Below are 137500 nucleotides of genomic sequence, written 5' to 3' on the forward strand. Positions count from 1 at the left end.
TTTGTCCTCTCTACTTGTTTCTCAGCAGGTGAAGGTCACGTGATGTCAGGATGTCTGGATTCCCGCCGGACCCACCGCCTTCAGAGCGCCACGATGGCGATGCCGCCTCCACTGAGACGGAGCTGCTTCAGGATCTGTCAGAGCCTCTTTTCCTCTCCGCCTCGTCTCTGAATGTGGAGGAAACGCAGCAGGTGGACGGCAGCTGGAGCCAAGACGGAGACCTGCAGGGATGTGGACAGTGAGTGTCCTGCGTGGACGGACCGTGAGGAGGTGGACTCTGAGGGTTTGACAGATATTCAACGTTAAGGGCTAAACAGGAATAAATGACCTTATTTGCTGCTGACGTCTCTTCTGTGACAGCGGTTAGAGGAATGTTTGTCTCAGTCCTCAGATTGTCCACAAGGACACGTTCTACGAACAGAGAGCTCAAGTCCTGACATCACTTCCTGTCTGTTGCACTATTACAAATGTCATGGTTACTTCAGATTGGGTAGATCTGGTTTCTCCTCTGGAGGTGGACTCGAGCAGACTGACTGTGCGTCCTAGTGGTCGGACACAGTACTGCAGCCGGAGCCGCTCCACACCGTCCACTGTTCTCTGTGTCTCAGCTGTCTTTCATGTCTTCTCAGACTGGAGAGGAGGTGGATCCTCTGGCACGAGTTTATGAAGGAACACGCCCACCTGGACGCCTGGCTGCGATTGGCCGAGCTGGCTGTCAGCTCCTCTAACCCCGCCCACGTTACCTATGCCACAGCGAAGGATGAAGTGAGGAAGTTTGAGGTGAGGAAGGAAACGCACCTGATCTCTCCCTCTCACCTTTGACCCTGGACTGTGTTCCTGAGTCTGGGCTGAGGTGAGCTTAGAGCTCAGTTAGGCTAAAGCTCAGGTCCAGGTGAGAGACATAATCCAGGTAAATATCAGTCAGTCGACATGATGAAGCTGGTAGTTACTAACACGTCAGTACTGTGTGTGTAGTGCGTTGTTTCATAGCACAGGAAGTCATTCAGTTTGCTGATTTTTGGGCCAAAATAATGAAATAAGAGAGTTTTGAAAATGTTATTTAATTTAAATCCTGATTCCAAAAAAGTTTGGACGCCACACAAAACATAAACGAACAGGTGGGTTAGGGTGAGGAAGGGTCTCTGAAAGGCTGCCGTCAGTTCCACAGAGGCTCAGAGGGTTTTAGCTTTCCATGCATGAAAGAAAACACCAAGGATTTGTGGGTAATGGAGTCCTCTGGAGAGGCTGCACGTCTGCTGTGCGTCACCTCAGACCTGCTCTGTGTCGCCGTGTCCAGAGGCTGCGCCGCGAAGCCGGATCGCGCCTCGTCCAGTTGGACAGTCTGACCCGCAGGAATCGAACGCTGACTCGGCTGTTCCAGGGCGCCATGCAGGCTCGGCTGCTGGCGTCAGCCAGGCGGTGCGGAGCGCGGTGGGACGACGTGAACGCCAAACTGGAAACCATCAGTGGACAGCTAAAGGTCAGAGGTCCCCCGATGATTAACTAATGTGACTCTGTTAGTAATTACAGCGTCGAAGTGACTGAAACATCTGTTGAATCTTCATGTTTTCACTTAAAGTAAAAATCTGTCGTAAAATCCATCAAATCTGCAGAATCGTTCACCTGCGTGTCGACGACTTGTCGCGTGCTGAACACTTTGACCAAGAGTCTCCATTTTTCTCTCTCAGCTCTTTGTCTCAGAGTGGGAGGGGTTTGAGGCAGAGAGGGAGGAGCTCGCTCTGTGGTTGGCTGACCTGGACGTCCGTCTGAACGATGTGGATCACCTGACAGGAAACACCTGTGAAAAGCTGAGACAGCTGCAGGTGTGTGTGTGTGTTACTAAATGTGTTTTATCGTCTTTTAATGCTTTCTGTAAATGTACCTTTTGGTTTTTTTTGTGTGTGTGTGTGTGCGTGCGCGCGTGCAGTCCTTCCAGCAGTGTGTGTGTGTGAACTCGGGCCGCGTGAACGTCCTGCTGCGGCGCGGCGAGGCGTTGATCCAGCGCAGCCAGCCGGCTGACGCCCGGCACATTGAGAGCCACCTGCTGGAGCTGCTGCGCCACTGCAGCCTCGTCTACAACAACATCGCACGAACACACACCAGACTGCTGAGCATGAGACTGGTACACACACACACACACACACACACACACACACACACACACACACACACACACACTGGCAGATGTTCGGGGTTTTTTTTATCAGTATTTATAGAAGTAAATTCAGATGCTCTTCAGCCTCATATGTGTACACACACACACACACACACACACACACTTACACAGGGATGTGAGTCTTTAACCCACTGGCCTATAAAGATCCACAGTTATCCAGGTCACATGACATCCAGGAGCACTAAATGAAGGAGTGTTTCATATCCTGACTCTGAGCTTCTGAGACACTGCATCCATTTCCCAGAATGCAGCTCTCAGGTGAGCCGCTCTCTCCAGGCCGAGCACCAATCAGTTCAGTTTCATCTCTGCGTGTCTCTTCTCTCGACGGAGGACGGGAGTCTAGAAATGGATCCTGTCAGCAGTGATGGACAGAAACTTGTCATGTAGAATGTTTTTTTTGAATAAGGAGTACTTTTACCTTTGATACTTCAAGTACAATTTCCCACTATTTCTGTACTTTTACTGAAGTAAATGTGTGAATTTAGAACTTTTACTGCAGTATTTTGAAATCTTGTCTTTCATGTATTGCCTCCTCCTCCTCCTCCTCCTCCTCCTCCTCAGGTCTTTGAGGATGACTGGATTCTGTCTCAGGCTACAGACTCCGGTTGCCCTTCAGAGAGTCTATTAGAGGAGGAGGGAGCACTTAATAAGACCAACCTGGACCTCCCTGCAGCGTCCAGCCGTCCTGAAGGTAAACGGACACGTTAATCGTTCAATGACGCTCATAAATGTCCAACATGTGATGAAGACACATCGTAAAGATCCGTCTGACTCCTTAGACCCGCCCTCACCCGTTCACCTCCCCCCTCCTCCTCCCTCTCCGTCCTCGCCCACCCATGAGCACCTGGGGCTGGAGTGGGACCCGTCGGTTGACATCGGACGCTCTGTCTCCCGTGATGATGCCGACTCGTCGTATTTCAGCGCCAGCACAGGTAAGAAGTGACAGAGTGTTTCCAGAAGAAGCTGAACCACACCTGTGTTTGGATTATAATGTGTGTGTGTGCGTGTGTGTGTTAGGTCTGTATCACAGGGACGGTCTGAAGAGGCGGAGCTACCTCAGCTCCCTCGGCTCTGACTTCAGTCATGACGAGCAGGAAGCAGATCTGGTGAGTTTCTCCAAACTTCTCGGCCGTTCTGATAAAAGTCGAGTTAATTCTGCTTTCGGGGGAAAACGAGGCGCCGCGAGTTTCAAAAATCAGACAACAAACGTCGAGGGTTGAAATGGAAGTTGAACAGAAAGGTCAGACGTGAAGCGCTCTCAGGTGAGCCGGTTCAAGCACAGCGTGTCACCTCTGTCGGACTGTGTTCGTACTGGAGGGCCTGTTGTAATCTATTACTCTTAGCGTCCAGACGGAGGAGCTGCAGAGACGCTGCATCAGGCCGCACTTTGAACCGATCCACGAGGGCTTTCCTCTGTTGTTCTGCTCTGACCCAGATGCTGCATGGCCCAGAGGCTTGTTCTGTCTGTGTGTCTCTCTCTCACACACACACTCACACACACACTCACTCACACACACACTCACTCACACACTCACACACAGTCATTGATGTTCCGATACACCAGTTATCTAAAAATGTTCGCCCTCGCTGGCTGTCGGCCTGATGAGCTGCTTACAAGCTGCTGTTCACTTCTTCTTCTTCTGCTGATTTATCGATGACACCTGCAGGATGTGTCGCCTCTGTATGTTGTCAGGTGCGTCAGTTTTTTTTAGCTTTAATATTTTTGGGGGGGTGAAAGGAAAACGCAGACAGGCGTCGGTGGATCGAGGGATGAAAACAGACACTGAAATCTTGAAGTAATTTGAGCATCCTCCTCTGCTAGCCTGCAGCTCCGCCCTCACTCTGTATCTGTTTCACACACACACACACACACACACACACACACACACACACACACACACACTCACACTGATGCACTGTTGGTGAACCCGGAGCTCAACAGGAGACGAAACGAACACAGAGACACATGTAAAAGTGAATTAGCATCTGATTACAGCTGCAGCATCCCGACAAAGACATCAAAGTGTTTGTGCTGTTCTGTATTTTTACCATCTTTGCTGTGATTGGACCGGTGGAGGCGTGATGTCAGCATGCCCTCCCCGCAGGCTTGGCTCGCCGCCGTCTGCCCAGAGGACTCGGTGTAGTTGTACTTCATTAAAGCTGCAACCGTGTGACCTCGGCTCGTACGCCGCATGAATCCTGAGCACAGCTCAAAAGCCTGGCCTGCAGAGGTTCTGTCACCCCCACGCCACCCCCGCACCACTGCCACCGCCACCGCCACCATCCAGCACAGTCGATTTAGGCGGTGTCAGTTTTCTCCCAATTACTGCAAACACAGAAAATCCAGCCCATTCTTCATTCCTGATTCTAGATTTTTGATGTTCAGACGTTAACCTTCACTTAAACTTAACTCAAACTTAAAGTCAGAAGTTGGTAAATGTCCACATTGTGACAATAAAACCTTAAAACAAAATAAGAAACAGTGACAGTCGTTTAGATTCCAGAGATTCTTTATAAAGAACGTGGATGAAGGAAATGATTTCTTTCCATCTTTAATGAATATTATCTGCTTTCTGTGCAGAGATTGGAGGGATGGCTCGACCACGCCCGCCCCAGTGTCTTCTCACCAATAGAGAGCGACGGGGGCGGGGCTCAGCTGAACGGAGACCAGTGGGTGACCTCGACTCCTAGCAGAGAAAACAGTGAGCCAATCAGCTTTGACGGCGGGCGTGTGAGGGCGTGGCTGGGAGTACAGAGCCCCGCCCCTCCAGAGACGAGGACTTCCTGTTCCAGATCTGTGCAGACGGACGGGGGGGTGGAGGTGGAGGTGGGTGAAGTCTCACTGTTGACACTGTTGGCTCATCTGCACCGTCCAGAATGTCTGATCCAGATCAGGACGTCTGATCACAGCAGGTCACGTTACGGCGAAATCCTCCAACTGTGTGTGTGTGTGTGTGTGTGTGTGCGTGCGTGCGTGCGTGCGTGCGTGCGTGCGTGCGTGTGTGTGCTCCTGACACACTCTCTAACAGACTGTGAGTCAATGTAGGTCCAGAATCAGGTTCATGTCCCCACAAGGTCATTAATAGACGTACAGTAGACGCGTCCACCGTGATCTTTCTCAGTTTAAAGAGAAGTTAACACACACGCACACACGCACACACACACACGCACACACGCACACACACACACACACACACACACGCACACACACACACACGCACACACACACACACACACACACACACACACACTGAGCGATGTCCTCTCACCAGGAGCTCCATCAGCATTCATAATCATCAGCCTTTATTTTTCTCTGCACGTCCACCTTTTGTAAAGATGGATTCCTGAATAACTGTCCTCTGTCCCCCCTCCTCTGTTGTCTCTCTCTGTCTCTCCGCCTTCGCGTTTCTCTATCCATCAGACTTCATTGGCCTTAGCCTTCATTTTCTCTCCCTCTCTCATTACCGGTGAAAGCGTCTATTTATTCTCCTCTTCCTCCGTCTCGTCCGCCGCTCCTCGGGCCGCCGAATGAATCCATAAAGTCTTGATTTATGCATTCTGGCTGCACTTTAACTGTCGCCATAAAAACAGGAGAGAAACACGCACACTTCCTCCTTTCCTTCCTTCCTCTTTACTTCCCTCTCCTCTTCTTTCCTGCCTGACTTACAGACGCTTGCAGAAAATGTCTGAACAGCAGAGAGGAAGAAAAGTTGCTGGATGAGTTTTTCAGGGTCAAATCTGACGACAAAGCGTGTGTGTTGTTGTAATTAGAGCGACTTTGCGCACACTCATTTGCAATATGTGAGTTTGATTGAATGTGTGTTTGTGCGTAATGGCATCGGCGCTTTCTAATGGAGCTTCATTACCGACGAAACTACTGAGCGAGCACAGAACAGTTTGGAAATCTACGTGCAGATCCAGATCTGAGAGCAGTGAAGGAGAGAATGAAGGGTTTAATCGATGCTCCTGAGTACAAACGAACTCTGTCGAACATCTGAAGCCTCGTTCTGACACACTCGTCCCAGCGTCTCTTTGAAAAGGTCCAACACAGCTGGACGACGTCTCATCAGCTCAGTTTACCTTAAAGTGAAGTCTGGAAGACGTCGTCAGACACTGAACGTCCCGTCACTGTGATCCACCAGCTCCAGTCGGGGTGCAACTAATGATTATTCTCATTGATGAATTTAGTTAATTCAATCAAAACTGTGCAAAAATATGTTCCGTTACTTGATGACATGTTTGGACATTTTTCAGAGACTTGAAAGCCTGGTGCTTCAGCCGTCGTTTGCAGTTCTCACTTGATTTGATTTGGAGATTAATGAAAGCTGAAACCTCATTAATTAGCTGTTTTGTCGTCCTCATGTTGACAGACTTCTGTGTTTATCTCTGTTAGTGTTACCTGGAAGGAAGCCACGTCAACGCACCCGACAGCCAGCAGGGCCATGACAACACGCAACAGCCATTTCCCGCCCCCTCCTCTTCACCGTCACCTGACATAAAAGCCTCGTCTGATTGGATGAAGCACCAGTGTCGTTCAAATCTTCAGGTGAGTCGATGGTGTTGGTTGATTCTCTTGGTTCTGATCGATAAACGAGATCTGAGATGTTTTTTGGGAGCAGCTTTCCTTCATAATGCAGTTCTGAGACGGCTGCAGGGTTTCATCAGCTCAGTCAAAGTGTTACTGATGGAAAGTAGTACACACGGCGCCTTAAATAAGTAGTAGTATCACTAATGTTCACAGGGAGGAAGTAAAGTCTGTGTGTGCTGATAAAAGTCTTCATGTGAAACTGAACCGTCGCCTGAAAACACTGTGGACTGACAGAAGCTCTCTGTTCTTCAGGCTGAAGAGGAGCCGTCGTGTCCTGAGCGTCTTCCCTCCAAACAAAGGTGAGGAAACACAGAAAGCCACAGAGACGTCCACCGGCTGTAAGGCGTTCAGGATATCTGTGAAACCGCAGAGATAAGTCTGCTTCGTGTTTTCGGAGAGAAAGGTCGTAGGGGAGAGGTCAGAAGGTCAGTGGCTTTGATCAGGTAATCAACAGGAAAGGTGTTCAGTTTGTTGAGTTTGTGCCAGGTCCTCCTCTGTGACATGCGGGTACTTTGGAAACTCTGAGTGTATTTTGACAAAAACGGAAAATCAATTTATGAGCAAGATTTAGTCGAGCAAAGTTTTCCTTTCAAGTGATTTAACGTTGACCGGCATCAAAGTGCGCTGGAGCCCGTTTCGTAGAATCATTAGAAATGAACGCATGAAATCTTTATTGTGCCGGGCTTCTGGTTTCAAAACCGAGGCCACTGACAGAACAAAACACAGTCTGTGGGTCAGGACCGCCGTCAGGGCTTTAGCAGCGAGCCTCGTCTCAGCCCGGTCACCAGAACATGTCGGCGTCGTACGTTTCTGCAAACCACAGGTACGTTAAATGTGTGCGTTTCTTACATATCAACAGGTATCAAAGTGACGTAGTTCAGATTACAGGTGCATGAGCTGAAATGTCAAGAAGCAGAACGCTATTTGAGTTGTGTTTGGGTTCAGCTAACCCCAACCCCAACCTAAACCTAACCTTGACCCTTGCGCCAACTAAACCAAGTATTTTGAGCCAAAACAAGTGTTTTTGTGCCTAAACCTAACCAGACCTTAACCACAGAAAGTTTCAACAGAAATGTGCAATGCCAGCATCCCCCACTCCCCAAAAACCTCCAGACACCAAGAAGAAAGTAAAACCCAATCATCTCCCAATTTGCCAATATCTGTCGTTTCCCAACTCCAGCAATCAAAAAAGTGTTTTGAAGGACTGTTTTACTACACAGTACAAGTACTAGCCTGTATATTTTCCCTGCTGCAAACAGCTCAATGGGCCCGAGCTTTGGCGTGCACACACATTACCTGTTAAAAAGAATATAAAAGTCAGCGATGACTTGTTGTGTGTCTCAGTCATGAATCCCCACATTTAGTCCGACAGACTCCTCAAACACTTTGTCCGTTGCTGCATCTCTTATTTAAATGTTGTATCGCAGAGCTCCAAGTTTTCAGCTGAAGCAGAAGTTACTTTAAACTGCAGCTCGTCAAATCAAAGGCAGCAGATTCAAACTCAGAATCCTTGAAAATGTGGAGCTCTATGGGTTACTTTTACTTCCTGTAACATGTTTCAGTGACGGCTTGATGAATCGCTGTCATTCAGGTTTATTGTTGCTCCACCTGTTGTCCAGATGTAGGTGTAGTCCTAACGTTGCCAGAGTCGGTTCTTCAGTTCCCAGAATTTCTCAAAGGTTGAGCAGACAAACCGCTGATGCCTCCTCCTCTTCCTCCTCCACAGTGTGACCTCCCTCAGCAGAGACCCTTCCTCCCTGCTCTCCAAAGCCCTCCTCTGCCTCCTCCTGGCTGCAGCTCTGGCTCTCCTGGCCTTTCTGATCTGGGTCGGCTTGGAGCCAGCGTGTCAGCGTAGCAGCCGGATGCCTCGTAGCTTCCACCTAACGCTGAGATACGTCAACGGACCCCCGCCGACATGAAGTCCAAGCAGAGACCCTCGTGGACGGCACTTGGGTAAAGCATCTTCCTCGGGCTCGACAGTCATCACATCAATGATGTGCTCAACTCGATTAATTCAATTAACCCCTGAGCCTGCTAGACCTCGATTCAGGGGCAGCACTGAGTGTCCAACATGCTTCCACAAGCCCTGAAACACTTTGTTTTCTGCCCATTTTCACTGTTCACTTCCACCATTATCCCTGCAGCTAACATTAACTCTAACCCATGTTTCAGTGTCTGTCAACGATAGAATGTGTTCATGGTTTTAACTACAGCTTTTTTTGTTTAACACAAAAACATTTAGCCAGTTAACTGAGACCATTCCACCGGTTCTTTGTGCTCATGCATCCTTAAAAAGAGGCAGATTATCGCATCACCAAGAAGTGCCTTTGATTTGTGTTGGAAAGGGCTGAAATAATATCATCACACTGACTCTGAAAATGATCATTTGCCAAAAAAAAACAAAAAAACACTTGCTACCGTTTTTCAGTAAAAGTCTAAAAGTTGTTTGAGCATAAAGAATGACCACGCGAGTTTAAGAAGTTACAAACCTCCAAAAATATTAAAAACCTCGATGACTGTGACCATCGGCAGCTTAAGTTTTAACAAAAGTGCCTGAACCTTTTTGTTTTCAGTCAGTTTGTAGCTTTGCTTCTTGCTTGATTCCTAATTCTACCAAGAGACAAACCAAGTCAGTTATTGATTATGTCATGGCTCCATTTCATCATCCACACTCAGTATCATGTCCTCAATGATGCCGTCCGTTAACTTAACACACTGTCAAGGCGATGCTGTCTTAGATATTGAATGTGTCCTCGCCTAGGTGATGTGAAAACATGATTGGAAAGTATATTTATTCAGGTCTGTCTTAGAGGCACGATAGCTGAAAGACATATGATTTGTTTAGTTGTAATTCCACTGTTTAAGTTGCAGGAAGGTGAAGTCTACGGTCACGCCCAGAAACCTGTCAGGACTCACATTATCGTGCAATGAAGAGGCTGACAGTCGTGACATTAGAAGATTTATTGCTTACTTAGGTTATATCTTTAAACTGCTACCTGTGCTAACATTGCTAAGCTAATGTATAGGACACAGCTAACGAGCTGGCTTGATGCTTTTCCTTAAATGACAAATGAGATTCTGAAGTGTTCTGTACTTAAAATCACTAACTGCCTTGTTAAAAATGATAGCACTTGTATTTAATTCAGATGTTTTGTAACAAGCTACATGAAGTGACTCATAGGTCAAAGGTTAAAAGGTACGTCTTTGTTTTTATGTTTTAGCCCATCAACTACAGATCACATGTCTGTGCATCGCTGCCGGCCACAGGAGTGTTCATCAATGTGCTTTTCCTGCTTTCAGTTCATTTCTTTAAAAGTCAGCTTGCAGAGACTTGAAACTTTGTGCAGAGAGATTATCCGTCAGAGCCAAGACGGCGTCTTTATTTACTGTAGTCAACGCTGCGCTGTTGGTGTGTGGCGTTGCCTTTCCAAAGAACAACAGTTCGACCAAAATAAAAGCATAAACGTGATGGATGACGGCTGGTTTCAAGTCTCTGCAGGCTGACTCTCAAAGACACGGAAGCGTTTCTGTTTCTGAGTGTTTGCACAGGTGGATGTTCACACAGGTGGATGTTCACACAGGTGGATGTTCACACAGGTGCCTCATGGACTCTTGTGGAGGCAGCGTATCATATGAGCTCTAAACTTAACATTACACATACCTGAAGTTTATTAACGGGGCTAAAACATAAAGGTGGTATTAAAGGGAGGCGTGTTGTGATGTGTCTTCTCTTTGCTGTGTGATTCTGACTCACCTTTACTTTTACTCCACCGTCCACCAACAGTGTCAATGACGTCCTGTTACAGACTTGTACGTGAAGGCTCATAATCAGTCGACTGCCGTCTGAAAGGTTTCACTTTGGAAGCTGAACGTTTTGTCTTGTCATTGTTGAATATTTCAAAAACAGATTTTCCATCCAATCAGCTGTTCTTGCTTTTGTACACGTTTGAAGATAAATAAAATATATGAAACATTTGTATCTTTATCTTTTGTTTTGTATCTTTTCGTATCATTTTCTCAGTGTTTTATTTGATTTGTGGCAGGAAAAGTTTTTTTCTACTTAATTCAGTAGTTTTATTGACTCAGTGTCTCATAATTTTTCATTTTAATCATACATAACTTTCCCTGTGTTTCCTGTCTGTAAATTAATGTTTGCTTCTTTAAAACCATCCACGATCTTTTGACCCTCGACCGGCTGCTCTACAGATACTGCAGAGTGAAATAAAAGAAAGAAAACAGTGAAAATTGAAAACTCGATATGGTCACTAAACATGTCCCAGAGCTGGTCTTAGATCAGTGGTCTCGTGTGGTGAAAAGGTCAAACTTAAAGGTATTTCGTGTTTCTCTGAAACTGGAGCGATGAGTGACGTTTGCAGTGGATCCGCCCCTTTGCCTTCGTCACTCTGTCTAGTTTCTACAGGTGCTGTGTGTGTGTGTGTGTGTGTGTGTGTGTGTGTGTGTGAGAGAGAGTGTGAGTGTGAGTGAGTGAATGACAGCAGGATTTGCGTTGTGTCTTACAGCAGAGTTGCGTTCTGGATCTCGTGCCGCGCTCACGTGTCTGAAGAACGCCACGTCACTGCGATCGGTGACACTGTTAATGCACTAAGCAGAGATTAACTCTGTGTGTGTGTGTGTGTGTGTGTGTGTGTGTGTGTGTGTGTGTGTGTGTGTTCAGTGCATAGTAGGACGTCATTCTTGTGTCTGTCAGTAGGAGGTGTGTAGATCTTTGTACGTTTGTGATCTACCGACAAACCCAGTTTAACTACCAGTGATCATGAAGGTAACAGTACACAGAAAATACCTGTTTTTGTATTTAAACTCTACCTCTTGTATTTCTGTCTTTGTGTCAAGCACATAGAAGATCTTCAGAAAGTATTAAGTAAGCAAATAGCATGAAGCTAATGTTTTTAGCTTCAATTTTAAAGAACTACTATGTGAACATTAAGATCTCCAGCAAGTTTGGTCACACTCACATCGTTTGAAAGCTACGATTCTTGTTATTCAATTGATGGTAGGTAGGTAGGATCGAAGTCAACAACAAATACACAAACATTGAACTCACCAATGAAGTCTGATAGTAATCCATCGATTGATCCAGACCACCCCGTCCAGTTACATGTTCAGTCCTCCATGTTTTTGTAGCGCAGTGGTTATTTAGCCAGTCTGTGTATTCAGCGTTAATAGGCACACTGTCTCTTTAAGAGTCACAACAGTAAGCTCCGCTTTACGGCTGTAGAGCTGCGATCTCAGAGCAGGAGAGTTCGCGGGTTCACTTGACTTTTATGCTGAAAGGAGAGAAGACAGCGAGCTGTAGCCAGTCTCTAGCCGTCTTACGTGTCAAGTCACCCCTTGTATGCTGTTTCCTGCTAGGTGAGCACATATGTATTGAATGTGTGTGGGTGTGCTTGTGTTGTGAAAAGAGCTAATTTGCTGGTGTATGTGTAAATGTGTGTTTTTCAATGTTAAAATGTTAATCGTTAGCTTAAATGCAAATCGCTAGCTTAAATGCTAATCGCTAGTTAAGATGCTAATTGCTAAGTCATAGCGGACAGCTAACAGCCTTAAATGAGTCATTATGTTGTTTTAGAGTTGTTTGTGTGTGTTTAATATTAACACTGTAAACTCCACCCACAATGTATATGAGTTTAAAACTTCACTTGACTTTCATGCTGGGCTGAGGAATACCGGATTGCAAATAACCACAGTCTGTGGAGAGGTTTAGCTGTTCATTATCCAAGAACAAAAGGACTGATTTAGTTTTGATAAACACTGAAAAGACATTGCACATTAATTTTGGGTTTTGACATTTCAGCAACTACATTGTTGTCATTTATTTTTTGTTGTCTGGTTAAGTCAGATCATTTATACTGAAGCCAAAGAGAATTTATTTTGACATTTTACTTTATTTTGTTTTTTGTGTGTGTTTAATATTTTGAAGTGATTGTGTCACTACAAATGAAAGACATATATTGAGTTGAACAAACTGACATTTGATTTACAGGAAAGGTCCGTTCCAGTCCAACATTTTTTTGTTTTGTTTTGTTTTGTTTATTGGACTTAGGTAGCATACTACTGCCAGACCCTGGAGTAAATTCCTTGTTGAGTACATTTAATCTATCTGGTCACATCTCTACTTTTTGTTATTTAAGGAGGGACAAATTGCTACTCGGTTACATTTTCTCCATAGGTGTGTCCCAATTCAGGGGCTGCATCCTTCGGAGGACCCAGCCTACGCGGTCTCTGGAGGCTGGGTCCTGCGGAGGATCCTCCGTCGGCCGCATCAACTATCGGTAAATGGGACGGTCTAGCCTTCGGAGCGTGTCCTGATTGCGTCACGACGTCATAACTTCTTCCCTCCTAACCCAGGAAAAACACACGTACGGGGTGCAGAGATGCGCCCGTACAGCTCCTATCGCTTGTAAGAGGCGTGAAATGTAGCCTATTATACAACTTACAAATTCACCTGATGTGAATATCTTCACAGCTTCGCGTCGGACAGTTCACGCCTCCGCGTTGTCCATTCATTTCTGATAATGGACACCTCGAAGGACGTTATCCCGCTTATACCATGGTCACTTACGAAAGAAATAAATATGAAATCAATTATTAATACGTTAATGTTGTTTTTTTTACCGTTAAAATTGTAAGTTTTTAACAAGACGCGGCTGAGTGGACTATTTAATATCGCTCGTTGTGACGCGTTGCCAAGGTAACCGGCTCTGGCCACAGAACCTGCAGCTCGGTCGGCGCAGCTGTTATATTAGACCTAATCAGAGGAGGGAAGTGACATGATTGCTTAACGTTATGTTACGTGATACAAAGTATCGTTTCAGAGGGCAAGTGCACCTCTTACCGCTTGTCTGTGTCCAGAGGATGATGCCAGATTTTGTTTCAAAGACTCAAAGTCCACAGATAGTTTCCTAAATCATTTTTATTGCAAGAAATATTATCCACCATTCACTCTGATCATTAAATGTGGTTAAAGGAAACTATAAAATCACTCATGTTGTCTACTGTCTTGCCGTTGTGATAAATAAACTGTGAAATAATGTATGTTCTGAGTTTCTGTTGCCACGGTTACCAACTAGCGTTTGAGCCAGCGCAATAATTTAGAACAATCAGGCTATTTGACCGGAACTTTTTTATAGTTGTCCTACAACACTTTTTAACGGAGACCCTGCAGCCAATCACAATCGAGTATTCACCCAAAATAAGATATTAGTTGACATGCGAGCTTGTAACATTTGTAAGTGAAGAGTTTTAAAAAGGCTAACTGTTAACTGAGCTCCTCATATCAACAGGTCGCCATTATTAAAAAAAAACAATCGGTGCGCAAAGCATCTTGGGATATGGGAGGCCGTGAAGGATAGTACCGACGCATCCTCCAAATACAGGGAAAAGGAGGACGCATTTGTTGGCTGCATTTGGAGGATCCTTCGAATTTGGACGAATTGGGACAGCCTTCGCGCAGCGTTATGACGTAAGCGGCCTTCAAATCCATCCTCCGAAGGATGCAGCCCCTGAATTGGGACACAGCTCATAACTCCTGCAAACATGCAAACATAGGCGACATGTTGATTTCAAGATGGCCGCTGCACTCCGACCTTTGGATTGACACCTCACATGACCAATTAGGATCTTCCATTTCATCTGCACAGCTGACAACAGCCAATGAGAGTCTGTGTTGACAGGAAGTTGACACACACACACAGCATGACACATCTACTAAAATAAGAGCATAAAATATAACAATATAAATATATATACACATACAAATATACAAATATACAAATATATAAATGCTGCTTCAGTGGATAATTCACAGCCAAATCAAGGAATTCAGACCAAATAGAGATATTACACAAGGTTTGAAAGACAAATATATAAATGGCCTCATTATAAAGATATATAGGCTAAATATAAGTAACAAAACAAACGGTTCAACAGCAGCTTTGAATTAGTGTGTTAATGCCTTGGATAGGTGTTTTAAGCTAACTGTACAGGGGAGGGAAGGAAACAAATGTTTTTCATTTGACAAAACCACAGTTTAAAAATGTCGTCAAAAAGCATTGAAACGTTCAAAAACTCAGAACGATGGAGGGAAGAAAACAGTTATGAAGAAGCTTCCAGTGCTAACATGTAGCATTAGCAGTGCTAGAATCTACTGCATGTGAACTTTACTGTGTAGCTCTTCTGTTTGTGTGTGTGTGTGTGTGTGTGCGCGCTCGGCTGGTGATCCTGCTAATGAAAGCGCTCCATCTGCTCGAGTGCCGGCAGGCCTGCAGCTGGTGTGAGGACAATTATATTTGCTCATTTAAAAAAAAAGGGGACATTTTCAACTTCCTTCTCTTGAATCATGAGATCAAGTGTTTCATAGATTTTTTAAATTCTAAATCTGAGGGATTTGATGTCTTCCTCCCACATGAGGAGTTTAAGTAAGTCTCAGTACGTCACTTGGTCATCGGCTGTAAACAAACGTTTAGCACAGGTACAGGTGAAACCACACGTCTGCTCTCCCTCTTCCCGCCTCCCTCAGTGGACGACCTGCCTCGATATGCTGGCTTCCAGTTTTAAATCTGTGCATTGTCCCTTAAGATAAAGATGGAATGCGTTTGGACGAACAAGGCGTGTCTTTCAGTCTCAGCGCGTGGAAACGGGGCGGCGAGGGGAGCGCCTGCGGCCGGCGGGCGCATGAATCAACACGATTGTTTCCCGCCTCAAATTCAGTTAGAGGGGAAATAATTTCATGTTCACGGAGGAATCTGCTGGTGGACTTTTAACCCCGCAGTCAGCCAGAAAGACACAATCTGAGGACTGAATGCTTTAAGCTAAGCTAATAGCTTCTGTTAGCTACCATAAGAAACTCTAAACTCACAGTTAGAAGCTCGACACAGACGCACATGTGAGCGGGAAACCCGTCTCAGCCTCCTCCTGCCTCCACAAACTCTCCCCAACATCTCCTTTGTGTCTTTTGTCTGTCTTTCTTGTCCTGACGTGATGATGGTTTTGACCATCAGGGTCTCAAAGTGCTGTTGCAGGATCAGACTGGAATCTTCTGAGGATTTCAAAGATGGCTGCTTGTGTTTTCCCGGCGTCTGACGGTGAGGTAAATCTGTGAAAATCCTCTGAATGTAAACCTAAATAGACTGTCTTCTTTCAGGTGGATAAAGCGCGTTTTGCTGCTGACCGTCCATGGCTGTACATCTTAGCTTCCTCCGCTGCCTCTCCAAACCAGCGTCCAGACCGCCATCTACTGCAGGTAACACTCTGACTATGTCCCACATACAACTCAGAAAACACAAACTTTCCTTTCATTATCCCTGAAGAGACAGAGACCAGAGAGAAGTGACAGAGAATAGACGGGGGAGGACAGATTCCAGTCGTTCCAGCTGTGGAGCTGCTGTGCTGGAGGATGTCAGATGGTTCAGTGTGTCCATGAAGAGCACACAGACTGTGCTGTTGTTGAATGGGCTCTTCAGCTGCATCCATTCCACACAAAAACCCCTTCAGTCCTGCAGCGTTTAGACACGTCCCAACCAAACGGACAACAGTTTGACGTCCTGTCCGTCTCTCATTTAAGACCTGAGCTGAGCTTTAACAAACTCTCCACATCTTCGCCTGAACTGATGTGAAGAAGAAAATCGGCGCCACACTGAATTATTGCATTGATTTGATTTATATCCAGCAGCGGCCGTGAGCGAGCGCGGCGCGGCGGCGGCTGCAGTTAATCTGATTTAAAACGTACACAGAGGTTTCAGTGGAATTTAAAGAAAATTGATGTCAGATTGAGACGTGCTATTGATTTAATTAACATGTAATGGAGTTAGTCCGATTGCTGGCAAACGCAGAAGCACATAACGGAGAGGCAGCTTTCGTTTGGCTGGCTGCTCTCTGTATATTACCCCCCGTCTTAGGAGTGTATAGGGGTTGTATAATGTGTGTTGGTCGTGCAGATGCAGACTCTCAGTGTGTGGCTTCAGGCTGGACACGCACTCCCTGATCTCTAGAACTAATGAACCATCCAAATTGCTGTCCTGGGCGGCCATATTCTCCACATTTCCACGTCCTTAAAAGACCTTCTATTTAATTTTATCGTCCCAAACACACACTCTGCATTTCAGAGTCCCAAATAAAACCCACAGTCAGACATTAAGCAGGGGATCAACTTATGGAGGAGCCACGACAGAAAACAATATTCCTGTTTGTGTGTAATAAAAAGACTCGCTGGTGAACAAATGTAGTTGTATGTTTTCATAATGTCTGTTTAATATCTTTGTATTAGGAGGAAGAGGTTTTCATTTGCCTCTGAAACACTACAGTCTCACAGTTTGAACGTTATTTCTGCAGGTCAGGACTCAAACTAAAGGCCCATTTCACAGGTTTTAAAGCTTTAAGTCACCTCACGCCCTCGTTAACCCTCGTTAACGATAAATCTGATAAAAACATTCTCCTCGTCCCAAATGACGGACGTGCGCTGCGTTCAGTGAAGCATGAAATGTGAAGCTTTGGCACCGGACAGCAATGATGATTCAGTGATGATCTGATCTCAAGATTTTGGATTTCCTTGTGTAGTCCATCATGTTTGAGCGGGCTTTGGTTGCATGCAGGTAAAAGCCGAGGAACGCTTCAGCTAAAATGCAACCAATCAGCTATCGTCTGCTTTTAGTCAGCTTTGTTCAAATTCGTCTGTTGATGGTGTCTAACATTCAGTTCCATTTTGATCCTTTTTTTTTTCTAAAACCTCCGTTTCTCCTCTTCTGCAGTGTTTTTCTCCCATAGCTTTTCCACATTAAACTGCCACCAAAATGGCTAACTTTAGCTAACAGTGCTAACGTTGATGACTCAGTGAATGAACAAACATTAAAACTCACGCTGTAGATTTAAACAGTTTATCTCCTCAGTTTGCTTCAGAGCTGAATTTTGCACGGTAGCTCCTCTCCTTTCTTTTTGGCAGCTGTAAATAAATGATGAACGTCTCGTCTTAGTTGAAACGACGTGCTTGGAGTCAGATCTGAGACTATAATCTGTCCGTGTTTCAGCTTGGATGACGACTTCCAACTGTCCGATAACGTGAAAGGACACCACGCTGACCTCCAGGCCCTGCTGCTGCACGCTAACGTTAGCGAGGTTCAGCTCTCTAATGATACGAACACTGATCACTTTCCTGGGAGCCTTAATGCAGATAAAAGCATCCACCGACTGGTTAATAATAGCCCTCAGCCTATAAACATACCAATTAACATGGCATTACCTGCACCCATCTGTGGGAGGGCACAGGTGTGTGTGTGCGTGCGTGTGTGTGTGTGCGTGTGTCTCAGTGTAGCGCAGGATAAAGTCGGGATGTTCCCCGGCTAATGGCTTTGGACTGGAGCCCGCAGTGACAGGACTGACTGGCCGACCAACCGGCTGTGTGTGATGGAGTCTGGTTCACCGCCAAGTCAACACACATTACACACACACACACCTACACACACCCAGCTGAGACAGGAAGCTGAGTGTGTGTGTGTGTGTGTGTGTGTGTGTGCGTGTGCGTGTGTGACAGGAAACTGATGTTTTTTGGAAATTAAAAGTGATGTGCTGCATCCGGAGCATAAAAAGAGGAAGATGTTGGGGTGTTTTTGCTACTTAATTATTTAAAATGATGCTCTGAAGCGATCAATACAAGAGAAGACTGAGTGGAATATTTAACGAGCCGGTGCTGGAAGCTAAAGGCTGCATGTAGCTCTTTAAACCTCTGAAAACCCTCCATCTTAATCTCAAGTTTGTGCAATTTAGAAAAACACTTAATCTTGGTGAAAGGTGGTTTTACATTGTGTGTCTTCTGGATGTGAATGAAGCTATATGACGCCTTCAGGGACTCTTTACAGCTGCAACATCAAATGGAAATATGACAGAGACCCGGCACATCATTTTCTATCCACATTTCCCAGAATTCAGCCTGATGTATCTGGAATCTTTGCAAACTTCAGGGTTTCCATTCAGCGAGAGAGAGAAAGAAGGAAAGAGAAAGTGCTTTTGGCAGCGCGGCCTCCCCGGAGACTCTGAACAGAAATTAAAAAACAGACTACGAAAATGAAAAAGTCAAGACAGAGAGATAAACGAGGACACGCTGGGATCTCAGGACACGTCCAGAGGTGGAGGACGGTGGAGGACAAACACAACTGACCGGAGAGGATCATGGTTGGGTGTGAAAGGGGCATCCTGGAGAGGCTCAGTCGTTCATAGAGGATGGAGCGAACTTTGTGAACACATGAAGGATGAAAGACGTTAAACATGGACTCAGGACGACTTAGTCAGTAAACACAGGCTGATTATTGATGATCGATTCTGGTTTTATCCACGTTTCACTTCACTTTTTGGGTCAATCTGTGAATAAAGCCAGTCAGACATCGTGTTTGGAAACTTTCTCAACGTGCTGCAGCTCTGATTTGCTTCGTCTCCTCAACAGGCTCTGACTTGATTAAAAAAAAAAAAAACATCTTAGAGACGAAGGTGAAATAATTACTTAAAAAAAATAAAAGAAAACGTGAGAGTGTCACATTTCCATCGACTGGTTTGGATCAGATAAACTGGGCTACACGAAGCCTAGTTTCCTGAGAAGGTGCTGCTGCAGGCTGGAGTGTGCATGGCGTCAGTAACCACAGAAGAAGAAGAAGCTGTTTGCCAACTGCTAATAAAGCTCAAAGAAGAAGAAGAAGAAGAAGAAGAAGAAGAAGAACAAAACCAGTCACCAGCGTTCTGGGTCAGTTCACCACTGAAAAATCATGATACGTTCTCATGTTGATGAACAAATACTGTAAATCCATAACTTCGATGTCGATATGAGCACAGAGTTCAGAGCCTAAAAAGCTCATTTTGACTTTTTTGGGTTCTTTTGTTTCTAGAACTTTTAATGGTCTCCTCACTGGATCCTGAACTGTGAAGCACTTGGTGGAGTCTGTCTCAGTGTGAGCTCTGCAGATGAATCACTGATCGCCTGTCTGACGTTTAATAATGATGATTGAGATGATCACACCTGATGGCTCACAGGTACAGGTGATGAATTACAGGAGCAGCCACAGCTGTGTGTCATGGCAGCTGTTCTTCTCACTGACGTCCAATCAGCACACAGAAGAATCTGATCTTTACCGCCGTCTCCACAGCCACAGATTTCTCCATTTGCCAACATGTCCTCACGTCAGCATGTCCTCACGTCAACATGTCCTCACGTCAACATGTCCTCACGTCAACATGTCCTCACGTCAGCATGTCCTCAATATGCAAAAATATAAGAATTTCAGCAGATTTCCTTACTTTGCCAAAATGTACTTACTTTGTTAAAACATGGCCAATTTATCAAATTGTCCTCACTTCACTAAAATGTTCTCATGTCACCCAAAAAAGAACCAATTTGGAATTAAAAAAGATTTATTTTGTCAAAACGGCGTTACTTTCACAAAATGTTCTCACATTACTGAAAATGTTCAGCTCACCTTGTTCACTAAAAATGACTTTTCACCAAAATGTCTAAAGATGAGTGGAACAAACCTTTGAGAAGAGGAACCAGTGAATCACTGAATAAAGATTCATCTCCTCAATATTGTGTAAAAGTAGCTTGAAATCAACTCAAATATCAGCATCACGTTTTTTTCTTTGTTTGAGGCTTCAGGTGAAAACGTATAAACCACGATTGCGTGTGTGCGTGCGTGCGTGTCTCATCCCAAGTGTCCACTCAGAGTGCAAGTCAAACCGCAATGAGCTCACTCAACCACCAGTCCCCCGGGGCATTATGGGTAAACTCACAACATTATGCTCTCTATTGACTGGTGGAGTGCACTCCAGGGACCATGAACACACACACACACACACACACACACACAAATAAGTGGTCACATGAAAACACTGACTGTCACACACACACACACACACACACACACACACACACACACACACACACACTTTTTGTGTTGAAAAGACGGAGTGGCTGAAATATGTTACAGATATTTAAACAATGACAATAATGAAACAGAGATATAGATAATTATATATTATATAAATGAAAATTATGATTGATGAAATGTGTCGTAGCAATAATAACATGTAAATGAGGACGTTGGCGTCTCTGGTCGTGATCAGCTGAACCTGCAGCTCGTCTCGTCTTTGCGGAGCGACTTTATCGTGACTTTATCGTCTTTATCGTGACTTTATCGTCTTTATCGTGACTTTATCGTCTTTATCCCGACCTTCAGCTCGATGTTTATCCGTCCGGACACAAACTTCACTGTTCTGCTTCACTCTCATCGTTTTCATAGAAGAAGATGCACAAAGCCACCGATCACTTGGTGAACATGTGCAGCATTTAGCAACTGAAGAGCCAAATCTCTCCCTCAGGAGCAGGTGGAGACCAAAAACAGAGCTAGAAGAGAAAAGAAGTGTTTGTTCTCGGGTCTAACAGGATGCGTTTCTCAGCACAGAGCACACGGCGTCGGATGCTGCTGATGGAGCTTTGACCTTCATCTCGCTGAACCAAACTTTCATTAAAAATGCTCCCACTTTGCCAAAATGTCCTCAGTTTTCAGTGTAAATCCAAAGTGTTATGACAGGAATCCAAACATACACACAAACACATCATGTGCACGCAGACACCGTACACACACACACATCCGAGTGTGTAACACACTTGGAGCCGTCAGATCACACAGCTTCACTCGGAGAGATGAAGAGGAGCCGAGAAAGAGAGAAAACAGTGTTTTTAGGCCAGACTAGTTAAGACCTCACTGTCCCAGTTGAACAGAATATAGAGCTCACACTCTGAGATGAAAGCTGTGTGTGTGTGTGTGTGTGTGTGTGTGTGTGTGTGTGTGTGTGTGTGTGTGTGTGTGTGTGTGTGTGTGTGTGTACTGTACACTCAGCAGTAGGTCTGTCTCTCTGGGACAGATCTCAGTAGGAGCTGGAGCGACAGTGTAGAATGAATCTGTGTCCTCGGTCTGAAGCAGTCAGGCGGCCTTCCTGCACCATGTCAGGAGAGGCAGCTGATTGGTCGGTCTGACCCCGTCCAGGTCACACCTGTGGCTCCACTCGCTCTGAACACATACAGGCTGTCAGCACCGCCGTTAAAGGGACATTTCACAGCTTTGGACTTGATGTGCAGCACTGTTTCTGACTGCTGGACCACGTTAAAGTCCCCTCAGTGGAATCACTGTTAGCATAGGTTAGCATGTCCACGCCTGTGGGAAAAACTCGTAACTCAAAACTGAACAGCTCTGTCCTTGTATGTTAATATTGGCCTAAATGTGCATAATTCGACAAACATTTCACAGTCTAGCTCCAAATGTTCCTCGTTTGTGACGATTGCATCTTTCTGGAGTTTTGTGTGGTGACACGAGGTTTTTATCTGACATGATCTTTATTATGTGAGTGTGGTTAGCCTGACTCGAATTAGCGGCCGCGGTCAGGATAAGTGAGTTTAGGGTGAGACGGTGGGGCTGATGTGCAGGCTGTCTTAAATGAGTTACAGAGAACGAGCAGCTGTCCACATTCAGAGCAGGTTTACCACATTTCTCTGTCGTATTTATGTTTTTAACTTTATTTGTCTCTCTCACTGCCTGCTCTAAATATGCTCTATATGCTGAGTCTTAACCTGAGTGAATTCATGTTTTTCCTGTCTGAAAATGTCTGAAATGTCTTGACAGCTTCAAATCATCTCAGCAACAAAAAGAGCTAAAACAAAGCCTCAAAAGTGAAGCATACTGTGCCTTTATATCACAGTTATGAGTGATCTTAAAGGAGCACAGGAACAGCTTTGCATGTTTTAACCCACTTCATTTACTACTAACGCTGTGTAGGTTAAGTCGCTGCTAAACTACACGTTTTCCTTTCCAGGCAGGTTTCACTCACAGCATTACACGTCACCGTTCAGGCTCAGTGGACCATCCTGGTCTGGCCTCTAAATCCGCCCTGCTGTCCAGTCAGTGGCAGCGTATCAGGCAGTGATTAGCCTGCAATGGCCTTTAGTCTGATGTGTACAGCTGACTGCTGGTGAGCTAACTGACTGTTTACTGTGCAGAACATCAACATCAACAGTCATCCAGTGGTGTTCAGCTGGCTTGAGGACACTGCAGCAGTAGATGTAGAGTTATGAGATCTCTGCCGTGTCCCTGTATGAGTTCTCAGCAGGTAACTACTGATCTCTTGTTGACAAGATCTAATGTGCTGAGGAAAGCACAAGCTGCATTTGGGCAATTTAATCCATCCACGCACCAATCAGTGTTCCTGCCTGCCCTCTTCACACTTACAGGAGGTGAAGCCAATCCCAGCATGCAAGCTGGTGAACAGTGGCCTGTATCACAGCTGAGGTGACAGCAATACCCACTGAGTAACTGCATGTGTATTATGTACTCTGTACTACAATCAGAGTATCAAGGACAATAACTGTTTACTGGAGCTTTGCAGTTAAAGTGTTTCCAGACTGAATGTAAAGTGAATATTAGTCAGCACAACCAGATGCAGGTCGACTAGAGATGTAATCAGGTGTTACAGGTTCAACATGTTTCAACTTAAGTGAAAAATACTTTCCTGAAGTAGTTTTATTCACCAAATGTACACAGACGATAGCGAGATGCACACTGCTACCAAGCTAACAGCTGCAGCTAGCATCCAGCCCGTCCTCACCAGTGAAATGGCCGTATCAGTTGTCTGTGCGAGCTGGTTTTTACTACCCATATTTACATTTGTTAGGCAGCGACCTCTTCTGGAAGTAATAATTATGACGGGAGCAAAGGAGGAAGTCAGGTGACGCAGAATAAAGAGCAAGAAAGTCCTCTTATGGAGGAGGGCAGGGTGGGTTGATGGGTCAGACCCAGGACTTTCACCCAGGAGACATCTGTGTCCGATGTGACATCTGAAGTCAACGCTGACTTACTTAACTTACACTGACTGTATGTCACGTATGCAATGTCAGTTAACTGATGTACATAACTGAACTTATGTATCTAATGTACTTGTTCTTATTCTGATACTCTCAAACGGTCGTATGCTGCATGAGGACGTGTTGCTGAGGTCAGTGCACTGACTTCTTTTAGTGAATAAACACAGACTGCAGAAGCACTCCAGTATTTAAATTTGTGCGAATGAAACAAGTTGAAAAATGTGCATTGCATCCGTCTGTAGAGTAAAACAGAGATTGAAGGTTTTGACCAACACAAAACAGATCTGTGGAAAACATACCCACCCAACGCTCATAACGTCATTAAAACAGTCAGAATCCAAAATGTGTTGGACCTGCACAGACTCAAACAGCAGCACCGACCGGCAGCATGACGCTCTACCAATGAATGACCACCTCAAGAAACACAAGTTTCCTCTGTCTCTGTTATCTCACCTTGTATCCACTCAGCTGGTGACACACAGAGATCTGCATTAATACAGCAGAACCTACCAAACCTGATTAGTCTGAAGATAATTTGGACTCGACTCTGCTTCTGGTTCTGGGACTATAAGAGGCATTTTGAGGGCCCTCACAGCCCAAAACAGGAGTACTCAGGCTGTTGGTTTTCCATCATCCTCAGGCCTCCATCCCTCCCTGCTAAACTCAGCCTCAGCTCTGTGCCAAGCTTAGCGCAGCCAGAGCCATTTATAGCAGACAGTGACCCCCTCCAGAGCGAGGGTTAGAGCCAGAGAGTGTACTGCAGGTTAACAGACACTGTAGGACTGGATGCACACACACAAGCTCTTCACTGACCTGCAGGGGTGAGGAGGTGAGGAGTGAAGGTGAGCCGGGATCAGAGTTTCCAGCAGCGGAGGATAAAGAGGAGAGGACGCTAAGTCAGGATAAAAGCTTTAGGAAAGATAAACTGCTTTCACTTCATTTGTATGAAAATCATCTCGGCAGAGACTTGAACGTTGCTGGAGATGAACAACGTCATCACAGTGAAAAATAAAATGAATTGTCCTTATTTTTATTCTCACAGTCGCAAACAGAGAAAGCAGCTGCAGGTTGTAGATGATAGCAGGAAAGCACGCCTCCCACATCTGAACACCTGATGCAGACCTCAATGTCAACAAAGCGATTGGTTGATCCAGCTTCCTGACAGGATGAGGGTCCAACACTCGAGGTATAACTGCCAGGCGGCGATCTCTCAATGCAACAAACTGCTTACTCATTTTGATAGTTTTTAATTACGGCTTGGTTGAAATCATTAATCCGGACATCAAAAGCGATCCTCATCATCTGATCATATCATCACAGTGTGATCCAGCAGTGATGATACGTGATGCCGACCTCACAGGAGTAGTTCCAACAAACGTTGGCCTATGTGTCCCCTCGTGTCCTTTGTTTAAAGTTGGACAAACCTCAAAGCCTTTGGCCGCTGGCCAGCAGACTAATAAAAATCTGTATCTGTACTGATGAGAAAACATCAAGTCTGTCAAATTCAGTTTCCCCTTACAGGGTACAAATTTTAACTGGTCTCAAATTCAATTGGCAATGAAAATAATGAAATGTAACGCAATATAATACACATCACTGTCAAATGGAACCGTGGGTCGTAAGGTGACGACGTTGTGTTGATCGAGGTTTGGAGGAAGTTCTGATCTGCTAACGTGGTGACAGGTGGTAACGAAGGTCAAACAGAGCATAACGGGAACGCTGGACTGTATCACATGTCCTTACTGACAAAGGTCAAAGGTAATGCAATGTTTAGGGATTAAGCAGGAGCAGAGGTTACACTTAAACATGCATTATGGGTAATTTGTTCAGTCTAAGCTTGCAGCGTTAGGTCACTGGCAAAGCAGGTGTTAAATGGTTCAGGTTAAAACTTTGCTAAGAAACACTGAGCATCCCGTCTCTACTCTCTCTGCCTTCAATCCCACCTTCAAGGAAATCCGCCGTCAAATTGACTGTGGCGCATTACAAGCACTGTTGGGAAGGTCCGTAGAGCTTTCTGACGGCTCTGATTGGGAGTCCAAACTCCTGAGAACATTAGTACACAACATGTTGCATTTGTAAGAGGGACAACAAAGTACTTGCTGACATCAGCAGCTGAGCTGGACTCGAGCTGGATTATATGGTCCCGAGTCTCAGATCAACTTTGGAGGTGCTTTTCCAATCAGATTCAGTCTGGTTGGGATCAAGCCACAGTGGACGGAGTATGGAAGATATTCTGCAGTGGGAACACAAACTAACACATACTGTGATCCGAGAGGACACCAGTGAAGTTCAGAGGCCAGTCTAGCAACTAATTCAAAATCAATGGAAAAAGTCAATCAATTGATGGATAAAAGGCTGAGTGATGCACCGAAACACAAGACCAGCAAAAGAGGAAACACAACTGACAGCTCAGCAAACACGATCTCATTTTGTGGGTTTCTGCTGGACTTCTGTAAGCAGACGCTCAACACGCTTCAAACTACGAAAAACACCGGAGTCCTAAAATCAATGAGATCTCAGTGATGATGGTTCAGATGGATCAATGATGAAATGATCAGCTCCCCATAGATACAGACAGAAGTTACCTCTGGCTGCTCATGTCAGCTGAGACCCAATCAGGACCTCCAACATGGCCGCCAGAAGGTGTGTTACGTCACCTGAAAATCCTTCTTTTCTGTGTGTCCCCTCCTCCACCCTCCCTGGAGTGGGCGGGGTCACCTAACAAGATCACTGCAGGCTAATCAGCAGGGAAGGCTCCCATTGGCTGAGTGCCCAGGGGCCAGCCCATGGCGGGAGGTTGGCATGACAACAACACAGATTGACATGGACAGGTCACTGCTTCACATAATGGGATTATGGAGAGAGGGAGTGGAGGGAGGGGTCGAGCGACGGGGCGAGAGAGGCTTTGTCAGAGCAGAGAGAGAGAGAATGAACAGGCGCTCTGTTCTGTCATAATTGTTGTCCCATGTTAGCAACACGATGGCTTCATTATTAGATCTCAGTGCTGCTTTTGACCAGATGATGCTCGTGGAAAGCAGACGAGTACGACTGGGACACTGGGCTGTCAGGCTGAAGGGGTACAAGTCTTCAGGACAGGAACCACTTTGTCTCAGTTAGTGATGATGCGTCTGAGCAAACCAACATGAAGTGAGGGGTCCTCACTCAACCCTCGATCCTCGTATTTAATAGTTACATCCATCCACGAGGCCTCATTAGACCAAAATATAATATGAGCCACAGTACTTATGCAGACGACACCCAGATTTATCTTCCTCTGTCCTCAAGCAACTGCAGTCCTGAAGCTTTTCTCCGCCAGGAAACTGAACAATGAATGATTGGATGAGTCTGAAATTCAGGTGCTGTCCGTTAATCTGGAATCACTTCTTCTGAAACTGATTGATGCCTTTAAACGACCTTGAGCATCCTATGATGCAGCGTGAAAACAAACGTGTTCATCCAAGAGGCGTCCACCCAAACCTCAGTCAGAGCCTGCCGCCTGCACGTTTTCATCGAATCATCTCACTGTGGCTGGTGCTTCTTTAACCACAAACACAGTGAAAGAAAGTGTCCAGACATCCATTTTCTACCACATATCCAGGTCTGACGTGGTTCTCCTTAACCATCCTCAAATTCTTACTGGGCTTTCTGAGATGTTCCCAGGGCAGACCAGTCTGGAATACCTGCACAGGGATGTGAGCCAACCAACCCTCATGTTATCGTTAATGTCGTTAGCTTTCACACACTGAAGAGTTAACAGTTTTCTGGGCTGCACGTAAACAAGCGTTTGTGCGTACTTCTCTGTTTTCTTTGTTATTTGTACAAATGTCAAAGCTTTTTTTGTCTTTTCGAAACCAGAACCAGACCCGGCTACGGTCTCCTGAAACACAGACCAACACAGCACAACAGCTCACTGCTCATAAATGTTGTATGATGCTTCCGAAGGTTTGTTTACATCAGGAGAAACAACAGGAAAAGACGGCCATTTTCTGTCTGTAACTGTCCTGGTTTGTCCTCCGGCTGAGGTTCACAGGCTGTTTGGGGATGTGACCCAAAGAGGAGAAGGACAGCAGACAGGGCTAGTCAGCACAGATGACACACACACACACACACACACACACACACACACAGGCTGAGCAGCCAGCAGGACTTGTGTCTGAGTGCTACCAGACTGACTGTCATGTCAGCGCCTGCAGCTCTGCCATGAATCAGCAACACAGAGAGAGAAAGAGGAAAGACAGATATGCAGAAAGACAGATGAAGACAATGAGACGTGGAGAGAAAGAGAGACGGACATGTGGACAAACAGTATGTTCAGACTGATCCAGCCAGTAACTTATTCCTGTTGCCGTCATGCGTCTTAAGTGTTAGTGTACCGTGTCCACATGGACCTGAGGACACCGTCTGAGTCTCATCAGCAAATGTTCCTCCAGAGCGAAAAATAACTGAAAGCCTGCAGGCTGAAAGACACAAAGGTCATGAGACACCATGGCCGACCGCCCTCGTGGTTTTACCAAACTACCATGACAAGATGGTGAAGCCAGTACACTGAGGGCTTCAGTCGCAGTGTCCTTAATCTGAACTGGGGACTTTTCTCCAGAACTGCAGTCACTGGAAACAAGCCATTTATTCCAGCAGGCAGCTAAAACCTAATTTCACATCCTCTAACTACATTAATGACACACGACGTGTCCTGTATTAATCTCAAACTCACCACTTAATCCAGGTTTACAGTTTGAAGAGGGTGTTTCTCTTGCCCTATCATTCTTAGCTGGTTGGCAAAGATGGCGACGAGCGATCAAAACAAACGTGGTGACATCACAGACCTGCAGCTGTGTGTGTCGACAGTCTGCAGGCGTTAGCTGGGATTTAGCCCCTCAAATTCCCTCCAGCGCCATCAGCAGGGCATATTTTTCTACAGTTCAGCCTCAGCTGCACTGTTCGGTGCGTTTAGTGCTAGTTAGCATGCTAACGCTGTAAAACAGGAAGGTGCCCATGCTAAACTTCACTCCTGCTGAACATCAGCGTGTTAGCATTGTCACTGTGAGCTTGTCAGCATGCTAACATTAGCATTTAGCTGTGTGCAGCTTGGCAGAGCTGTAGACTCTGTCTTTCTTTCTAACATGAATAATTAAACACAGTCCTCCCAGGTTCAATGTGAGGGGAGATTTACAGAAAGAAAAAGAGAGGCTGGAGTTGTACGAGGATAAAGAAAAGGAAGTCAACGGTGGAGAAAAGGGGGGGATTTAGGAAGACGGAGAGTATGGATGAGTAAGAGCAGGTGGGAGTAAATATGAAAAAGAGGAAAGAGGGAGAAGAAGAGGGAGAGGAGAGAAGGAGATGGAAGACGGGGGAGAGGAGATGTGGAGAGGAAAGGAGGTAAAACTAGCCTCAAACCTAATTACACAGATTAATGTGGCGTGGAGAGAACAGTTACCCAAATGGACTAAAGAGAGAAGAAGAGAGAGAGGGAGCGAGAGACTATTAGGCTCCATGACGCTTAAACTCTAAATGTTAATATATGACTCTCTCTCTCTCTCTGCTCCCTGTGTCTTTCAGCCTCTCTCGCTCATTCTCATTAGACAGGATGTGTCAGCACAGTCCTCTCTCCTCTGTCTCATCTGTCTTCTCCCTCTCCCAGTCCCTCCGTCTCTCTCCACATCAGATTCACCCAGTTTCATTGAAATAAAGCACAGTTCGTCGTATTAAGTGCCCGAGCAAAATAACATCTGATGGAAGGAGACGCGAGTGGGCGGACTCCCCGAGTGGCTTTAAGGACAAATCAGTGGAAACGAGGAAGAATCTGCCAACATTTGATTCATGCTGCTCCGCACGCACTACACTGTCCCTGCCTGGAATATGAAAGAAGACCAAATGCAGAGAAAGTCCCGTTTGATAAACAGATCCGAGAGTTTTTGGAGGCTCATCGGACGCGAATGCCTCGCACAGAAACGAGTTTACGGCTTCGGGAAGCGGCGACGGCTGCAGTCATTCTGTCCTCTGCCTCAGCGCTCGAGAGGGAAACTGTAAATTTAGGATCCTTCAGACCGAGCTGCCGCAATTTTCGCCATTCTTTTACAATCTCGCTCGCAAGTCCCCCAACTTTATGTTTATATAAAGTGCAACACTAAATCACCGCAGCGGCTTTTAGAGTAACTTCTGACAGCACAGACAAACAGGAAACACGAGGGGGGTCCTGAGCCAGAACAGGTGTGATGCTGCACTCAGCTCAGCCACAGGTGGTCTGATCAGCCTTCAGCCTTTATTGTCAAAAAAACTATGAAAAGACCAAAAACTGCATCAATGTGGATTTTTGATTCTTCTTCGAGGGGTCAAGGTTCAGCTCCGCATGTCGCTGCAGGAGCTGATGAGCACCTCCTCTGTTACGCAGCTTCACATCAGAGCTCCAGCCGTTGAAGTCACATGATTAGCTTGAACCTGGTTATCTGGATGTGACTCCAGTTCTATGAGCGCGCTGAGCTCGTCGTCACTCCATCAAAGTGATGAAGGCCTGATGGATCCGTCCTGGTGAAGGTTTTAATGGCTCAAAGTCCACCAAACCGAAGTCTGCTCCTCCTCCTCCTCCTCCTGCGGCCTCAGCCTCTCTTTGTGTGTGTGTGTGTGTGTGTGTGTGTGTGTGTGTGTGTGTGTGTGTGTGTGTGTGTGTGTGATGAGTCATACTTTTGTTTTGTGGTGGTCTTTAGTTCCAGCGAATGGCTTGAACTGCTCAGGGTGACAATGACACACACACACACACACACACACACGGCCTTTAATTCATGTGAGTGGGGGGTTGGGGGATGTTTGGGGGTGGAGGACGCTGACATGCATCAGAGCACACCCACTGAAAGGAGACCTGCTCCTCCTCTCTTCCTGTGTGCTCCCTCCATCCCTCTTTTCTCCTCCCCTTGCTCTCCTCCACCCTTTCTTCTGATTTCCACCTCTGCTTTTTTTTTTACTCCTTTTCTCTTCACTTCCCTGCAGGTCCTTGTCCTTATACCTGCTCCTGTTTCTCCTCCATCTCTTCCCTGTTCTCCCTTTTTCTGTTTCTCCTCACTCCTCATCCCCTTTCTTCTTTTCCTCTCTATTCCTCTAAAAAGTACCTCTTTTATCACTTTCTTCTCTCACTTCTCCTTCTTCCACCTCTGGTCCTTCTCCTTCTCCTTCCTCTCCCTCTTCTCTCATACTTACTCTTCCTATTTCCCCTCCTCCTCATCAGTCTTGTCCTTCTTCTCTTCTTTTCCTTCTCCTCTAACTCTTCAGTCTTCATCTCCTCCTCCTCTTTCCCTCCTGTGGTGCTTTCTTCTCTTGCTGTCCTCCTACTTCTCTTCCTTCTCAACTTCCTTCCTCTTCTTCCTTTCTTCCCCCCTTCCTCCTCAACTCCTCATCATCTTTCTCTTCTTCTGCTGCCCACTTTTGCTTTCTCTCTCATTTCTCTTCCTCCTCTCTCCCTTAAGTCCATCTCCCAGTTCCCCTGCAGCTCCTCCTCTCCTCCCATCCCTCTGCCCCCATCTCCCATCCTTTCACACCTTCTTCTCCATCTCTCCTCCTCTACTGCACTCACTTTTCATGCTCTTTTATTTGCCTTCAGGCTTGACTGTGTATCTCACACACACACACACACACACACACACACACACACACACACACACACACACACACCTTTCCACCACATCCACCTCCTTTTCTCCTCCTTACATCCCCTTCTTCCTCCTCTTTACTCCTCCTTTTGCCATTTTCTTTCTTTGTCCCCTCCTCCTCCTCCCATCTCTATCTCTTATTCCACCAGTCAACATTGATTAGATATCGAAGTTAATCCCAGATAAACTCCTCCGCTTATAGCCCGCTGACCTCAACCAATCACAGAGCTGCTTGCTACCAACAGGGGCTCTTAACTGCATCCTGATTGGCTTACAGAGATGCATGCCACCATACGAGCACGCCACACGTCTGGAAATAAGCAAGCGGGGACGGGTGAGCAGGAAATTAATTTGACAGGTAGCACTGAGAGCCTGATACCACACACACACGCACACACACACACACACACACACACACACACACACACGCACACACACACACAACCTAACCCCTGACATATACATGTGCATATTCACACACACACACACACACACACACACACACACAACATGCTTACTCACCCATGTCGAGTAGCATGAAGAGACACACAAAGGCTGTATGTTGTGAATGTACACTCTCACGCACACTCATGCGCGCACACACACACACGTCTCCCTTAACCCTTGACATATACATAAGCTTACACACAAGTACAAACCCACACACACACACACACACACACACACACACACACACACCTTCCTTCACCATTGACATATAGAGGAGCTTACCCTTGAGTACACACACACACACACACACACACACATACACACATACACACATGCTTACTCAGCCATGTAGCTTAGCATGAAGAGGCACACAAAGGCTTTATGTTGTGAATGTACAGTCAGTCATGCTCACACACACACACCTTCCTTAACCATTGACGTACAGAAGCTTACTCATGAGTACACACACACACACTTAGCCATGTAGCTTAGCATGAAGAGACACACAAAGGCTGCATGTTGTGAATGTGTGCACACACACACACACACACACACACGCTGCATTGCGAGTGTAAACTTTGAACCAGTTTAAAAAGAAGTCACATGACTGGTTTAGCAAACGCACATAAAGTCAAATAAACTCTACATAAAAACTTAATATTTTACTTTTTAAACCACACAAACTCGCAGAGTTCAGCTTTAAATCTGAACTCAAAGCTTCATCGTTTCTTTCTGAAGCGTTTTTGAAGCGTCCACACACGCTGGCGCTCAGACGACTGTGAGCAGTCACAGGTCACATGTTGGCCGTCTTCCACGACGACACACTCACAGAAATTAGGTTTAAACATTAAACTGTGAATCATGAGTGAAAACATTTGGAGAGACACAAATTCTGTTTTTCAATCAACATCATGAGGAAACATTTTTAATGTCGCAAAATGTTCAGATGAACGAATCAGGAGGACATTTCTGATGGTCTCCTGTCTCGTAAAGAATTAAACTGGACTTTGGACACAGTAACAAACAAACATACTCAAAAAGATGGAAAGAGGAAAGCAAGTTTTCAGCATCCAGACAGCTGACGGCCTCAGGAGGAGAAACGAGAAGAGTGAGAGCTGAGAGGAGAGACGGGAACTATTCTTTCATCTGCTTCGAGATGAGAGCATTGTGGACGGAGTGGAGGACGGAGATATGAGGTTTTCTTCAGTGCTCTGTCTTATGTAACGTGCAGCAGAACGTCAGTGATGACCCCTCGCTGCTGGTTGGCCGGACGGAGCGTCTGGTCTGACCCACAGATGTTTCTCCAACCGAGCAGGTTTTCTTTTAACCATGAGAAACGTCGTGAGTTTATCGGTGAATTCTGGGAATTCGGTCACGGACACACATCGGTCGGCCTCCGTGGTACATTGAAGCGTGTCGCTGGTATTTCTTCAGCTCTGCATCGCTCACATTTCCTCTGTTTTTTACATGTCAGCTGAGAGAAATCAGGTCAAATTCTGATGAATTTCCGCTGTTTTCATGAGCGACTAGCGCCTGCTGTGGCTAGCGAGCTAGCAGCCAGCGTGTTTAATGTAGTTTTGTTCTGTTACTTCCTGGTAATCACAGCGCTGCTAACAAACACTACAGACTGTCCACAGAGCCATTTATCACACATAACACACACACCCTGATTCTCATCATCCCAGCCCAACCTGTCAATCACCCTAACACCATTTGGTATCCCGTTTACCCTGCATGAGATCATTTTCAGTCCCTAAGCCTCTCTGAGACATCATACAACGATCGCTCAGCTCCCATCCACCAACCCGGCGCCATTGACACTCCCACTCACAGTTACCGCCGTCGCTACCATTGTGAATCCCCGTCAAATAAACAGTCCTGACTGTCAATCATCCCAGACGCCGTCACTGTCCTCAGCATCTGACCTCACCAGAGCACCACTATTCACTATCCCAGCATCCACCTGTCTGTCTCTCTGTCTACGTCTGCCTGTCTCTCTGCACCTCTCTGTCTGTCTGCTGCGTCCATTTCTTTTCCTCTGTCTGTCCGACACCCCAATGACTGTTATTTATTACCCAGCAGCCCCTGCTTTAGCCAGGCATGCCAAGGCTGGTCGCTCTGTCCTCAGGCAAACTCTCTCTCTCTCTCTCTCTGCCATTGTCTCTCTCTCTCTCTCTCTCTCTCTCTCTCTCTCTCTCTCTCTCTCTCTCTCTCTCTCTCTGCTGTCTGGCAGTCTCTCCGTCTCATTTCTTCTTCTGTCTTTCCTTCTGTCTGCTGTTTTTTCCCGTCTCTCTCCATCCTCTGTTTGTTTTTTCCTCTGACCGTGTTGCTGTTTGCGCCACACACACACACACACACACACACACACACACACACACACACACACACACACACACACACACTGCTGTCACCAGAGGCAGAGGACTCTCTCTAGACACCTCTCTGTCTGGTGACATCCAGACGACATTGGACTGTGTGTGTTTGGATTTTGTGTGTGTGTGTGTGTGTGTGTGCGTGTGTGTGTGTGTGTGTGTGTGTGTGTGTGTGTGTGTGTGTGCGTGTACTGATGTGTGTTTTTTCTCTTGTCTTTGTAAGTGTGTGTGTATGTGTGTGTGTCAGATGGATGGATGGATCTTTGCACATGTGGTTTCCTGTGTGTGTGTTTTCATTCAGCGTCCACAGCAGCAGACACATAAAGGATGTCTTCACACATTAAGAGAGCGGCGGGATGGAGTGATGGAGAAATAAAAGAATAGAGGCTGCTGCAGTCGAATGAGGCTGAGATAGGGAGGGAGGGAGGTGAGTGAGATGCGATGACAGTCTTTATGGGAGGGGGATGGTGGAAATAAAGGCGGAGGTGTACAGAGAGGGAGGTGGATGAGGGGATGAGGAAAGAGAGGAGAAGAGATTGAGACTTAAGAGGGAATTAAAGATGAAACCATGTTGGCATGTTTGTCAACTTTGGCCTGAAGCTTTGTGTGTGTGTGTGTGCGTGTGTGTGTGTGTGTGTGTGTGTGTGCAATTACAGCTGTGGAGGCTAATTAGCCTTGAACAGCACACTCATTAGTCTACTTTGCACCACAAGGCCAAAGAGCGATATTCTGGTTTCCACTGCAGGGCCAAAGCGGGACGGTCCAGTTTCCATTGAAGGGTCAAAGTGGGACAGTCTGGTTCAACTCCAGGGACGAACGACGCGGGGACAACTTCATGAGACCACATGCAACCCACCCGCCAGAACAAAGGTTGGTATCGTGCATCTCTGCAAACCACAGATGCGTTAGAACTTCACATTTCTTTGAATTTCAATTCCAGTTTTATGTTGCTGTGGTTGAGATCTGGTTGGGCACAAAAACACCTTAAAACACCACAAACATGAAATGTGTGACGCCAGCGCTCGTCTGATGACCGGGCTGCCCCGTGTCCCATGTCTGCAGTAGAAACAGTAGAATCACTGTTAAGAAAATGAGAATCGTTCACATCCACGAGACGCGTTACTTGACCGTGCACAGACGACCAATTACATCGCAGAATCAGCCCACTTCCCACAGCGGCGTCACTGAGCTAGCTGAACACACCACATGCTTCTCAGACGTCCGCAGGACCACGGCAGAGACGAGCGCCGACAGAGGAACCTGCAGGTGATGCAGATAAAGGTGTGGCAGCGCTGTGGCTACTTAAAGTCCAGCGTGGACACATTACAGAGTCCCAGCCGGGACGAGACAGCTTCATGTCAGCTGTGCTGAGAAACCTGTGGCAGTCAAGTCTGGACAGGACAGGTGAAACGTGTCTTACCTTGACGGCCGGTTGGAGGTTCACTCACGCTTCAGTAAGGACCTGCACCTCTTCATCAAACCTTCATCACACCGTCGCTGCTTCTTCTTATATCAGCCTCTGCAGGGATCCCAGTAAAGAACACTGATGTGAACCATCACTTGAAACATTGGTGCTGCGTTAGAGAGCTGCACGTTGGACAGTGACAGTCTGTGGTGGACTGAAGTCAAACCAGCTTCCGTCCAAACACAGGACACCTCAAACACAGTCCACTGCCTGGCTGTGTGTCTGTCCCAACAAGCTCCACCAGGTCTGACCTCTGCGTCCTGAACCACGTCCTGACACCTCAGAGGGGTTTGATCATGTTCCTCAACATGCCGACAGCCTATCGTGGTTCTTTTAGAAGAACTCTCTTTTAAATGGATGGTTCTGAATGCATTTTATGTTCCTCTGCGCCATTTCAAATCAGAAGACAACCATTTCCTACGTCAGTCAAACCCTCCAGCGAGGCTGAGGGTCCCTATTCAGCCCAACAAGACCAGGATATGTACTGGTCTCAGCTGGTTTTTAAGTACAGCTGGGTGACGGGGCAACTCCAGCCTGTGAGATATGTTTGATTTGATGATTGCTGCCTAAAACGTACTGTGTGAGTGCATGCTTCTGAGTGTGTGTGTGTGTGTGTGTGTGTGTGTGTGTGTGTGTGTGTGTGTGTGTGGAGGTGTTCCTGGTCTCAAAGCCTCATTAGGTGAGCATATGGGGAGATCTGCAGACGGTCCAGCGGTGATGTGGAGCAGAAACGAGTCTGACTCAGCACTCCTGCCGCTGAATTACAGCTGGAGGATTTTCTTTGCTCTGAGTTTTAATGTGGTAGCAGAACGCACTAAAACGCTCGACTCGCCTCCACGTGTCGAGATGTTTTTATTGGCCAGCAGAGGATTTTATGTCGTCTTCAGACGCAGAAACTGAACGCCCGTTTGCAGACGGGACGCGCCCTCAGAGCGGGGACGGCCTGTAACTGTGGGTCACTGACCGGCTCGAGCGGAGCTGCTGCAGGTTTGGTGCTTTGCTCAAAGGCACATCGGCAGCAGAACAAGAACAATGTCATCAGTCAGTTTCTTTACTTTCACAATGCAGAATTTTGAGGAGTGAAAACGTTTGAACTTCAGTCAGTCGATGATTTGCTGGTTGGAAAGTTACTCAGCTGTTCAGGTGTCGAGATATCAGGTGAGAAAATCTCCTCTCAGCTTCCTGTTCCTGTCTTCCACTCTGCTCTCTCTCCCTCGTTTCTTCTCCTCCCTTCCTTCCTACGTTTCATTTCCTCCTTTCCTGCACTCAGAGGAGCAGAGGCAGGAGAAAAGGAGAGCGGAGGAAACAGCAGGAGGAGGAGAAAAGGAGGCCGCCGGCTGTCGTGAGGACTCATCGTCAGACTGAGCGACGCGTCTCTGCTCTGATTCCTGCCTCAGATGTGAGGAGGATGTCACCACGTCGCTCTCTGACACTTCATTCACAAAAATAAGATTAAAGCGCGTGTGTGGAAACCGTGTGTGTGACTTCTGTCCACACTGAAACACCTGCCAAACATCACCTGCTGGTCACAGTCCACAGAAACCTTCATCACATGAAGGAAAGTGCAAAGTACCAAAGAAACACTGATCATAAAAAGCTGTAAAGTCATTCAGGACGCTGTAAATCCAAATCTGTCACAGAAGGAGTCGCAGCTTCAGGTCAGAGACCAGATGAAGGACTAAAGAGGACACTGAGACTCAGGGACGCTTTAGGACAGGTGAAGAGGACTCAGGTGAGGAGGAGGTGTTCTGCAGGGGATGAAGGTTTAACAGAGCGGCTGGAGGAACGAGAACATCCGGGTCTCTGAGTGGAGGACCAGCGTGAGACGCTCAGTGAGGACGGAGCGTCTCTGCGTCTCCTCCACTTCACTCCTGATGTTTGAGAGCAGGGGGCCTCCTCACCCCCCCCCTCCCCCATCCTCCCCCTCACCCTGATGCTTTACCTCTATTGTTCTCCTGCCTTCACACACACACACACGCACACACACACACACACACACTGGTTGAAAACAATGCCTGAAACGTGAATGGAGCAGCCGCCACAGGCTCTCTCTCTCCTTCTGTTTGTCTGTGTCTCTCGCTCTTCTTTCTCGCGCATCACGTTCGGTTCGCAGCAGCAGCCGCGAGCAAATTAACCCCCACGAAGACCCTTCTCCTCCGAGCCCCTCAGCTGGGGGGGGGGTTTAGGGACGGCGGGGTCTGGTCAGGGGCGGGGCGGGTGGTGGTCTTCATCGTTGCTATGGGCAACCATAGAGGAGTGAGCGAGGTGGAAGGCGTACCGTGCGCTCGTGCGTGTGATCACATAAATGTGTGTGTGTGTGTGTGTGTGTGTGTGTGTGTGCGTGCGTGCGTGCGTGTGTGTGTGTGCGCGCGCGCGCGCCGGACCTGCCAACGTCCCGCTGCGAGACCCCTCGCGCCAATTCCGTGCCACACAATTGGCTGAGAGAGAGAGAGAGAGAGAGAGAGAGAGAGAGAGAGAGAGAGACGCGCAAGGGAGCGCGAGAGAGAGACAGACAGTGAGAGAGAGACATAGCCACAGAGAGAGAGAGAAGGAGGATGGTTGGTCGGATTTAGCCCAGCAGCGTCTTTTCCCGTCCAACACAACAAGCTTATTACCTTTCTCTCCACGCGCTTGGAAACGGATTTACGCGCACGAAAGGAGGTTTGTTTGGCTCTTTTATTTCTCTATTCTCTGCTCTCATCATGTCGCTGCTGTTTTCATTCATCTCCGCCTTTCATCCCCCCCACCACCTCTCACATTAACCGTTGTCTTCGCTCTCAGTTTGAGGCTACAGGTCGCGGGAATGCGTTTAATGGCGATTAGCTGGCAGGTAATTAGCCGTTAACGGTCACATTAACCTGGTCGTAGTCGTAGTAGGCGCGGGGAGGTGATGCTGACTGGGGGTCCTCGTGTAAGAGGGGCTTGTTTTGTCATGGTTGGAGGGTCTCCGCTGTGCGTGAAGAGACAGAGCGGCGGTGGCGGAGGGGGACAATGAGCGGGGCTGTTGTTTGGCGACGCTGCGCGCGGTGTGCCCCCAAAACCGTTGATCCGGCTGCTTCTGAAGCAACGGGGGAAAAAAAATAAATGAATAAAATAAAAAAAAGAAAAAAAAGAAAGAAAGAAAGAAAGAAAAAAGAAAAGATAGAAAGAAGGAGGGAGGAATGTGTTCAGCTTGTCACCCAGTAGCTCCGGTCTGGTGTCTGGTTCTTTCTTTCTCGTGGAGGAGGACCACAGACGAGCATCCACAGACATTGTCCGTGTTTGCGTGTCGGTGTGGAGCTCAGCGGAGGGCGCGCTGATCTGGAGTCTGTGGCGGAGAGCCGCTCCGCTCAGGGCGTTTAGACCTAAACTCTGTGCATCTGACATGTGTGTCTGTCATCTGTTCCTCTGCGTGCGTGCGTGCGTGCGTGCGTGTGTGTGTGTGTGTGTGTGTGTGTGTGTGTGTGTGTGTGTGTGTGTGTTTTCAGCGCGTGCACTCTGGAGAATAATACCGAAATTCCAAAGCGAGTGAAGTTGTTTATGCCCCTCGACGACAATAACAACAACAACAACAACAACAACAAGAAGGCAATAAAACAGAGAATATTATACAACGCGCGCGCAGAGAGAGGCTGAAAGGGGGCGGGGGGGGGGGGGGGGGGGGCGCGAGGGTCTCAGCCATTTTCGATGAAGCGCGTGTAAAAACGCACGCACATGGCGGCAGACAGACTGAAACCACATCATAATCACAGCCAGGCGTCCGCGTGCGACAGCGTGGACACCACCACCACCATCATCATCATCATCACCATCATCATCATCATCATCAGTGTTATTGTTAACATCGGTATTGATCATCGGTGCTGCGGTGTGTGCTCTGTGAGGACAGGGCTGGAGGGAGGAGGATGCCAGCCTCTTTTCTCCCCCACAATAGACAAGGAGGCTGCTTGTTGGGAATTTGGCGCTTCACTTGTTTTGCTCAATGGACCCACTGTGCCCCCCCTCGCTGTTGTTGTTGTTGTGGTCGGTGTCGAAGCCCTCCACTCGCTGCTCTTTTATCACCATTGATTATTGGAATCAGCATCCCTCTGGACGGCTGATGAGCTGATCATTTAGCGCTCTTTGGGGGCTCCATGTGCGGCGGGGGTCTGACTTGTCCCCCCTCGGCGTCTCGCGCAGCCGTCCATTGTTTGAGCTGCTGGTGAAAACGCGCTGAAGTCGGTTCATGAATTCACATGATAAACACTGGCTGTGAAAAGTGGCTGAACTGCTGCAGTGATTTAAAGTCTTCTTCATCTTTTTGTTTCCCTCTGATGTTTCTGTGAAACACAACAGTTTATTATTGCTGCCAAATGAGTCAAATATCATCTGATGAGCGGAAAATGAGTGAGGGAATTATTTTTTCTTTGGTGTTTTTTGTGTTTTTGGAAGGACGGGAAAAGGAGGAGACGAATAAAAACATGTCGCCATATTAGAAGCTTTTTTTGCCCCCCAAAATGGAGGGGGAGGAGGCTCAGAGGAGCTCATTAGCAATGCAAATTAGTGTTTCTTTTTTCCTTCAACGGGGGCTCGGGCACCTGCTGTCTCGAGCATGCGCGCGGCTGGATGGCTGACTGACTTCCTCCTCCTCCTCCTCCTCAGCCTCGGGAGCGCGCCTCCTCCCTCCTGCTCATTAGAATTATGTTCCATGTCCGCGGCGCGCGCACGCTATTGGAGCTTTGACGGATATAAAAAAAAAATAGGAAGAAGAATAAGAAGAGCTCGAGCGCTCCTCTCCTCCTTTAAAAGCGCCTGAGTGTGTCTCGCGCTCACAAGCGGCGTTTAGCATAACAAAAGGAGGTGGGGGGGGGGAGAGAACAGGAGGCGAGAGATGACAGAAGAGGAGCAACGAGGGGGAGTTTTAAAGGGAAAAATAAAACAAATGGGAGGAGAAAAGAAAGGAGTAAAGAGACAAAGATGGACGACGGGAGGTGAAGGTGAAGGGCCGAGAGGAGAATAATGAAGGAAAAGTTTTTAGCATTCATAATCCCTCTCCTCACCTCCGCATGGAAGCAAAGAGAAGTTCATTTTTAGGGTCAAAAGCTCCAACGTGTCCTCTGAAGACACATCTGTCCACATCACCGCTCACTATCTGTTCACGCAGCAGCGCCAGATTATTGAAAAATAAGTTAATGATCACTTTAATCAGCTCAAACTAAATCCTGCTGTGCTCTGAACACTTTATGAAAACTGCATAGAAACGCTAAATTAGGGTGGCTTCAGCAAAGTGTTGATGGTGAGGATGAGAGAAGGCCACAGGACCCTGAACGCATCGTGAAACAGGCGTAACACTGCAGAAGATGTAGAAACAAAAGAATAACAATAACTGATTTTATAAATATATGTTTTTAAGTCGAATTTTAATTTGATAAGCCGCCAAACTACGTAGCTGTAAAATGAGCAGAGGAAGAATGACGTCGAGTATTGGTACTCAAGTACTTTGTTACGTTGCACAGCTGGTATTTCATGACTTCAGTGAGCGCTGCTGGACTAAAGACGTGTTTCCTCATTACCTCTGAGCTCAGCTGTAAAACAGTTTGGGTTTCTTCAGTGTGTCAATAAGAAGTCAAACAGGAAGTTTGACCCGTCTGTGGACGTCCCAAACTACTGAGCTCACATATAATGAGGAGGTGAAGACAGTGTTAACATAACAAAAGGGTTAAAAGGCAAACAAAGGAAGAGGAGATGAGTGGAGGACAGGAAAGATGTGAAGGAGATAGAGACAAGATGAATGAAGGGAAAGAGAGAAGAAGAGTGCGATATTACAAGGATGAGAAGAAGATGAGAGGACGAGAGCATAAAGAGGGACATGACAGGAGACGAGGGATGATGGATTTAAAGGGAAGAGAAAGGGGAGCAGAATGTGCAAAGGAAAGGAGGGACAAAGACTGACAATGGAAGGATGTCAGGACAAATTAGAGGTTCAAAGAGATGTGGGACATGACAAGAGACACAAAGGAACAGACGAATGCAGGAAAAACAAGTGTAGGGGGATGTAAGACGAAGAAAGAGGTGAAGAGGAGGAAAAGACGAAAGGAAAGAGGAAGGAAGACAGTGAGTTAAAGAGGAGGGAAAGCAGTAGAAGGAGGAGGGTGGACGAGTGGAGGGAGAAAAGAAAGAAACTGATGTCAGAATGAGAGAAAAAGAAAAGAGGAGGTGAAGAGAAGAAAGGGGACATGGGTCAACGTCAGGAGGAGCAGGGGTAAACTGAGGTGAATGGGCAATAAGAGCAACAAGAGAGGAGGTGAAGGAGGACACATTCAAAGGCAGTGGACAAATGGCCAAAAAACAAAAGAAGTAAAACGATGAAGTGAGAGGAAGAAAAGAGGAGGAGAGGAGGTGGATGAAAGGACCATGGGACAAAGATGGAGGACAGGGGGTGGATGAACAATAGAGCCAACAGGAGGCAAATTAGGAGAAAGAGGAGAAACTGGAGGACAAGGATGAAAGAGACATTAGAGCTCTAAACATGGAGCTGATAAGACAGGCGAGGGGTGGTGATGAGGAGGAGGAGGAGGAGGAGGAGGAGGTAGGGGTTCATTCGGCGTCGACCACGTTCACGCCAGCTAACCGCGAAAAGTCAGACGAGCAGATGGAGGAAAATGGTTGCATAGACGTCGAACATGGCGTCTGCTGTGGCGAGACAAGGAGCAAATTGTTCTGTGGCGAGCCGCTCGGTTCCTCCTCCGTTCAGTTCGCATCACATGCACCTCGTGAGGGTTCCTAACGTCCGAGCGACGCCTCAAATCGGCGAGGAGAAGCATTCCTGGGCAGGTTCACCCAAGTCCATCCTGCCTGTGTGACCACCTCCATCCTCGCTCCGCCCAGAGGAGGTCAAAGGTGTCGTGCTTCTTTTATGGCCGTTTATGGCTTCAGAGGTGATCTTTGCTTCGTGGAAGCAGGAAGCTGCACGCCGGAGTTTATTGATCACCTTTACTGGTGACCGTTCTGCAAAGCATCCATCAGTTTTCCACTGATTTCTCACCCTGACAGTTTTTACTTTGAGTTACGTAACCTCCTGCCGCGAGCGCCACGTCTGCTGTCAGACGGACGCCATCGCTGTGCTTCAGTCTGCGATCCGTTCCCACGTAACAGTGACATCACTCTGACATGATGGCGTTCGCTGCGATGGCTTTCCAGCTGAGGGAGACGTCCGGTCTTTGTGAGGTGGTTTTCGTGCTGCAGGAACACGAAGGGAAAGCTGTGGCTGCGACACGGAAACGCCTGAACGGGATCTGTTTTGGAGATTTGGTGATTAATGTGCTAAGACGCTCACAGACTGAAGGCACTTCTTATTGAACCTGACTCACAGGACACCTTGATCAGTTTGTGTCTGCTGCAGGCCTGGAGGGTTGAGGAGGTCACGTTTGGGAAACATTGAGGTGAACCTGAAGGCTGAACTCGCTTCAGACTTCATGAACTCCACCTTCTCTTGGCTTGACAGAAAGGCTTTCTAGTGGAAGTTGTTTGATCAGTGAGGAAGTGCTGCTTTCAGGGCTTGAACCCGTTGTGTTGTCTTTATCTGTGGAGTCATTATGTGATTGGCTGATTGATCGACTGACTGAAATTGGACGGTTTGAAATCATTCATTGAGCCCTGATGACGAACGCTGCTGCTTCTATCTGTCACATCTGAAGCTGAACATCTTTGGGTTTTGAGCTGTTGGTCAGACAAAACGAGAGACTGGAAGACGCCTCGTTGGGCTCTGGGAGACTGTGATGGACATTTTTTTGTATTTTATGATGAATCAGTAACAGAGTACTGGATATTGACAGTGACGGCCCGGTGCAGCTCTACGGTGGACCTGGTCCATCCAGGTTTTCACCGACGTCTCCTGGACAAGACGCGGCTGGAGTGCAGCGAGACAACATGGCGCACAGTTCAGACGCAGCACAGCAGATATGAAGAGATTATTTGACCAGAAAATAAAATATGAAAAAAAAAAAAAAAAAACTCTGCTGGAAAGACTTAGGAGATAACATCAAATCGGTATTAAGCTACACAGACAGATAGCGTGGCCATGGATAAAATATTTAGCTGGATTTCCAAATCAGCCTTTTCCCCCTTTGCTCTGTGTGTGTGTGTGTGTGTGTGTGTGTGTGTGTGTGTGTGTGTGTGTGTGTGTGTTTCCCCCCCAAATCCTAACCGGCATGCCTGTTCGCTGTGGAAAACAGGGTCAGGCTGGAGAAAAAAGAGAAAGAGAGAGCGAGCACATGATGGGCAGATAAAGGCTTGTCTGTGTCTGAGGGAGAAGAGAGCGAGGAGGATGAGAGGAGGAGGAGGAGGAGGAGGAGGAGGGCCGTGTGATGAAGGGGCCTCTCTGTTGAAGGAGGGAGTTGCGGCTCTATAGAAGGCTCCCATGGTGGACAGAAACAAGGCATTTAGTCTGTGAGTCGGCCTCGGTAACGCCATAATAGGCTCTTATAATGATGCCACTATGGACGGGCAGCAGAAAAAGAAAAGACAGAATGTCCCTTTAAACTGGGGGCTTGTTGTGAGGAATGCCTCTTATAGTGTGATGGAGGTGGATGAGCTGTTGGGTGATTGGTAGGAACAAGAGCACGCCTGATCCGGGGGAGGGCACATGAAAACCTGGACCCGGGAACGTGTGATGAGGCCTGTTAAAACCTGAATTTATGCTGTAATCCTGACTCGTGTGGGTGAGGGGGCTCGGGTTTGGGTGAGGGGGCTCGGGTTTGGGTGAGGCTGAATTAGAGGTGGGAGTGTGTGTGATTGGATCGCTGGAGGACTGAAGGAACGGACTCTTCAGGTTGACTTTTGTCGGCTCGTTGAGGTTTAAGAACGCATAATTATGTTCATATACAACTAATCTGAAGCAGCAAATGTGTTTGGAAGGAAGTTTAACACCTCATATCAACATAATGAGGAAATTCTAATTACATATCTGGCAAATGACAAAATGTTCATGATGTATTTTATTTGTTTTTCTATAATATCCAGTTGCAGTCGGTGGAACATATGAAAAGTGAGAGAATAATTCATCAAAAATGTAAAAAGAGCTCAAGGATCAGGATGTGGATTCGTGTCTCTGGTGTCAGTCCGTCCACACGACTTCTGTGAGGTACAAGAACATAGAAACAAAATCGTGGCAGCAGTTAGCTTCCAACAAAGTAGAGGTAACAACCAGTTTGAGTATTTTGGAGTGAAAGGCAGCGAGTTTCTGTTGGTTAGGTGTTTAGTTTGCAGAACAATGTGGGGCAGAAGGATAAAGGGTTGGAAGGTGGATTATTGGAAACAGAAAATGGCGGAGGTTCAGGTCGCGGGAGTGTTGGGTCCATGATGCATCTCTGCCTCCAGGCGCCCCCGCAGCTCCAGCTATGCAGCCAAACTGTAAATGCTGCATTTGGGTGTTGGAGGTTTTCCTGCAGCCTTCATCAGTCAGACCTGAGCTGGAATTTAGACCAACAATCACAAAACTGCGTTGTTTATCTTTAAACTTTTAGCTTTGGGAAAACCATGAAGCTGAACGTTAAGGAGGATGAAGGTGAATTACAGCTTTGACCACCGGTCACTTTACACTGGTTCAGATATACGCTTCAGAAACCAAGATCTGATCAAAGGTTTGTTCAAATTGTTCAAACTGGAAGCTGTTTTCCTTTTCTTCACACTCCTAAATTTAGTTTGGAATCCACTGCACCTGGAAGTCCACATCACAGAGCTCTGTGTCAGAACCACTGGATCAACTGGTGCTGAAACGATCCTGTGATGAGACGTCAGGTCTCATGGATTGACAGCCAATACACTTCTACGCTATTTTTATCTCAGACTCGACAACCAAAGCAAACCACAGTCCCGAGGCTCTCGCTCTGCAGCTACATTAGAAGAACATTTCATTATTATTGGGCAGTGATGGGTTTGTTCTCTGCAGCTATGGTACAGACACGCAGTCATGGAGAAAAGGCGTATGAAACGTGATTAAACGGTCAAACTCCTGCTGCTCCCTGACTTTCATAACCTGTGTTTGTTCTGCAGTTCCTCAGTAAAAGCCTCCGAGGACACCTGCATGAACCCCTGACAGAAGAAAACCTTTTGATATTCAGATTTCAGCCGCATTCAAGTAACTTTTATTGCACCGTTGACTGTAGTTCTGTCTTAACTAGAGGCAGAAGATGGTTAAAGTGTAAACCCTCCTGTAAAACAAACCGGAGGTGACAGAGTCCAACGTTACAGGAGCACCGCGGGGTCGTTAATCTGTCTCAAATACCGTCTTTGTTCTCTGCCGTCAAATCAAAGCAGACTGGGTGACGAACACCGCTGCCTCTCCGTCCATCTTAAGGAGAACCACACGTCTAAGTGCTGGACGAAGGCAGCTGGACCTACTTGAGGTTCTAGAGGACATTTCGCCTCTCATCCAAGAGGCTTGTTGAGTTCGAGAACAACGAATAGACTTCACCTGCTTGACTTTTCAGGTCTCTGACAGTGAAGCAAAGACAAGCTACTGGTGCCAGTTCAGTGTCTGAAAACCCTCAGATTAAATCTTTCTCGTAAAACCATTTTTTGGTGTCAGAAAAGCTCCTGATTGGCTGCTTGTTGTCATTAGTGGAGTTCAGAGGCGACTGGTGGGCCTTTGACTTCTTTTAGTGGACACAGAAGGTTTTTGCATCTGCACAATGTCCACTAAAACCCAACTGATGATTTGACTGAGCTCAAATTTGTCCTGAATTGCAGATAAGTCATCACTGGCAGACTCACTAACAGCTTGACGTTCATGTAGCAGCCGCTGAACTCAAGTCACCACAAACAGTGACTGTTAGGCCAATGACGGGGCGCCATGCAGAGAGAACCCTGCTCTCAGCTCAGCTAACATGCTTGTTCAGCATAATGAGCATCAGTCTATCATGTATCATGTAGCCTGCATGTGACTGTGCGCGCTGGACGGTGGTTCCCACACTGTGACGGTTCATCAGCGATCAATAAATCATTGAACGTCTAATGCTCTAACTCTGTTCCAGTCTCATGATCAGCTTCTGACTGAATCACTGTAGTCTTCCTTATCAACTATTTCATGTTTCACTCACTTGATTCTTACACTGAAAATAAGGGAAAGTTTTTCATATTTTTGGTTAAATGGTCGGTGGTGCTTTTGGCAGGTCTGAGTAGGTGTGTGTGTTTGGTGGTGGAGCGTTAAGCTTGATGACAACATAAAACCTGTTGACTAAAGCCGTCTAAACAGAGTCTGGTTTACTCGTTCAGGGCTGGACCATCCTTGTTCTTCATGTTCTGAGGATGTGCAGGTGATGTGTTGTCCTGCTGGGAGCGGCTCTCTGTGTTTACTGGATATCTTCCTTCACATGTGAACCTGTGTGAGGGCTTTGCGTGCAGCCTCTCCTGATCCCTCTGATGGATTTAACAGGCTTAAATCAAGTGTCATGTAATTTGAAACTTTATTGCTCCCTGCAGGGAAATCCTCTTTTCTCTTGACCCTCTACTCTCAGAGGTCAGAGGTCGGAGGTCAAGGTCAGCTGCAGAGCAGGACTTCGACCTGCAGGTTTAAGGTTTTGCTGAAGGACGAGTCGGTCGGGAGGGACGGTTTCCGTAACATTACGTCATCCTGCAGCCCCGCCAACATGTTAAAGGCACAATCTGCAATTTAAATAAAACCAAAGGAGACGTTCTAACAGGGACTGGAAGCTGCATGTTTTAGCTCCTCGTTGTGGGACAGCTAGCGTCCCCTGTCCATGACGAGACATAAGCAGAGCAGCTTTCACTGTTTACTCCGAGCTCAAGTTTGTTCATCTCAGACTGTGTTGACTTTTCATTGCCTTGAGCTTTGGTATCTGGAATACGCTCAAGCTGGAAAGCGTGGGCCGTCATCAGTCTCATCTGTGGCATGGCTGCATGTTAGCGGAGTTAAATGTGGATTCAGAGGTTTATTTTTATATTTAATCAGCTCTGATGTGTTTAAAAAGTAATATAACAAGACTGAGGCACAGCGCTGCTTTGACCACAATGCTGATGCTCACAAAGCTAGCATGCTAATGTTTTGCAGGTAATATGTTTACCCTGTTCACCATCTTAGTTTAGCATGTTAGCATGCTAAAATGAGCTATTTAGCACAAAACTCAAAGTCCAGTGAGTGACATTCTGGCCTGTGAGCGTTAAGATATTAAACTGAATAAGCTGACCTGCTGGTCAAAGGAGGAGGATCACCAAAGCCATCAGAGTTTCTTGAGGATCAGAAATGGATCTCGTGGCGTGCAGACTCATGAAGCTTGCATGTCTGGAAGTGTAGTTCATGTATATATCATGTGGTGAAACGTTGTCAGGAATGTTATTTGGTGCAGGCTTTAGGAACCACTGCAGCAGATAAATAACATGCTGTTCCATCGATCGGTCAGACTGTTCGATCATACGCAGCATGTGATGTTCCTGTAAGTCACAGGGCCAGAAACACACCGTCTGGGCCTCTGGAGACACTCAGCAAATGAGTTGTCAGTCTTTATCTCTCCTGGCCTTCAGATCTCTGACCGTTATTGTTTCTTCATATAATTGCAGTACAGAATGTTGCTCAGATGACCTGTCTGTGTCTGTGCATTATTGTATTTGGTTTTCAATCAAGAACTCTTTGAAAATCCCGCAAAAATGCAAACCAGTGTCTTTCTTTCTCTCCCACAGTAACAATGAACAAACACTCTGTTGTGAACCAGCACACAGAAATCTTGCTCAACATTTTTTTTGTGGAGGAACTGAGTTGAAAATAAATGGACCCTAACAGCGTTACACATGAAAGCCTTTTCAGAGCACCCCCCCCCCCCCCCCCCCCCCCCACCCGGCACTGCTCCTGATGCAAAACTACAACAGCAGGGATAATTAGAGAATTGTATTTTGAAAATATAGGTCTGCATGGTAATGAGGGCACAACGCAGAGCAGAAAAAACTTCAGCTGAGCTTAGAAGACGAGCGGCTTCAAGGCACATATTGAGAAAAAAGTACTACAGTAGATTAAGAAGCAGATCCCACACACACCGTGAGTCTCCACAGGGCCATGACATCTGCAGAAACGCAATAACAGCAACTTATCTGGCTGCTAAGAGAAGATCAGAGAGAACAACAACGCACACGTCTAAAGTGTAGCTTAGAACTTCCTCTTCTGATTAATCTCCTCATTATTTTCTCCATTAAATGATAAATCAAACAGTTGTTAGAAGCAGTGAAAAATGCCCATCACAGCTCACAAAGATAACCAGTGTCCTCTCACAGGAGAGCCCAAATCATATCTGCAGCATCTGGACGCCGCGAGGGTCCGAGCAGACTGTAAACACGACCGTCTGCAGCCTCCAAACGTACTACAAGCAGCTCTGTTCATTAAAAATGAATATGAGGGGGAGAAAGGGAGGTTGTGGACATAAAGGAGTGACAAAGACATGAATGGAGAGAGATTCTCAGACAGCAGCAGAGAGACCGAAACACACGCACAGTGTGGTCCTGTGGGCTGAATCCAGTTTAAATTGGCTGCTCTCCTAGCTCAGGATTAGACCTGGTCTTAATGCCTTTACACTAAAAGGCCGGTCCGTTCCCTGCGAGGGCAATCTGCTGCAGGAACACACCAGGCTTTAATCCACAGCAACAACAACAACAACAACCGTTTATCTGGCTGAAGCTCGCCAAGGCAGATCACACTGCGCCAGGCTCGCTCGTCCTCGTCCACGTCAGCGTTCGGATTCTTCCCGTCTGATAAAATCAACGTGTGAAAACACAGAGAACGAGACATCCAGAGCGAGGGAGGAGACGGAGGAAGCAGATGTAGGAAGTGTTCAGGCCCGGCGAGCATGAGCAGAACCAGCTGCCGAGCGGCTTCTGTTCCTGGCAGCCATCTTTGTTTGAGGCCATGAAGAAGCAGCTTGTGAGATGATTTCGAGCTCAGAAACAGCAGCAGGACAGAATAAGACCAATAAAACCTTTCTGATAATCGATTAATCATTGACAAAGCAAAAACGTCTCGTTCCAGCTTCTCTAACGAGAAACTCTGACGTGTTTCTCTCTTTTATATCATCGTAACCTCGACTGGTGGTCAGAACAAAGATGTCCTTCGGCTCTGGAACTTTTAATGGACGTATTTTAACACTTTCCTGACAGTTGACAAACACGTAAAACAGAAAATCTGCTCATCCTCGCTGGAAGCTGCAGCAAGAGAGTGTTTTTGGTGACGACATGACTTTTGCTGTTTGGATGAAAACCAAAGAGACTGAACTGCTGAACTCAGCCTTCATTAGACCAACAGGTACAGATTCAGAGCAGGGAGTTAGTGATCAATGCCAAGGCCAAACTACAGGAAGTGTCCACTATCAGCCTGCTGGCTCACCTGCCAACAGTCATTTCTAAAGGGGAAAAAAAGCCACCTCACCTGCTCAGAGTAAAACCAGGTGCTGGGCTCACTGAGAACTTACTTCCTGGATCAATAATGCTGCTGGTTTGTGCCGAGCAGCCAATCAGGAGCCAGTTTGATACACAGACTTTGTTTTGCTTTGATCTGATTGGCTCACAGTCAGACTTGTGTACGGTGTCCAGCAGGGACAAAGTTTGCAGCAGGCAAAGAACAAAGATGTCGTCAGACTTTATCAAAGTGACGACGTGTTCTGATTCATCCTGTTACGTCTGTTTTACCTTCTGATGCTGTTTGTTGGATTTTTTGGCCCTCACATGAAAAAATGAGATATTTTCATGCGTCCTAAAGAGCAGAGTGACCATGTTTGTGTATATTTGAAGGAAAATCAGTTTGTGGTTAAAGCAGCGACAGAAGAGATGAAACGTTCCCACTTTGATGCGCGAGGCGTCAGAGCAGAACGTGTGCCTTTGGATCATCGTGACGGACGGCTGCTGCATGTGAGCTTCAGTCCGCCAAACGAGACGATGTCCACTGAACCTGCTGGAGGATCAGTTCGTCTGTCTGAGAGCAGGATTTCTCTAAAACCTGTTCAACAGATCTCTATGAAATCTGGCAGACAGTTCGGCCCCTAGCCAAGGAACAATTGATTTGTGTGTTTTTTTAGAGTGATTTGGGATTTTGTTGTGTTGCTGTGAAAGTAAAGGAAGCCTCGCTTTCTTCAGGGATGTTTTTCAGCATCAATATACTCAATTTGTCCTAAATGGACGAAATAAGACTGAAGTGTGCTGGGTTTGTGTCCAGCAGCAGGCCGAGAGCTCGATCAGGACTTCAACTCGTCCAAAAGGTCCACTCTTCCATGTGTTCTGGTGAGGATAGTCTTTGTGCTTACGGCCGTTTCTGCTGTCAAAATCTACAATTCATCAAGAAATAATCAACCAAACCCGCAAAATAATTTACCGCAAAGGTCTGCAGATCACCTGCGTGTGTTAAATCTGTACGTTCATATGCATCATATCAACGTTCCTTCAGTGACCTACTTCAGACTACCTGTGAACGTATATGAGCTCTCTCTTCAGGTGGAGGCGGGGGTGGTGGTGACAGCTTGGCCAGACGACGCCAAGCAGCAGAGCGCTGTTTGAGGCGTGTTTGAGGCGACTATGCCGGGTATTTTACGCCCAAACAGACATGATTTTGCTCCTGAACCTGAACAGACTTTAACCGCCGCTGTGGTTTGCGGACGTTCGATGCCAGCATGGATTGAGCTGTTGTACCTCGTGTCTTCTGACCACATCTTCAGGCTGTTTCTTGCTGTTCGGATGGCCTCTCTGGGAGGACGTAAGGATGAGAAGTCTGCAGTCATATCCTCCTCCTGGATCACTGCACTGCTGCATCACTGCCTCCCTGACCTCTGTGGAACGGTGTCTTCGTTGTCTGGACACAGCGAGTTGTACAAACACACGTTCGGACGGTCAAGCGCCTCCGTTCATTTTCACGTTTTCAATCCAGTGCAGCTCTGGAAATCTGGATTTCCACCCTGTGTTTGAGTGCAGCCATTCGGAACAGCGAGGAACACTTCGGCCTCAAGATGAGGTCAGAGGTCAACGAGCACATGTGGAGCATCCTGAGCCCTTTGGACGATCCGACGAGCTCTTCATGTGAAACATACTCAGGCCTTAAACTGCAGCGTGGATTCAAAGTGATGCAGAAATCCACAGGACTGTTTAACCTGCAAACGACCGAGTTCAAATCTTAAAACATGTTGGACGAACATCGTAATTGAGGCTTTAGTTTAAAAAGCTTTTTTCTGGACAAATCAACAGTTTCCTCTGATGTGACACAATTAGAGCTGGATTCTGTCACATTTAGTGGATCATGCTGATTTGACGCCGTGGTCCTGGGAAACATATTTTCACTTGGCGCTCTGGTGCGATCTTTCATCTGGTCACGTGATCGCTGCCCAGGTGCTGTGAGCGGCCTGATTAAAGGCTGATCAGTTTAGAAACCGTAAAAATGAATGCGCCTCGCTCTCCTCTCAGTCTGGACACGCTTTCCGCCTCCGTCTGAGAGGTCGCAGGTTCAGTTCGCTGCTGTGTCCTGGAGCGGGAGGCCGGGCGTCTGCCGGCTCTTTATCACTGTAACTCCGTCAGCTTCATCAAGTGTGAACGCTCTGACTGGACCGGAGCAATTTTCCTGCAGGGCTGATTTCATTTAATGTGACTGATGGGTTTTATTAGAAAATGCTGCAGACTCTCGGTGTTCACGGCTCAATATTTCAAAAGTACAACTCCATATTTCGCCTGAAATGTCACCTTCACTGGTATTTTCATACATTACCACTCTGTCGGTGTCATTATGGCTGCAACATATAAAATCTTTTTTAAAATCAGAGGCTTTAAAAGGGTCAAGTCCCCTTTAGAAATATGGTTTGAAATTATTTATAAGTACATTTAAGACAATCAATCACATTAAATTAAAGTTGACAGTGAAGCTCTTCAGTTCGATGCCGTGGTCACATGACATGACTGCTGTTCACTACGCTGCTTTACGTCTTTCTGTGGTTTGCACACTTCATTACTGATCGGGGACAGTGGTTTAAAGATCTGCCGCACACGTCTGACTGGTCCCCAAACTCGAGTGGTGACTCAGGAAAGTGAATGTCCTCATGAAACCAGCGGTCCGAGCTGGTCGTGCGCTGATTTGCAGCCATGTTGCAGTTGTTGTTGCTGTGTTCCATGTGGTTTCTGGCTGCAGCTCTCATTGGCTGTAGCTTGTTGCACGCCCCCCCCCCCAACATGACCAGATATTTAGCCTGCTCGTTTGCTTTCGGGCAGCTGCGAGGCATTGCCGAGCGCTTGGATGGCGCCTTTGAACAGCTCACACGGAGCGAGATTTGCTTCTGATCTGTGGTTTTTGTCAGCTTTCTCCAAAGAGTGGAAGGTCAGGGCTTCAGGCCTGCAGTGAACAAAGTTACACCAAAGATCAGCTCAATGTCGCAGATTAAACTCTGACAATCTGGTGATTGTCAGTTTGGACTGAAATGAGTGAAACTGAGCCACTAATGTGATTTACGGTTGTTGTTCTGGTGACATTTGGCTTCATAGGCGACACTTAAACACTGCCAGCAATTCAGCTCAATTCAAAACTTAATTAACAGCAACTTGCAGTACAAAAAGTTGTTTTAAAAGCAAACAGCATGTAGAGGAGCAGCATCAGTACGGGGAAACATCAAGGAAAAGTAGGAAATACAGACTCGCTTCGCTCTCTAGTTAAGTGCGGTTCATGTCTCGAGCAGCCCTGCATCAGATTTTATTTAGAGCCACTTAATGCAAAAATTTCCATTGAAAACCGACACAGCCAGGCAGGTATCAAGGGGAAAAAACCTTTTAAAACTTTTAGTGTCCTCTTGTTTTATTCATTCATACACATTGCCTGGTCCTAATCATTTGCAGGTGATTTAGTGCAATAGATTTGACATTCCCTGGCAAAGGCACAAGAGAGGAGAGAGGGGACAAATTAAACGGAGTGAGGCCACAATTTAGCATTTCAAGAGAAAAAAAATCTCAATTTGAGGAAAGAAACTAAGTAAATCAAGGGTATGACTTGCTAATGACTTGTTCATTCAGGCCGTGAACGGTCCCACATCTGCAGCACAAAGGGTTAAACTGAGGCCCCAAAGCTGCCTGTGTGTGTGTGGATGCAGTGGGTGAGGAGTCCATGTTGAAAGCAGGAAGGTGTGAAGAGGAGGGCTATTATCCCAGTGTGAAGAGGGAAACAGTGATTGGCCACTCTGCCACCTCCCCATTGACCCCCATTACAGCTGCATTAGCTGTGGGATTAGATCGTCTTCACAAGTGAAAACACATGCAGCTGCAGATGCACCCGAGAGGCTCTGAGAGCCCAAATACAGTGACAAATATATCTGCATCAGAAGCTGTTTGCCTCCAAAACCTCCTCACATTAACAGAGTAGATCCGTGAGGAAGGCGACTGACATGCTGGAGGAACGACTGGTCCTGATTCTGAGGGTTGGATCTGCACATGTTCCAGATCTACAAGGCGTTCATGCTCATCAAGCTGCAGATTCTCCACCAGAAGCAGCTCCTCAGTGTCTGCACAAGCTAACAGCTACAGGAGAGCAATGATATTCAACCAGTTGATTGGTCTATGGGAAAAATCTGCTTGTTATCCCTGGATTAACTAAAAAGGCTTTGATGCAGCCGCCTCTCGCATTGCTTCCCTCATTTATCTGGCCTTTAACTGGAGGAGCTGTGAGTGAGCATTAGTCAAACAGAGTACTTCCTGTAGGTGAGGAGACGTCTGAGATCATCTGCTGTGTGCTACATGTTAGCTGACCAAGTTTAGCCACAAGTATGATTAACCGTGCATTCGTCAATGCAGGTGAATATTGAAGGAAAACCTTTGCAGAAATGTTAATTAAAGAAAATCTTTTGACATTATGTTGATAGAAAACTTAATCATTACGTTTGTCTCAAAATGGATTTGCTGTTGCGAATTAACAGATAATTTCGAGGAGACAACTGTGTCTCAATCTGCCTCAAATAGAAATGCTAATCAGAGTGGCTGTAATGCTGCCGTCACTCATACACTGACTCCATTATTTACATATTAAGCTCTGACTGACTGAATTAAAACGAGGACTGTCGCTTCACTCGAGCTGCGCTGCAGTGCGCTAAAGGTCATTTTCATGAAGTTACGTTTTCTCACCTCCTCGTCATCACAGTGCTTTGATGAAAGAAAAACAAAGCTAACCATGGGATGTTTTTACTATCGTTCATCTGGATTTAATACTCCAGGCTGGGAGGGGGTCATTACAGTAGTTATTAGATTATTTTTTGGGGTCGTATCCTGTTGGATCTTCAGCTCCACGATCAAGTGCCGACTCTCAACCTTCCATTTAACAACAGATAACGTTCAGCTTTGTGCTTCACGTGTTCACAACCAAAGACAGAACTTCAACAGGTCTTAAGATGAATAAAATCTGGTTGTGACAGTGGACACATGATGACTCATCTGTCCTGTATTCAACAGTATTCTCCAGGTAACAAACCCGCAGGTGTCACACACAGCTGTAACACTCACAGCCTGCAGGTGGCCCCATGAACCAGAGAAGTAGCCTAAAACCAGCCTTTACTGAACCATCACAGCTCACAGTTTGTCACCGTGTGTTTGAGTTCATGAAAGGGTTCGTTGGTGACGAGCAGCAGGTCGGAGCTCCTCAGGTGTTTCATGGGATGTTTGTCCAGTGAATAGTCTGATAAGCTGCAGTTCAGTTCAGCGTTGTTGTCTGTGTAGTCGCGGCTGCTTCGACAATCAGGTGAGCTGTTAGATTTAAGGCATCTGGCTCAGCCTAACAAGTCCCAGCATTAAGTATGACATCATGAAGTAGTTTCCATCCGCGCCCCCAACTCTGACTTCCTAAGTGTTAAGACTGCAGCAGCTGTTCCTCCGCCTGCCTGTAGGTGCAGCAGGTTGGACGGGAACTGCAGGGCTGCAGATCGATGATCCTTCTCTGAACCTGCTTTCAACCTGTTCCAATGACACAGCGGCTTCTGGCTTTTCTTTGTCAAATTTGACTTTAAAATGAGGTTACGGGGAGGTGTGCCTGTTCTTCGCACTCTGTTATCATGATTTCAAGAAAGATGAATTTTGGGACTGAAGAGAGAATCAGTCAGACAGAAAGGTCATAAACAGAAAGACTGATAGACGGAAAGAGATGAAGACTGACAGGAGGAGGAAGACGGAGAGACACAAACAGAGAGAGAGAGACGGAAACGTCGAGGAGGAATGCAAATCAGAAGACAACGTGAAAGATGTAAAGACAAAAAAGAGATAATGAAGAGGAGGAAGACAGAAAACGAGACAGAGGTGGAAGGACAGACAGAGAGAGGGCGAGGAGGAGAGGAAGTGAAAGAGAGAGAGAGACAATGAAGACAGAGAAAGTAAGAGACAGAGAGACGGATGGAAGGAGAGACAGAATAGAGACAAAATGAGGCAGACAAGACTAAAAGCAAGAGAAGCAAAAAAGAGATGGAGACAGGAAGAGACAGAAAAACCAGACAGTGACACAGACGGATGGACGGAGGTGAAGAGCGAAAGCAGAGACAGACGAATCGAAACAGAGAGACGATTCACAATCAGCCCATGTCTGCACCACTCCTACTCCTCTTCCTCCCATCCTGCACCCCTCCTCGTCTCCCTCCCTCCATTTTGTCGTCCTCCTCTGTCTGATGCTGTTCCAACACCTCGGGGCTTCAGCCTCACATCCACCATCCAACACACTAATGCTGCTCTGCCGCTGCGGCGTAATCACCCACCACGAAAAAAAAAAACCTCCCAAAATAAAGAGAAACCGAAACAAAGGCGGCCGCGGCGGAGCTCAGTCTCGTGTGGCTGAACGTGCCTCGAACAGGCGGGTAGAATCCAGCAGAAACTCACATTTATTAAAACTATAACGTCTGTTTAAAGCTGCTCTGTTGAGGATTTTTACTCTCAGCGTATCACTGTTGGATTAATCCTTAAATCCTGGTTTAATGACTGTAAACAGTGGATCCATAGTTGAGACGATCACTTGCTCCTATCTCACACCTGTATCTCAGAGCTACATCTTCTACATATAAAACTACATTTCCCATCAGCCCCCTTTGCTTCTTGCACTACTCCTCTGCTGCGTGAAAGCTTTGTCCGAATCCAAACGTCCAGTCTGTCCCCACCTTTAAACAGATATAAAGGTGGAGGTATGCTCAAAAAGAACCACTGCAGTTCCTCAAATGGCCACTCGAGGCTGCTGTCAGTCCCCATAGACCTCCATATTAAAGATGAAATAAAATGAACATGCTTGCAGCCTGGTGCAAAATGCACAGGGGTGAATGTTTATGTAACTCACTGCTTTAGTTATATTTAGGCTTTATGGGCGTGGCGGCTTTGAGTGACAGCTAGCCGCTAGGTTTCAGCAACCAGGCCCGCCTCAGCTCCATCTCTCACTCATTTTAGGATTAGTTTGGTGGAGTCGGGCCCTGCCAAGGTGGCGCCGGGCAGAGTCACGGTCACTGAGCTCCATGATGGATCCTCAGAAACCTGTTTGTGATGTCACAGAGTCTGCGTCCAGGTTTCATGCAGTCTTTTGGTTTATCGTTGTTCCGTGGGCGTGGCTGTTGGTTGACGGTCTGAGAAGAACTTATTGTGATCGATTCAAATTTACAATTCACCAAGTCCTCAAGGGGCCTGAAATAGACTTCCCGTCAGCTTCCAAAGAATTAGCTTGGATGGGTGAAGGTCCTTGACTCGCTCATGAAAACAGGTTTGAAGTGCACATTTTATCCCCTCATGACTGGAAGAAATGACGGTGACACATGACGCCACTGACGGATATCTGGATTCAACCTGCGGCTCAGTTTTCTGTTTACCTCCAGGTGGTTGCTCATGTAAAATACACAATAGAAATCCATTAGAGGCTGATGATTGGCCTAAAACCTGAATCAGCCTCCAGTATATTAGTTTATCCATATTTAGAAGATCAGCATGACTTTAAGAAAACAGGCCAGAAATGCTTTAGGGTGGAGAAAAAAGAGTCAAAATGTGAGAAACAAGATCAGGTACTCGAGAAAGTGACATCAGCTGAATCAGAATCAAAGTTTGGAAAGTTCTGGAGTCAGCTGGAACAGATGAGAGCACTAGAAATAAACAGCACATGCAAGTAGTTGATTTGATTTTGATAACGGTGAGCAGTGAATAACAACATTTCGAAGACTCGAATTTGATATATTTAGATTTTCTTGAAGGTCCTGTAGACGCTGACTAGCACAGGAAAGACCAGAGACAACTGGAATGAAACAGAGCAGAGGAGATTTTACTGTTGCATGCGAAGTATTTTAATGAATTCAGCCATCACAGGCTGAATTATTGATCAGCAGAACATTAGCCCAAGAGCTTCATAATCTCTGTCCAAATTCAGCTGCTAATGTGACTGTACGGAAAGACGTCTGGGCAAACGTGTCGCTGAACAAATGAAAGCTGTTCATCGTCTGCTGTGACTGCAAACACAAACTGAAGAGCGGCTCTGATGGTGCACGCTGGGATGAATCACTCACTGATGAAGTCCAGTGAAAGATTAATTATTCAGTCCCAGCAAAAACGAACCGACGTCTGCAGATAAGCGGGGAATGCTAGCCTCTGCGTCAGTGTCACGGAGACTAAGTGTGCACCTTTTCTGCACCTGTTGAATAACACTTTGATTCTGATAGTAAGAGAACGTCTCCATGTGTTGGTGGGGGTGTCCATGTCCATCCTCAGGCCACGAGCAGGCAGAACACATGAGCTAACAGGCTACCAGCAATCTGAATCTCAGAATAGTAAACAGGCCCGAGGCGGGAGGATGGAGAACGCTGGCCACTCGTGCAGCAGGACAGTCGGAGAGCTCGCCAGGTGTTGTCGTCTTGCAGGACTATAGATTTGGCAAAATTGAATGAATCTGGCACCAGTTTGCTGACCATAATGTCAATAAAACATGCCCCCATTCAGCAACAAGTTGGCAAAAACATAGCGCCATCAGCCAGCCGGTCGGCCCTTTGAACAGCATGACAAACTATCAGCAAGACAGCAAAGAAGCCCAGACAGCCAGTCCCAACAGACCGAAACAGCTCTGTTTTTCATTGGTGTGGATGTGTTGACACAATGAAACGTGATCCAAGGAAGCTGGTTTGATAATAGATTCATGAGTTTCAGGTTTGTCAGACTCCTAAATGGTTGGTTTATGTTGTTACAATACGGGATTGTGCGACAGGTATCACGATCGGTCTGCAGATTAATCAGCAGAAATGCACCATTGATAGCGTGTATGTGATTGGCCAATGCAGCACCTTGCAGGATGACGTTTTATTGCATTGCACCAAAAGCTGAGCCAGGTGCAACCTCTCTCAGGAGCCCTCTGCGATGGTAACCCTGCAGCGCCAGCGTGGGTCTCATCGAAATGGCTGCCGTCTGTCTGAATATGATTAAACAATCACTGAGCGAGCTCGCCAGGCTGCCAGTCAGTCGGTGCACCAATCAGTGCATCAGCCAGCCAGGCGGCTAACTCGTCAGACATCAAGAGATAATGGGAGTGAACCAGCCAGCAAGCCAGTCAGCCATCGCATCTCCAGGCAGCCAGTACAGCCAGTGAGCCAGTATGGCAGCCAGTCAACCAGTAAGCCATCCAGTTGGCCAGTCAGTCAGTCAGTTGTGGCAACAACATAGTGAAATTATGTGGAGCATGTGATGTATGTGTTTACACCTCGCTCTCTCCGTCCGCCCGCCTGTGTTTCCCTCCCTCGCTCGGCCCTTCATCTTCCCCGTGTGATTGTTTCTCCACCTGAGTGCCTCCCTGTCTGCGTCGCTGTGCCTCCTTCAGTCTGTCTGACTCACTCCTCCTCCTCTGAGAGCGTTCTCTCCACGTCTGGACTCTCCACACTTTCTCTCAGCGGAAAGTCGGTTACTCCACATCAGCGCGTGACTCACAGATTCATTGATCTGACGATTCATTCATTAAATTCTGCAAAGGTGTTACAACCGAGCGGCGCTGAAGGAGAAGTCTGAGGGTGTTTTTGTTACTGTCGACAAATCCCCTGATAAAACCAGCAACGAACTCAACCCGTCATCACGTCCTCTGTGCCACACTGAACACACCAAGCAGCACCGTGACAAGATCCTGCAGTGAACACACACACACACACACACACACACACACACACACCGTCCTGCTGCCACAAATACACACTAATGTGGATTAATCCACCGCTGAAAATAGTCCCCAACAAATGCAGTTTGCTCCTGTTTGTTTGATAAAGACTACAGCGAGCATATATTTGAGAGGTGTTTTTAAAGATTTATGTCTTCAGCAGGAACCAATGAGCCGCGGACAGGAAGTCGAGACGAGGCTATTATTTCAGCGGTGGTCGTATACTGGAAAGACTGCTGCTGAGAGCATTGAGCGTACTTTGTTTTGTGAGTTCTGCTCAGTTTTTGCATTAAGATACATCCTGTTGACAGCAATGTGAACACATGAAAGCACAGTTATATTTGTCTCTTTGGCACCTGGTGTAGAAAATACCTCAACTATACGTTTCCCCAAACACTCAGACATTGGATGAAGTATTCGAGGGGCGACTCCATTAATATTGCAATTGTATAATATTTCTTCTTGGTTTTAATCAAGTCGGGAAGATTAACCCTGATGATGTCACAGTGATGTCATTGGGGTTATCTCGACTTCAGCGCCATCCAATAAAAAACACACATTTAAGGGAAATCAACAAAATGGAGAATCTGTTTTTGACTAAACCAGGAGCAAAAAGTCAAGATATCTCAAGTTTGACCAGTCTGCCTATAATTTGTGCCTCGTAAGTCGGTTTTATGGACGTGGGATACCAAATCCCTCGAGCACCTTTTCAAAGCGTATGGTACATCGGCGTTCAATGTGCGTCACCTTCAATAATGATTTAAATATCCGGAGCAGCTGAGGAATCATCTCCGAAACACCAGCTGATGACAGTAAAGCAGCACACTTCCAACAGGACAGACGTGTGTCTTTTAGGAGCCGAGGCCTTTTTATTGCTGCTGTCTGGTGCAACCGTTGCATCTCAGCCTTTTCAGTGGAGAAGAATCAGTGGGAGTGTGTGCGTCCCACATCGAATCACGCAGGGTGTGAATTTTGGAAGTGTGACTGATTAGAAAACATCATAATTGCATTGCATTTCCCGCTGAGATTCTCTATTTTGTTACACTTCATTCCCCATTCAATGCACAGTCTAGACCAGACTAATTGAGTGTCTATGGTGTTGATTCAGACTATTAACCATCTGTGCTTCTTCCTCTCTCTCTCTCTGCCTCTCTCCTCATCCCTCTCTCCACACCACCTCCTCTCCTCCCCGTCTCGCTTTTCTCTGCAGGAGTTCGGAGGACTAGTAGGATGCTGAGTATCATTCCTCCTCGCAACTGTTCTCCACCCTGCTCTCCATGACCTGAGAGCGCCACCACAGCGGGAGGAAAGAAACACCAGAGAGAGAGAGAGAGGAAGAGGAAGAGGAGGGCAGAAGGCCAGGGAAGGAAGGAAGGAAGGAAGGAACACACTTTTTTTGTTGTTATTGTTTGTTTTCCCTTTCTGAAATGGCGGCGACGGAGGCCAATGCGGCGCCGGTGGTCCAGGAAGATGGGAAAACCCCCGAGAGCAAGCCGACAGAGGCAGAGCAACCGGCTAAAAACGCCAACGCAAACTCAGAGACTGTCAACAGCGAGATTGTCGATAAAGATGGCACCGCTGTCAACAGTGAGGTTGTCGATAACAAAGAGACTGTGAATAATGACACAGCGGCGGCGGCAGGAGCTGAGGAGGGAGAAGCAGCAGGGAGCGAGGAGGCAGCACCTCCTCAGAGCTCGGAAAACGCCTCCTCCACTGAGCCCAAGACCTCGTTCCTGGACTCCTTCCTCAACAAGAGCGGCCTGGGGAAGGTGATGGGAGGAAGGAAGAAGAAAGAGCAGAGCACAGCCGCTGGAGGAGGGGAGGAGAACACAGCCGAAGGAGCGGAGAAAGAGGGCGAGAAGGGAGGTGAGGAGGCCGCGGCAGCTGAGGGAGGAGCAGAGGGAGGTGCAGAAGGAGAAGCAGCAATAGAGAAAGCTCCAGAAAACGGAGAGAAGGAGGAGGAGAAGAAAGGAGAGAAGGGCAAACCTGCGGAGTCTAAATCCACAGTTCGAGATCTGATCCGGAAGCCAGTGGCGAGGATCTTCTCCCATCGCAGCACGGAGAAGAAGGACGGCGCCGCCGCAGAACCCCAGAAACAAGTAAAGGTTCGGTCCAAGTCCCTGGACCGGCTGGAGGATCCAGAAGCACTTAACACCACCATAGAGGAGGCAGGAGCAGCAGGAGGAGCAGAGGGAGGCGCAGAGGGAGAACAGAAAGCCTCGTCCTCCTCAGCAGCTACCAAGCACATGAAGCGCTGGCACTCCTTCAAGAAGCTCATGGCTCAGAAGGCGCACAAAAAGAGCGGAGGAGGAGAGGATGGCAAGGAGGACGGAGTGGATGGAGAAGGAGGCGGCGGAGACTCCTCCACGCTGGACTCCAAGGAGTCGGGACAGAAGAGGTGGAAGCTGAAACGCTCCTGGACCTTCCAGGGCCTGAAGAGGGACCCATCCATGGTCGGCATCAGCGGGAAGACCAAGGGCTCCGACTCTGCCGATAACGCGAAACCAGAGGAGGCGGCTGCAGCGGGAGGAGCCGAGGAAGGAGAGGAGGCCAAGGCGGAGGGAGGAGCAGAGGAGGCCAAGACGGAGGGTGGGGAGGAGAAGGAGAAAGCCGAGGGAGCTGAGGAGGAGAAGGCAGCATCGGCGGGAGGTGGGACGGTGACGCAACACGCCAACGAGATCTGGACCTCCTTCAAGAAGCGCGTCATCCCAAAGTCCAAACGCGCCAACACAGAGTGCGCCCCCAGCGGGGAGGAGGACGCCAGTGCAGCTGCCACCTCAGGTGAGAGGAGACACATCCTGACAAATGAGACACGAGCAGGTTTGTCCCACTTCCTTTAATCCAGAGTTTTATTTCACGCTGACAAACTGACCAGGAGCAAAACCTCAGACGTGTCATCACGAAGGTTTCAAGCAGCACGTTCTGGTTCAGTGTCACAGTTCAACAGGGTTCAACGTGAGCGCCATTAAAAAGTCAGAACCCGACAGCGTGTTCGCTGGTTCTGTGTGTCTGTCCAGGGAGCGCCGACAGGAGTTAGTGGCTTGCTAACTCTGAGGGAGGTAATGTAATTGAACATTCTCCCAAATAAAATATTCAACATCTGATGTGAAATTCAGATCACATTGTAGCTTCAGTCAACAGTGGGGACTAAATTTAGCCGTTTCTGCCGCTGGCTGCATAAAGAACGTGGCACAAAAACACAGAACCGTGGGCTCATTGAATTTCACCCAAATATCTTTGAACAGAGCAGATTCTCTTTAAACTCAATCACCCCAATTCCTGGAATGAACTCATCTTCAGATAAAATGTGAAAAACACCCAAAAAACACAAATGAGATGCTGATCATGTACCAGAGTCGCTTCGCAGCAGATGAAAACACAGGGTTGTTGCAAATGGTATTTTTTCAAATTTCCTCCTTGAGTTTTGTAATATTGAGTTTTTAAATTCAATTTGGCTGCTGAGGAAAGCTGAGCCTCAAGCACCGAAGAGCTGCGACAAGGAGGCCCAGATGGAGCTAAACGTAGAGTAAATAATGGACTTCAATTCATCAGGTGGTCACAAATAATCTTCAAATCAGTTTAATAAGGCAACAATCTGTAAAATGAATTAACACAGCCTTAAATATAGTTTATCTTAATCATTGTGCTTGTGAAAGTCACAAACCCACCCATCAGTTACTTTATTTTAACCCTTCGTAATCAATCATTCTGCAGGAGGAAGCGACATTTCTCTTAATTTTTCAATGAAAACCTCATTATTCATAAAGAAGCTTCAACCCTGAACTCTCGTCTTCCCTCCAGGTGAGGAAGGAGCAGCAGAGGAGGGCAAAGACGGCAAGTCAGCCAAGGCCAAGCGCTCACATTTCGGTCGTGCCGTTTCCCTGAAGAACTTCATCATGCGGAAGGGCAAGTCCACCAGCGTGGACCTGGGTGAGGGCGCCAAGGAGGAGGAGGAGGCCACGGAGGGAGCAGAAGCAGCAGAGGAGGCAGGTGCCAATGATGAAGCTGTCACAGCGGCCGAGGAGACCAATGACAAAGATGCAGCGGCGGGCGAGAAGACGGAGGCGGCGGAGAGCGGAGGGGAGTCGGCGGAGAAGACGCCTGCCGAAGCTCCGGTGACCAACGGGGAGAACGGCTGCACCAACGGCACGGCGGAGGAGCACGCCACACACAATCACCAGGAGGAGGAGGAGAAGACGACGGGGGGCAGCCCCGTGAAGAAGACCAAGGAGGCAGGAGCGAAAGACGAGGCCAACGCCAAGATCATCAACGCCACAGCGGCCGTGAACAGCGGTGAGTTAGAGCACGCTGAGCGGGACTCTGATGAGCCACCAAACAGCAGCAGCAAAGAAGGAGATACTAACAACAGACAAGACGCAGCAGCACTAACAAACCATAGCAGTAAACAGAGCGAAGGCCGCCGCCAGCACGCTCAGCTAGCGCTAACGGTTAGCAGGGCTGAGGAGGAGGAGGAGGAGCAGGGGGAGGGAGGGGAGCCAGAGTCTCCACAGCGTGGAGGGCGTCACCATGGTGCAGAGCCATGTTTGCAGGGAGAGAGGGAGGTGGAGGAGGAGCAAGATGAGGAGGAGGAGATGAGGAAGAGGGATCTACGAGATGCAGCAGTGGCTATCGTTCAGAACGTGATGTCAGCAGCAACTGACCAATTAGAGAGGGAGCTGTGCATCGACAACGGTCTAAATGGGTGTTATGATGCCGACGTTTGATCCCGAGAACACACACACACACACACACACACTCACATAGAATGACGCAAACACACACTTACGCGCAGGTGAACACGTCTTTTAATGCAAGTTAATGCTTGCATGAATTACACTGAATGTGCCAAAAGTTATTAGCACCGCTAGCACACACTTAGCATGCAAACACACACGTTAACGGAGTTCAGCTTCTTTCAATGAGATCAATATGGATCTCAGGTCTGTGTGGAGCCGGACGCCGTTAGCCTAGCTTAGCATAAAGACTGCAGGCTCTGTCTGAATACACATACCAGCAACTTTAACACTCACTGAGTCTCCTGGTTAATGATTTCTGGACAAACGACAGATTAACCAGCTACAGTTACGATTACTGATTAACTGTTTTTAATCATTTTATCAAACAAAAATGACAAAAAAAATTCACAGATTCAAACTCCTCAAAGGTGAAGGAGTGATGCTTTCTTACATTTTATACAGCAAACAATGAATTAATCAAGAAAATAATTGCCAGATTGTCTGGGGCTGATTAATAAACTGTTTTTAACGAGAAGAAGCTTTAGACGTGTTGGTAGGTGTGTTTTTGGCCTTTGGATGCAGCCAGGCTAGCAGTTTCCCCCTGCTCCCAGTCTTTGTGCTAAGCTAGGCTAACCACACAAGACTTGCACAGACACGCGTGAAGCCGCTGAACATGCAGCACACACACACACACACACACACACGGGCATGCCAGCTTCCCTGGTTGAGCGCATGTTGAGAATACTGCAGCAGTTCTTCCTAAATCCCTTTAATCGTAGCGTCGTTGTTTCATAAGTGTTTGTTCACATAAAAACCAGCGAGTGTTTGATAGAAGAGAAACGAGGGATGAAGAGAAGAGAGAGAGAAGCATCTCTTTCATTTCCTGACTGCTAATTCCGTTGTAACGTCGAGTTCATGCACAGACAACAAAACCATTCACCGATGACGGGGACTGAGGCGGCGAGCGCGGGTTCCCAGGGCAGCTACGGGTGGAAGCTGACTGTCCATGAACTTGTAAATATGAGATGCGCTGCTGCTCGACAGCCTGTCCCTGCAGTCCTTTCAGAGGACGTTTAGCAGTAGTAATGTTTGATTTCAGCTTTTATTTTGGTCTGTTATGACCCACGGACATGACCGGATCGAGCTCTTAAGCGAGGAAATGCGATGATGGAGATTAAATTTTACATCTCCTGACGTTTGAAGGTTTTTTATTCGTCTGGAGGCAGTTTTTCTATTACTTCGTACCGTTTCACACGTTCCCACCTGGGAGCCGCTGCTGGACACTGAGCATCAGGAGGCCAAGAGCCTGCGAACCAGAAGGTGCTCTGTTCTCGCCTCCATTATTTATCAGTGCCAGCCTCCTCTCCATTCAACGCAGCGTGAGGCTCGGTGTCCAGCAGCCGCCTGGCTTTGATCTCACACAGCCCGGCAGATGTTTGTGGAGAGCGTTGCGGCGGCGGCTGCTGCCTTGCGGTTTGCTGGAAGCCTCTTTGAAGCTCAAACTCTTTCGCTAAAATTGAACTCGGTTTAACGCCTCCTGTTTGGCTCGCAGAGGCCGGAAACTGTGCCAGGCTCTCCGCATTGTTGCAACCGCTTTTCTCTGAAAGTAACACTTGATAGAAGCACATCAGATGTCTGCGCTCGCCACGGCCACGTTTAATGTTACGGATTCTGATTTCTGTTCAACATTTTTCGACTTTGTACAGAAGAAGAGCACAAAAAGCTTCACTTACAACCGGAACAACCGTGAAACCGGCGCCGCTCCTGCGTCTTTTAGCAGGATGACGTGCATATGGCTAACGAGCGGTCAGACTGAAGACGGTGCCGAGCTGCTCACCCCAAGACGTTATCACCACAGCTACACTTCAAAAGAAAGAGAGTCCACGTAAAACCTGAAGAACTCTCTGCTGTGTTAGCTCCTCTGTGGCTACGTTAACTTGTTTTGTCGTCTCAAACTTCCTGCGTTACTGCTCCAGAATGTCTGAAGCTTCATTCATTTTGGATGGAAATGATTTATTAACGAGGAAAGGTTACATCCGCTTCAGCACGTTTCCAGCTGATGCTGACAGTCAGAAAGAAAAACGTAAAGCTTCAGTCACAATGAGGGAGGTCGTGTTTTAATTGGGCCGGGAAAGTCTTCCTCGTCATCTTCCTCGTCATCTTCCTCGTCGTCTTCCACGCCAGTGAAGCTGAATGAGCTCGAGGTGCAGCGACACCAAAACGATAATTATCTCAGGAAATTTTGTAAGACGAACTCGTCACGGAAAAGCTGTTTGGACTGAGTGATTCTGTTTCAAAGGAAAGTCGAGCTCACTCACTCTGAAACTCGAGCGATCGCCAAAAAGATGCTGCAAGACTTTCCAAACATTACGAGCAACGTTCCGTCTCGATGCACAGTCCGAGGAACAGAGAGCATTTGATGAAGCTCGAGGTACACGAGATCGAACAAAGACCGCCAAAGGCTCGCAGACCCTCGACCTCCTCCATCCTCCAGCGGCGGCGCTGCACAGGCAGCTCGCCGCTCGCTCCGACTAGCTGTAGCTCAGATAGTTAGCTCTGTGTTTGCTGTGGAGGAGAAAAGCTGGTTTAGCAGACATCAATAGAGTTGAGTCCATCAGCGGATTAGCGGCCAAAATCAAAGTGTTACGGAGCCTCTTCAACAAGCCAGATTAAGCAGCCTTCGCTCTCTGGGGGGAAGCAGACAGAAAGACAGGACGCAGACAGATGGACGGTCAGGGCGTTTGATTTCAGGGACAAAACCGTCTCCGTAAGGTCACGAGTCCGCGAGCTCCGAGCACAAAGGAGTCCAAACATTCGAGAGGAGAAGAAGAGAAAACGCAGGTAGAGGACAAAGAGGGACAGACAGGCAGAGAGACAGACTGTACGTCTTCATGTGACGGCGTCCTCCGTTATGATGTGACGTCACGTCTTCCTCATGAATCTGTTGTTGTTGTTGTTGTTGTTGTTTGCTTTGTGTACGTCCTTAACACAACAATAACGTAAACTAACCAACACTAGAGAGGCCAACATCTGTACTAAACCACTAAACACACATACGACACATGACTGTTTATTATTATTCTTCTTCTTATTATTATTCTTTTTCCAAGACCTATTTTTTAATACATTTTTTCAATCTCTTCTGTTATCATTTACCAGACAAAAAGGCGGGAAACGTGTGAGGCCACACAAAGAGGATTAGAACTGCCCGGGATTCGCTGAGCAAGGAGCTCTGAGCCCCGCCTCCCCTAACTCCTCCTCCTTCCTCCCCCTCCTCCTCCTCCTCCTCCTCCTCTCTCCCTTCATCCCGCCTCCTTCCTCCCGAATAAACGGAGTAATCACGTGTTAACAGGTCACCATGGTGAGAGAGAGAGAATGAGAAAGATGCAATTCATGTAGATGAGAAGTGAAAAATAATAATCACTCAGAAAGCAATAATTCAAGCCCTTCTTTTCGCCCCCTCCCTCCATCCACCCACCCTCCCTCCATCCATCCATCCATCCATCCATCCCTCCATCCCCTCCGTCCGATACATGCATACATACAAACATGTACATCCAGTGTTTTTATCTTTTCTTTGCTTGTCTGTGAGATTTTATATTGTCTACGAGAGAAAAGAAAAACGCAGAAATGTAAAAAATGAAAATCGAGACATTCCACCTCCTGATTTCCCGCCGCCCTGTTTTTTTTCCTCCTCGTCGAGCTACTTAACTCCGCTCTCTGTCTCTGCCGACTCCTGATTGGTGGATTTAAAGAACAAAAAAAGAAAAAAAAAGACTGTTAGTTTTATATTTACGGCCATTTTGGTTTGTAGTCCCCCCTCGACCCCTTCGCCCCGCCCCGTCCGTCCCCGTAGATATTTGACAGTACAGCAGGACCACGTTGCTCCAGTATATAAACTGCCCCGAGGACTGCCACTTCCCAACGACACTGTACCGTCTTCAGCTCTGTGTGTTAATGTTTTTAGACTGTTATATTGTGTACATGAATAAAAAAAGAAAAAACACCATCCGATATTAAAGTCAAAATGTTTTTCTTTTTCTCTTCCTGTTTGGTTTGGATTCTCTTTTTCTTTCTTGTTTTATTTTCTAAAAACACATCTCACTGTTACCGCAGTCTGACGATATGCTGTAATTAAAAAATAATAATAATGATGATGATGATGTTTTGTTGGTCCAAGTTTTCACATGTCCGCTAGCGAATTGTCAAGAAAAAATAGTACAATAAAGACTAAAATCTAACAACTAAACTGCAAGTCATTGTGGGGTTTTCTATTTTTATCTGGATGATTGAAGTGTGCTGTGGGGGGGGGGGGGGGGGGTGGAGGGACAGGGCGGGGCCGGGCGTCACGCCGGAACCTCATTGGATGCTCATTAATCTGTGTATCGATAATCTCATCCCTTTACGTAATGGGCGGAATAATAGGAGATTTCTTTGTATTAAAGTAGATCTGTGTGTATCATCCGGCAGCAGGCTGCGGCTGCTCGCTGACGACAGGTGGACGCGTCCATATGCCGGCCGCCGTCCCCTCACGCCGGCTCGGCCGCGGTGCAGAGAAAACTCTGAAGGCACAGTGTGACCTCAAAAAAGTGCCAGCTGAAGGAGAAGGTGGAACAAACCTCTGTGAGGCCAAAAGTATGTGGACACTTCGCCTGCGTACTTTGTGTACTTTTACTCTTTGACTCCTTCACGGTTTGTCCAAATGAAAGAAATCATAACATTAAACACAGTAAATATAAATCAAATACGGTAAAAAGGTTGGAAAACCCCCTCAGGAGCTTCAGCAGACGTACTGAGATCTTTTACTGAAGTAAAAGTACTCTTAAAATACTCTCTATTTAAGTAAAAGTGCTGGATTAAAAATGCAAAATGTGCTTAAAGTGGCTCCTTTCACAGTGTTATTACAGAAAATTACATTATTGCAGTTTTTTCTCTAACGACATGTAAAAGCATTTTCATGTTGTACTTTGTCAATGTGGAGCCGATTTTACACACTTTGTGTACTACTGGGTACTGCTGATTGGTAGTGGAATACTGCATCATATTATTTTAGAATATCATGTTTTCTTTTATGTAAAAAGTATTTAAATGTAGTGCGTTAGAAGTAGAAAGTGCCACAGAATGGAAGTACTCAAGCAAAGTACACGCATGTCACTGTACTCGAGTAAAAGTACTTCGTTACTTTCCACCACTGGAAACTGGGAACGTCAACGTTTGTACAGAAGCAACGAGGGAAAATCAGATGATGAACACGAGGATTTTTTCCTTCATGGTGGGAAAAGAAACACGAGGACAAAGACGTGTCCTCTGTCCCTCTTTGCTCCGTCTCTTCACACTTGGTGAAAGAACAGTTTTTCTTCTTCTGCATGTCTTTGGGAGGCTCGCTGTGCTTGTAGCTGCTGCGTGGGCCTCTTCTTCTTCTTCTTCTTCTTCTCCTTCTTCTTCTTCTTCTTCTTCTTCTCCTTTTTCTTCTTCTTCTTCTTCTTCTTCTCCTTCTTCTTCTTCTTCTTCTTCTTCTTCTCCTTTTTCTTCTTCTTCTTCTTCTTCTTTTTCTTCTTCTTCTTCTTCTTCTTCTTCTTCTTCTTCTCTCCTCTGGAAGGTGTTGAATCATTAGTTTGGACGCTGCTTCATTTCTGAATCCTCAGCAGCGTCTCTGCACTGTTTGCACATGCAGTCTTTTTAGCATTATTAGCATCTTCTGAGGACCAAGAATGAGCAGCTTGACCTCTGGAGGGTTTCAAGCATGAACAGCATGGATTCTGCTGAGGACGTCCGGTTCTTGCAGCTCAGACGAGCCTCGTTACGAGTGAAGCGTCCCGTCGAAGTGTCCTCCAGCCAAACACAAGCTGCTCGTCCAGTGTGAGCACACCTGACCGTGGGCTGCAGACACACCTTTAAAGGACAAAGTGTGAAGCATGTTAGGTAGAATGTACACGCAGGACACCTGAACGCATCGTCTCTGCTGGAATAAGAATGTGATGTTGAGCAGCTTTAACCAAACGTGTTCAGAGGGGACGCACACACCTGTTTGAGTCCTTCTAACAGTTCAACTGTGATTGTGTTCACACATTTTACAGATTTGAGTCTGAAAACCAAACTGGACTCCCAGTTTAACACGTGTGTGTTTCATGTTAGAGTTTTTAAACGAAAACATGCAAAAGAACTGATGAATATTCCATCCTGCTGTTTCATCGTCTCCTTTTGTTTCTACAAACTTTGATGGTTTGGGGCAAATTTATTCTAAACTTTTATAAAAATGAAATTGTTTTGCACAGTTTCCGAAATATTCAGTCAGCTGGGGACAAACAGAATAAAAAGGACGTGGATTTATAACGAGAAAGAGGAAAATAAGTAAAAACACACATGAACACACGCTAATCAAACTGCACCTGCTGCTCTGATGACCTAAACTTCTCTCCTCCTGAAAGTGCGGCTGTAGGCGTCCCTCAGAGGGTCCACGGGCCACACGTTGAGACTCAGCAGCAATAATAACACATGTCTCGCCGTCTGTAAAGTGCGTGGTGACGATAATTCCCTACTGTCGGTTGAAATCGGCAGCATACTGTCTTGCTGTCGGGCCAAATCTGTGGGATTATGTTATTACAGCCGTAATGCCAGAGTACAGTAGCTGCTACACGCACGCGCGCGTGCGCGCACACACACACACACACACACACACTGAAGCAACCACAGGAAAACCGGTGCTTTGTGGTTTAAAGATGCGTTCGCGGACAAAGCGCAGTCATAATCACGTCAGTTCTGACGACGTGTCGGAACGTCCTTCCTCCTCCTCCTCTTCCTCACTAAACTGGAAACAGCTTTGAAGAGCAGATGGAGAATGTGTCGGGATGATGATGGTGTCTGAGTTGTCTTTAGATTTGTCTTTAATTGGGTTACAGCTAAGGTCACAGAGATGGAAAGAGGCAGAACAGATGGATTACATGTCAGGATTATAACGTAAAGACAGCAGCGGCTAAATATAGCGCGCAGCGTCCACCCAGCAGCAGCAGCCCTCTGTCTCCACGCTCAGATTAAAGTCCATTAGTAGATTTAAACACTGACAGCAGCGAAGTGACTGAGGCTGAGACATTTAGGCTACAGCTGCTATCATTAGATCAAATTAGCGTCTACAGATGGAGGATTCGGGGTCAAGTTTGAAGACGTTTCAGGCAGCGACGATGTTTGGACTGAGAGCAGCTGCTGCTGCGCAGCGCTGACGCTCAGGTTCACAGGCGTCCCTGAAGTGAGCACTTCACGGCCGGTACGTCCAAACGCCTGCTAGTGTCCTCTGGAGGCCGCAGCGGTCACTGCAGCGCAAACCTGAGCGGACAGCAGGTGAAACATGGACGCAGGAGGGAGCAGGAGCAGGAGCAGGAGCAGGAGCACAGCGCAGCATCCTGCACCTCCTCCAGGAACATCTGCAACGATGTTTCTGCAAACATTTCTAGAGTTTGACCTCGTTGACCTTCGACCCCGAGAAGCTTCGCTGCAGCTCGATGGTGCTGATGTCAAACACGTTACGATGGCTAACCGCGTGCTCACGTCAGCGCGTCCCATGATGCATCTGTACCGCATGTTTCAGTGAGTCTGATTTCAGGCTTCACCTGTTTATTTAGTTTATTTCCAAAAGAAAAAAAGAGCAGAAAAATTAAACGAGTCTTTTTCTTTCCAGTTTTTTTTATTAACTTCTGATGTATTTACAAAGCAAACAGCACGTGACATAATCGATCTTTATGGACAAACAGCAAACAGACGCCGCTCTGTGACGTGAGACGCAGACGTCCACCCCACGTCCTTCAGACTGATCGCCAGCTGAGGGAATCTGAAGGCTTTCAGGTGAGTGTGCTGACTCCACGAGACTCCTCCTCCTCCTCCTCCTCCTCCTCTATCTGAGCTCTAACAGACGCTGTGTGCCCTCAAAACTTCTCAAAGCTCCACAGGTTGATTCAACACCTCACCTGGCTCTGCTGCGCCGGAGCTAAAATGAAGCACCACCAGCTGTCAAACAGGTGTGATCCAACCTGAATCTGACTTCATCAGCTCTCACACAGGTCGTTTCTACGAGTGCAGACGAGTCCGAATCTGGATCGAGTGTTTGGACTGTCAACTCACACACACACACACACACACACACACACACACACACACACACACACACACACACACAGCTGGCTGCTGGCCGAAAACACCGCACACACAGGAGGCTGGACAGCAGCAACATGTGTGAACCTGTGTCTGTGTCTGTGTGTGTGTGTGTGTGTGTGTGTGTGTGAGAGCAGCCATGCTAATTTAAAGATGATGGACAGACTCTTTGACTGACAGGTGGGCTACGAGGCTTTGAATGGACACAGGACGTGGACGTGAGGAAGTGAGGGGGTGAAGAACGCCGCCGGGCTCATCCTCCGGGTACCAACACCTGGTCTGATATCAGCCAATCACTGCAGCCGAGCAGCCGCCGGTGCCGTTGAGCTATGGCAGCTAGCATGACTAAAAAGAGAAGAGCTGGTCTAAACTGAACTAAAATCCCTGATTTACCTGGCTGACCAGCCAATCAGAGAGTCTGTCCGTCACCTGACAACCTGCCTGGAGCGTCAGGCCCGTCAGCCTGATTTCAGGTGCTCTGATACCTGCGACATGAACGACGGAGACGGTCTGAGAGGACGAGACGGCTCCATCGGCCTTCGCTCATCACCACGAACTTCACGTCCTCTGAAGACGCTGCGCCCATGTCCTCTGTCTGCTGCTGCGCTGACCTGGCTGTGGGACACGTGTCCCTCTGGGACGATGACAGCGATGTTTAAAGAGCAGGGCAGCGTTTCATCAGATGTCCGAAATCTGTTTTTGTTCCAAAGCTAAAAGCAAATCAGTAAAATCATTTTCAGGCGGTTCGATCGCTCGGTCTGAGCGACGTCAGCCTGTTTTAACGGCTCAAACTGGAGCGAAACCAGAAGCTTCAGAGACAAACGCAGCGAGAACGAGACCATCGCTCGCAGATTCACCACCTCGGTCTTTACAGGGTGAGAGGAGCGAGAGTCAATCAGCACGCAGGATTCGGGTCAGTCTGCCGACGTAAACACACGAACGCGACGAGGAGACCAGGTCTGAAAATCACGTTTCCACGCGTAAACCTCGCCGGCGTCACACACGTCAAACATCCCGCGTCTCGACGTAGAAATATAAATACAAACAGGCAGTAAAATAAAAACGAGGCTCCGCGTGAGGTCGACGTCTCTCCCGCCGTCTCAGAAATCAGGGATCCAATCGTGTCCGACAGCAGACGCTCGCCGCTCTGCGTTCCCTCCATCAGTCCGTCCTCAGGTGACACGTCCTCCGCTGTCCTCCTCTGTCTCTGCACCTCACACACTCATATTAATCTATCCAGAGTCGTGTTTCCTCCCCGTCCGTCCGTCCGTCCGTCCTCTTCTGCTTCACTCCATCTTGGACATCTCAAACTTCGTGGTCATGGTCTCCTGCAACAGAAAACACATCGAGAAACCTTGAGCTCGACCATCCGACGCTAAGAACTTCTCTCCGCTCGTCATTTAATCACTGAAGCTGATCTTAGTCTTTTCACACAAACAGCAGCAGTTCAAAGGTCAAACCCCGCCTCCTCTCTCACCTGCCAATCACAGTGTGACATCAGCGTTGTTCGGGAAATTTTCACAAACAGTCAGACGCAATTCGGAGCTTTCGCAAGTCATTCGACTGGAGGGCGCTTAGCTGCAGCACCACCGACGGCCACTAGGTGCTGCTCCAGTGAAACGAGCGTGATGGAAGGAGAAACGACCTCCTCCTCATTCATGTTCTCCTGGTCTCAAATCGAGGCGACGCTGCCGTCCCTGATAGGTTCACTCCATCTTCCCCTCGTCTCTCCCTCCATCTTTAATCGGACCGTTCACGGACGTAACGCCGTCGTTAAGATGATTCCTTTAGCTGCAGACGCGACGGTTGAAAAGCGCAAACGGTGACAGATCGCAGTTAGCATGAAGGAGCCGATTTGTCCCGTTTTAACGGGTGCTCTGGTCGCGCCGCTCAGCTTCTACGCTAATCCGCCATTTTATTTGGACAGATGGAGAGTGTGTCAGGTGACGGGCGTCAAGGAGCTCATAATGACATCATAAAAATCATCCGACGCTGAGAGGACGAGCGGCGGCGTAAAGAGGAGCATCACAACCTTTTCTGAGTCGGTGAGTCGGCCTGTGAGCAGAGGAGGGAGGAAACGAGAGAGCATCTACAGTCCACTGGACCTGAAGGAGGCCGCGTGTCCTTCCTTCCTCCCTCCCTCCCTCCCTTCATTCCTTCCTTCCTCCCTCCCTTCCTCCCTCCCTTCCTTCCTTCTTTCCTTTCTCCCTCCCTTCCTTCCTTCCTTCCTTCCATCCTTCCTCCCTCCCTTCCTTCCTCCCTCCCTCCCTTCCTTCGTTCCTTCCTTCCTCCCTCCCTTCCTTCCTTCCTTCCTTCCTCCCTCCCTTCCTTCCTTCCTCCCTTCCTTCCTCCCTCCCTCCCTCCCTTCCTTCCTTCCTCCCTCCCTCCCTTCCTCCCTCCCTCCCTCCCTCCCTTCCTTCCTCCCTCCCTCCCTCCCTCCCTCCCTTCCTTCCTCCCTTCCTCCCTCCCTTCCTTCGTTCCTTCCTCCCTCCCTTCCTTCCTCCCTCCCTCCCTCCCTCCCTCCCTTCCTCCCTTCCTTCCTTCCTTCCTCCCTCCCTCCCTGCAGACGGACCTCACCCCCCCCCAGCCTCGTTCCTTGTTTTCTCTGTGATGTTAAAGCCTCTCAGTGTTCACAGCAGCTTACATAAGAAACTGATTTTACATAAGAGGCACTCTGTCGATTGCTGATCACTTAAAAAGGTTCAGCTTCAGGATCAAAGAGTAAATAATCTGGAAATGGTCTGAAAGCGGCGGCGGAGGACAAACATGGCGGACGTGTCAGCTGACAGACAACCAGCGACGTCTCATGTTCGTGTTTCTGTTCAAGGTGATCGTTAACGACTGCACACACACACACACACACACACACACACACACACACACACACGGCTGCAGTGTGTGTGTGTGTGTGTGTGTGTGTGTGTGTGTGTGAGGGTCGGGTGGAGGCACACACACACACACACACACACACACACACACACACACATCACTATCACACTGTTCTGCTCGCCATGACAACAGAGACGAGGATAAACAACAGTGTGATGTAACTGTGGCAACAGCTGCTCTGAGCGGCGCCGCCCTCTGCTGCTCACAGGCAGAACTACAGTGTGTGTGTGTGTGTGTGTGTGTGTGTGTGTGTGTGACTGACTGAACAGTGATAAAAGCCTCGTCTGTGTCGAACGCTGCAGGTTTGTCAACGGTTTTTGGCCATTTTAGTAGCTTCCTGGCACCTGGTCGCTCCCTGTACATAGCCCCGCCCTCACCTGTGCACCTGTGTCATCTCACAGTTTAGCAGCAGACGTACCTCATCAGAGTCCAGCAGGGGCGGCAGGGCGCTGTGAGGACGAGAGACAAAGACTGTCAGATTCATCTGTAACACAGGCTGACAACCACGATGAAGGCGATGACGATGATGACGATGATGACTTACACGTCCGCCATCGATGAAGGGATGTTCTCCTCCACCCATTTCAGATCTTCATCCTGGAAAGTCAACAGAGTGGCGCTCAGCTGATTCATGAACAGATCAATAACTACGATAACGTCCGTCTGCTCGAACTCTTCGTCATCACTCACCACTTTGTTGGCTTTGGCCGTCCCGTTGGACTCGTTCTTCATGCCCCTCATCTTCATCCCCTCTGGAGGACGCAAACACAGAGATCAATATCAGACACGATGACGATGATGATGATGATGAGGCATATTTCACTGAGACAGGAAGGGAGGAGAGAGGAAGGAAGGAAGGAAGGACAGAGAAAGAGAGGAGAGAGGAAGGAAGGAAGAGAGAAGAGAGGAAGGGAGGAGAGAGGAGGAGAGGAAGGAAGGAGGGAGGAGAGAGGATGGCAGGAAGAGAGGAGAGAGGAAGGAAGGAGAGAGGAAGGGAGAAAGGAAGGACAGAGAAAGAGAGGAGAGAGGAAGGAAGGAGAGAGGAAGGGAGAAAGGAGAGAGGAGGAGAGGAAGGAAGGAAGGGAGGAGAGAGGAAGGAAGGAGAGAGGAAGAGAAGAGAGGAGAGAGGAAGGAAGGGAGAAGAGAGGAAGGGAGGAGGTGAAAGAGGAAGATTTCTGACCAAAGGCCTCATTCATCATGGGCTCCTTCTCCTCTTCCTCACTTTCTTCATCCAGCAGAGGACTGAAGGCGTACCTGACAAAGAGACACAGAAACTGTTTTTACTTCACAGTCAGACGGAGACCAAGTGTCCAAAAACAACCCGGACGTCCCCCCACCTCTGGTTATTGGCCGACGGTCGCCATAGGAACATGATGACCAATAGGATGATGGAGAACAAGAAACGCCAGAAGGCGTCATCGATCCACAGCTCCCTCCAGTCCTGCAGAGACGCAGAAGACGTCCGTTAGAAAACCGTTAGCGTACACGAACGAGGCTGCGCTGCACCATGACGACAGTCAGCGCACTTACAGACTCACACTTGGACATCCTGAAGGTCTTCGTGGTCCAGATGATGAAGATGACGGACGCTGAAACACACAAACACGTACGAGCGTCAGACGCGAATCCTTTGAGCCGAGGTCAAACACGGGCGGCGAGTTTCGTACCTATGACGGCGAAGATGAGCGTGTTGGTGAAGTGTCTGTAGAGCGAGAGCTTCACCACGTTCCTCCTCAGCCTCAGCAGCTTCATCGTCTGAGCCAGGCTCACGAAGATGTGACGGCACGGTCAAGGAAGATGGACGCCGGCGGGAGGAAACACTGACAGCCGGCAGCTTAAGGTCACTGCGGCCGCTACGATTCACGTCTATTAGCTTTGGTTAATTACACGAAACGAGCGTCGAGCGCAGAGACGCTCGAAGACACGAGGAGACGAACAAAGCAGGAGAAAAGAAAAGAGAGAAAGAAACTACGGAAAAAGGGAGGTGCAGGAGCGGATATCCACCAGCAGAGGGTAGAGTCGAGCACAGCCAGAGGGATAGCAGCCAGGAGAACTACATCATCTTCAGCCTGGAGGAGAGGGAGAGGAGGAGCAGAGGGAGGAGGAGAGGGAGGAGGAGCGGAGAGAGGAGGAGGAGAGGGAGGAGGAGGAGGAGAGGGAGGAGGAGTGGAGGGAGGAGGAGAGGGAGAGGAAGAGCAGAGGGAGGAGGAGTGGAGAGAGGAGGAGGAGAGGGAGGAGGAGAGGGAGAGGAAGAGCAGAGGGAGGAGGAGCGGAGAGAGGAGGAGGAGAGGGAGGAGGAGGAGAGGGAGGAGGAGGAGGAGAGGGAGGAGGAGAGGGAGAGGAAGAGCAGAGGGAGGAGGAGCGGAGAGAGGAGGAGGAGAGGGAGGAGGAGGAGAGGGAGGAGGAGAGGGAGAGGAAGAGCAGAGGGAGGAGGAGCGGAGAGAGGAGGAGGAGAGGGAGGAGGAGGAGAGGGAGGAGGAGAGGGAGGAGGAGGAGGAGAGGGAGGAGGAGTGGAGGGAGGAGGAGAGGGAGAGGAAGAGCAGAGGGAGGAGGAGCGGAGAGAGGAGGAGGAGAGGGAGGAGGAGAGGGAGGAGGAGCGGAGAGAGGAGGAGGAGAGGGAGGAGGAGGAGGAGAGGGAGGAGGAGTGGAGGGAGGAGGAGAGGGAGAGGAAGAGCAGAGGGAGGAGGAGCGGAGAGAGGAGGAGCGGAGAGGGAGGAGGAGCGGAGGGAGGAGGAGGAGAGGGAGGAGGAGAGGGAGGAGGAGCGGAGGGAGGAGGAGGAGCGGAGAGAGGAGGAGCGGAGAGAGGAGGAGGAGCGGAGAGAGGAGGAGCAGTGGGAGGAGGAGGTGGCAGGAGACAGCGCGAAAGATACAACAGCGAGGAAGAGGAAGGGAGAGAGAGGGAGGAGCAGGAGAGCAGACACGGAGGACAACACTCAGGTCAATGAGCAGCTTCTGTTCACGTTTGTCTCACTCCACTGGTCGTCCCAGGCGGGCGGGGTTTACCCATCATTCAAACAGTGTCAACCCGATTCAGTCTGATGAGGTGAGAGCCACCGGACCAGTGGACACAAACAAGGACAACAAAGAGACAAACACCAAGAAGGTCCTGGAGTCATGTCCACAGAGCGAGACAGACAGAGAGAGAGAGAGAGACAGAGACAGAGACAGAGAGAGAGAGAGACAGACAGACAAGAGAGAGACAGACAGAGAGAGAGACACAGACACAGAGAGACAGACAGACAGACAAGAGAGAGACAGAGACACAGAGAGACAGACAGACAAGAGAGAGACAGACAGAGAGAGAGACAGAGACACAGAGAGAGAGAGACAGACAGACAAGAGAGAGACAGACAGAGAGAGAGACAGAGACACAGAGAGACAGACAGACAGACAAGAGAGAGACAGACAGAAAGAGAGACAGAGACACAGAGAGACGGACAGACAAGAGAGAGACAGACAGACAGACAAGAGAGAGACAGACAGAGAGAGAGACAGAGACACAGAGAGAGAGAGACAGAGAGATGGACAGAGAAAGAGAGAGAGACAGAGAGACAGGCAGAGAGACAGAGACACACATAGACAGACAGGCTCTTGTCTTTTACTGTCCTCTAGTGGCAGCTTGAGGACCTTCAGCAGCAGGTTGGTGGTTTTAGTCAAACTGTCTCATTGACACATTTCACATTGGACAAAACACCCACTAACATCTGTCTTTTGTCTTCAGTAGGACAGACGTTCAATCCCGGGTCATATGACTCTGCGGGTGGACGCGCTAATTGTCCCTTTCTGACACTTTTTACAGTGTGGACAGCGTCTCCTGATTGGACGGGAGCCCTTGTTGAGCTTCACAGAGAGACTGAGGTAAAAGACATTGCTTCCTGTTTACCGGTGCGTTCATGACACACCAGGAAAAAACGAAAACAGAAGCTCGTCTGCTGGAACACTCCCACACACACCAACAGTGGTGTTAGTGAAACTCTTTACCTTCTGAGCTGATCATTAGTCAAATAGGACAATTTAAGATGATGAAGCCGCTGTGTGTGCGCATGTGTGTGTGTGTGTGTGTGCGTGTGTGTGCATGTGTGCTTGCGTGTGTGTGTGTGTGTGTGCATGTGTGTGTGTGTGTTAAAGGATATCCACCAGACAACACAGGAGTCAGTGAAGGCCAGAACGATGTCACACAAAAGTTTAGTGCTGCTGTTGTTGGCTCGATCCTAGAGAGAGAAACAGGTTAGACACAGACACACACACACACACACACACACACACACACACACACACACTGTCTGTCACTTACAGTGTTGACTCGGAGGCTCCCCTCGATGATGGAGAACATCAAGTAGAGCAGACCGACACCGACGACTCTGTGGAGCAGTGCACCAAGTCTGGGCCTGGTGGACAGACAGGAGACAGGCGGAGAGACAGACAGGAGACAGAGACAGGGACAGAGAGACAGACACAGACAGGAGACAGACAGAGAGACAGACAGAGACAGAGAGACAGACAGGAGACAGACAGAGAGACGGACAGAGACAGAGACAGAGAGACAGACAGGAAACAGGCAGAGAGACAGACAGGAGACAGAGACAGACAAAGACAGACAGAGACAGACAGAGAGACAGACAGAGAGACGGACAGAGACAGAGGGAGTCCTTGTGAAATGAAAAGTCACGGGGTGGATTTAAACGCACCAGCAGCCGTCAGAAGCAGACTCACTTGACGATGCCGTATCCCAGACTGGCGATGATCACCAGCACCCGGGCCAGAGTCCTCTTCACCGCAGAGAGCACCTCAGCGAACACCACCGCCCCCTGGACTGCAGGAGGACGTCATTACACCTTCTGAGCGCCAAACAGTGAGGACAGCCACCTGAGCCTTCACCTACCTGACAGGCCGTCGTATCTGATGCTCTGGAACTCGGCGTAGTACACGGCCTTCTCCAGCATGCCCAGGAAGATGACTCCCCCGATCCAGAACTGGATCCTGAGCAGGTCCCTCCAGTAACAGGCCGACAGGACGAGCCACAGGACGGCGAGCAGCACGTACACGATGCACATCACCATGTAGAACTGCAGGCGAGCCAAGAGGAGCAGGTAGATGAAGGACCCCGCAGCTCGAACAGGGTGTGTGTGTGTGTGTGTGTGTGTGTGTGTGTGTGTGTGTGTGTGTGTGCTCTCACCACCATCAGAGGCCACTCAGAGGCTGATATGTAGTCGTGAGGACCCTTCATGCTGACCTGCACTGCAAACACAAACAGAGCTCACCTGAGTGGACACACCTGTGCTGTCGGCACTATTTGACATAAAATGCTGTTTGTGAGTGTGTGTGAGTGTGTGTGTGTGTGTGTGTGTGTGTGTGTGACTGACGCTGCAGACTCCAGGGCGCAGACGGGCTGGGGGGGTCGGGGGCCCGGCTCTTGTCTTTGATCTCTCTGATGTTCAGGATGAACATGTAGGGTCCGTCCTCCCAGCTCTCGGCCACGGCGTCGAAGTGAGGGTGAGCCGCCGCCTGCCGACCAGACGCAGTCATTCAGAAACACCCAGCAAGCGTCCGCTCGCGCCGGGCGGCGGTGGGATTCGAACCGGCGTCTCTTCAGCCGGCTGAGACCAACGTTTGAACTCACCTTTTTCGGAGGAGGAGCAGGTTTTCCCGTCCCCGCCGGCGCTCCTTCCTTCTCCTTCAGAGAGCGAGAATCAAACATTCAGTAAAGTGAGGCTCAGACTTCTACACGCACACGTTCTGCAGCACAGATCAAGACGCGTTCAAGGACTCTTCATGATGTCCGTTCTCTGCAGCCTCTATGCACTGTTCATGTGTTCATGTCGTCGTGTTCTCAGGTGTGTCTGCAGGTACCTTCAGCTTTTCTTTCCTACCTGTTCTGCATTCTGCTGATCGAGCGAGGTGGAGGTGCTCACCTTCGTCTCCGGAGGCGGCGCCTCCTCTCCCCGCCTCCTCCTGCCTGGAGTCTTGACTGTGGTTGGCTGGATGACAAACAGATTTGAGACAACAAATAAACCTGAAGACGACTCGTGACCAGCTGCTTCTACTTCCTGTTCTTACTGCAGCAGATTGACAAAACAAACAATCAGACAGTTTCAAGACGGACGCCAAAGACGGCGTCACTTCCTTGTTTTACCCTGTGAGACGCTTGCGTGACCTTTGAACTCTGAAGCAGGAAGTGACTCTCACCTGTTGTGGATGCAGTTCTGTCAGCCGTGTTCTCATCTCAAAGTCGTCCAGGCCGAGCTGTGTCGCAAAACAAACACACCCACTTCAGAACACAGTCACCACACACACACCGGGTTACTGATCGTCTGTCACTGTGTGTGTGTGTGTGTGTGTGTGTGTGCGTCACCGTGTTGGGGTTTAAGTGTGGCTGGCAGGTGATGGCAGGATACTGATGGAAAACGTAGAATCCACTTCCTCCTCCTGCTCTGACCTTCGTCGACCTGAAGTAATCTTCTGCCTTTTTGGCCTGGACACCAACAAATAAACAAACAAACAAACAAACAAACAACATGAGGACGAGGCGGGCGGCTCAGATCAATAACAGATTTAACAACGATCACAGGATTCATGAAGCGTGTTCGATGTCGGCTGACTCACGTCCAGGTTGAAGACTTCATCGTAGCAGTGCGAGTTCCTCAGGTACCAGGACACGTTGAGCTGGACCGGAGACGAGGCGTTACAGGTGTCTGCCCCCACTGCCACACACACACACACACACAGAGCAGATTAAAGACAGGACTTTTTCTTCTCGTCTCGTCAGATCAAACGTGGACGTGATGAGTTCAGGCTCCACTTACGTTTGAGGTGGATGAAGCTGCCGTTGAACAGAGTTTTGGCGAAGGAGAAGAAGTTCTGCCGCTTCAAGGTTTCCTGGAACAAACGAACGGACGATGAAACTGTGAGCGACAAACAAATGTTTACGTCTGACGAGACGCCCGAACGATTGAAATGAGACGTTTCACAGAAGTTTTTGACGCTTCAGCTTTGAGACGAATGTCGATGAACGTATGCAGCTTTAATCTGAACTGAAGCTCGACGCAGAACATCTGCATCTGGAGCGTGTGTGATATAGATTAATTATTGACAATCACGTGACTAAAGAAAGAAACGTAGTAATTAAAACAGCTGCAGGTTGATTCTTTGTCGATCCACTAATCAATTAATAGACTGATCGTTTAATGATACTGACGATGATTATCAGTAACACTCAATGCTCATATGCATTTAGCACTAATATCAACATGAAACAGATAATTAGGGGGCTGATTAGTGAATTTCTCTCAGTGTTAATGAAACGGAACATCAGCTCTCAGCGGCTCTCAGGTAAACATCTGTGTGGAGGGACGTGGCTGATAAAAAACCCGCTGAACTGGTTTCTCGGTGGGCTTAGCTCATGCTAGCTAACGTTAGCAAACGCTGATGACATGTTTCAGATCGTCTGAACCATCCGGACCACAAGAAAACCAAACCGGAGCTCCTTCCGTTCGTCTCGAACCTGTTTTCTATCAAAGTGTCAGCTAACGCGGAAAGATCCGGCGCTGACGTCCGGAGTGTCAGCGCGCCGCTAAAGTCCAGTAACTCACACTGTCGACTTTCAGGATCCATTTTCCCGGTTCGGACACGGCACTGACCGGCCCACTGAGACCCATCAGCGCCAGCAGCAGCAGCGCAGAGGACCAGAGAACCGGCCCGGTCCGACCTGGATCTTTGGAACTCGCCATTTGCGCCAGAAGGAAGAAGAAACTAGCAGCAGCGAGGCATCTGCGACAACTCACAACAAGCTGGATACTTCCTGGTTCCGGCTGACGTGACAGGAGACGTGCGATGCTTTCAGAGGCCGTGGGAAGTTTGACATAATTTCTAAAAGTGTTGTTTTCTATTTTCAAAAACGCTACAAATATCTGTACCATTCGTATTGAAGCGTGTGGAGTCGTAGACTCTAAATATGAACACCAGAGAATAGTTAATATGATCATTCGGTTTCTGTTTATTCATTACTAATGACTTCAGTTTGGACACTCATGTATTTTGAAGGGGAGTCACCGGAAATAGTATTATTAGTATACCACGGCTACCCTGACGCATATCACTGTAGTTTCTCATTGTGACCACGAGAGGGCAACCTTTCAGCTCAGCGTGTAGAACTAGCGTTAGCCGCTAGGTGTATTGTTTTATCTTTATATTGACTTCGGTTATTCTTCTTAATACTGTTTATATCGTATGTTATCCACTTTTAAATGTGCTCTATAAATAAACGTGCTTCGCCTTTACTCAGGAACTATACAGGAAGAAACGGCTGTTTTAAGGTAAAACAATTCAATCTTTATTTAACGCCGCTTCCTGTTTGTGGCTGCTTACTTAACACAAATGTACCCGCAGGGCTTCGACGAAGAAGTCTTAAGGGGGACAGGGGTTTATGATAGAATCTGATGGATAAACGAATAGGGGGTTGTAGTTGACATGGGTGTGGAGAGTACAAAGTATTTTTTTTATTTTTTTTTATTTTTTAAATATATTATGTGTATAATATTGCTTTTGATCTAGTCAGGTAAAGGAATAAGACTAAGTCTACTGTCTGGTCCACACTTCGGAACAGAAGGTGGCGGTAATGTACCAATAAGCTGGATGCCAACCGTCATTAAACCAGAAGAAGAAGAGAAGACGCAGGGCTTCGATGCTCGTTTTGTTCATGTTCAGCTTCAGAGGCGGACTTGGTGATAGCTGACTGTGCAGGTAGGTGGCGCGAACGGAAGGTGTAGCATCACCTGTAGCTAACCGGTGCGTTTTGATGGCAAACCGCAGCGTCATGCTAACTTTACTCTTTCTGCTAACGGTACTTGAGTGAGTTGGCTGCAGTGGTTTTAAGCCGTGCTGCCTGCCCGTCGACACTTAGTTTGTCCTGTAAAGCGAACGGTGTTTTCTAAGATGGTCTGTTACTATACTTAACCAGTTGCACGTGCCAAGCTAGCTAGCTGCCAAATACAACTTTTCCTGACAAACTTATTTGGTTTCCTTCGTTGTGCGTGCAAAATATGTTAGTAGGCTTATTTTGAAAGTGTAGACCGGAAGTTCCACCGTGCTGTGCCCACCAAAAAGTTACTTGGAGGTGTCTAAGTTATGGATACCAATGGGTGCTACCACCCGTTCGTTGAGTGCACTGATTCTTTTTACATTTCAGTTGAAAACCGGAAATTGAAGTACATCAGTTGGTATGTGGGCTTATGGGAAAAAAAACAATGATACTAATATGGATATTAATAAGAATGTGTGTAATTTATGATAAGAAAAACTAGTATAACTTGCATTAGAGGATCTGTGTGGCTGCAACATGAATGAAGGTCAATGCGCTCGCTCCCTTCAACACACACGTCCACATCAATAAAGTTCAGGCTCATATCTGAATATTTTTTGTGTTTTTAATCGACATTTTTTGTCAGTTTAGGTCAGTTTCAACCACAAAAATGAAACAGTTAGTCATCAATTGATGAACCAATCAACAGAAAAGTGAGCAGCGACAAGTTTGTTAATCTATTGATTGATCAAGTCATTAAGGGTCACATGACCCGGTTCTACCAAATCTAAACTACATGTTGTAACTGAACTTTAAAGTTATTCTGTGTTCAGAGTTTTCATGTTTTTGTTTCTTTCTTTTACTCTTTTATATAAAAGTCAGGACCGTTTAAGACGGTTGTTGCAGTAAATGTAGTATCGACAGATAGAAGTACACACTGTGGGTACAAATGCTGATGAATTACTTTTAACAACTACTTATATCACAATCTTCAAATGTGATTGATCTTAGTGTTAAACAACAACAACAACAAAAAAGAACAAATAGAAAAATCAACAGTTATTATCTGAGTTGAAGTTGGAACGTCTGAGCTTTCCGGCTGACCCCTGAACGCACCATGAATTGTGTTTATGGTCTGTCTTCTCCACCTCAGGAATCTGAGGACTTTAGGACCTGGAGCGGTGTGTGTGTGTGTGTGTGTGTGTGTGTGTGTGTGTGTGTGTGTGTGTGTGTGTGTGTTGGGCGGGGTGGATGATGCATTGAGAAAGAAGCTGTTTTCTTTGCTCTGCTGGTTTTTTGGCCTCTGGATGTGGGAGGGGTGGTTCTGCCCTCCTCCCTGAATATCTGCCTCTCTCTCTCTCTCTCAGTCTGTCAGTGTGTCTTTACCTCTCTCGCCCCTCCCTGTCAGTCTGTCCTGTCACTCCTCAGCAGAAGCCGAAGTCTCAGTAAGTAGCAGAAAAGCTGTTTTTACGTGTGTTTCGACTTTAAATGCAGCTCAGAGCTGTCAGATGTGTGTGTGTGTGTGTGTGTGTGTGTGTGTGTGTGTGTTCTGCTTTTATGAAGTGTGTGTATGCTGTTTTTGTCCTGTGTGTGTGTGTGTGTGTGTGTGTGTGTGTGCTGAAACCTGACACTGTGGAGTTGAGGGTTTGTAGTTGTTCAGTCTACAGTGATGGAAAAGTGCAGAAGAAGAATAAAATAAACCCGCCGTGCGACTTTTACTCGACTTGAAGCGAACAGAGCTGAACGTGTTTCAGTGAGTCAGTGAAAGAACTGAACTGTGATCAGTTTCAGACACATTAAAGGCTGCGTAGACGGCAGGAAGCACTGACATCCTGTACTTAAGTCAATGAACTGCACTGTGGACAAACCGTGGTTTTCAAAGTAAAAGTACTGAGTGTCAGTGATGAAGAGGCAGGATGTGATGAGATGAACTGATTTCAGATACTTTATGTTAAAGCTGCAGCAGTTACAGCCCAGACTGATGCTAACTATTGATCAACTGATTGATGGATTATTGAAGTCATTCAAACGTTTGATCGTTTTCAAATGTGAGTCATAAATGAAACTTTTTAGGCCACAACGAGACATTTGGTCACAGAATGTGTTGATGGTCGGTTTCACAGACCGATCAATGAATCGATTCACTGATAAGAAATCAGAGTAATCAATAGTGAATCTTTAATCTGAACCTGCAAAGGGACTGTTGTCAGAATACACCAGGTGGTGAAGTAGTGTGATGTATGGACGCATACCTCAAGTAAAAGTACCTTAAATGTGTACTTCTGTGACCTGCTCTGTGTTTTTACTTCCTGTTTGTTCATCGTCACGTGTTCTTCTGTCAGACAGGTGGAAAAATGTTTTCGGTGAACTCGTTCATCAAAGGCCTCGTTAATGTCGTGAGGTGAGCGCACTCAGGGTGGATGGAGCTGGGCTAACAGTTTCCCTCCGCTTCCAGTCTTTGTGCTAAGCTAGGCTAACTGTGCTGTGGGCCTGACTTTGACTCTGTTTTCTCCTCCTGCAGCAACATCGACCCCGGTCAGTTCATTCCTTCAGACCCGGTAAGTTCTGACGTCAGGAAGCTGTCAGACCTGATGAAGCAGCTCCTCCTCTTCCTCTTCCTCCTCCTCTTCTTCCTCTTCCTCCTCATGCATCCTCTCCTGTCCGTATTATCTGTCAGGCCACAGATCATATGTTGGATTATATTTGGACTCAGTTAGAAACAGAACGACCTCGGACCCGATTCTTAATCCAGAATCCGATTTTAGTCCCCAGTCGGGTCCCGGGACCCGAGACAGGTCCCCAGTCGGGTCCCGAGTCCTAAACTGTGAACTGAAGTTCGATTCGTCTTCATTTCTGTGACTGAACTGTTTTTGATTTCAGAAGCAAACAAACACTGAATGTCAACACTCAGACTGAGGAATGTGTGTGATCTAACAGTAGCTCTTTGTGTGTGTGTGTGTGTGTGTGTGTGTGTGTGTGTGTGCGCGTGCGTGTGTGTGTGCAGCCTCCCCCTCGCAGACCTCTGAACTTCGCCGAGACTCACGAGAGCGATGAGGAGAAGCAGTTTCGGAGGGTTTTCAAACAGCTGGCTGGAGATGTGAGTCCATAACATCCAGTTTGATCCAGTTTGATCCAGTTTGATCCAGTTCGATCCAGTTTGACCTGCTGTCTGAGTGCTGCGTGTTCAGGTGAACTGAGCGTTTCATTGGTCGATCAGGTGTGTTTCACTCAGGCTCTGCTGCTGCTTCACAGTCTGAGGGTCACATGACTGCAGGCCTCTCAGCCAATCACACACGAGCGTGCAGACTCATAATTACAGCGTGTTGACTTGTTTACGTCTGCAGTCTGTTTGCAGCGTCTGCTCTGGTTTTAGCGCTGCAGAGGCGGCGGCCATGTTTTTGTTTGTTTGTCAGCAGGACGACAGAAACACACATCATGTGACTGATTGTCCTCTCGCTAAAGTGTCTGTAGTAAAGTCAGAGACATCCAGGAGACATGCTCCAGCTTCATGAGGACAAGCAGGAATGTGGACCGTGGTGGACCGTGGTGGACCGGCGGTGCAGGTCTCTGCTCTCCACTTCCTGTTCTGGACTTCCTGTGGCTGTCTTCAGCTCTCCGGTCCGTCTCTCTTTAACCTGAGAGACGGTTTGCGTTTTGCTCCACCTGAGCTTCAGGTGTCTTCAGTGACGTCACTGAAACCTTCACCTGGTTGGTCACAGGTGCTTCGGTCTGATGTGTTTTTTAAAGGTCCGTCTGTCTCAGTCAGTCCGTCTTTCTCTCTGTTGTTCACCTGTCACACCTGTCCGCCTGCTGTCGGCCGCATTCCAAACTCCACCCTCCACTGTCCCGTCCCCTGTCTTTGTCTGGTTGGTTGTCAGGCGGGACGAGTTCTGTAGCTTCACACCTTCACTCACCTTCAGTGAAACAGTCAGCCATCTTGAATTTGTTTCATTGTTCAGTGATTCGTTCATCATCACTGGTCGGATGTTAAGCAGCATATCTACTTTATTTACATGGATGTTTTGCATGTGCGTCCTGCGGCATGCTGGGACTGTGAGGGCAGAGGTGGAGGAGGAGGAGGAGGAGGAGGAGGTGGAGGAGAAACTGACTTTGTTTATCAGCTGGAGTTTAAATGTCAGATAAACTATGAATCCATGTATTGAGCCAGACGAACGTGTGGAAACAGCAGAGTCGACTTCAGGGTGTGTGAGACTCTGCATTCCTGCCATTGTCTGTCAGGGAGGGGTGTGTGTGTGTGTGTGTGTGTGTGTGTGTGTGTGTGTGTGTGTGTGTGCGTGCATGCGGTTGTCTCTGACTCATCAGAGGGGCGTGTGCACCAGTTAGACCAGAATTCAGCCTGGCTGGCAGTGGATGGATTTTCTCAGTCAACAGCAGTAATTAGGCTGAGGATGAGGAGGATGAAGATGTCTGTAGTAGCGTTTCTGTCACCCACCTGGCTGTGCCACAGGTGGGCGGGGTCAGGTAGGTGGGAAAGGCGGAGTCTGCCGTTAACTGCTTGTGTGTCGCTGGCGTGAAAAACATCAACAGCAGTAAGTTTCACTATAAACTGACTGAAGTTGGGGGAAGGGGGGGGGGGTCGGTCACATGGTCAGCATGGCGCAGCTTCACACTGTTTTAGCAACAGTCTGAATGTTTCTGTGGTTTGTTTCTCAGCAGTGAGTCAGAAACTGGAAAATGATCAAAGGAAATAAAAGGAAACAGTTCAGTTTGGTTTGAGTCACAGCAGCTGTGACTCACTGTGTTTGAGGGGCTTCCTCTGCAGAGACACACAACCTGTGTGTGTGTGTGTGTGTGTGTGTGTGTGTGTGTGTGTGTGTGTGTGTTTTCACAGGACATGGAGGTCAGCCCCACTGAGCTGATGAACATCCTCAACAAAGTCCTCAGCAAACGTAAGTCTGCTTCACTTCCTGCACAGACGAGCTCTGAGTTGACCTTCATGCTAACGTTGCTCTTCTTCTCACGCGTTACAATATTTGGTTCTAATCAGCTCGACTGAACTCAACGTTATTGTTTCAGACGGAGGCCTGAAGACCGACGGCTTCAGCATCGAGTCCTGCAGGAGCATGGTGGCTGTCATGGACGTATCCTTCCACACAGCGTGATGCTAACACCGCACATGACGCTAACACAGTACATGGCGCTAACACAGTACATGGCGCTAACACAGTACATGACGCTAACACAGTACGTGACGCTAACACAGTACATGACGCCAACACAGTACGTGACGCCAACACAGTACGTGACGCCAACACAGTACGTGACGCCAACACAGTACGTGACGCCAACACAGTACGTGACGCCAACACAGTACGTGACGCTAACACAGTACGTGACGCCAACACAGTACATGATGCTAACACCGTACGTGATGCTAACACAGTATGTGATGCTAACACAGCACAGCATCAGTGATACTAAGTACTGCAGTATGTCGGTGTTAGTGGTACCTTCAGTGACAGTACTAGAAATAGAAGTACAGAGAAGTTAAAAAGCTGAATGTGATAACTTGCTAATCCAGTCTGGTGACATCACATCTGCTTAATGCACTTTGCCTGCTTTATTTGCATGTTGCACAGGAGTTAACATGTTGGTCTGAGGAGCTGCAGCTGCATGTTGCATCTCACAGGCCAACTAGTCAAAGCTAACCAGTTGACTCGCTGCGGTGCATCTTTAATTCTAATGAGAGATGCTCCGCATGTTTCCTGGTTTACTGAGTTTGACCTTTGACCTGGCTGCCTTCAGAGCGACAGCACGGGGAAACTGGGCTTCCACGAGTTCAAATACCTCTGGAACAACATCAAGAGATGGCAGGTGAGCTCTGCGTCTCCAGAGGACGGCTGTCCATCAGTCAGACGTCAGATCTCTGAGACACATGAAGAGACGATTGTCTGTTTGTCTGTCTGCGTCCTCTCTCTTATGTTTATGTTTGTGTATCGTCTGCAGGGCGTCTACTTGTCCCATGATGCCGATGGTTCAGGTGTGATCTGCTCTAAAGAGCTGCCCGGAGCCTTCAAGGCTGCAGGTGTGTGTGTGCTGCATGTATTCCTCACGCTGTGGGGACAGACTGCAGGTCCTCACAGTGTCCAAGAGTAGGGTGACTGAATGTATGTGTGATGTCCCCATAAGTCATGTTTACACGAGTGTGTGTGTGTGTGTGTGTGCAGGTTTCCCTCTGAACGACCAGCTCTACAAGCTCATTATCCGTCGCTATAGCGATGAGCACGGCGACATGGACTTTGACAATTACATCGGCTGCCTGGTGCGACTGGACGCCATGTGCAGTGAGTCTCTCCTTCATCCTCACCCTCCTCACCCTCACCGACGCTCAGCTGACATTTTAAATCCCATAAACTCAGATTTCAGCGTTAAGTTCTGGCTTCGTTCGGTTCTTTCTTGCTCCAGATCGTACAGTAATGTCACTTTTGTTTCTACGGGAGCCTCACTGGGTCAAACTGATCATTCGTGCACGTTTCATTGATCTGCTGAAGCTCCAAAACGATTCAGAGCAAAGCTGTGATTGTTCAGCTGTGAAGGTCTGAAAGACGACGACCTGTTTGCTCCATTGAAACTGCAGGAATCACTGTTGGCTTGTTTAAACATTAATATGAATGTATTGATCGATCAGATGTGTGCATAATGTGTGTGTGTGTGTGTGTGTGTGTGTGTGTGTGTGTGTGTGTTCTGCAGGAGCCTTTAAGACTCTGGATAAGGACAACAGTGGCTCCATCGATCTGGACATCAAGGAGGTAAAACACAGTTTCCATCAGAGTAACAGGCAACACCCCCCACCCCCCCACCCCCTCACCCTTTATCCACTGATGAGTGAAAGCAGCAGGTGAAATGTTGACGTGCAGAGACGCTGAGACGCTGTCCGTCCGTCTGTCTGTCTGTCCCTCAGTGGCTTCAGCTGACCATGTACTCGTGAAGCGGCGGCGGGACGCTGCTGCTCCTGATGGACGCCTCCTCTCCTGGTTCATCTCGTCCCTCGCCCCCTCCTCCCCCTCTTTCCACTCGTGTGTGCTAACGGATGTGCAATAGCGTTTGAAACCCCGCCGTCTCCATGTTAACGGGACCAAAATGGCCGAAGAGTAGAGCCAAAGTCATCAGAGAAAACTGGGACCAAAGTCGAGCTGATGCTGCTGTTGCACTGTCCCACTGCTGCCAGGCGGCGGCGCTGCAACATCCCATCTCACTGACTTCTCTGTTTTATGTATTTGGGCAAATTTGAAAAGTTCTTGATTTTTATTAGGCTGAAACTTTATGACATTGAGTGTTTAAGAGAATAAAGTGACACAACTGACATTCAAGTGTTGTTTGCTGTTTATTGTAAGAATGAAAGAAAAGAGTTCAAGTGAAGGTCTGGACGTCTGCTTCAGAAGACAAGAATACGGGACAGACAGTGTCTGAATGTGTGACTGACTGCTTTTATGTCTCGTCCTTTAAAGTAGATTAAAGGGGCACGAATAACAAAGACACATCATAAGACATCATCAACATAAGAGACAAAACAAAAAGTCCATCAGAATCAGGACTGAACAGAAATCGGTTAGAAAGTCACATCAGATCTCATGTGAGATCAAATCTCTGTGTGTTTACATACAGAAACACCTCAGTCCTGTGAGGACATCCATGTATTTGACATGAGGACCTTTGATTGGCAGAGATGTGCGTTTGGTGTCGGGCGGGGCGGGGCCGCTGTGGAGGAGAGGGGCGGTGCAGAGAGCAGAGGGAGCCGGAGATGCTGAGGAGACAACAGGTTTGATCCGCGGGCTGAAGACGGTTTGATCCGGAAAATCTGGACTCAGGGAGTCTGAGGAGGAGCCGATGAAAGGTAGGAAGGTGGTTTTTAGCGTCATTACGATCAGGTGATCAAACTTTATTCAGATTAAAGAAACTGTCCGCGTGCGCGTGTTTCACTTCAAGTCAACGCAAGTTTGATGAAAACAGCGACGTGTTGAAACAGAGTTTAAGGATCATTAATAACAGTTTAGTTTACTTCATTTGTACAGACTCAAAGTTCATTAACATGAAGTGACTGTCGGTGGAAGCATCGGCGGAAACTCTGCAGCCATCATCAAAGACGAGCTGCGTTCAGGAGAAGTTCAGTCACCAACGAGCTGCTCTGAGCGTCTCTGTCCTCTTTGTCTGCGTGCAAACAGAGAGAACAGAGAGTGTTTGACAGCAGGTGGACAGATCTGTCCTCCAGCTGCATGCATATGTACACAGTGTGTGTGTGTGTGTGTGTGTGTGTGTGTGTGTGTGTGTGTGTGTGTGTGTGTGTGTGTGTGTGTGTGTGTGGCTTTTTAAAGATCAGCGCCACCTGATTCATCATCAGTCATCATCTTTAAATTCAGTGTCTGCACCTTTGAAGTTCAGGAGCAGAATACTTGCGGTGAAGGTAGTGAAGTGTAGAACACACAGTAAAAGTACCTTCAGTACTTCGTCTGTGACACCTGTGGGTCAAAGTGCAGGTGTGGTGAACAGGTAGATCAGTGTGCAGCAGGTGGCAGGAAGGACTCACTGCTCACTGTCCTCTTCACAAACCTGTGAGGCCCACAGCTCAGTCTCTGCTGAGGAGACACACGAGCCGCGTGGGACGTCAGATTTTCAGTTTCTTGACTTTTCGTTTGCTAATCGGTCAAACCTCAGCTGAGTCGAGCTTCTCTGTGAGTCTCCTGCTTGGTTGACGCTGGATTTGTGTTGAATATGGTCAGAACATCCCAGTGTTCAGCCTGTTCCTGTCTGATGAACTGTGTTGTTTCAGCCGTTATCTTGTAAGCGTGGCAGAACTTTGATGCTTGACTAGAAACATTTTGGATTTTGCTTAATTTCTCCACTTTTGCAGATTGTTCACAAACACGTCAGAGTTCCTCGAAATCTGCAGGTCAAAGGTAAAGGTTCTGTTTTTACCAGCAAACCTGCAGCACAGCATGCTAACGGCTAACAGGGTGCACTCTGTAATGTAATGAAGAGCTTCCTCGTCATTATTCTGTGAATACCTTCGGACGTGTTCATCACTTTCTGTATTTTATCGACTCGTCGGCTCATCGTGTGATGTCACCAAAGAACACGAGGAGTCTTTCTTCTTTTCTTTGCCTCCCTCTGCTCCTCCTTCCTCGTCTTTATTCCAGCAGGTGCTGATTACTGTTGGGCCTAATTATGAAGCTCCAGCATGATAACACAATGTGTGAACAGAGGGGGATCTGCGGTGGGGAGGGGGCTGTTTTTAGGTTATTGTGAGGACCCCACACCTGGCTGGACATTCACACTGTGGGGACGTCAGATCAGAGAAAGGACACATTCATCTTCCAGCAGTGCAGGTTTTGTAGTTTTGACAGCAGCCACCTGTGCTTCAATCAAGCGGACTGGAAACAGGAAGCGGTCCTGTTCCAAACCGAAGTCCGCTCATTAAAGATCACTGAAGTCTAAACAGGAAGTCCGTGCTCTCGCTGAGCCGCAGTGACAGTTGATGTCCAGACATGCTAACATTTAACATCCCGCTAACTTTAAAAACGTACCAATCATGGAGCACTGACGGCCTGGTGTCGGCAGCCTGGTGTCAGGAGAAGCTGCTCCTGGAGTGATTGATTGGTTTCTCACTGCAGCTGTTGTGTGTTAATTTATTATTTATTATTAAAGTTATGGTGAAGTGAATGTTCAGATTAGTGCAGCTGCAGGTCGGTGAATCAGGCAGAAACTCTTTGTTCGTGCTTCTGAAACCCTTCAGCAAAGACGCTGCGTTCAAATGCCTGCAGTGTTTATGCAGCTTTAATCTGCATGTTTTCAAATGCAAAATCAATTTGACTGAAATGAAGCCGGTATGGAGACGAGGACGTCGTCCGTCTCTCGGCTCGTCTTCCTATTGTCACTCATTATAAGTAATGATGGTGTTGCTCTGCTCTCCAGGTGCCAAAACCACCTGATGCTTCAGCCTAATCTGGTCACCTGGGACTGAACACACACTCACACACACGCACACACGGACGGCCAACATGGCGTCAGACCCGCCCGTCTTGACAGAGCAGGAGGAGCTGCAGAGGAGAGCCAATCAGGTCACAGATGAGGTGAGTTCAGATCTGAGGAGCTGCTTTATGAAATATTAACAAACCGCTTTGAGCACCGGACGGTTTTACCTCGTTAGAATAACACAGGTAAACAGGAAGTGTTCAAAACAGGAAGTCGCCTCTCACCTTTCACTCCAGCCGCTGTGCTCGGCGTGCTTTTCCAGAGGCTCAAGAAAACTCAGATTTTAACCAATCAGAGCTCATCAACTCTAAAGTATTATTAAATATATTGTTCATTGTTTTTCTAATTTGGTACCAAACCAGAGTGAACACAGATCATATATGTCAGAACAAACAGCTCATGACCTCTGACCTCTCCGGTCGTCAGGCGACGTCACACAAACCACATCAAAGGATAAAACCCAAAGGTTCAGGTTACAGTGACAGACAGAGCAAAACGTTCACCTGGAGAGAATGTTTACCGTCTGTGGGCCAAAGAAAAGACTAAAAACGTGTCGAGACGAAGGACACAAATTACACGAGGCACACAAAACGTCCAGCGACACACACGCAGGAGACGGGAGGAGTGTTGATGTGTCACACCTCCCTCTGCCTGAGGGGACGCTCCCTTTACGGAGACCTGGCTCACCTGGTTGTCATAGAGACAACTGGTCTCCCAGTGCAACAGTCTATAGAGAAACATGAGGATGAGCTCATGCACACACACACACACACACACACACAGTGGGGATTAAAGGCTACTGCAGGTCAAAGCCATTTCTCACCTCATCATCCCCTCAGTGGGGATGTCCCTGGGGATTGACATGATATTTACACACACACACACACACACACACACACACACTCACACACACACACAGCATGGGGCAGGCAGACAGTTTCCATGTGTGGCAGCAGAGCAGTGTGGTGGTCGTTACGTCTGCTGCGTTCAGGGCCTGTGGTTTTACTGAACATCACTGAGCAACACTCAACGAAAACGAAACATAATGAGGATAAAACAAGATGAAAGACAGGATGAGTTTGTTGAGTGTAGTAAAAAGCTTGATGAAAGCCAGAAGAATAACATCATTTATTATTGTATTCAGTGAAACTGCCCAGTTTTGCAGGTTCAGATGAGCTGCTGAATGACACAATAGATGCAAACATCCATTGTCTCTATTTCACCTGTAATTTGCACCAAATTAGACAGTAATTGTCAAGAAAATGATGAGTTTACAGACCTGTTAGACGAAGGTGCAGCTTGAGGAAATGATGGAAACTAATCATGTAATTAAAACTCAACCATAAGAACGTTTTATCGAGCGTATTCTGATGCTTTTTGTCTTTCAGTCCCTGGACAGCACAAGACGGATGATGCAGCTGGTCGAGGAGGTACACACACACACACACACACACACACACACAGCCCTACAGCGATTAAAACTCATAAAGAAAGAAACCCAGAGAGAGCGACCGTCTTCATGGAGCTCTGTGCAGACGCTTTGTGTGCTTCCACCAGACGATCTAAACAAGGCGATGCTGGGACGTCTTTGACTCTGAGCTGCTGGCTTTGACACGCTGAAACCTGAAGTGGGCGGCAGCAGAGAGACAGAGGACGGGGCTACGCGCTGTTAGCCAGTTTAGCAATGATGTGCAGCAGCTTCATCAGTGAAGCCCCAAATTACACCCTGCCTGAGAGAAGCTATTAGCAGCTGGTTCCAGGTTATTTCTGTGGAGGTCAGTTCTCTTGCTGCAGATAGACGACCTTTGACCTTTGACCTTCCTCACTGCTGTTGTGTTCGAGGAGCTCAGACGTCGAGACGACCCCTGAGTTTTTAAGGGGTCTCTCGTCACAGGTGACGGTCGCGTGTTTTCTATCTGCAGGACGTTTCTGCTCGTCGTCACAGAGCTGACCTGAAACCAGCAGGGGGATCATGTCTGCGCTCACCTTCAGCCATGTTTTCTGTGTGCTCTTTCTCTCCAGAGTAAAGATGCTGGGATCAGAGCTTTGGTCATGCTGGATGAACAAGGAGGTAATCACTTCTACCTGATCTTCAAACTCTCCTGTTTCTCTGTGGTCAATAATGCTTCACACTCAGATGGACTGATTAGCTCTTCCAGGTCTTTGTTGTATGGATCAGCATGGTCCGTACATGTCGGTCAGAACACACCCTGGACCAATCAGATCCGTCGGTTAAAGCCGCCTGTTGCTTCCTGTCCGTCTCTGCTGTTGTTACGACGCCATAAACCCACCGCCATAAAACTCCTGTTCCTAACAGAGCAGCTGGAGCGTATTGAGGAGGGCATGGACTCCATCAACAGGGACATGAAGGAGGCGGAGAAGAACCTGACCGACATGGCTCAGTGCTGTGGTCTGTGTGTCTGGCCAATCAGGAAGTAGGTCTGCTTTCCAGGACCCGACTGGTGGCCTTAGAAGCTCATACTGGTGCCCAGTTCCATTAAAGGAGCTTAAACTATGGTGTGTACTGGAGATTGGCTCCACAGTAAGAACATCACCAGTTTACTGCATCTGCCCACATAATTAAATACACCAAAGAAGAAACAATATGTAGTTAAATACATAAACATATATGCAAATATATGTATATATGCACAAACACACAGACACTCCACAACTACACAAATCAAATGTACACATTATTATTGTTTAGCAAACTGAACTCTTATATTTGTAGTATTTTTTGTGTTGCGTAGCTTGTTTGCAGATGACGTGATGTCACCCTTTTGTCGTGGCAGATGGAGGGCAGGAAGTGATTTTCTGCAGAGGAAGCGCGATAACACACACTTCATAACGTAAACGTCACATCCAACATCTGTTTGTACCATCATCCATCTCGTCCAGTGCGGTTTTCGTTTCCTGCCCTCCGTCTGAATTTAACGTCACGTGACTGCAAACAGCCTATCCAGTACAGTCCTGCTGTCAAACAGCACATTCTGACTGTTTTCACCTTCCATAAACGTGACAGCCCGCCTTCATTCCCATCACCTGCCTGTGACCTCATAATGGAACTGGGCGCTGAGGCCAGAGTCCACCTGGACGCCCGGTTTGGCACCGCTCGGCCCGGTTTGGCCCAGTTTGCTCCAGTAGTTAAAGCAGAGAGACGTTTCTTATGATTTGTGAGTGGATGCTTTCAGTTTGTGCGCCTCGTGTTCGGTTGCTGGTGGCTGGTTTTTCAGTTCAGCTGTGGGGCTTCTTGGAAAAAGTTGGTGATGTTTTTCTTTTTTGGATTTTGTTTTGTCCTCCTCTTCCTCCTCCACTCCTCTCCACCATGTTCTTACCTCTTTCCTCGCTCCTTCTTATCCTCCTTCTCCTCCACTGCCACCTCCCTCATTGTCTTCCCCTCCTTCTCCACGTCTACCTTTGTTCCTCCTGTCTGTCTTCCTCTCCTTCCGCCTGCTCCTCCCTCCTCCTCCTCCTCTCATAGAGCAGTTGGAGCGTATAGAGGAGGGCTTGGATCAGATCAACTCTGATATGAAGGAGGCCGAGAAAAACCTGACTGATCTGGGCAAGTGCTGTGGCCTCTGCTCCTGTGATAAGTAGGTGGAGGTGTGTGTGTGTGTGTGTGTGTGTGTGTGTGTGTGTGTGTGTGTGTGTGTGTGTGTGTCCGTTCACCTGCTTCACATCATTCTGAGGTAAGTATGATGGTGAGCAGGACAGAGGCAGGTTTCTGCTGAAGAATTGATCCAGAATTGAAGGATTTTTCCATCCTCGTCATCGCTCTGTGTGACTCTGTTCATTCCACATGTTGCACGTGGATAATATTGATAAATGTGTCAGATTTAGTCTTTATTAGCTGCTTTAGCTCTTTTGTTGCCGGCTTGCTCTGCTGCTGAGATATCGAACAGACACTTTGCACTCAGAAACGCTCGCTGGGAGCAGATTTAACGCCTGTGTTCCTCTAACGACGCTCATCCTGTCAGGCTGAAGGCTTTTGAAGAGAGCGGGGCGTACAAGGCGGTGTGGGGCGGAGCCTCCGGGCAGGACGGCGTCGTTTCCAATCAGCCGCCGTCGTCTCGCGTCGTCGATGAGAGGGAGATCATGATCATGAGCGGAGGACACATAAGGAGGTAAATGAAGCTAAAGCGAGGCAGCTGTGGTGAGTGTGTGTTTGCTCTTCTTTAGAACACGCTGACATGTAATACGGCCATCATCCGTCACACGGGCAGCTGTCCAAACACAGCACGTTATCACACACACACACACACACTTTACTCTGCTCTGTCTCAGGGTGACTAACGACGCCCGAGAGGACGAGATGGAGGAGAACCTGGCTCATGTGGGCAGCATCATCGGGAATCTGAAGAGCATGGCGCTGGACATGGGAAACGAGATCGACACGCAGAACGTCCAGATCGAACGCATCCAGGGGAAGGTACAGCAGAGCGTGTGTCTGAGTCCACGTGTTCATGTCCTTCATCCAATCATGTGTTCACAAAGTGGTGAACTCGCTCCATCCTCTGTGATCGACTGAGTCTTTCCAGGACGCCCCTTTCATACCCAATCATGATCCTCTCACCTGTGACCAATCAGCCTGTTTACCTGTGGAATGTTCCAAACAGGTGTTTTTGGAGCGTTCCACATCTTTCAGTCTGTGAAATGTGTTGCTGCATCAGATTCACAATAAGCAGATATTTACAGAAATCGATGAAGCTGATGAGGAAGAACACGAAATATTTTGACTTTGTGCTGATTTCAGGTCAGTTTGTGTCAGAGAGGATTTGTTTTATCCAGCTTTTCTGGAATCAGGGTTTTACCAAGTAGCATCAGATGATACCAAAGTAGAGGAAGGTGTGTTTTATCCAACGCGTTCGGGCAAGAAGAATCAACCAAAATCAATAAGAAATCAGAAAGAAATCAGCCTTTCCTTCATTATGTAAACACAGGACTGAAACAGGCAGACGTTCACCTTCAGTTCTGTTTCTACAACCTTTCAGACCTCGTTTATGCTCTCAGAAGAGGTCTCAGTTTTCTCATCACTCTGATCCGTCATGCTTTCAGTGGTTTTTCATGATTTTCAGTACAAACTGTAAAGTTGCGTACTGCTGCTGAATGCCTTGCTCAAAGGCAGTAGTAGGAACAGCGGGATCTCCTCAGGTGGATGCACTGTGATGCTGACAGCGTAGTTTTGCACAGCCTGCTTTGTGAGGACTGAATGATAGACGCAGGGCTCCGGTGGTTCCGTCCCTCGGGTTCTTATTAGCATCTCTTCTTTCTTTTCTCTGCAGGCCATTCTCAACGTGTCTCGCATCGACGCCGCCAACCAGAAAGCCAACAACCTCATGAAACGATAGGAGGAGCGCTCTCCCGTTCCACTCTTTTTCTACTTCATCCCACTCGTGCTTCTGAATGCTGTCGCTGCAGTTATTCTCTGCTTTAAGTCGTGTTTTTAATCAGGAAAACGTCCTGTGGAGCGATGCGTCCACCAGTGTCAGCTGTGAGGTTTTAATGGCGTTAGTTCATCATCTCTTGTGTTTTGTTTTCCTGTTTATTCTCATAATCATCTGATAGCGAGTTGTACATTTACTCTGATACTGATATGACATCGCCCTCTTGAGATGTGCCATAGGATTATTGTGACTCCTTTTCTGTGGAGATTTCACAGCGAGGCCTTTGTCACTTTGCATTTCACACTGCGCATTTCCCCTCCAGGTGGCCTCTGTGAGCACAGAGAGCTTTAATGGTCCCTGTGGGGAAACTGGGTCACTGCAGCAGCATCATCACCACCAGCAGCAGCAGAGAGCGCAATCACACAAATATACAAAACAAGAAATTATTTCACAAAAGGTGGACATGTGGAGGACAACTCAGCGAGGAGTGGCTCCGTGGGCCGCGCCGTGCGCCCTCAGCCAACAAGTGGCCTTTTTCCACGACCGGACTAAAGGAAAATCAAGGATAACCTTATATGTGCAGAATAGCCTAAATGAGCAAATTATACACACAGCTATCAGTGACACCACTGTAAAACACACACCCCTCCCCCCTTTTCCAGTCTGAAATGTTCCACAGAGTGAAACACGTGCGTGATGGCGCCCTCTGCAGACCAAAGTGGGGATTGCCCACAAGAAGGAAACACGTATTCGTCCCCAGAGGAGGATCTCTGGCGACACCAAGCGGACAAACGTGGAACCTGCTGCTCCCGGCCTCTCCATCTTCTTTCTTCTCCGTGTTGATGTAAAATGGTGGTGAAATCTTCATTCCCTCATTTGAAGGAGAGTCTGATCTCATCTAGGTTTTTGCTCACACTCACATGAACCACAAATTTACTTGAGAATTTCATTATTTTACTTTTTTTTTCATAATAGCCACTTGCATCATGTTGTGTTGGCTCTCTGTTGCTGTTGTTGTTCACAAACAGCCAGTCTTGACCTCCATTGTGGTGGAATTCACATCCTATGGTTTGTGTTCATTGGTGCAGGAGAATGCAGATCGTGACCTTTGCTGAGCTGAACAGGCCATGCTGTCACACAGCAGGGCAAAGAGGCAGCTGGAGAGCATGCATATCGGTGTTTTTTGTCATTAAATACTAAAATATGGACGCTATGAATAAAAACTGTGCTCAAAAATATGGCGTGCATGGCCTTGGATGAATGTCGTGGGTGGGGGGAAGGGTTGTCTGGGGGGGGTTCTGGGCATCGTGAGGAGGTTTAATCGTCAGTTTTTCACATGAAATACCAAAAATATGAGTTAATTGTGCAGAATTCGTGAGTTTTGTGTTTGGTGGATTTGAAACTGGGGCTGATTGGTGCACGCGGTATCTGGGGCAGCTGGGGGCGCGCAGCGGGCTGAAAATGTTGCGCGTTCAAGGGAAGAAAAAAAATCTCTCGCGCTGCGGAGTCTGCGCAGTTCCGTTCTTCTCGTCACTCCGAACTTTCGGGAGAACCGCACGGAGGGAGGAGAGGAGGGAGAGAACAACGCCATTTTTCCTGGTAATTTCCCCCCACACAAACAGCTTTTAACCCCACACGCCGCGACTAATCCTCAATAACTGACCGTGCGCGTACAGGTTTAACGTGGAAAAGCATGTGTAGCTACTACAACGCGATAAAAACAGAGCGTACCGCCCAAGCTAGCACACATCTCGTCCGTATCTCGGCCACCGATAGTCGCGCAGCTGCGTTTGAGAGCAGCGGTGCTCAAACGCAACGCGCTGCTCTGTAAACGCGCGTTTTACACCCACGATAAATCCACGTATCGATACTGAAATTCGCGTTCAGTCGTGTTTCGCCGCCGTAACGTTGCATTTCAGCGGTACGTCGCTGCTAGATATGGCGGAATCAGCGCGGTGGTCCCCGTGTGAGCTGCCTGGCACGAGCAGCAGGGGAAGAGGCAGGCGCGAGCTCAACAAAGACACCGGAAGATCGCAGCTGATTGACTCAAACGGACCACGTGGTCAGAGCAGACGCAACGCTCATTTAAATCATTTATATTGATTCTCGACGGTTAATGTGTGAACTTTTACGTTATCGTCCGTATCTGTAGCGGCAGACTGTGGTAAATAACATTTAATTAGAAAAGTTAGAGCCAAACCAAAGTGATTAAAAGGAGAAAAGAGAAAGCCAGTTATTCGTTTAAGAATTAGTTAATATAGTTTAACATAGTCTTTACTTCCAAAGGTGTCTTATTGACCAATATTTTGTTTGTCTCGTTTACTTGGACACGTTTTCACACTACAGCAAAACACTTCTCGTCCTTTGGTGCAAATCTTCACCAAAGCACTTTAATTTGAAAATCCAACCGGAAGGGGGCGCTTCAGGGACACAAGCGAGGGAAAAACAACATGTTCTTTACCTACAGCCGACTGTTCAGAAGCTTATGCTCAAATATGTCTTTTCTTTCTCTTTATTATTTTCAGATATCTCTATTTGAGTTGTTCCTCATAGATTTTCTACCACAGCTGTGGCGGTTCCATCGTGTGGAAACCTCTTTTTTTTTTTTTTTAATGAACCTACCGGCTCTGATGAGCATCTGTAGTGTTTTAATGAGATGTTAAGACTCTGAGGAGGTGCACAGCCTGTCACACTGCTTCAAGTGGAGCATGAGTGGACAGCTTTGACTCAGCCGTACCTGTAACCTTCACCTGTGTTACCCGTTGTTACCTGAAGTCATCAGTGGTGCTCGCTGTCTATAAAATGAGCAGGGGAGTCTTCACAGGCAGATATCATAATGTCTGGAGATTAATTTTTGGGTGCTTCACTTTGTGACCGTGAAGTGCTGAGCTTATTGTCAACGTGTCGTTGAACCAGTGCTGCCAGCGCAGTTTTGCAGTTATATTGGTAAGAAGAAGCGGCTGTATCACAGCTGTGTACTTGGATACTGGGTTATACTGCCACCAAGTGTCAGACAGGCAGGTCCACCATTGCTTTAAATTTCTTGAATATTAACGTGCTTAGATGTAGCTGTTAATGCCCCTGATAATCAGAAATGTTCGTATAAAACATTTGCTCAGAAATGCGCACGAGGCCGGTCCATCGTTTGAAGTTCATCTGCAGAAGAGTGCAGTGTTCGGTGTGTTGTGCATTTCAGGAGAAGTTACTGACATCGTCTTTTTCTGTTGTCTTCTCTCCCGGTCTCTGTCAGTCTTTTTCTCTGTCTTGCGTTCTCTCCTCTGTGTCCTCCCTCTCTCCTTCATCCTCCTCCACTCCTCTTCTCTCTCTGTCTCTCTCCTCCTCCTTTGCAGACCAGACTGGCAGGTGGCTCAGGAGGAGACAGTCCAGGAGGGCGGTGACGTTGGACTCTGTACCAAACTGAGTTGTAGTGGGCCGTCAGGAGGAGAAGAGGAGGAGGGGGAGGAGCGGGCGAGGGCGGGGTGCGGCCATGTCAGTCCCATGGCGCGATGAAGACGAGGAGTCTAGGGTAGGAGGAGTAAGAGGAGGGATGAGAGCCAAACCGAGGTTCTCCTTCACTGAGGTCAAACTGCTGCTGGAGGCGGTGAAGAGGAACAGATACATCATCCTCAGTGAGTAGGAAGGACTGTGTGTGTGTGTGTGTGTGTGTGTGTGTGTGTGTGTGTGTGTTGGCTTTTAGAAGGAGATTATCTTTGTTCCTTTTGTTTGGTTGGATGCTTGGAAGCTCGTAGAAAGTGATTCAGAAAGGTGACAGATTCGGTTCTGATATTAGAGCTGTGAAGGGATAAATGTCGCTGGCTCTGGAGGAGGAAACATGAGGCTCTCCTGGGTCATCGAACGATTTGACATGTTTATGTTATGACCACCAGTTTCAGGTGTTTCACCTTCACTCCTGAGAATCGCAGTTTGCCTGTTAACTTTCCATGGCGGGCGGGTCTAAATACTAAATAATCTACATCAGGATGCTTTGGAGTTGCAAAACATGGCAACATAGTTGTTTTTAGGTTGTAAAATCAGTTTTATCTAATATTCTTAAGCTCCCACCAGCCATTAGCAGTGCACGGGACAAACTTGATAATTGGACGTTTCTTGCCAAAAAGTCACTAAATGCAGTCGTAGTTAACTTCTCCCTGAAAGTTTTTAAGTACACAAGCTTCTACCTGAACAATCGGATATTTTCTAACACATTTATTCATCTTCTCTTCTGATGGTGTATCAGGGGGAGTTTAATGCTGATTCAAGTCGTAAAAGTGCCCCATCTGTGAGTCAGATAATACCGTCTATGGGAAAAATAAGTGGGATTTTTACTTCCGGAAGCAGAGGCGTCCAAAATATCTCCCACAAGCATTCAGCTTTGTGTAGCTGCTGTCAGTTACCTTGTCATTGAGCCACAGCATCGAAACACATGAGTGTGCTGAATAATTTACATATAGCAGATTTATGGAGCTCTAAATACTACAATACTCAGTAGCCCTAGCTGCCGCTGATATTGAGAGGAGGCCAGTCACTGAATCCATCCACAACTCCCCCGTAGCATTCAGGGGACATACCCTGTTTTTGTTGACGCAGGGTGAATTAATAGTGTTACGAGTCAGTGTTTACTTTGGCATGGATGTAAAGTGTTTTTGTGGACTCGTCAGGATTTGTTAAAATGTCGTACTTCTTAAAGGGAGTTTGGTGCAGTGATTTCCACAGAGAGTGCAGGGAGCTTCCCTTCACTTCAAATACTGTGTGTATATTTTTTAAGGTGTTTTTTAACTGCTGAAGTACGATGAGGTCGTCTGACATTCACTGACTGTTCAGTTATTGGCTCACCTGATGGTTTACAGTCTAATGAGGTGTGTTTGTATTGATACTGTCGGTGGCTGATCAGGTTAATTATCAGCTGATTGCACTCAGTTTCTAGCAGCACTGTGCAGTGAACGGTTTCCCTTTGTGAACATGTTTCTAAATCCTGAACATGATGTCTTTGATGGTGTTATTAATGATTCCCGATGAAAGTTGAAAACTCAACATTCTCGTTGCCTTTTTTAAAGCTTATTTTTCAAGTACCATTAACATGAATTGACCCATAAACAGCGAATGTTTCCCTGTGTGATATGACCTCTTTCTGTCAGCTGCTGTGCTTCTACTGACGAGAAGAGACGTAATCATCACTTATTGCTGTTGCACCATTGGTTTTTGGCCACGATGCTCCATTAAATTTGGATGTATCAAAGGCTAAGGCGGCCTTACCCCGAAAATGACTTTGCATGTCAATGAAAAACACAATCAACACCTCAGACATCATGTATGGAGGTCCATGTCAGCTGTCGGTTGAAGCTTCTTTTGGTGGGTTGGGGGTCAGATGTCAGGTGTCAGTGCTGGCACTTCGGTTTCCATGTAAATTGTGTTCTGTGTGCACTTTAATCTGCATGGAAGGATTTTTACCAGCAGAGGGAGAACATGAGCCAGATGAGCTCTGTGGAGTGACAGTACCTCCATCCTGGACCCATGTCTCTCACATACCAAGTCTCACATCTTATGTCCGCCCCTGCAGGGAAGTTCAACCACGGTGTGTCGGCCGAAGCCAAGAAACAGACCTGGGCTGAAATCACCGATCAGATCAACAGTCTGGGAGAGAATCACAGAGAGGTTTGTTTGTCTTACTGGTGCTCGCTGTGGGCCCGCTTTTTGTTGACTTGTTTGTAAATTTTAGGCACACACTCGGATATAATGTTGTTTTAGTCGTAAACAGAGCGCCGACTGCTCGTTTCAGTCCGTCCGGCTACTTTATTCAATTAGTTTTTGATTGTAATAAAAGACATTTTATGACCACGAGCCTCTGCCGCTGAGAGGTTGAGTCCTGCTGAGTGGAGAGTCGACTTCAGCGTTTGACAAATATTGGCAAAGTAATTGATGACAAAACTCATTAAGAATCGGATTGATTGCACAGAGGGGACGTCTTCATCGGGGAGGCGGCAACTTACGACCCTGCAGTGAACGTTAAAAAGTCCACTGAAAGCACAAACTTTTATGAGCTGAGTGAATGAACATATAACTGATTTATGTTTATTCTTCACAGTAGAGCCATGTTTACGACTGAAACCGGCCGATGTCACATGAATTCACTTCTGTTCATTGACTAATCTGCTAAGTTCAGGAGCAGAGAACCGTCACAGTAGAACACTTTAAAGGAGGATCTGTTTCCTCACAGGTGCGTCAGATCATGAAGAAATGGGCGGATCTCAAATGTGATGGAAAGCGGCGCATCATAGCCCTCCGGGGCCCAAATGGCAACAACCTGAGGAAGAAGAACCTGGGCCCTGTGGAGAGGATGGTCCATAAGATACTGATGATGAGTCCCAGAGGAGGTGAGGAGAGGAGGGCCGAGCGTCCTCTGTTGGATGGTGTCTGCATGGATGTGTTGCCTGTCTTTATCTCCAGCATGAAGAAAACACCAAAAATCAAATGCAGCAGCAAACAGAAAAAGCAGTGCTGCTGAAATTTGTGCAAAACATCAAAGAGGCAACAAAACAAAAACCCCAAAGGCAGAAAGTTTCTCCTTAATTAACTAGTTTTTATTTGATGTTTCACAGACGGCAACAGTGATCTGGAGTTTGGCGAAGACGACGATTTTTCAAAGATTTACAGTAAAGACCCGCCCTCAAACCCTCCCCCCTACTCCTACCTCAACCTGACGGACAGTTCCTACTCCTTACCCGGAGGATCCTCCTTTGACATTTCTCCTCTCTCCTCACCTGAGAAAGAACTTGGAGGTAAGTCGATCTGAATGCTAAGAAAAGCATCGAGTGTGTCCTGCTGACAGGGCAGGAAATCCACGTGTACGTTGTGCGTACTAATGTGAAAGTTGACCAGTCAGTGGACGAGTTAGTAAACGGCTGGTTTCATTTTTATATGTGAACGGAGACTTTCTGAGCTTCAGGTTCATGGTAGAGAGGAGACAGCAGCACAGTCAATTGACAAGAAAAGCAAACTATAAATATATAAAATATGCTGTGATAGGTACAAGTATATTAAAATAAACAACATACATTTAAAAGCATGTGCCCCGGCTCTCTTACCAACTCTTAAACTATATACAGGTAAATAAAAAATAACAAGTTGTTCGCAGTTATTTGACATTAAGATCAGGTGGAGGGCAGGAAGTGAAAACTGCGAAGGACGAGATGGACAGTTCTTACTGTGTTTAGATGAAATTATGAAAGATACAAACAAAGTCAGATCATATGTTGGATGTGACTCAGCAGATAAAACAACCAGCTGCTCGTTCAGACGTCATTCTGCTCGAGAAAACAAATGAAAGCAGACAAAAGTCTGGAGGTAAAAACTTTCCTGTTAGCAGTTGGTCCACGACCTCGGTACCAAAGTGCTTCAGGATGACTGTTGTTTGGTTTTTTCAAGGCTGCGTAGCTTTTATTGACCTGTGGATTAACTGACCTACAAACGTTCAGCGCAGCGGTCCAATGTTGACGTTTTACGTGACGGTTGTTAGCTAGGTTAGCCACTCACAAAGGTCCAATGAAACGCCACTAAAGACGTGAATCGTCTCAAAACAAGACAGGGTACGTTATTAATGTTCATCTGTCTTATGAGATACCGTTAACGCTGATTGAACAAGTGTTCGTCGTGTTTCTTGTGGCTGTTACTTTAAATCTGTCACCATAGATTTAAAACAATAGCTAATTACACCACTTCCACCATTAGCCGACTCAGCTCCTCCTGACTGCACACAGTTAACGAGACATTTTTTTCAGTGTTTTTTGTTCACCCTTATGAACAACTTTTGGTACTGGGTAAAAGCTCCTCGTGGTTCTCAGTGTGTTATCGTGCTTCCTATGCAGAAAATCACTTCCTGTCCTCCATCTGCAGTTTGCAGAAAAATGATCCCAAACTCCTCTATGTGGTCTGGAAAAACATCTTTAAAAAATGTTTCGTTCCCTCTGCGATCGTCACCCTGAACAGACTAAAACAGGCAGCTGCCCTCTGAGCTGTCATCAGATTTCTGTTACTTAGTGACAAAAAGTTTTCTCATTTTTAAAGAGAGAAAAGATGTGCAGTATCAAGACTACTTGACTTTGTTAAATATCTTGATTGGTTTTAACCATTTGGCAAACATCCACTTTTAATATAAAAGAAAAAGCCTTAAAGAACACTAAGAAAAGAAAAGTTTATCTTTGTACAACAGTCTGAACAAGAACCTCCACAGTGAGAAGAGGACGTTGAAACAAGACTTAAAGCATTTTGTGGGATTTAGTGCCATCTAGTGGTGAGGTTGCAGATTTCAACCTTTAACGGCTGCTAAAAACGCGAAGGTGCAGTCAGTGCAGGGTTTGTCCGTTCTGTTACTCACAGAAACTCACTTTCTGTCCATAGATCTGACTGAATCTTCCTCACTGGACCTTTAATAAAACATCAAAGTTTGAAAAAACGGGTCAGTTCCGTAGTTTTAGAGAATAGTTCAGGAAGTTGTGCCGTTAGGGTTAGGTTGGTTTCTGTGCCCTGACTTTGAGCCCCTCACGACTGGAAACAGGGAATCCAATAGATGAAATGCCCATTAATGAGACCTCACACTGGTTTTAGCCAGTTTAAACTGGTTGAAGTTTAGGAAGTCTCTAAAACAGGGAAAAGATAAAGATACTAAACGGTTCCCCCGATGACAGACGTCCTCCACAGTCGTTCTGCCGACCGCAGTCAGATCCTGAAAAATAAGTAATTAGCGACATCTAAAGAGTGTTTGGACTTCACAAAAACAAAGCAGTGATTATAATTTCTTAAAAGTAAAGTTTTATCATGTTTTTTTTTTTTTTGGTTGGAAACATCTGGTGGGCCAAATCGAAGCTTGTGGCGGCCCAGCTTTGGCCTGCAGGCCTCGCTTTGGGCAGCCCTGCTGTGATGTGAATGACACGTTCTTTCTCTCTGTGATCCAGCAGAACGGACGGCAGACTTTGAGGACAACGAGGACTCCAAGTTCTCCTCCTATCCTCCCTCTCTTCCTGCGCCCTCCTCCACCTCCCTGGACCCCCTGCCTGACGTCCTGCTGAGGATCAAGCCGGTCCACACCTACTCCCGAAACAACAGCCAGAACAGCGCCTCGTCCAGACCTCCGCCTGGACCGTCTTCCTCTGTGGCCTCCACCTCTTCCGTTTTCCCTGATGCAGACGCCGCCTCGTTCTCTGCTGCGCCTCCCCCGCCGCAGTCCCCCACAAGCTCCAACATGACTGCCTCCTCTGTCCCTGCTCCCTCCTCCTCTTCTTCCACCTCATTCGCTCTTCCTCCTGCCTCCTCCTCTAAATCTGCTGCAGCCAATGACTCTACCTCTCACCATGCGCCCTCCACGTCCTCCAACCCACCACCTCCTGCTCCTTCTGCTTCCTCTGTTGCTGTATCCTCCTCTTCCGTTGCTCCCTCCTCTTCTGTCCCCTTCAACTCTCATCAGCCTTCTCCCTCCTCCTCAGTCCTCCCACCCAATCATACCACCACCTCAGGCTCAAACCCATCTGACCCTCTGCCAGCTGGAGCGTCCTCCCGCAGGGCCCAGGACCACGTGGCCCAGATGGCCTCTCAGAGCCTCCAGCAGCAGCGAGCCAGCAGGATGCTTCTGACCTCGGTGTCTCAGTCTCTGGAGACGTTGGCTCAGTCTGTCCAGCTGCTGGTGGAGAGCCAGCAGGAGTTTGTGCAGGAGTCTCTGCTGCTGCAGAGGGAGACGGTGGACATCCTGAGGGATTTCTCCAACACCACGCTGACTATGCTTAGAGACAAAGCTAACAGTGGACAAATGGCTACACATCATCATCATCATCACCCGGCTTCACGCTTCTGAAAAATTGAGCCTTTCAAAAGAGTGTGCAGGTACATCTTGGCAATAGATTACAGGCAGTCAGCCAATGAGGAGTCCCTCTGATGTAAACGTCCATCGTGTTGGTGAAAATCGTGAAAGAGACGTCTGATGTCTGACTTGACCAGTTACTTCATGGCTGAAAATGGGACAGAATGTTTGCTGGGGCACCGACACAAGCAGTCTGTGTGTCCAGGTGAAGGTTTATACGTCAGACGAGCTGACCGAAGGAGGCACCTTCTTCGCACTGAGACCCGGTCTGTGTGTGCGCCTCCTCACGCTTCATGCGGTGGAGGACGTGTCCACAGAAACGAGTGAGCTCCTCTTGCATGTCCTTGGCATCCCTTAGCTCCCTCCTGAGCCTGGTACTTCCTGGAAAGCAGCTTGGAGCAGAGGTGGTGGAGCCACAGGACGCTGTTCTGGAGGTGGGAGTTACTCCAGCTGTTTCCATTCTCCTGCTCCTTCAGTCTGTCAGTCAGTGTTACGCCTCCTGGCAAACGAACAGCTCCTCATCACGTCAGTGATGTGGACCAGCATCAGTCCAGTTTCAGAGAGTTTGAGTTTGGAGGTATTGACAGGAGGGTGGGCTGCTCCGTTCAGGAGGAAGCTCCCCTTCTTTTGATTGGTTGTTTTGACCAGCACATTTCCCCAGAGGAGGTCACGTGTTCAGAGTGTAGCACCTGCTCAGCAACAGGCCAGAAACCTGAAGAAGGACGTTCTCCACCACCTCCAGAGACGTCAGCGTTCCACTGTTCTCTCAGTCGATGCCCCCAAACTCAAACTCTGTCTCAGAGTCTTCTGCTGGTCGAAGGTGTCCCAAGCATTCGGGGAGTCTGGAGGCCAGCAGCCCTGAACGCAGCGGAGGTTGTTCAGTCCTATAAATCTGTGAGTCTGGTTCTGCTGCTTCTGTCTGGCTGCTCAGCTCTTTGGAGATGAAATAATAAAAAGTTAGTGCTAAAACTAAAATCTTCTCCTTTCTTTACGGGACACTGGCTTCATGTGAAGTTTGGGCTGTGAACAGTTAAATGAGTAAAGATGACCTGATCTGCTGACGTCATTATTTAGAGGTGCTGCATCTTTTCTTGGTCTTCCAGAGCTCAGCCTGACCTCCATCGTTCCTGTTAACTCCTGTAGCTGCGTAGAGGAGTCACGTATTTATTTTCATACCACATTTCATATCCTGTATGCTCGATGTGCTTCACACACACCACAAATATCAACTAAGTCAAATAAAACTTCGTTTGGTTTGTGAAGGTGAAGATAACACCTGGGGGGTATTCCAGGTAGGAGCTTCAACAAACAGTCTGTCGCTGAACTCTGAGGTGGGAAACTCTGAGTATCCGGTTCCAGAACAGCTGATCTGAGTGAGTTCAATGTTCACTTTGACTTAAGCGCGTGCACAACCACTATAAAAAGACATCATCAATGGAGCCGCGACACCACGAGTCACCATGACAACTGAAAAAAAAGATGAAGTGATTTTCCCCTGATGGAGCTGGAGGTCTGACTGCAGGCCTGCAGGAGTCTGAGCGCATGTTTAATGTGTCAGTGCTGCAGAGAGAGAAACGGCGCGAGACCGAGTCAACGCCTGAGTTTGAAGGTACGATTCCACCGACTTAACGTTCAACCGTACCCACGATCGGAGCACACAGGTGTGAATAGAAACAGGAATAAAATTGATTTTCATTTAGGTGCAATCCAACAGGGGAGAAAAGAACTTTGAAGCAGCTAAAAATAAAAAATAAAAACATTCAGAAAGTTAAGACATGTTTTACTGAGCTATGATTGAACTTCACCTTGATTTGAATTTGATTTTTTAATTGATTTATTAAAGTAAATATTAATTCAGTGGCTTCTTCATGAAGTAATTTAAAGCCCTGACAACATGTTGTTTTAACGCGTCATCTCACCGAGCAGATTAACTCTTGATACAATGTTTACACGTTTTTATTTCGTATTGAAGTTATTTAAAATGTGACGATGTGTCCACCAACACTCAGTAAAATACTAATTTAAAAGATTAACTTTTGAGTTCTGCTCAGCCAACAAAGAAGGCAGAGGCCCGAAAAACGGGTGGAGGCCACCGTGACCGACGGTGAGGGCGTCCCCGGGGGAGGCTCACCTGAGCCTGTCACCCCCAGGACACGAGAGCCGACATCAGACACGAGTATACACTTGTGTCTTTTGAAAAAATAAAACTTATATATAAAACTTGTTATATATAAAACTATATAAAATAGGTTTAAGGTGAAATATGTTAATGGTTGAACTATATTACAAATCCTAATAATCCTAATAAATCATACCGTTTGATGAAAAGCGGCAGCGTTCGAACAGATATTAAACGACAGGAAATCCAATCTGGGTTTGAAGATTCTCTCGCGACGTAAAGCATTTCTGATCAGCTGGGCTTCGATATCAGTCGGATTGGGAGTGAACGTCAATCGATGTCTGACAGCTTTCTTCAGGTGGGAGGAGACAGGTAGAAACTCAGGGTTTCTTATAGTGAACCTGCCAGCGAGCAGGTGAGTTCAGAGTCTGTTACCATGGTGACTGACAGAGTTTCAGGCTTAACTTACTCGAGCACCTGGATGGATCTTCTGTCTGTGATCTCCAAAGTTTTGGGTCACTGGACGTCTGATGTCACTGACACACTGACCGTTGATAAGGCTGAAGGTTACTGTGTGGAATGTGTGATGGAGCATCAGCATGTCAGCGGTCAGATGGAACCACGTGCTCTTTCCCGACGTTTCCTCATGACCGTGAGGAAGTCCTCACAAGCCGATGAAGGTCGGACCTCGATCGAAGTCACCTGACAGCTCAAATCTCGGGGCCAAACGTTTGCGTGGTGCTCGTTTCTGTCTTTGTAAAACTGGACAATAATAAATAATAAAACACTGATCTCGCCTGAAATGGTGAAAAGGTCGTCGTTTACTCGCTTTGCTGTTCTCAGTGAGTTTGTGTGTGTTCATCGGTTATTCGGTCGTTTGGGTTTTTTTTTTTTTTTTTAGTTGTAATTAAATGGATTTTATCCCAAAAGAAGAAGAACAGTGAAACGATCAGTCGCAGATTTTTCTCACATGATCGTGAAGTGAAACGTCGACTCCTCCCTGCAGGTGAGTCTCCTCTGAGCTGTCTCACCTGTCCTCCTCCTGAGGTAGGGCGGGACATTCCTAACAGGTATGTGTTGAAGAGGGTCAGATGGATGGTCGCAGGATGTTTTCTTCTTCGTGTTTTATTTGTGGCAGACTGAATCATGGCGGAACATTAGCAGAGTTTTAAAACATGATGTCAGAAAACGTTGATTTATGTGCCTGAGTCGTTGTTTTCTGTACGTTTTAAAAGGTTCAGCCCGTTCAAACAGGCTGGCGGTCAGTGGACGATCAGAGGACCGACCCTGAGCCGTCAGTGCCGCTCAGCTCCGCCCGGGCTCAGAGGCTGGGTGTCCTGCTCAAAGGCAGCGCGGCAGGAGCCGTTCAGAGCAGGAGGCCCGTCCTCCTCACTCCTCACTCAGTTCTGTGTGAGTGGAGGAGGCTCATTCTGCTGCCATCAGTCTGCACGTGTGACTTCAAGGTGGTCACAGCTGATCACGTGGAGGGTAGAAACATGAGTAATATGTTTTTAACGTGGAGTAAAAATTCACTTCCTCAAAGTGTGTTAATAAAGTTTTTATTGACGTGATGGTTGATGCTAATGTTTCGCCGCTTTCAGTCCAGAGTCTGAAAAAACAAACAAACAAACAAACAAAAACTTCTTGTCGTCTGGTGGGAGTTCATTGAACGCAGCGTGAGAGGTTCACGGTAAGTAAACGCTGCACAGGTGGACGGAGCGACATCCTGCTCCGGGTCACCTTCGACATTTCTTCTCTTCAGCTGCTTGCTGGCGCTGCGCACGAGCTGAACGTTTGTCGACGGTTCAGAGACGCGCTGGTTAACCGCGATAAGCGTTCTGCTCTGCGGAGGATGAAGGGTAATCTTTGTCATCATCATCATCATCATCATCATCATCATCATCATCATCGCTGAATGTTTAGAACGCAGACTTGATGTAGAATAAAGAGCCTGGCAGTCTTCAGCTTTCTGGAAATACACCAAAGTTTCAGAGGATCAGTTCAGCTCATGTCGGTGTGAATGTTCAGGACGTTCAGTTTGTCCTTCGGCCTCCTTCGTCCTGCTCGTAGCGTCCGCAGACCCTCCGACCGACTGACCCACCAAACCAAGGCGACTGTCGGCTGCGACGCCAGACGGTTGATGTTTCCTACAGTCCTGCCAATAAAGAGTTAATGATTAAAATGACTTTCAGAGTTTACAGAAATAAAAGCAGTCTGGTGATTAAAGATCTTAACAAAGTGTTCATCGCAGCCTGATGCGTCCTCTTCCTCTTCCTCTTCCTCTTCCTCCACTGATGTCTTAGAAACTGTTAAACACATCGCATCAGTTCATTCGGACTCTCACATTCTGCTTTTCTTAAAAACATATATGTTTTTAAAGTCTGAGTAGGAACCAATGACACACAGACAGGAAGTCAGGGAGTATTTAGAGACGGACAGACGTTTGTTCTGTTGAGCCAAAAAAAAAAACAAAAACAAAACAAGAGCAGCAGTTTGTCCTGTTGCAGCTTCGAGCTCATGACCTCAGATACACGTCACGCCTCACCTGCCTGTAAATGAAGCACGGAGGCGTTCAAACGGCGTCTCGCTGTGCCGCTGACTTCTCTGTCTGCTGATTGGCTGAAATCTTCGCCGTCCAATCCAGATGGTCAGCTGACCAGCTGCAGGTGAGGTGACGGACAGGTCTTTTTTTTTTTTTTTTTTTAAATGAATTTTATTGAATGAAAGTCACATTTCAGGCATATTTTACTATTAACTATAAAAGATGTTGAAACAGCTTCAAGATGAGGAAAATTAGAAAAAACAAAAATTAGAAAAAACAAACGACAAAACAGAAGGTGACCAGTGAGGTCTGACTCCAGGAGTAAGTACAGTTCAAGTACAGAACAAAGTCTCAGGGCATTTTTATTCAACATGAAAAATCAGGATTTCTTTCTAGGCTCAGTTCATTCTTCCATCCGCTGACGTGGGGTTTGATCTGTGAATGTAAGGTTTACCGAGCAGAATTCAACTTTTTACCAAGAAGTCCAAGTTTTTCTCCTCCAGCTGTGCTCCGACTGTCAGTTCAGCTGTTGTGAAGTGATTTGTTGGGTTAACGTCCAGCTTCGAAAAGCTGACCAAAACTCTAAAACACGTTCACACTCAAAGAAAATGTGTTCCACAGCTTCAGTGTCTCTTTCACAAAATCCACACGTATTATTTTCCCAATCAAATCTTTTGTGCAAGAAATGGTTTGAAGGATAGAAATCATGGAGAATTTTAAATACAACCTCTTCTCCTTTATGAGGGACTGGATAAGACTCATATCGCTTCCCTCTTTGCCTCCACAACTGAATAATCACTTAAAACATATTTTCTTTTTAGTTGACGAGGGTAGAAATGTGAAGTTAAAACACTTCTAATGAACTTGTTGGAGAAAAGTTTGCTTCCTAAGCTGCTTCCTCGTGATGAGCTCATGTGTAGAGCAGCAGCTTCGTATCAGGGCGGCAGGAAACTGATGAGCTGATTGGAAGATGGAGAGGAAGCGACACATCTGATGAGCCGATTGGTCCGGATGCTGTTTGTCACGTTTATCTCCGCACGGCCGAGTTCAGACAAACTGATGAAGAGCACCGCAAACTTTCTCTTGGATTTTACTAAATGACAAAATGTTGTGCTTCTGAAATATCAGAGGCTGAAAAGCAGAAGTTTGCAGGAAGTAGTCAGTGTCAGTTTAGACCGTTCATCGCAGTTTAGACTCGAGTTTAACTACCAGCTGTTTCCTCCTGGGGCTGGTTGAAGGATTCACGTTATCCTTCACATCCTTCATGGGTTCACTTCAGGAAGTGGGCTGGACCTGATGAAGACACGCTGACAGGCTGCTTCAGAGGACACAGTGAGGGGACATGGACCACAGAGGACTGACTGTGCTTCTGTGGCTCTGGAGCTCAGGTAGGTGTGTGTGTGTGTGTGTGTGTGTGTGTGTGTGTGTGTTTTAAAAACGATCCTCTGCAGGGTGTGACGACACTGATGATGATGATGATGATGATGATGATGATGATGATGATGCCATTCTTCCTCCAGTGTCTGCACACCTGGACAGGACACATCGTATCTGTAACACTGATGTAACAGAGAAGAACGCAGCTTTTTAACGAGCAGCGACAGCAGAACGAATTCTGTGTGACGACGTGAATTTAAGAGAAATTAAACCATGAAATTAAAAACAAAACAGGAGACAGACACAATATTTAGAAATATTACAGTAAAAACAGGAAATCTGTCACGTACACACACAACAGTCTGGTCAATTTGTGGGACAGAAGTTATTAACAATATAAATAGTGCAAAGAAATAAACACAGATTTAAATAAAAGCCCAGAATCACACAAACACTGTGCGATGGCGCGTGCTCGCTGTGGCCGTTGCTGAGCTCTGTAGCGCCTCCCAGAGGGGAGGGGCTGGTTGTGCTCTGCAGAGGTGTTTCCTGACATGCAGAGGTCCTGAATGGAGGCCAGGTCGGCTCGGGGGTCCTGACTGTCTGCTGCTCTCATCCAAAGACTGAACTCTGACTCCGGTTCACTGAAGTCTCTTCGTTTCCTCTTTGTTTCTGTGCAGGTGATGGAGGAGGTGGAGGAGGAGGTCGAATTAAAGCTGTTTCACAGTGTCTGTTGTCACATGTGAAGCTTCCTGGTCTGATCATTTCTGTCTTTGTTCAGTGGCGCCTGATGACATCAGGCTGGAGGGCGGAGCCAGCCGCTGTGCTGGTAGGCTGATGGAGAAGCACCTGGGGGGCTGGAAAGCAGTGGTTGGCCACTGGAACTGGACACGGGCAGCTGCAGTGTGCCGACAGCTCGACTGCGGCTCCGCTGTTTCTTTCCAAACAACGCAGGATCCGTCTGCTACACCCAACCACCTTCTCCACCTTTTAAACGCCGGACCACTGTGGATCATAGACGAATCTTCCTCTTCCGGCCTGGAGATCAGCTGTTCAGGTCGGTGTCATGGCTGAGGCGTTTGAACCGAGGAGCCCTCTGCAGGACAGAGAGTGCTCAGCACGTTTGACACATTTCAGACTCTTCTGATCCTCCATCAACGGGATGACGGTGTTTGTCAGTTACAGATCCCAGTTTTCTGATCTGATGCGGGTGGAGAAGGCTTCGTTTGGTTAGGCTTAAGCACAAAACTGAGCTTTGGTGTTGCATCGTGAGAAACCAGCATTGACCATCAGTAGGAAGCAGGAGGCAAACTGTGCTCTCCTTCACCTCTTATTTGATATGGAGGCACTCAGGGTCCAAACATGAGTCTGATCAGCTGCTCAGTTCTGCTCCTCTCTCTGCAGACTCTGTCAGGCTGGTGAACGGGGCTAAGCTGTGCTCAGGCAGGCTGGAGGTGAGGTCTAACCAGTCCTGGTCCTCGGTGTGCGACGATGACTTTAACCAGCAGGAGGCAGAGGTGGTCTGCAGGGAGCTCGGCTGTGGGGCTCCCTCAGTCCTCCATGGGGGGCTCTATGGGGACGTGGAGGCTCCAGTCTGGACCAAAGGGTTCCGCTGTGAAGGCCACGAGTCTGCTCTCCTGGACTGTGAACGCTCAGTTAGAAACAACTGCTCCTCTGGAAAAGCTGCAGGACTCACCTGCTCAGGTAGGAGAAAACATTCCCACTTGTTTATATTCTTACTTTTCACAGGTAGCTTCCTGTAGGTGTAGGTGTGAACTGTTGTCAGTCCTGGTCTGACCCGCCCAGGTGAGCCCAGGTGAGCCCTGGCTACAGTCCTGCGTCTGATCAGGTGTCCTATCGGTTCACTTGTTTGATGAAGTCAGTTTTTCCTCATCAGGACCTGCTGACGTCAGGTTGGTCGGAGGAGGCGGCCGGTGCGATGGCATGCTGGAGATGAACAAACTGGGTGAATGGAAACCAGTGGATGACAGAAACTGGAACCTGAGCTTAGCTGGAGAAGTGTGTGGACTGCTGGACTGTGGCTCTGCTGTTTCAACCAGAAGAGGAAGGAGGCCTTCAAGCAGTTTTGTTTGGGGGTTGGAATCTGTCTGTAAAGCATCTTCACTGGCGACGTGTGATAAAAAACTTCTGTTTTCATCCTTCATCCTCGAGATAACCTGCTCAGGTAACACCTTCACTGATACGAACCAAGTGTCAGGTTTCATATCAACACATTTACTGCGTGCCTTATTTTTAAGTCCACTGCGCATTGTCTGTCAGAAGTGGGTCAAGCAGGTGTTTATCATGGTGGTGAGGTCCAGGTGAAGGTGTGTGGAGTCTGTGGAGCTGATCTGTGCTGTTCACCTGGCTCTTCATCCTGGTTGAGGTGCATTCAGCTCCGTCACTGCACAGAACCGTGAAGAGTTTGTCGAGCGGAACAGAAGAGGGAACGAGAGAGATCTGCTGACCAAAAAGCTCCTTTTGAAGGACGTTAATTAGCTGCTGCGTGGCGTTATCAGCTAATTTAAGTCCTTCAAACAGGAGCTTTGGTGTTCAGATCTCTTTTCGACTTTGCCTGGCAGCTTAAAGATCCAGATCCCGTCCTGCTGGTGTTTGAATGTGAGTTTTGTTCATTACTGTTTCAAAGAGTTCGTAATGCGCCGTCATGAAGTTCCTCTCTCTGCAGACTCTGTCAGGCTGGTGAACGAGGCTAAGCTGTGCTCAGGCAGGCTGGAGGTGAGGTCTAACCAGTCCTGGTCCTTGGTGTGCTACGATGACTTTAACCAGCAGGAGGCAGAGGTGGTCTGCAGGGAGCTTGGCTGTGGGGCTCCTTCAGTCCTCCATGGGGGGCTCTATGAGGACATGGAGGCTCCAGTGTGGACCAAAGGGTTCTGCTGTGAAGGCCACGAGTCTGCTCTCCTGGACTGTGAACGCTCAGTTAGAAACAACTGCTCCTCTGGAAAAGCTGCAGGACTCACCTGCTCAGGTAGAGCTGCAGCTTTGATTCTCTGTTGTTTCAAGTCGCCTTCCTTCTAATCTTCATCAAATCGTTGCTTTGTTCAGACCCTGATGAGGTCAGGCTGGAGGGGGGAGCCGGTCGTTGTGCTGGTAGACTCGAGGTGAGACACCACGAAGACTGGAGGGCCGTGGATAACCAAGACTTCGACTGGGACCTGAAGGTCACGGCCGCCGCGTGTCGACGGCTGGACTGCGGCTCGCCTGTTTCACCAGGAAGGAAAACGGTTTCTGAAGAACGATCTGTGTGGTGGATCAACTCCGCCTGCCTTCAGTCTGAACATACGCTGAAGGAGTGTGTGACGACAAGAGAACAGACCAGCGAAACCAGCCTGGAGATCACCTGTTCAGGTAACACCACTGATGACACTGTGATCACATGACGATGATACTGAAAACAGTCTGCATGATGAGTACTTCTTCCACCACATCCACAGACTCTGTCAGGCTGGTGAACGGGGCTAAGCTGTGCTCAGGCAGGCTGGAGGTGAGGTCTAACCAGTCCTGGTCCTCGGTGTGCGACGATGACTTTAACCAGCAGGAGGCAGAGGTGGTCTGCAGGGAGCTCGGCTGTGGGGCTCCTTCAGTCCTGCAGGGGGCGCTCTATGGGGACGTAGAGGCTCCAGTGTGGACCAAAGGGTTCCGCTGTGAAGGCCACGAGTCTGCTCTCCTGGACTGTGGAGGGTCTGTCTCTGCTAAGCACACCTGCTCTTCTGGAAAAGCTGTTGGACTCACCTGCTCAGGTAGAACCGCTGTAGCTGTGACTCGGCTCCACGGCATGCCTCCTCGACTAATCAGCGTCCTGTCTGTGCTCAGATCCAGGTGACGTCCGGCTGGTGGGCGAGCCCAGCCGCTGCGCTGGTGCACTGGAGATGAAAGTCCAGGGCGAGTGGAGACCAGTGGTTGACGGTTTTTCTCTGTGGGACCAGCAGTCTGCAGCTGCAGTGTGCAGACTGCTGGACTGTGGATCCGCCGTGTCAACAAAGACGCTTGAAGACGACGATTGGAACAGACCGGTGTGGTGGATCAAGTCTCCCTGTGTCCAGTCAGCGCCTGCACCGCGGGACTGTGTGATCCTGAACACCGTTACTGAGAGCTACCTCGGCCTCGAGGTGGTTTGTTCAGGTAATGCTGACAAAGGAGAACGTCTCCAGCTGTGCAGCTCCTCTCTGTTCACGCGTCTGCTCCTTCAGCCAATCATCTCCTTTGTTTTTGATCAGGCTTTCTAGCCCAGCCAAACGTCTCCGCATCTCCCTCCACGGATGGGGTCTCCAGGGCCGTGCAGCAGGGGCTTCAGGTGCTTGCGGGCTCTGACTTCACCATCACATGCTCCATCGAACCGCAGTACCCAGGAGGCTCCTTCCAGCTTATCTTCACCACCTCCACCACAGCACAGAACTACACCCTGCCAGCTGTCAATCACTCTGCCCACTTCCTGTTCTCTGCTGCAGACCACACCCACCAGGGGGGCTACCGCTGTGTTTATCACGTCCACGTTTTCTCCCAGAACGTGTCCTCTGAGAGCCAGCCGCTCTGTCTCACCATCTCAGGTAACTTGATGCAGAACCTGTCTGAATGCAGGTGAGTGCAGCTGTTCAGGTACATCATTAATCAGAGTCTGATATTAAACTGAAATATTGATGACTTCCATCAATGGTTTCAGGCGGCTTTAACGATAACGAGGTCATGTGATCGGATGACTCTGTGTTTCAGCCTCTCTCACAGAGCTCATGGTCAGACTTGTCGTCCTCCTGCTCGGTGTAACGTCGCTGATCTCTGCTGTCTGCCTCCGCTCGCAGGTAAGTCCAGTGTTCAGGTGTGTTCAGGTAGAGGACAGCAGTGATGTCAGCAGTAACGGGACGTCTTTTTGCTCTCGTCTGTCCAGAAACGTGGATGACAGAAGAGGCTCTGGTCCGTCTGACTCCAGTGGATTCACTTCTCATCTTGTCTTCCAGCTCGGCATCAAGCTGCTCCTTAAAGTCTTTTTGGAAAACTTTGAGTAAAATTCCTTCAAACCACGACGGGAAGTGATTTCAGGTTTTATAATATTTGATCTCCAGCATGGAGCTGAACACTTGAACGCCTTGCAGCCTTTCTTCACCTCGCCGCCACTTTTACTTCATTTTATCACTGATGTTGTTTCTGCGCAATAAACTTTGACACAAAAGTCTTTATTGATTATTGATTGATGACTTGGTGATATTTACTTTTGATATTGTTTCCTGAACTTCTCTTTGATTCGACACATCGTCCAACAGCAGACAAACTTTAACGGTTCGGTGTGCAAAACTTTTCCCACAAACGAGGCCGCCGACACCCGACAGACCACAGGAGCTCCTCGTCTGTCCTCATGAGGACCTGATGCTGCTCCACAGGAGCTTCTTACTGGAACACAGCAGCTGTGAAATCTGACTCAGCAGCTCCATCTGGCTGCAGAGACACGTTCCACGTCAATAATGTCAATAATCAAACAGCTGTGAGTCTTCTGTCAGCTCTCCCCTTCACTCGTCCGTACTGAGGAAGAGGAGGAGAGGAGCCTCCTGCTGGACCCCCGAGGCATCACCAACAGATCGACGCACACAGACCAGGATCTGCGTCGCTCCTCCTCCTCAGCAGCTGGAGCTGAAAATGAAATGACGCGTCCTGAAAAGATAAGAGCCGAGTGAACTAAGAGACAAATCAGTTTTTCAAATGAAATATGTGGATTATAATTTGAATTCTTCTCGTCTGTCTGTCACACACACACACACACACACACACACACACACACACACAGAGTTTGGATGGTTAAAACTGACTGACCTGAACTACAGCTGAAGGAGGAAACAACAACATTGATGAACAGATAAAAACCTCTTCCTCTGTGTTTTAGAAATTGTTGAACGCTCTCTGTTGACGCATAAAGCTTTGGAATAATGTGTCTAAAGAAACTAAACGTGAGGCGAAGTGATGCTTTACAAAACCTTCGAAGGAGGAAACGATGGGATCAAAAGCTGCTTCCTGAAACTCTTACTCCACTTCCAGGAAGTAAAGAGTTCTGCTGTACCTGAACCTCAACCAGGGCGCAGGAAGTCAGCGTCAGTTGATCACTTACAACTTCAACAACAACACACCACCACCACCACCACCACCAACAACACCAACAACACCAACAGCAGCACACGCAGGCTTCGTGTTCTTGAGTCTCAGTCAGATGAACCATGAGCTGCCTCCTGTTTGCAGGTGTGATCCAGCACACTTCCTGTTTCCTGTTAGCTGCTGCTGTTCAGACTGGTCTCGTGAATGGATGAAGTGGATGTGACTGCATGAAAGCGTCATTTTCAGTCTGCAGGTTTGTGACTCTGACCGTCTGTGAACACAACTGCTGCGTTTAAGTTCCCTCTCATGCACACATCGTTGGAAAACTAAGATTCTTGTGACAAACAAACAAACAATTACAAAACTGAGACAACTCATGCCTGCACAGGTGACATGTTGGTTTCAAGATGGCCGCCGCACTCTGACCTTTGGATTGACACCTCACTCAACCAATTAGGATCTTCCATTTCATCTCCACAGCCGACAGTAGCCAATGAGAGCTGCTGGATGGAGGCCTTGTTCTCCTCTGTTGTTCACAGATCGAGCCAATTTCAACAGATGACTGGCGCTTCTGTTAGCCAATGACATTCAGGGAATGAGGAAGTGCAGCTCCAGTGGCTAATTTAGAGCTAAAACAAGGAATTCAGTGCAAATAGAGATTTGACCCAGAGTTTGAAATGATAAATAACATCTAAAAAGTTCCTGTTATCAGCTGTTACTGAACTTCAGGCCAGGCTTCATTCTTTGGGCCCGTTGTGTAAGACCCAGATGTCTTCATCTGTTTGCCGAAACACTTTTCAACTTCTATCAGTCAACGCAGCCACACTACAGTGATTCTGACGAGGAAGGAGCTCAGGAAAGGAGGTGCACATCCAGACTTTGGTGGAGAGGACTCAAGGAGGCAAAGTTTAATGTAAAAATAAAAAGCAAAATTTCCCAACTTTTAAAGGATTGCAGAGGAGGAGGTTATGATGAAGGCTCACAGGGCTCAATGCCTCATTCCTGCTAACTGGAAACTAACCAAACCTTCAGTGGATTTGAGGTGGACAGACTAAATAAACACAAAACTGCCGTTATATACATATATAAAACGTGACATTTTGTTGTATTATAAAATCTGCTGAGCAAGTCATCGCAGCATCATTTGCAGAGCTGAGCTGGAAGCAGCAAAGAGAAGACGTCTCCTCCACTAACGGAGACGTCAGTGAAACAGTGGAGTGAAGTTAGCGTAACGTGTTAGCATGATTTATTCACAGTAAACAAAGAGGAAGTTTTAGCTCAGAGCTGTTAATGCTGTTGTAGTCGGTCACAAACCGTGACAGCGTTCTACAAACTAACAGAGCCAATGAGAAGTTAGCAGCTGTGAAGGACATTAACCATCAGGAAGGTTTGATGCTTCTCCTGTTTGTGTTCTGAGACTGTTGCTTCAAATGTACAACGACTGTACACTTCACCTGTGAAGAGGAGCTGAGAGGTCACTTGTCGTCTGAACAGTTCAATCATGAGCCTTTAAAACTGAACTTCCTGTTACTGTCGAGGGTCTTTCAGCTGCAGCTGAAGTGTTTCTGGACTCCTGAACTGATTCTTTTCCCTTTGGCCACCTCCTCCGACAGCAGACACAGACTGTGTTTACAGGACATGACGGACTGGAACAGCAGTAAACAAGCTGAAAGCAAACTGTCAAACAACGGAGCTTCAGACTGAAACAAACAGAGGAACGCTGCGACCACAGGACCTGAGCTCAGGTCACATGACTGCTTTTTAAAGCAGCCATGACCGGCTTCTTGGAACAAGCTGTGAACACAACATCTGACAAATGAGCATGTTTTTTTTTTTTTTGGTGAAATGTTCGCAAGCAGCCGCTCATTTCCACATCGGCAGACACAAAGCAGCACTATCGTCGAAGTGGATTCATGTTTTTGGTCCAAAATCGATCTGGATTCATCTCCACCAGCTCAGACCGAGACGTTCCACGTCCTTCACCTTCTTCCTGTTTGTCTGCTGCTCGGTGCTGATGGCTGCAGACGTCGGTTTGTCAGGATGTTTTGTTCCTGAAAACAGCTGCAAACAAAGGCGATGAGAGCCGTGAGACTCAACCAAAACACTGAACCAAGTCTGAGTCACAAAACCCATCGTAGAACCAAAAACACACACAGACAGACACACAGACACAGACACAGACACAGACACACACACACACACACACACAGTGGATTTAAAGGTTAAAAAGCCTTGTTGTCGCAGGCTTTTCTTCTTCTTCTCTTATTCTCTGACATTCTGGAGACGTGTGTGAAGGACGCTGATGATACGCAGAGCCGCCCTTCATCATTAAAAGTTCTCTGCCGGGTAACTGAAGCAGCCGTTCAGGCGATCTGGACACATTTATCGCCGTCTAACCGTGACGAGGCCGTTCAGCTTCTGTGTTTAAAACTGACGATCACCACCAGCTGTTTGCTCAAAGCGCGACACGTAAACGGCCGTCAGCGCAAGACGTCGCAGCACAGACCAGCTTTTGGATCCGTACGCGACATGTTAGCATTCAGACGTGACTGTGCAGAAGAGCTGGACCTCGACACAATCGCTTCGACCAGCCAGCACCAATGAGTCCTGATCTCAAAGGTAAAGGTGCTTATTTACTTCTGATCCCAGAGTGAGTCTTGTGCACAGAGCTGGATTGTGATTGGCTCTGAATACAGAGTGGAAGCACCGACCAGCACCTCCGAAGCTCATTAACTCGCTGTATCTGGTTTGTTTTGCACGACTTTTGTTGATCTTAGCCTACAAACTGGGCATTTTATTGGGAATACTTCAGCCCCTCACTGGCTTTAAAGTCAACCAAGACGTCACTACAGGTTCAGTAATGTTACAAGGACGACTAATGTTTTCTAAACTTATTCTCGAGTGAACTGTTCAGGTCTACGTCTGATCCTTCAGGGTGAGAAAATGTTAAAAACTGTACACGTCAAATCAGAAATACAGAATGTGATTCTGGTTGATGTCATTTTACACACACCTTTTTCCAAGAAAAATACCTTTTTATTTCATTAGAAATCCACATAATTGTATCTATGAAAGCATAAAATCCCCATTTCGCATGTTGTCGCTGTGTTTTTTCTCCTTATAGTGGTCATTTGTTTCGTTATATTCAAAGTAAATCATGGGTATCAAACCATTGAAGACTGTAAGGTGTATGTCACATACAAACACAGACACTGTCAAACGGCAAAGGGGGAGGAAGGGTGAGGGAGGGGGCGGGACAGCGCAAGTTCTGCTGGCCATCTTTTAAAACCCTTTAATACATTTAACGATCTCGAGTGCCAGCTTTTAGTAGTAGGAACACTTATGGTCGAGTTCACCGGTGTCTCGTACAGGTACGGTCGCTTTCCGGCGTCAAACGTCACAATTCACCGTTTCCACCATCGAACGCAGAGCCGGACGTCCGAGCTTTGAGTTCGGCTTCGATGAATCCTCGCTGGCGTTCCTCAAGGCTCCGTCCTCGGGACACTGAGGTTTTTTTTTTGTACTCCGACACAAAGAATCAATCCACCATGAACGCAAACACACCGATTATTTCAACATTATCTAAGTCATTCAGAGCCAGAAGAGTTAGACTGGTAATACTGGAGAGTATACTATTCAGCTGTTCATGGAGAGAGAGAGAGAGAGAGAGAGAGAGAGAGAGAGAGAGAGAGAGAGAGAGAGAGATGAGATGAAAACATACGATTAAAGTGCCGGAGAAGTTCACCGTTTAGTCTGACAGTTTATTATTGATGCTTTGAGACAAGACGCTGACATTGTGCTCGTATTTTCAACCCAAGGCCCAACGTGAGTTTTCTCTTTGACCGCTGAGAGAGAGAGAGCTGTGCTCGTGGAAGTCTGCGTATTCTCCCCCTGTGGTAACAACGCTGTCATAGTACTGTAGTAATCCTTTGGCATGTGACTGTATGCTGGGCAAAGACAGGAGCGGTGCCGCCGACCATCCGCAAACCGCGGCCGAGAACGTCCTGGAAAATGTCGTAAAATGGGTTTTCCCAAATCCTTCCAGTGTATTCCCAGAGCGGCGTTCAGCGTCCGCGTGGACTCCAGCTGTCAGTCTCAGAGGCCGAGTCCAGCCGACACCCTTTAAAGCCCCGTCAGATCATCGGATGCCTCTGAAAAGAAGCTTCCAGGCCGATTCGTCCAATCCGAGGTTTCAAGCTCCAGGTGAGCACCGAACACGAGCAGGGTTCAAAGCCCAGAGCCTGACCTGTATCCAACATGTCCGGTCCCGGCGCTGCGGAGACCTCTGCACGCCGACAGGTGGGCCAGGCGTCCCCCTCTGGCTGCCCACATCACATCCTGTCCGGTTCCGGTGGCATCAGAGGGTTCGGTGTGTCTCTGGGTCGAATACCTGATCACTGGGGTCCACAAGAAGGATGTGACCATGTGACACCTGAAGGAGACACGAGACGGAGACAGACAGCAGTGAAAGTCTGATTTCAGTGGAAGTATTCAGATTTCATACATTAACTACATACCAGCTTAAAAATACTCCACTACAAGTAAATTATGGTTGAAGTTTATCAGCAAAATATACATAAAGGGTAAAAGTACTGCGTTTCATCCATCATCAGACCTGATGTAAGTGTGTGAGCAGCGTTTTAGCAGGTTAAGAAGGATCTCCTTTCATCATAAACTGGTATGAATCTTTACCTTAAAGCAGCGACTATGACTGCAGTAAAAAGTACACAGTTCGGCTGTGAAATGCAGTACAAACATAAAGTAACAGTTCATTCTCATGTGTTTTCTGTTGGTAACATTTGGGGTTTGGAGCTCATAAATAAGCCTGTTCTCCCTCAGCTGGCCTCTCGTGGAGTCCTTTCTCTCGCAGCGAGCATGTTTTCAGAGTATTTGCTGTTTCTGTGGTTGAACTTCAGACATCCCATTTCTTTAGGACAAAAGAAAACGAGTGCACACATCCTCGCCCACCTTGTCCAAAATCACAAAAACCCACAGTGTCTTCGGGGGTCCGTGCGGTTGTTTTTCAGCACTGATGACTCAGTGGCAGCTTGGCAAAGCGCTGAGGCTCCAGGCTTTGAAGCCCATTTCCTGCCTGGACTCTGCTGTGGAAACTACCTCTTCACACCCACAAACTCTTTGTACTTGTACTTGAAATCCAGACCGTGGGCAAACAAACGGCATCACAACACCGTCTGATAAATAAAGCAGATGGTGAAGTCGTACCGCGGTGCAGGGGGACAGACTACGACCACGACTGACCTCACACCTGAAGGACCGAGCAGCTCGACCCACGACGAGTCCCAGAGTGACACCTGTGAGGTCGGCGGCGAGCAGAAAAACGTGACTACGAGTCGACCTAAAGGGGCTGACTCCTCAAGGTGAGAGACAGTGAAGCAGTTCATCTCTAGTTTCACCAGCAGGGGGCCTCAAAGTGGAGTAAATACAAATGTATATAACACAATGATCACGATAATAATCAATAATCACACAATGGCTGAGGACTGTGCGTCATGGAGCCTCGAGTGTGAATGAACACATTTAAAACGCTCTGAGTGGTCAGCTGCCACGCGTCCAGCCAATCAGAGCTCAGCTGTGACAGAAAGCAAAGACGTGAGTCAGTATAATCAGTAAGTTCAATAATCAGGAATCATTAAAACCCAAACTGAAAACCTCAATTTATAGCTGCTTTTTAAAATCTGCTCAGTGAACGACGGGAGCTGTAACGTTCTGCTGATCGATCACGGATCAATATTAATGAAGAACAGGTTCATGAAGATGAACACAAAGTGACTCCTCCACATGTTCTGAGGTAAACATCGACAGAGGAGAGGAGAGACGGAGATGAAGGAGTAAAAAAGAGGAGGAGAGGAGAAGAAGAAGAAAGAAAGGAGAAAAGGGAGCAGGAGGAGAGGAAACGAGGAGTAAATTAAGGACAAAGAAAGGAAAAAAGAGACGAGTTAAAACGATAAGAGAGAGTGATGAGGAAGTGATGAAGAGGAAGGAGAAGAAAGAGGGAGGAGTGGAGGAGGAGGGAGGAGTGGAGGAGAAGACTTACATAATGGAGGAGAAAGCTTACATAATAGAGCGACACCAATCTGCATACTGTGGGGGATCAGGCCGTTACATAAAGACTAACGCTGCTGACGAAGGCGGGCCGATCTTTACCGACACTCGACCGACTCCAGGCCTCCTCACGGCTGCTCCTCGCTCCTCCTTCTCCTCCTCACTCACCCTCTCATCCTCCGTTTTCACCTCTCTGTTTAAGTATGCCTGGCACGTTTCCACCCCTCTCTCCCTCAAGATGACATGTTCCAGCTTCTCTGGTGGAACAATGAGTGGTTACCCTCTCACCTGTGTGTGTGTGTGTGTGTGTGTGTGTGTGTGTGTGTGTGTGTGTGTGTGTGATCTCTCACCTCTCCCGCCTCCTCTGCCTCCAGCGCTGTGAAGCTGAATGTAAGAAAATCTGAAAAACACACAGAACCCAGAAAAAAATGACACAAGGGAGATGGAGTCAGACTGAGAGCAGACGGGGGGGGGGGGGGGGGGGGGTGTCAGGTGTGTCAGGTGTGTGCTGACAGGTAACAAGTAACAAATCCACCTGTAAAGCTCACTAATCAACACGCTGCAGTGTGTGAGGACATGTGGCTGTTGGGTTTTGGGCCACACTTTGTCTTGACGCTGTAACTTCCTGCAGAGACTCAGTCAGCAAACACATCGCGATGCTTTCAGGCGTTCTGTACACTGAGCTCCTCGTGTCACGAGCGCCGCAGCTGGTGTGACGCTCGGGGCGAAGCAGCTTCCAGAGCGCCACCTGCTGCTCGTTAAGGTCTCTGCAGCCAAGGCGCATTGACGTGTCCTCATGTCTGGACAGAGGCGTCCCTGCAGAGACCGTCTGTCTTCACCGATTGTCACTGCTGCTGATTAACTTCCTGTTGATCAATTAATCGATTAATCCCTTTAAATCTGTAATCTATGCATACAGGTGTGTTTGCTTTGAGGAAATAACAAACATGAGAGACTTCCTCACGTGTCCAAACTGGTTTCATGTGCAGAGATAGGAGCAGAGACAGGCGGTCGACCCTCACGCAGAAATGACAGACGGATAAGTGAGGAGGAGGCGACGGTCGGCGAATCGACGCTCTTTCTGATTTCCCAGATCAGCGTTGGGTCTTTCCTCGGTCTGCTGTAAATTCTGGGCTCCAGTTTTCTATTTACAGACTTCTCATCCTCCTCGTGTCCAATCTCTCTCCGTCCCTCCCCCTCATCCCGGAGTCTCATTTTCTCTCCCTCTCTCTCCATCCCTCCATCTTTTCTTGTCGATAGCGGTGTCCCGGGGCTCAGTGACTCATCTGTGCTTCTCTCGCTGCTCGGCCATTTTTTCTCCTCCTGTCTCAATAACTAAATATAAGTCGGTAATCCTCGCTTCTGTCTCTCTGTCTTTGTCTTTCTTTGGGTGTCTCTCTCCTCCATCTAAACCCACAATCCGTCCGTCCGTCCGTCTGCTTCCTTTGCAGACACACAGGTCTCCTTCAGATGGAGATTAAACTGACTTTCACTTTGTTTCTGTTTGGTTTCTGAAGCCACCGGTGAATCACATTCAAAGGCCTCTGTGTGAGGCAGCAGAGGCTGAGTTGGATTTCGCTGCTGTCTCTTAATGTGTCTTCACAGGAAGCTCCTCAAACCTCGAACACAACTTATTTTCTTCTCACATTTCTGCGATTTAAAGCACCTCTGAAGGCCAAAGGAGGAGCATGCAGTGGACTCTGCCTCACCTGCCTGCAGCTGTATAAACAGTTTTGAGTAGATGATGATGATGATGATGATGATGGTGATGATGATGATGGTGATCTCACTGAAGATAAAACAGTTAAACTTTATTTATATGTTTAGCTGCATGGCCACCTCGTCCACTGTCTGTGCTTTAGAGCTGATAAGTAAACGTTAAAGTGGGCTGCAGCTCGAGTCGCTGCTCCGTCGGTTCTTGTGCTCACTGGCTGATCTCAGAGCAGCCGACAGTCCGATACGAGCAGCCAGTCAGGCTGAACTGAACCTCCAGCTCAGTGAAATGTCCGTTTCACACATTCATCACAGTTCAGACTCACTTCCCGGGTGTGAGCATCCATAATGATGATCTCAGGCATTTCAGGTGAGCTCACCTGAAGTTTTACCTGCAGGTAAACTGGTTTAGCTGAACTGGAGGCAGGAGGGAGGGAGACGTTTCTACGCTGCACAGCGAACAGAAGGTTACGTTTGTGGGATGAGAGGCTGCAGACTGGACTTCATGTCCGCGGTGAACTCCCTCTGAACCCGCAGACATCCCGACGAACGCGGCGTCCCTCTGCTTTCCCGGATACATGAGGGTAAAATAAAGGCAGGTGAGGCCGTGGCAGCGCTCTCTGGGACCAGCAGGTGTCACTGTGGCTCTGCGCAGAGCCGCTGCCCGCCGGCCTCAGTGGAGGCTCTGTGGCGGTCGCTAACAGTTTAGTCACTGTGCCGCCCTGCTGCTCGGTGCCAGGCTGGGATAATAAAAGCACAGTGAACGAGGCCCCGATGCCTCGTGGCTCTGCGAGCGCACAGTGATGCTATCTGCCTGCGCCTGCCTCCGTCTCTCCACCCTCTCTCGCCTTTTCTGTGCTAATCGCTGATGTGGGATGGTGGGATTTTAGAGGAGGGAGCCAGCGTGTGTTGAATTAATGTGTGTATTTGTGTGCGGTGTGTAGCTTGTGCTCATGTGTCTGTTGGGGTGTGTTGGTGAAAACATTCAACCTCCAAAATGTTGGAGAATCAGGCTTCTTTCAGCCAGTTTCACACATTACATACAGATATAAACATGACTCCATTTCCCACAGTGCTCTGCTCCATCACTGCCTGTCCCCATCATAAGGAGCCTGCTGGCTGATTCACTCTGATACTGAGCTATTCTGGGGATCTTTTACAGTAAATAAGGCAGAGAGCTGCTGTTCACACTTCAAACTGTAATCAGAGGTCACATGACTGATAGGCATGTGTGAGGAAAGTCAGAAATGTGTCACGTGGGTGGACGATGGCAGCTCATTCAATCCAGCAGAAGGCAGAAATGAAACACTTCTGGACGCCGACGGCACGAAACTCCACCGAAGAAGAAGACGGCAGCAGCTGTGATTGGTCACATTCCTCGTCTACGCGCGTTTCCTGTCCACACATTTGACCCAATGAGGTAACCTGCTGAGACACACGTCAAATCAACAGACGTAAAGCGTTCGCCACCTACAAAGAAACATCTAACTGAACCTGAGCTGCAGCCAACGATGAGAGCAGCAAAGTGTGAGCTGTGTGGTTCACGTCCAGCAGACAGACAGGTGTGTTTACAGCGCGGCACAAGCTAATGCTAACAAACAAGCTGACATGTCCAGTCGTCCGCTTTCTACAAGCTGAATGAAGACCGACGACAAGAATCCAGACTGTTCCTCAGCATCAACGAGGAGGCTGAACGGTCTCCTCTGCTGCCTTTGAGCAAGGCAGCATGTGAGAGGAGAGACTCACATCTCAACAGAGTAAAAACCAGATCTGCTCTGCTGGACTCGTCTCTCAGCCCTGAGGCGAGCACAGAGACATGTGACCACCAACGTTTGTACCAAAACCCAGAAGACCTGCCGCTGGCTTCTCCTCTGGGACCCTGAACGCCTCGCTGCTGGACAGTCAGCTGACAGTACAGGTTTCACACGTTTCCTGATGATGCTGATGAAAATCATGTTCTGTCACTGTGCTAATCAATTAATTGATTAATAGAAAGTGATAATTGGGGTTATTTTAGGCTGATTACTGTAAGAACTGTTTAACCTGAGTGTCGCTCCTTCCTGTTTAAACTGCAATCACCACTATGAACGCAGCAAACAGTAAAAACGCACAAATAATACTTGTGTTCCTGCAGCTGAGTGTGTGTGTATGTGTGTATGTGTGTGTGTGTGTGTGTGTGTGTGTGTGTGTGTGTGTGTGTGTGTCTAGTGGGAGAGGGTACTGATGACATTTCGGGGAGTGGTGAGTCAGGCTGACCAACAAACACCAGCTCAGTTCATACAGATTGAAGAAAAATCAGCTGCATTGAGATGTGTGTGTGTGTGTGTGTGTGTGTGTGTGTGTGTGTGTGTGTGTGAGAGCAAGAGTGTGTGTGGTAGATATTAAACCCACAACAAATGGCCTGAGGGCCAGTGGGGGCTGCTGAGATTGCCTCTGTGAGAAAGAAAGTGTGTTTCTGCATGTCTGTGTGTGTGTGTGTGTGTGTGTGTGTGTGTGTGTGTGTGCATGACAAACTGTGTGTTTCCAGATGGGAGGTGTGTTATTACAGGAAGGAAAGGAGGGACAATATGATGAGCAGATAAAAGAGGTCGTAACATCACAGAGGAGCAGTGGAAGGTGGATGAAGGAGGGATGAGGAGGAGGAGTGAATCACCTGGAGCGAAAAGAGGAGGAAGGAAACACAGACGGAGGGAAAGAGGGAGGAGAAGAGAGATGATGGAGGGAAAATAAGAGAGAGGAGAGGGAGAGTGGAAGAGGAAAACATGGAGGAAGAAGAAGTACAACCACCACAGTACAAATATTACAAGTCCTTCATTTCAAATGTAACTTAAGTAAATGTACACAAGTATGAGCCCTGATGTGTACTTCAAGTACCAAAGGTAACAGTACTCAGTATGCAGAATAATGGAGACTCTGTTATTACATTAGAATCAGTGATGTGTTCATGTGTTCAGCACTTTAATGGAGCAGCTGCTTAATTTAATGTATTTATATATATTTTATAAGTACTATACATATATTTGTACTGCAGGGTAGTTTGAGGTAATAACGTCATAATTCACTCTGGTTAGATTTTGTGTAAAGTAACTAAAGTTGTGAAATAAATAAATAAGCATAGAGATGCAGAAGACGTGAGCCGGCTCGATGCAGGAAGACCGTCTCTGTCACGCTGCTTGTAAACCGGAACAGACACGAGAAGGTCACCTGACTCGTCAGGTCACATGACCCTCGGCCACAAAGGACTCGCTCTGCCTCTGCTCAGCCCTCCATCACTGAGCCAGTACTTCAATTCACAGAGACACGAAGACAAGACACAGCTCATAAATCGTGTGAAGAGAAAAATCCTCCAGAGCTTTGATAGATGCTCACGACAGGACGTACGTCTCAATGTGAGAGGCAGGAATACGAGCAGATAAAGAGCGAAGCTGCGGCGACGATAACCGACGAACAAAACGACCTTGAACCCAGAAACGAAGGGAGAGGAAGACGGCGAGAAAACAAAACAACTCATTAAAACCAAACAAACGGCTGCAGAGAGCGAAGGAGAGGAAGAGGAAACAGGAAGTGATGAGGCACAGAGTAATAAAAGGTGACGTGGTGAGAAAAGGCTTCCCAAGATTTACAGTTAGCTTAGCTCAGCCGTGACGAAGAAGAAGAAGAAGAAGAAGAAGAAGAAGAAGAAGAAGAAGAAGAAGAAGAAGAAGAAGAATGATGATATGATGTGAACAAATATCTACAAAATCACCTCAAATTCATCACATTCGCTCAGTTATTTTCTAAATTGCTGGGTCGTTTCAAGTGCTGGCAAAGGCTCATGGGTATTGTAGTCTTCAGAGCTTTTTACTCTGGATGAAGGACTGCAGAGCCAAGTGCAGAATACTCATGTTTTTGGACACGGACTGATGTTTGGTTCCTACACGTCTGTAAACCTGCATGACTCTGCTCTGCTCCGCTCACCTGTTCACCTGTTTACCTGTTTACCTGTTCACCTGTTCACCTGTTCACCTGTTTACCTGTTCACCTGTTCACCTGCTCACCTGTTCACCTGTTCACCTGTTCACCTGTTCACCTGCTCACCTGTTCACCTGCTCACCTGTTCAGCAGCTCAGGAACAGTTTACGTTCTCTTCCATCAGCCAAAAACAAATTTCTACATCCATATTAACATGAAACCAGTCTGACGTGATGGAAGCTGTTCAATCTGTTTACTGGCCAGGAAATTACAGTCATGTGCGTGTATGTGTGTGCGCGTGTGTGTGCGCGCAGTGTCACATGGTCAGTGAGCCAGCAGCACTGTGTACCTGCTGGTGTGTCTGTGTGGGTGTTTTCCAGGTGAGCGGCTGCTCATTAAAGTCGATTTTTAATGGAAGCGCGTTCAGTGGAGCGAACTGAACGAACTTCGTCCGCCTGGTTTATTAAAGCCGCTCGCCGCCTCGTCTGTCCGATTCAAAACTCACAGACTTCAGACGAATCCCTCGTCTGTCCCCCCTCGTCTGTCCCTCCTCGTCTGTCCCCCCTCGTCTGTCCCCCCTCGCCTGTCCCTCCTCGTCTGTCCCCCCTCGTCTGTCCCTCCTCGTCTGTCCCCCCTCGCCTGTCCCCCCTCGTCTGTCCCTCCTCGTCTGTCCCCCCTCGTCTTTCCCCCCTCGTCTGTCCCTCCTCGTCTGTCCCCCCTCGTCTGTCCCCCCTCGTCTCTCTGTATTTGACTTCGTGCATTCACTTACTTCGCTGTGAGTTACCTGAAGAAGAGGGAGGAGCTAACGACGAGCCCATGAATCAACATGTCTCCTCCATAAACAGCTAAACCTGACAAACGTGTCTCGCCGTCTGTCTCACACACGCAAGGACGCTGAAGTCTGGTCTGACCACATGCTCACATGCTGATTGGCTGTCCGCCCCGCCTCCCTCAGCAGCTACTCACCAATGACAGGAGCCGCTCTTCGGCGTCAGGCGGAGTCTGGCTCCAGGCACCAGCAACAAATCAAAAACAGGGGGAGGGGAGTGGAGTATTGGTTTGGGCGTAGAGATTGGTGGGCTGTGGGTTTGATTGACAGTTTCTTGTGTGTTATTGGGAGATGGCGTCATCGTCGTGGGTGGGATTCAAGTCCACTACCGTCGTCCCTCGGAGAGAAGCCGCCGCCATCCCCTCTGCTGACGATGACGGCTGGGAGTTTTTATTCGCGCCTCCACCTGGAAGACAAGAGGAGGGAGTCAGATTAGGAGGAGCTGACGAGGAAGAGGAGTCACGTACTTTCTTTTCTTTCCTCCAGTTACCCTGCCCTGCAGAGGAAGAGGACGGGGGCAGAGCGAGCACGTTGGCTCCCCCTCCTCCTCCTCCGTTGGTCTGGGAGCAGACGTTGGCGTGGCGGGCGGCGGCCTTCTGCTTGTAGTGGTTGCTGTGCAGCTTGTACTTCATCAGGAGGATGAAGATGAAGACCAGGACAGAGGCCACGATGATCCCCCCGATGATGATGATCATGGTACCTCCCAGGAACTGGAGATGAAGATGAAAAGCAGGCAGACAGTTAACCTCCGACGACGGCTGACAAACCCGACTGTCCATCTTCAGAGTTGACTGTGCTGATCTCAGGTCTGCTCAGGCTGACCCACTCACCTGGTCTCGTATGGAGTGACAGCGTCCGTACTCCGTCTCCGTGCTGAAGGACACGCAGCCCACCAGCTTGGTGCCCGTCAGGGCGGTGATGCCGTCGTCGTAGACGGCCAAGACGCACAGCTCGTAGTCTCGCGCCGAGGCCAGGTCGCTCAGCAGGAAGTACTTGTGGTTGGCTGGGATCATCCTGAATGAGAGACAGAGACACAGACGTCTTTTATTCTGTCCTGAGTCACAGATTCTCCTGCACAGTCAGCTGAGCTGGATTCAGGTCTCAACGCGCTTTCAGCTGCTTCACACAAGGCCAGCAGCCACAAGAGGTCACATGACCCTCACAAAGCTGCTTCACTGGCTGAACTGTGCAGGGAGACAAACAGACACCTGGTCAGTTACCTTCATGTTCTCACTGTGAACGAATCGTGTGTGTGTGTGTGTGTGTGTGTGTGTGTGTGTGTGTGTGTGTGTGTGTGTGTGTGTGTGTGGACACCAGAACAAACAGCAGTGACTGTGCAGGGGCCAAAGGTCATCGACCGGGAGTCAGAGGACGGACAAAGATCAGAGAGGACACATCGGACAGCAGAGACAGCTCAGCGTGTCCCGGACAGCCGAGCTTGTGGCTCTGATGCTCCTGTTGAACACACCTGAGTGTTTTGAGGGACCTTCTGGGGGTCAAAGGTCGTCGCTCTCATTTGAACACGGACTCTGACGTTTGTCTCGTTATTTCATCATTTTCTGCTGAGACGCTCGGCGTCTCCAGAGTCCCAGGACGCAGTGATTACAGAGGATGGCAGAGCTCGAGCACAGGAGCAAAAATCCATTTCACTTCTCAGTGCGACTGTGTCGGCTCCTCTGGAGGAGGACGGCGAGGAGGTGCTGCCGGTTATTGAACCAGACACAATGAAGCTCCTGAATTCTGCACAAATTGACTTATTTCTGTCAACGTCCAACCACTTTCTCCCTCTACAGCCTGGAGAATAACAGGACTCGGCAAACTTTTTGTACGAAACCGTTTGTCATGTCACTGTCGAGCTGGACGGGTCCGCTCTCAGCGTCCGTCTGCAGGGAGGCCGATCCGCCGACGCCACAGTTCAGCCGCGCTGAGAGCTGAAGCTGAAGGACAGAGCGAGGTCTGGTTGACTTCGTCCCCTGTCGACACGCCTGTTTTTACCATGAAACAGTCCAGCTGTGGACGGCACGCCAGCCCTCAGAGAGTCAGTGGGACCGTCTGGAAAAACAAACAGCATGTCTGAAGGTGTCTGTCTGATACAAACGAGCCTCGAAGAAAGTTTACAGTCTGGTTTAAAGCTTCACGTGCTGCAACATAAACCACTCAGATTCCGTCTTCAGCACCGCTGGAAGAAAAGCTACAGTCAGTGGTGACCAGTCACCAAGACGTTTAACGTCTGCGCGGTCGGACCTGAAAGCAGCATTATTTAAGGTTACTGTAGGCATCTGTGGTCACCGCGCGTACGCAGGAGCAGCGGCAGCGTTCAGACTCTGATCTGCTGCAGCTGAAGCAGCTTCTGCATTTCAATGAACGCCATCAAAGGCTCGTCTACACAGAGAGCTCTGGATTCAAACTCTGTCACATCCACATGAACTGCACGTGCCAGGACACACACTCGAGGCACGTCCCCGGGTCGTATCGGAGAGGCTTCGCACCACAAATGGACACGATGGCGATCAGACGGCGTCAGTGTGTCCTCAGGATGTGGAAACTCTCATATCAGCCGTTCATGACGACCAGCAGGTCTGCTGAGATGACAGAGGCTGAACCAGCAGCTGCTCTCGCATTGAAGCCGGAGCAGTGTTTGTTCACACGTTCACCTTCATCATCATGTGATCACCTGTGGCCGTGAACATGGTCTGAGCAGAGAGCACCTCAGTCCAGCTTCAGCTGCTCTGCACTGACTTCCTGGAACATTCAGGACTGATTTTAAGGTCCTCCTCCTCCTCGAATACAGAGCTCTTAAAGGGTTAGCATCAAGCTACATCATTATTATTATTATGTTGGTGTAATTAATTATAAGCTTCAAACTGAAGGTGCTGCAGCAGAGTGAGGACCTGTCCCTTGTCCTTCTGTCTCTGCTCGTCTTTATGTCACTGATAAACACTCATCGTCCTCACGCACTGTTTGGATTCTTCTTCTGTTATTTCAGCTTCGTTGGTTGGAATGAGAAACAGAGGAGGAGATCTGACAGCGTTCTGCTGAAGAGACTCGCAGAGGAGTTTCCTGATAATACGAAAGATTAAATCTGAAGTGGAGAGAATAGAGGAAAGACGGACGGATGCAGGAGGAAGTTTCCATTTTCCACGAGGAAATCAAAGGCTGTAAGGTGGAGAGAGATTAAAGATGGAGAATGACGGCGGTGAAACGAGGAATATGAGCCAGACGAGGACGAAGGGATGACGAAGAGGAGACAAGGTGAGACAGAAAAGATGGAGGAGGAGGTGAGGGAGTGAAAGTAAAGACGTGCCAGTTAAAAAAAGAGAAGATGAGACACAACACA

At 47.8% G+C, this 137500-nt stretch overlaps 8 protein-coding genes across 21 annotated transcripts in view; 6 read left to right on the forward strand and 2 right to left on the reverse strand.

The window, feature by feature from the left end:
- LOC143323591 (nesprin-2) overlaps positions 1-10672 on the forward strand; it is a 21534-nt gene extending 10862 nt beyond the window's left edge. The window contains exons 2-13 of one of the 2 annotated variants that reach the window (XM_076735518.1): positions 26-238; positions 630-780; positions 1298-1480; positions 1689-1823; positions 1928-2122; positions 2738-2867; positions 2956-3108; positions 3194-3282; positions 4758-5003; positions 6570-6722; positions 7017-7063; positions 8491-10672. In XM_076735518.1, coding sequence (XP_076591633.1) covers positions 51-238; positions 630-780; positions 1298-1480; positions 1689-1823; positions 1928-2122; positions 2738-2867; positions 2956-3108; positions 3194-3282; positions 4758-5003; positions 6570-6722; positions 7017-7063; positions 8491-8683 — 1863 coding nt within the window. In that variant the 5' untranslated portion in view covers positions 26-50 and the 3' untranslated portion in view covers positions 8684-10672. The remainder of the gene's footprint in view (positions 1-25; positions 239-629; positions 781-1297; positions 1481-1688; positions 1824-1927; positions 2123-2737; positions 2868-2955; positions 3109-3193; positions 3283-4757; positions 5004-6569; positions 6723-7016; positions 7064-8490) is intronic. The other variant, XM_076735519.1, reaches the window with a different exon arrangement.
- Positions 10673-38011: 27339 nt separating this feature from the next.
- Positions 38012-68682, forward strand: LOC143322943 (uncharacterized). 2 transcript variants are annotated; one of them, XM_076734411.1, is made up of 4 exons: positions 38012-38255; positions 60902-62472; positions 63493-63984; positions 67587-68682. In XM_076734411.1, exons 2-4 carry the CDS (start codon positions 61119-61121, stop codon positions 67607-67609), a joined length of 1869 nt encoding a protein of 622 aa, XP_076590526.1. In that variant the 5' UTR covers positions 38012-38255; positions 60902-61118; the 3' UTR covers positions 67610-68682. The 2 variants fall into 2 exon arrangements, with proteins under 2 accessions (XP_076590526.1, XP_076590527.1); XM_076734412.1 differs by lacking the exon at positions 38012-38255 and adding an exon at positions 59870-59957.
- A 3389-nt stretch (positions 68683-72071) lies between these two features.
- On the reverse strand, positions 72072-83267 carry LOC143323136 (transmembrane protein 87A). 4 transcript variants are annotated; one of them, XM_076734784.1, is made up of 21 exons: positions 83048-83267; positions 82262-82334; positions 82062-82159; positions 81811-81930; positions 81645-81701; positions 81371-81436; positions 81079-81132; positions 80822-80963; positions 80635-80696; positions 80341-80524; positions 80172-80271; positions 79753-79846; positions 79592-79669; positions 77126-77234; positions 76989-77047; positions 76796-76899; positions 76639-76712; positions 76149-76210; positions 76003-76055; positions 75877-75907; positions 72072-73897 (listed from the first exon to the last, which is right to left on the reverse strand). In XM_076734784.1, the coding sequence occupies exons 1-21, from the start codon at positions 83183-83185 to the stop codon at positions 73856-73858; spliced, it is 1800 nt and encodes a 599-aa protein (XP_076590899.1). In that variant the 5' UTR covers positions 83186-83267; the 3' UTR covers positions 72072-73855. The 4 variants fall into 4 exon arrangements, with proteins under 4 accessions (XP_076590899.1, XP_076590900.1, XP_076590898.1 ...); XM_076734785.1 differs by lacking the exon at positions 79592-79669 and adding an exon at positions 77459-77527 and having other exon boundaries at positions 83048-83253; XM_076734783.1 differs by lacking the exon at positions 79592-79669 and adding an exon at positions 77457-77527 and having other exon boundaries at positions 77126-77232; positions 81329-81436; positions 83048-83253.
- Positions 83268-83982: 715 nt separating this feature from the next.
- On the forward strand, positions 83983-91581 carry capns1b (calpain, small subunit 1 b). 3 transcript variants are annotated; one of them, XM_076734793.1, is made up of 12 exons: positions 83983-84197; positions 85623-85700; positions 86598-86656; positions 86777-86813; positions 87260-87352; positions 89108-89165; positions 89293-89357; positions 90022-90090; positions 90223-90301; positions 90444-90560; positions 90967-91025; positions 91178-91581. In XM_076734793.1, exons 3-12 carry the CDS (start codon positions 86610-86612, stop codon positions 91202-91204), a joined length of 651 nt encoding a protein of 216 aa, XP_076590908.1. In that variant the 5' UTR covers positions 83983-84197; positions 85623-85700; positions 86598-86609; the 3' UTR covers positions 91205-91581. The 3 variants fall into 3 exon arrangements, with proteins under 3 accessions (XP_076590908.1, XP_076590909.1, XP_076590907.1); XM_076734794.1 differs by having other exon boundaries at positions 84113-84197; positions 86602-86656; XM_076734792.1 differs by lacking the exon at positions 83983-84197 and having other exon boundaries at positions 84262-85700.
- Positions 91582-92003: 422 nt separating this feature from the next.
- LOC143323140 (synaptosomal-associated protein 25) lies at positions 92004-100863 on the forward strand. The gene is made up of 8 exons (XM_076734795.1): positions 92004-92110; positions 94186-94343; positions 95634-95675; positions 96268-96316; positions 97730-97841; positions 98226-98372; positions 98533-98677; positions 99531-100863. The coding sequence occupies exons 2-8, from the start codon at positions 94272-94274 to the stop codon at positions 99594-99596; spliced, it is 633 nt and encodes a 210-aa protein (XP_076590910.1). The 5' UTR covers positions 92004-92110; positions 94186-94271; the 3' UTR covers positions 99597-100863.
- Positions 100864-101158: 295 nt separating this feature from the next.
- LOC143323137 (uncharacterized) lies at positions 101159-111217 on the forward strand. Of its 4 annotated transcripts, XM_076734789.1 has the most exons (7): positions 101159-101231; positions 102883-103261; positions 105190-105284; positions 105847-106003; positions 106229-106408; positions 108581-109035; positions 109090-110640. In XM_076734789.1, the coding sequence occupies exons 2-7, from the start codon at positions 103120-103122 to the stop codon at positions 109471-109473; spliced, it is 1413 nt and encodes a 470-aa protein (XP_076590904.1). In that variant the 5' UTR covers positions 101159-101231; positions 102883-103119; the 3' UTR covers positions 109474-110640. The 4 variants fall into 4 exon arrangements, with proteins under 4 accessions (XP_076590904.1, XP_076590903.1, XP_076590901.1 ...); XM_076734788.1 differs by having other exon boundaries at positions 108584-111217; XM_076734786.1 differs by having other exon boundaries at positions 108581-110483.
- Positions 111218-115482: 4265 nt separating this feature from the next.
- On the forward strand, positions 115483-120426 carry LOC143323336 (scavenger receptor cysteine-rich type 1 protein M130-like). Its single transcript, XM_076735148.1, has 11 exons — positions 115483-115528; positions 116296-116571; positions 116919-117218; positions 117412-117699; positions 118201-118440; positions 118578-118880; positions 118967-119272; positions 119346-119654; positions 119750-120079; positions 120243-120328; positions 120415-120426. Exons 1-11 carry the CDS (start codon positions 115483-115485, stop codon positions 120424-120426), a joined length of 2496 nt encoding a protein of 831 aa, XP_076591263.1.
- Positions 120427-124621: 4195 nt separating this feature from the next.
- LOC143323135 (leucine-rich repeat and fibronectin type III domain-containing protein 1-like protein) overlaps positions 124622-137500 on the reverse strand; it is a 252813-nt gene continuing 239934 nt past the window's right edge. For 3 of the 4 annotated variants that reach the window (XM_076734778.1, XM_076734777.1, XM_076734779.1), the window contains exons 12-16: positions 134994-135177; positions 134654-134873; positions 134301-134569; positions 128021-128070; positions 124622-126039 (exon numbers count right to left, since the gene is read on the reverse strand). In XM_076734778.1, the coding sequence (XP_076590893.1) occupies positions 134445-134569; positions 134654-134873; positions 134994-135177 (529 nt within the window). In that variant the 3' untranslated portion in view covers positions 124622-126039; positions 128021-128070; positions 134301-134444. The remainder of the gene's footprint in view (positions 126040-128020; positions 128071-134300; positions 134570-134653; positions 134874-134993; positions 135178-137500) is intronic. The other variant, XM_076734780.1, reaches the window with a different exon arrangement.

This window comes from Chaetodon auriga, chromosome 7 (genome assembly GCF_051107435.1).
Source record: "Chaetodon auriga isolate fChaAug3 chromosome 7, fChaAug3.hap1, whole genome shotgun sequence".
NCBI classification, from domain to species: Eukaryota; Metazoa; Chordata; class Actinopteri; order Chaetodontiformes; family Chaetodontidae; genus Chaetodon; species Chaetodon auriga.

What these genes read in the sequence shown, in the direction of transcription:
- LOC143323140 (XM_076734795.1), top strand. Translation starts at nt 94,272, where the DNA reads ATGGCGTCAGACCCGCCCGTCTTGACAGAGCAGGAGGAGCTGCAGAGG. An exon ending in CATGCTGGATGAACAAGGAG is followed by an intron (nt 96,317 to 97,729) that starts GTAATCACTTCT and finishes CTCCTCTCATAG; the next exon opens with AGCAGTTGGAGCGTATAGAG. An exon ending in GGCCTCTGCTCCTGTGATAA is followed by an intron (nt 97,842 to 98,225) that starts GTAGGTGGAGGT and finishes TCATCCTGTCAG; the next exon opens with GCTGAAGGCTTTTGAAGAGA.
- capns1b (XM_076734793.1), top strand. Translation starts at nt 86,610, where the DNA reads ATGTTTTCGGTGAACTCGTTCATCAAAGGCCTCGTTAATGTCGTGAG. An exon ending in TCAAACAGCTGGCTGGAGAT is followed by an intron (nt 87,353 to 89,107) that starts GTGAGTCCATAA and finishes GTGTTTTCACAG; the next exon opens with GACATGGAGGTCAGCCCCAC. An exon ending in CAACAAAGTCCTCAGCAAAC is followed by an intron (nt 89,166 to 89,292) that starts GTAAGTCTGCTT and finishes TTATTGTTTCAG; the next exon opens with ACGGAGGCCTGAAGACCGAC.
- LOC143323336 (XM_076735148.1), top strand. Translation starts at nt 115,483, where the DNA reads ATGGACCACAGAGGACTGACTGTGCTTCTGTGGCTCTGGAGCTCAG. An exon ending in CGAGTCTGCTCTCCTGGACT is followed by an intron (nt 118,441 to 118,577) that starts GTGAACGCTCAG and finishes TGCTTTGTTCAG; the next exon opens with ACCCTGATGAGGTCAGGCTG. An exon ending in CCTGGAGATCACCTGTTCAG is followed by an intron (nt 118,881 to 118,966) that starts GTAACACCACTG and finishes CCACATCCACAG; the next exon opens with ACTCTGTCAGGCTGGTGAAC.
- LOC143322943 (XM_076734411.1), top strand. Translation starts at nt 61,119, where the DNA reads ATGGCGGCGACGGAGGCCAATGCGGCGCCGGTGGTCCAGGAAGATGGG. An exon ending in CAGTGCAGCTGCCACCTCAG is followed by an intron (nt 62,473 to 63,492) that starts GTGAGAGGAGAC and finishes TCTTCCCTCCAG; the next exon opens with GTGAGGAAGGAGCAGCAGAG. An exon ending in CACAGCGGCCGTGAACAGCG is followed by an intron (nt 63,985 to 67,586) that starts GTGAGTTAGAGC and finishes ATCATTTACCAG; the next exon opens with ACAAAAAGGCGGGAAACGTG.
- LOC143323137 (XM_076734786.1), top strand. Translation starts at nt 103,120, where the DNA reads ATGTCAGTCCCATGGCGCGATGAAGACGAGGAGTCTAGGGTAGGAGGA. An exon ending in TGGGAGAGAATCACAGAGAG is followed by an intron (nt 105,285 to 105,846) that starts GTTTGTTTGTCT and finishes GTTTCCTCACAG; the next exon opens with GTGCGTCAGATCATGAAGAA. An exon ending in ACCTGAGAAAGAACTTGGAG is followed by an intron (nt 106,409 to 108,580) that starts GTAAGTCGATCT and finishes TCTGTGATCCAG; the next exon opens with CAGAACGGACGGCAGACTTT.
- LOC143323136 (XM_076734782.1), bottom strand. Translation starts at nt 83,185, where the DNA reads ATGGCGAGTTCCAAAGATCCAGGTCGGACCGGGCCGGTTCTCTGGTCC. An exon ending in CAGCTTCATCCACCTCAAAC is followed by an intron (nt 82,160 to 82,261) that starts GTAAGTGGAGCC and finishes TGTGTGTGGCAG; the next exon opens with TGGGGGCAGACACCTGTAAC. An exon ending in CCGTCGGCCAATAACCAGAG is followed by an intron (nt 76,713 to 76,795) that starts GTGGGGGGACGT and finishes TCTCTTTGTCAG; the next exon opens with GTACGCCTTCAGTCCTCTGC.